The sequence below is a fragment of the Phyllobates terribilis genome, unplaced genomic scaffold (genome assembly GCF_046119375.1).
Source record: "Phyllobates terribilis strain yellow unplaced genomic scaffold, ASM4611937v1 Scaffold_2__4_contigs__length_985480577, whole genome shotgun sequence".
Lineage (NCBI taxonomy): Eukaryota > Metazoa > Chordata > Amphibia > Anura > Dendrobatidae > Phyllobates > Phyllobates terribilis.
The window spans coordinates 948,035,309-948,176,973 of record NW_027362762.1 but is presented as its reverse complement, the minus strand read 5'-3'; the positions used below and the strand labels follow the sequence as shown (position 1 = coordinate 948,176,973).

Here is a 141,665-nt window from a genome sequence, read left to right as displayed (position 1 = left end):
CTATTTGAGTAGACCACCGACGGAAATGAGTACAATATTTTTCCACATTACCTGATCCCTGTCTCAAACGTCTCAACTCAGTCTCAGCTGATGAGACACAGTCAGGATCATCATATAATAGCCCCAAAGCAGAAAAAAAAACTATCCACTGATCTAAAGCATGTATCACTAGGTTGCAAAGAAAAGGCCCACTCCTGAGGCTCTTTGCGCAAAAGTGACATTATGAACCCTATGCGCTGGGATTCATCCCCAGAGGACCTGGGTCTCAAACGAAAATACAATAAGCAAGCATTTTTAAATGAAAAAAATTCTTGGTGTTCACCAAAAAATAAATCCGGCAAACGTACCTTAGGCTCCAAGAAATGTGCTCCAGGACAGTTACTCACGTGCTGACGGAGCTCGGTCACCTCCAGAGAGAGTCCCTGCAGGCGTTGAGCCAAATCCTGAACCGACACCATGATGGAACAGAAAAATATTTCCTTAGAGAAATTGCGGGCTGGACTTACTGTTATGTTCTGCTACCAGAGCTAAGGAAAGAGAGGAGATCTGTCCCTACGATAGAACTCAGCTAGATCCCTACGATGTAACAGGGAACCTGATCCTGCGATCAGACCTGCTAAAGTCCTCAGCTAGTCTGTACGGAGACCTATAGATGTGGGGAAGGGATCCCTACAAGTACTAGGGACTGGAAGCAAAATGGACACCTCCTAACAGAAATAGTAGCAGACAGACGAACAAACAAAATATATAGAACACAGAGGTCCGGAGACCAAGCAAACTAACAGAGTTAGATACTGAGCACAGGCTAGCTAAAGAGTAGTAATACAATGAAGTCCAGCAAAGCCAGAAGGGCGGAGCAGGACTAAATAGGCCAACAAGGTCATGTGACCAGCAATAGAAAAAACCTAAGAGCAAGGTTCTAACAGTAATTATATTACAGATTGTGTAAGTTCTCTAAAGTACTAAGGCCATGAGCTTCATGGTCACGTAACAAACATGATACCAATCGTTGAGGTTAAACTACAATACTAAGGCACTGAGCTTGGTGGTTACACAAAAAACATGGTACAGATCATGGAGGTTACACTACTGTACGAAGGCACAGAGCTTGTTGGTTACACAACAAACACGATACTGATCGTTGAGGTTACACTAAAGTACTAAGGCGACGAGTTTGTATTTACTCAACAATCATGATAGAGATCTTGTAAGTTCATTAAAGTACTAAAGTTTCACACTAGGTATGGAAAGAACCCAGCGCATAACAATGGGAAAAGGGGAGCGAGCCCTACAACTAGGTAAAGGGAGAGTGGAGACCCCTAAACAGATCTAAGCAACAGACCCTGACTCCATTAAAGACCCTAAAGAGGTTCTGCACCTATTGCCGAGCAGGAAACCTGACCCTAGCTGACCCTAAGGCTAGGCCATGTAGGGAGCGAGAGGGGTGAGAACTGAGTCAGCCCCATTACCAACTAAAGTATACACAGGAGAAACAAACAGGGGCTTACACTTAGCTCCAAGATTACACCGGAGAAAGCACGGCAACAATTCACGAAAGAACTCCAAGGTAATTCTAGCCGACTACTAGAATCCCAGGTCTGAATAGGTATAACACGCTATCACCAGCAACTCTCTGAGCAATCTGAGTGTATGTAAGGACACAGCAATGAAGTGCTGATTAACAACAGAAAGGTGGGGATACCTCAGGGTCCTAAAGAGAAAAGTAAAATCCCCAAGCAAGGTGAGGATCACCGCTGGGTCCTAAAGGGAAAGGAAACATAAAAATATCAGGGAGATGTTTGAAAGGCCAAACGCAGTGACCTTCTACAGCCGGACACCACAAGACTGTCTGTCAACCCTGACACACCGTGATGTAAAGCCTGGGTATCCATCTAGAACATGTGAGCACAGCAAGCATGGGTATCCATCTAGAAAATGTGAGTTTAGCCAGCCCGCTTACCCACCTAAAACATGTGAGCTTATCCAGTCCTTGCACCCATCTAGAACATGTGCGCTCAGTCAGTGCATGTACCTACCTCCAGCATGTGAGCTCAACCAGCCTGCATACCCATCTAGAACATGTGAGTGTGGCACCCCTGAGGGTTCAGTCGCCACAGAGGTACTTGAACCTCACCCAGAGGTGTGGCATCTCCTTCTCTCAGGTAAGGATGGAGTGCTGCCCGGGACCCCAACACCTGCACTCAACACTACACTACTCCAGGTCGGCTGGAAGGGCATTATGCACTTCTTCGGCTTGCCCGTCCCTGGCTGGAGTGGGGGGAACCAAAATGAGGGGGAACCATGTAGTGGGTGTGGGTGGAGGACGCAGACCAGGGGAGCACTTGAATAGGAGACATATATATATATAGGGAAGCCATCTTTTTAGGGAGTTGAACGGAGGGAGTGAGAGTGTGAGGACGTAGGGAGCGGAGGCTCTTCAGGAGCTCTGCTCGGGAGGCAGGCTTGGCCTGTCATGCCCAAGACTGAGAGAGTAGTGGGAGCAAGGGAGGAAGGCTCCAGGAACTGAAGGGATCCCAGGGGGTACGGTGAGTGCAGGACGGCACCCGTACGCCCAAGTCTGCCAGGCGGTAGAGGGATCAGGCTGCAAGAAGGGAACCGGTCCCTGGACCAGCCGAGTTACTTTAAGTCTCAGCTGGAAAACTGGAAGCTTCTGCACTTTCAAGGTGTAGTTGCCACATCCGCACCTAAGCCGCTGAAAAGGGCACCAAGTAAGGTCCGGGAGCTCCAAGTTGCCCAGAGGGATCTCAAGGTTCCTGATCGGGACTTTGTGTTGCAGGGCGCAGCAGCGTCCCAGCCCGGGCGGAGTCTGATGAGCACCAGGAGGCAGCGTGCAGCACAGCAGCAGGTAGGAGAATTTCCCCTGTCCCGAGCGCTGAAAGCGCTGACCTGCTCCTGGAACTCCTGCAGAACCCTCCATCCCCAGGCACGCAAGCCCTGGAGCAGCTTCTGAGCCCGGAACCTCTAACCCCGGGTGCCCACTCCGCGGGCCTGCTGCTCGGCCCCCTTCCTACCGGGACCCCCTCCTATGACTGGTCCGCCAGATTCGAGGACCAGCAGGGACCCCCTCTAGCGCCTATATCAGCACCCCAGGTTGCCTGCCTGGAAGGAGAAGAATTTAGGGGGGGACCTCATGGGGTTCCCACAGGAGACCCAGGTCCAAGCCCTCCAGAGGGAGGAATACTGCAAGCAAGAACTTCTGCAGTTGGAGAGAGAACGGCGCACCCGGCGAGTGAGCTGGGAATAGATAGAGTCCCGGAAAAGTCCGCCTAGGCTAAAGTCCGCCAGGCCGAGTCCGTCAAGCCCAGTCCCCAGGTGGAAGGGCTCATAGTTAAATTCGACCTGGAAGCCGGATGGGGCTTTATCCGGGATCCACAATTTGCACAGGATATCTTTGTTAATCGGCGGGATGTCGAGCCCCACCTTGAACAGGGCCATCCCGACCGAAACTTGTATCCCGGTGACCATGTCACTTACACCAGACACCACGGGGAACGCGGGTGGTATGCCCTCCCAGTACATCGTATGGTCGAGGAGGAAGAGGACATACCGCTGCAGCCTAAGGCTGATGACCCAGCTGGGTCAGTCGGCAAAAACCAGGAATACCCCCCCCCGGCGGGGACACCACTACTGAGCAAGAGTAGGGGGAACTGAACAGTGTAAATAGTTACCCATAAGGGTACAGAAGAAAATTCGTTTGTGTGAGCTGGAAATTTATGTGTGCATTTAGTTACCCGTAAAGGGTATAAAGACTTGCAGGCTGAGGACTGTGAACAGCCGAAAACCATCCATTGTAAATAGTTGCACTTATTAAAGGGCCCCCTATTGGTTTTATATGAAGAGACCACTGAACAAAAACCCGTTTGACGTGGCCGAAGACGTGGTCCAACACCTGGATCGCTTATACCCTGCAGCCACGCCCAGGGCCTACGTAGAGGGTTTTCCGACGGGTCCCTCATGCTACTCATGTTGCACCTTCACAAGTGAGATGGACACCTGGTTATGGGACTTGTAACATACCTGGCGGCGTCATTGCATGGTGGTCCATCTCCCACTGTGCAAGAGCGCGCACTTGATCTCCAGTCCAGAATGTCTCTCTGGCTTCCCTCCATGCTGTCTGTTTGTGTCTGTTTCTGCTGCTTAAGGGCGGCGCCCGATCACTTCCTGCTTTTTGTACCTGCTGTGGGTCACACCCCTTGTGCGTCCTCAGCCTATTGCTGTCTGTCACCTGGTATATAGCTCAGCTGCTCCCATCTATCCCTGCCTGAGCATAGTGTTTCATTCAGTGTGTGCATGCACTCTGAAGGTGCCAGGTCCCGTTCTTTGTCTCCTGCCTTGCGGTATCAGTTCCCGTGTCTGAACTGAGTCCTGTCTTTGTCTCCTGCCTTGCGGTATCAGTTCCCGTGTCTGAACTGAGTCCTGTCTTTGTCTCCTGCCTTGCGGTAACAGTTCCCGTGTCTGAACTGTGTCCTGTCTATGTCTCCTGCCTTGCGGTATCAGTTCCCGTGTCTGAACTGAGTCCTGTCTGTGTTCTCTTGTCTGCCTATCCTGGAGGCTGTATTTCCAGGCCTGTCTGAACACGCTCCTAGCCTGTTCCTCCCGCCTTCTAGGGGCCGATTACCTAGACCTGTTCCTGTATCTTGTCTGTCCTGTCTGAACTCGCTCCTTGCCTGTTCGTCCCGCCTCTCTGGGGGCCGTATTCCCAGACCCGCTCCTGTATCCCGCTGCAGTGTCGGTCTCCTCCGTACACTCAGTTCCAGTCTGAACTCTCTCCTATCCTTTACCTGTTTTGCCTCTATGTCCGTTCCCTTCCTTTTTCTGCAGAGTCTGAACTCATACCTAACTCCTGCTTGTTGTCTCTGTACTCCCGTTTGTGAGTTTGTGGTCCACTCGCTACTTCACTGCAAGTACCCTGTGGGTATCTGGCTCTGCCTTTCTCTTCCTGTCTGTTCCGTGTGAACAGAGCCCTGTCCCCCCTGCTCTGCCTTGCTCACCGCTCCGGCGGTTCTAGCCTGCTCCTACTCCTTTGCTCACCGCTCCGGCGGTTCTAGCCTGCTCTTACTCCTTTGCTCACCGCTCCGGCGGTTCTAGCCTGCTCTGACTCCTTTGCTCACCGCTCCGGCGGTTCTAGCCTGCTCTTACTCCTTTGCTCGCTGCTCCGGCAGCCTTGCTCCGCTCTGACCCCTTTGGCTCGCTGCTCCGGCAACCTTGCTCCACTCTGACCCTTTTGCTCACTGCTCCGGCAGTCTTGCTCCACTCTTGCTCACCACTCCAGGCGGCCTGGTCCTGCTTTACTCTTGCTCACTGCTCCGGCAGTCTCGCTCAGCTCTGACCCTTTGCTCACCGCTCCTGGCGGCCTTGTCCAGCTCTACTCTTGCTCACCGCTCCAGGTGGTCTTGTCCTGCCCTGTTCTCGCTCACCTCTCTGGGCGGCCTCACTCTGCTGTGTTTGTCCGCCACATCTGTGGTTCTGTTCCTGAGTCCTAGTGTGTACTGGGTCCTATCCCGCCAGTGTCCCTACCTGCTAGTGCCTCCCTGTCTGCACTCTAGCTGTGCTTGCCTGTACCCCTCTGCCTGTATTGTTCCTGAGTCTCAGTGTGTACTGGGTCCTATCCCGCCTGTGTTCCTACCTGCTAGTGCCTCCCTGTCTGCACTCTAGCTGTGCTTGCCTGTACCCCCCTGCCTGCATACCCACCTGCCTGCATACCAGTCGTGCCTGCCTATACCCACCAGTCTGTGTGCCAGCCTACCAGTCTGTTCCTGTATTCCCCTGTGTGGGTCAACAGCCGTGTCCGGGGTCTGTCCTGGAGTAGCACCTGGTCCCTCTGCTCGATTCCTCCTTGGTGCACTGGCGTCGTATGCCGTCGTGCGACCCTGGTCGGATCGGGTGAATACCTAGTTACGCCCCTCCAGGCATTCACTCTCCGGCACGGTCCAGTGGAATCACTACAATCACACGCACACGCCGCTCAGCCCGGGCGTGTGCATTACAGCATGCTCAGGCCATGGTTCCCGTTGAGCCCCACGGCCTTCGCTCTCTGAGAAGTTTTCCAGCGAATACATGCATTAAAGATAATTTTTTTTTTTCTCAGCTGAGTTCCAGGCGAATTACGCACCCGTCCAGATGGATCTATCTGCTCTCGTTCCTGCGGATTCGCCACGTTACTATGGGGATCCAAAACAAAGTCGTGCATTTGTGTAGCAATGCATGCTACACTTCAAGTTCTACCCTCTATGTTTTCCCACCGATCGGGTTAAGGTGGCATTCATTATGTCTAACCTAGCGGGTGATGCCTTGGAATGGATCAACCCCCTATATGAAACACAGGATCCGATCCTCCTGGACCTAATGGCCTTCCTGGTGGCCTTTCTAATGGTCTTCGATGATCCTAACCCGGAGGCTCCTGCTGAATCTTCACCTCCCAATATCCCGGAGCAGCCCCGATGGGTAATGTGTGTGGGCAGCGCAATAGTCCTCCAGCCCAATGAGACTACTGCCCACCCAGAATCCTCACAGGGTGACTACGCTTTCCGGAATACTTCTCCCAACCTCAAGAGGCAGTCCAGACGTGCTAGACGTAGAGGCAAGCCGTCACGCCAGGGTCTGTCCTCCCTGAGACCTCCTGACCCCAACCTTGAAGTCCCTACTGAAGCTTCATCTCCCTGTATCCCGGAGAAGCCACAACGGGTAATGTGCGTGGGTAGTGCACCAGTTCTCCTGCCCGAAGAGACTTCTGCCCATCCAGACTCCACACAGGAGAACTTCCTGCACCCGGCATCAGATGCTTCACCCACTTTAACCGGTGTGCATGTCCAAGGATGCTCCAAAGCTGTGGCTACCTCAGAGTCTTTGCACCTCTACTACCTGGCGGAGGACCCCCTGTTGCCTCCTGAATAGAGATGAGCGTTGTTCTACTCGAACTGTTCGCCAATCTCAAATTCGAGCTGTTTTGGGCGGTGTTCGAGCCGTTCGGCGAACACGAACAATTTGAGAAAAATTTGGCTGTTCGAGGTTATGTTCGATAACTGTTCGTGCACCAAAATCATAACTGGATTTTTTCTCAGTAATGATGAAAATTAATGTTAATACGCAGTTTGAGTGTACAGCGGGGTGGGGGGAGGGGCAGGGGATGGATCTCTGCAGGAACAATGAAGATCTCCATTTTTTTTTCTCTTTCCCGCATTTACAGTGGGGAGGTGCAATCTGTCAGCCTATCAGCAGCGCACACACGGAGCGAAGTGCTTTTTTTCACACAAGCAAGGGCATGTGTCATTGGCAGTGTATGTCACATGTCCTTGCCCTATAAGACCAAGCCATTTTCCCCGTCGCCACCATTTTCTCACTGCTGCAGCTGCGTGTTAGACGGCACCGCTGTTGCTGTGTGCGCTATACCTTGTTAATTTCAAGCCAATTTTCGCACAAATATACAGATAGCTTGGGAGTAGGGAATAGTTGTGATTGCAGTCCTTTTAAGGACTAGGTTACAGCATTTCCTACGACTTTTATCAGGCAGGTCTGTGCTCTTAAATAGATAGGTTGTGGGAGTAAAGACTAATTGTAATTGGAGTCCTTTTCAGGACTAGGTTACATCAGTTCCTATCAGTTTTTGCCAGGCAGGTCTGTGCCAGTGCTGTGCAAGTTTTTTTCACAGCATTTGGCTGAATCTAGCAAAGCTAATCCTTTTTGGCCTATTGCAGAGTGTGTTAGTCAGTGGAGTAGCCTATCTGTGTTGCAAGATATACCACCTGTGTATAGAATACCAATTTTTTTACTGCACCTAGTGAAGTAAAATCTTTTGGGCATAGCATCATTCTATTAGTCCATCTATACTGACCTCCATCAGGTTGCAAACTGAATCTAATTTTTTTCTGCATCTAGCTCTGAAAAAATATTGGGCTTCTAGCTGTGTGTGGGTCTTGTTCTATTAATCCATCTATACTGACCTCCATCAGGTTGCAAACTGAATATAATTTTTTTCTGCATCTAGCTCTGAAAAAATATTGGGCTTCTAGCTGTGTGTGGGTCTTGTTCTATTAATCCATCTATACTGACCTCCATCAGGTTGCAAACTGAATATAATTTTTTTCTGCATCTAGCTCTGAAAAAATATTGGGCTTCTAGCTGTGTGTGGGTCTTGTTCTATTAATCCATCTATACTGACCTCCATCAGGTTGCAAACTGAATATAATTTTTTTCTGCATCTAGCTCTGAAAAAATATTTGGCCTTCTAGCAGTGTGTGGGACTTGTTCTATTAGTCCACCTATACTGACCTCCATCAGGTTGCAAACTGAATATATTTTTTTCTGCATCTACCTCTGAAAAAATATTGGGCTTCTAGCTGTGTGTGGGACTTGTTGTATTAGTCCATCTATACTGACCTCCATCAGGTTGCAAACTGAATATATTTTTTTCTGCATCTACCTCTGAAAAAATATTGGGCTTCTAGCTGTGTGTGGGTCTTGTTCTATTAATCCATCTATACTGACCTCCATCAGGTTGCAAACTGAATATAATTTTTTTCTGCATCTAGCTCTGAAAAAATATTGGGCTTCTAGCTGTGTGTGGGTCTTGTTCTATTAATCGATCTATACTGACCTCCATCAGGTTGCAAACTGAATATAATTTTTTTCTGCATCTAGCTCTGAAAAAATATTGGGCTTCTAGCTGTGTGTGGGTCTTGTTCTATTAATCCATCTATACTGACCTCCATCAGGTTGCAAACTGAATATAATTTTTTTCTGCATCTAGCTCTGAAAAAATATTGGGCTTCTAGCTGTATGTGGGTCTTGTTCTATTAATCCATCTATACTGACCTCCATCAGGTTGCAAACTGAATATAATTTTTTTCTGCATCTAGCTCTGAAAAAATATTTGGCCTTCTAGCAGTGTGTGGGACTTGTTCTATTAGTCCACCTATACTGACCTCCATCAGGTTGTAAACTGAACATATTTTTTTCTGCATCTAGCTCTGAAAAAATATTGGGCTTCTAGCTGTGTGTGGGTCTTGTTCTATTAATCCATCTATACTGACCTCCATCAGGTTGCAAACTGAATATAATTTTTTTCTGCATCTATCTCTGAAAAAATATTTGGCCTTCTAGCAGTGTGTGGGACTTGTTCTATTAGTCCACCTATACTGACCTCCATCAGGTTGCAAACTGAATATATTTTTTTCTGCATCTACCTCTGAAAAAATATTGGGCTTCTAGCTGTGTGTGGGACTTGTTGTATTAGTCCATCTATACTGACCTCCATCAGGTTGCAAACTGAATATATTTTTTTCTGCATCTACCTCTGAAAAAATATTGGGCTTCTAGCTGTGTGTGGGTCTTGTTCTATTAATCCATCTATACCGACCTCCATCAGGTTGCAAACTGAATATAATTTTTTTCTGCATCTAGCTCTGAAAAAATATTTGGCCTTCTAGCAGTGTGTGGGACTTGTTCTATTAGTCCACCTATACTTACCTCCATCAGGTTGCAAACTGAATATATTTTTTTCTGCATCTACCTCTGAAAAAATATTGGGCTTCTAGCTGTGTGTGGGACTTGTATTAGTCCATCTATACTGACCTCCATCAGGTTGCAAATTGAATATAATTTTTTTCTGCATCTAACCCAGCCAATAGTTTTGGCCTAATACCACAGTTTGGCCACTCAGCTCTGCTCGGTTACCATCCATTGTTTTTTTGTGCAAACAACTCCAGAGTTGTGAATTAGTTAACCACCAAAATGAGTGGAAAAAGGCCTGCTGCTGGTGGAAAGGGGAATAGGCGTGTTGGGAAGGGGAAAAAAGGTTGTGTCCGTGGGGTAGGTGTTAAAGCAACAGTAACATCTGCAGAAGAAAGACCATCTTCCAGCCAAACTAAAATGTCTACTTCTTTTAGCGGACAATGTGATAAGATCCCTTTCTTACGGCCACGCCAATCGCTACAAATTCCAGATGAGGCACAAAAACAGCAGGTGCTTCAACGGATATCAAGTGCTCCTTTAAGTGGGCTCTCCTCCACATCAACTTCAACATCACAAATACTCCAGTCCTCAAAGGTGTCACCCAAATCGCACTTGCTTCCTCACAGCTCCCAAATCTCCAGCTGCCCGTCTGAGTATGAGGTAGAACAGATGGTTGAGTCTGCAGAGCTGTTTACTCATACTATAGCCTGGGAATCAGAGGTCGACTCCAGCGCTTCTGTGAATCCAGACGAGGAAATGATCTGCACTGATGCCCAGAATCTTTATGAGTCGGATCCAGGACCAGACGCAGAAGGTTCTGACCATAATGTAGACCCTCATTCCCAAACTGTAACTCCTGTTGGTGGAGACAATGAGGAAGACGATGATAAGACTCAAATACCTGATTGGAGCGACAACTTTAGTTTTTTGTCAGGGCAGGAACAGGTTAGCTCTGAGGACGACGGGTGTGATAACACACAGGGTGATGATGATGAGGTTGGAGATCCCACTTACTGTCAACCCACAGTCAGCCAAGAGATGAGGTCAGCAGAGGAGGTGGAGGAAGATGCTAGTGACGACGAGGTCAGGTTGCGCCTTCCTGGACAGAGACGTAGTACTGGAAGCACGTCAACAACTGCATCCTCAAACACAACTCTGCCTCTCACCACAAGTCGTGGTGGCTCTTCAGGTCGCATGGGTGCTAAGCCTTGCATAGCCTGGGCATTTTTTCAGATCGATAAAGATGACCCAACTCGTGTTATCTGTAACATTTGTCAGCAAAAGCTAAGTAGAGGCCAAAAAATACATAGTTTGAGTACTTCATGCATGAACCGGCACATGGACATGAAGCATAAGTTGCAGTGGGAAGCTCAGTGTGCTACAATGCGGCCTAGCCGGCCGGGCCAACCACCGTCTGCCATATCTTGTGCATCCGCGGCCTCTTCATCCTCTGTGACTGGGGGGACAGCAGTCACACCTGTTTTGGGCGCAGACCTGCCACCTCTTTACCCGCAACAGCCAGCGTGATTGGCAGGTCATCATTTTCTTTGGAGGTGGGAACACCAGCTGGTGTTGAGCGCTGTCCGACATCGATAGCACCACCTTTGGATCAAGGCAACCTAACATGTCCGCCTGCATCTTCCTCACAGACCGGCAGTTTGCCGGGGACACCCTTATCAACCCCGTCTAAGCACAATAGCCAGCCCTCGGTCCCTCAGATGTGGACAAGTAAAAGACCATTTCCTCCTAGCCATGAGAAAGCTAAGAGGTTGAATTTCACCATCTGCAAGCTCTTGGCTACAGAAATGCTGCCTTTCCGCCTGGTGGACACAGAGGATTTTCGAGACCTTATGTCCGTCGCAGTGCCCCAGTACCAGATGCCCAGTCGGCACTACTTCTCAAAGAAAGGTGTGCCTGCGCTCCACCAGCATGTCGCACACAACATCACCGCTTCTTTGAGAAACTCTGTGTGTGACAGGGTGCATTTCACCACAGACACTTGGACGAGTAGGCATGGACAGGGGCGTTACATGTCGCTGACTGGGCACTGGGTAACTATGGTGACAGCAGGACAAGGGGCTGCTGTCCAAGTCTTGCCGTCCCCACGAGTTGTGCGTCAATCCTCTTTATGTCAAAGTTCCTCCACTGCTTCTGCCTCCTCAACCTCCTCTCGGTCTTCCACCTGCACCCAAAGCCTGTCTGGTCATGCCACAAGCTTTCTAACTGCGCAGAAGGGATCCTGCACACCTCCTTACTATGCTGGCAGTAGGGCTCAACGTCATCAGGCGGTTTTTACATTGAAATGTCTGGGAAATGTGAGTCACACAGCTGAGGAGTTGTGGTCAGCTCTGGAGAACCATTTTCATGAATGGTTGTCTCCACTGGACCTGAAACCAGGGAAGGCCGTGTGCGACAATGCTGCAAACCTGGGTGCGGCCCTTCGCCGGGGCAATGTCACACACGTGCCTTGTATGGCTCACGTGTTGAACCTGGTTGTCCAGCAATTTTTAGCCCACTATCCCAGACTAGATGGCCTTCTGCAGAGGGCACGGTCGCTGTGTGCTCACTTCCGCCGTTCGCATCCCGCAGCTCAGCGACTTACATCTCTACAGAAGTCGTTGGGCCTGCCACTTCACCGGCTAAAATGCGATGTGCCTACCCGGTGGAATTCAACTCTGCACATGTTGCAGCGACTGTGGCAGCACCGACAAGCCCTGGTGCAATACGTTCTGACGTATAGCCTGGGCCAACGAGATTCAGAGGTGGGGCAAATCACGCTGGAGGAGTGGTCTCAGATCAGGGACCTATGCACCCTTCTGCACAGTTTTGAAATGGCGACGAAGATGTTTAGTGCTGACTATGCCATTATCAGCATGACTATTCCGGTGATTTACATGCTGGAGCACATGTTAAACAGAATTCGGAGTCAGGTGGTGGCACAAGAGGAGGTGGAGGAAGTAGAGGAGGAGGAGTAGTATGCGGAAGGGCTAACATCTGCAAGGTCCAGACGGTCGGCAGCACCAAGGCGGCAGGCATGTGAGGGTGGGGGAGATGGTTTTACCAGGGCGCATGGTAGCAGCCAAACTAGTGAGGAAGGTGCAGGAGCCCAGGAAGAAGTGGAGGACGAACTGATGGAAGACTCATCAGATGAGGGAGACCTTGATCACATTTCTGTTGTGCGAGGTTGGGGGGAGAGGACAGAGGAAGGAAGCATGATTGTTACCTTGCCACCAACACAACAGGGACTTGGTGCTCCTGGATGCGCAACACACATGAGTGCCTTCTTGCTGCACTACCTGCAACATGACCCTCGAATTGTGAGAATTAGAAATAATCCTGACTACTGGGTTGCCACACTGTTAGATCCCCGGTACAAAAGTAAATTTGCAGAAATTATTCCTGCCATAGAAAGGGATGCACACATGCAGGAGTATCAGCAGAGACTGTTGCAGAATCTTACATGTGCTTTTCCACAAAATACCAGTGGTGCACGTAGTGAATCTCACAGTTCCAACTTGCCAACCGTGGGACCGTCAAGTGTTCAGCACTCAAACCGTAACAGAACCACAGTATCTGCTGGTAACATCAATTTTGCGGAATCATTTCACCACTTTTTTAGCCCATCCTTTGCAAGGCCACAGGAGACAAGAAGTCTGACACATAGTCAACGCCTAGAGACGATGGTACAGGAGTATCTCCAAGTAAACATTGAAGCCACGACTGTGTCACTGGACCCTTGCTCTTTTTGGGCTTCCAATCTGGATAAATGGCCGGAGCTAGCCACTTACGCCTTGGAGATCTTGTCATGCCCCGCAGCCAGCGTTCTGTCTGAACGTGTGTTCAGCGCTGCTGGTGGTGTGCTGACAGATAAGCGCACGTGGCTCTCCACTGATAATGTAGACAGACTCACGTTCATAAAGATGAACAAATCATGGATCCGAAACGACTTTTCTACCCCTGTGTCATCCTGGGGAGAGTAAAAGCTTGATGATTGGTTAAAATCACCCTACCAACCGTTTTAAGCTTTCAAATTACTAATCATGTTTATCTGTATCTTGACTGGAAAATAATTTGGGCTTTGTAGCAGTGTGCAGCACTGATCCTATTAGGCCATCTATACTAAAGCTTCACCAGATTTAAAATTTAAAATAATTTTTAGCTGCATCTAGCCCGGAAAATAATTTTGGGGCTCCGAGATGCGCAAGACACATAAGTGCCTTCTTGCTGCACTACCTGCAGCATGACCCTCATATTGTCAGAATTCGAAGTAATCATGACTACTGGGTTGCCACACTCTTAGATCCCCCAAACTTTTCGATCAACCTTTTCATTTTAATAAAGACCAAAAAAATGGTCATTTTTGAAATTATAAGCATTAGCAGGTTGTTAGAAACTGAAATCAAACAGTTTTCAACTCAAAACTTTATTCTAGGTGATGTTACATTTTCACATAGGACCCCTTGTTCGAAAGGAGCTTCTGAACTCTCTCGTCCATTGAATTTGTCAGGTTTTGGATGGTTTCTGCTTCAATTGTTTTGCATGAGGACAGAATACCCTCCCAGAGCTGTTGCTTAGATGTGAACTGCCTCCCGCCATCATAGACACTCCTTTTAATGATGCTCCAAAGGTTCTGAATGGGGTAGAGGTCAGGGGAGCATGGGGGTCACACCATAAGTTTGTCCCCTTTTATGCCCATATCAGCCAGAGATGCAGATGTTTTATGTGCAGCATGAGATGGTGCATTATCATGCAGAAAAATGATCTTGCTGTGAAATACACGGTTCTTCTTCTTGAACCATGGCAGGAAGTGCTGTTTGAGAAAATCCACATACATTATGGAGTTCATCTTTAGCGCCTTCAGGGATCCTAAAGGGGCCGACAATCTCTCTCCCCATGATTCCAGCCCAAAACATTACTCCACCTCCTCCTTGTTAGCGCTGTAGCCGTGTTTGCGTGGGGTGTCCATCAACCAGCCATCCTTCACTCCATTCATCTGGACCATCGAGCGCTGCACGGCACTCATCCGTGAACAAAACTGTTTTGAAATCAGTCTTCATGTAATGTTTGGCCCACTGGAGCCGTTTCTGCTTGTGTGAAGTGGATAGAGGAGGTCAACAGGATGGCGTATGCACAGCTGCAAACCTCTGAAGGACCCTGCATCTTGTTGTTCCGGGGACGTTGGAGGCACAAGCAGCTTCAAAAACTTGTCTGCTGCTATGACAAGGCTTTTTGGCCGCTGCTCTTTCAACCTGACGTAATTGCCTGTAGGAAAGAGTCCTCAATTTGCCCTTATCAGCACGCACACGTGTGTACTGTGAATCAGCTACATACTTCTTGATTGCCAAGACACTTCATCCTGATCATCGCACAATGTTGATTGTAGTCATGCCTTGACCTAAACACTCCACAATTTGTTGCTTCTCAGCAGCCGACACATCCTTTTTCTTTCCCATTTTGGCAGAAAATGTAGGCTGCTTAATAATGTGAGAGAGACTTCTTAAGTAGTCTTGCCTTTCATTGGACACACCTGCCAAACTAATTAGCACAGGTGTCTGCAATTGCTTACAGTGATATAAAGAGCCCTGACACACATCACCATCAATGAGTTTAACTGACAAACAAACAAATTCTTCCCTTATCACTCCTAAACACTTTTTGCATAATAATTTGGAACGCAGTGTACATGTGCTTTTCCACAAAACACCAGCGGTTCACGTAGTGAATCTTACAGTTCTAACTTGCCAACCGTGGTCTGTATGGAGTTGTTCAATAAAGGGCCCAAAATTAAGATAACATAGATGGGAGAGGTCTCTATGAATAGGAATTCCTAAGTATTTGATACCCTGTGAGGGACAGGCAAAGGGAAAGTTGGACTGGATGGAATCCTATATGGATTTGGGGAGGGAGACATCGAGGGCCTCAGACTTCGCTGCATTGATTTTAAAATTTGACCATGTAACAAAGTGATCTATTTCAGCCATAACAGCAGGGATGGATATATGTGATTGAGTGATATATACTAGGACATCATCAGCAAATAGAGAGCACTTGTACTCGGTGCCTCCCACCTCAATCCACCTAATATTGGGGTTATGGCGAATTGATTAGAGCAGGTGCTCCGTCACTAGGATGTATAAGAGAGGGGACAGAGAACATCCCTGCCTTGTCCCATTGGTGATTGTGAAAGGTGATGAAAATGTTCTGACGCGCCCCCTGGGCCTTGGGACACCCGGAGCCGGACCCTTTTTGGTGGATGCTGGTGGTTGTAGTCTCCGTGGCGGCAACCCGGTTCCGTGGCTCAGGGCGGTCAAACCAGTGGCGGAACTATTTATGTGGTTTTGATGTTTAAATGTCCGACTACGCCACCCGTGGATTGCGGTCAGAGTGAACCGCCGCTCCAGGGCAGACCGCTGAGGCTGGTGTTGTGGGTGCAGCAGAGCGTAGCATAACTCCCCACGGGAGGAGTATAGCCTCAGGGCAGTGTATGCGGAGGATGGGGGTGATGGTGCAGGGCAGCAGCAGTAACGACACGGAGTCAGTGATGCAGTCCAGGGCCTTTACTCACAGTTCTTATTATCCAGACCACGTCTGCAGGTAACGGCTGCCCACGTCGTACTGTGCTCACCAGGTGAGGGGCTCAGACAACTCCCAGATAACTTTGGAGCACTTCACAGGACCCCCTTTGTGTGTCCTTTGTCTGGCCTTTCTTACCAACACTTCTGTCCGGCTGTCTCGGGCCTCCTCTTGGTAAACTTGGCGCCAGTTTCCCTGACCCTATGTGGTGCCTTCCTAGCGGGTGTAGCGAGGGGCTGCGCCACATAAAATGTCAGAGCCTCCGGTTTCTAGGGTCGTTTCCTGCCTCCACTAGTTCGGGGACCGGTCTCCCCCTTTGGCCTGACCCCTCCACGCAGGTGGATTCGGGCGTGCGGTGGCGACTCGCCCGTCCGCACCCCTGGGATCCCTTCATTCCTCGTTCCTGGAGCCTTCTCCGCTCCTCTTCCTTCCTTCTCCCTCTTCCAGGCCTGGGCCTCTGTTACTAGGCCCGCCTCCGGAGCAGAGCTCATGCAGAGCCCCTGCTCCCTGCCACTTCTGCTCAGACTTCTCTGCACTGAACTAAGATGGTGCCCACCTTTTATACTCCCTTCTCAATGCACCCAGGAACTGCTTCCTCCCTGCTCCTGCACTACAGGGTTCCCCTTCCTCAGTGTTCCCTCCCCCCACTCCAGCCAGGGACAGGGACTGTCGTGCCCATCTCAGGGGCATATTGGTCGCCCTGCCCCACGGCAATGTGGTGTAATGCATGCAGGTGTCGGGTCCTGATCCACACTCCATCCTTATCTGAGAGTGAGATATCACACCTCTGGGTGAGGTGCAATACGTCTGTAGCAACCGAGCCCTCAGGGTGCTACAGTTCCATTTATCTTCAGCCTAGGTGACGTATTGCGATACAGGGCCGTGATTTTGGCTATAAAAGGGTCCCCTAGACCCCTACCCCAAGCTTTTTAAGAGAATCATATATGGCGTGCCAGGAGACTCTATGGAATGCTTTCTCAGCATCCAACGAGAGTATCTAATTACAAATTTTTAACTGCATCTAGCCCAGGAAATACTTTGTGCCTAATAGCAGTGTCTGCTAGTCAGCGGATTATCCCGGCTGTTAAGCAAGCTACACCACCTGTAGTTTAGACACTTAATTTTTTCAAAGGAAATGATTCGGGACCATGGGATACTTAGTGAAGAGCATCAGGAGGCACCCCAAGGCATAGGGGCTGGGACTGGCATTAGGATGCCTTGCGGTGGACAGCCGAGCTCGATCCTTATAAAAGCTTTTTAACTGCAGCAGCTTTAGTGGACGCTACTGGAGCTGGAATTACGCGGCTGCTGGCATGAGACTTGCCCTCCAATAGATCCTTGTAAATGGATTTAAAGTGTATTCATTCAAATTAGAGAGACAATTTAAATTAAAAAGCTTAGAGCTGCCTCCACCACAGGGGGGCTCGCTCGACCCACCAGCGGACAGGCACCAGTATTGGGAGAGGGGGGCTGGCCGTCAGGGTTCACCGCGGCTCTGGCACAAACCCGGCGACATGGAGGTGGCACGGGCAGGAGCGGACTGGCCGTGTCGGCTTCTCACTTTTTGGATTTTAGAAGGGCATGACATGCCTATATCTGTGTCTCCCCCTCCTTTTACTCCTCCACCTCTTTTATTTTCGCATGACTATATGTACTTGTCACTTTTCCATGTGTTAGTTATGTCTTCTGAGCAGTTTGTCAGCTTTTGGACACCTTTGAAGGTGTTTTCTATGTGTTTCTATGTGTTTTTGTTTGCCTGCCATTGTTTTTAACGGTGTTCGAAGGTGTTCGACGAACAGTTCGACGAACAGTTCGGCGAACACACGGGTGTTCGTCGAACCGAACCGAACTCGAACACTACGGGGGTGGCTCAACACTACTCCTGAATCCTCCGGGATACCACTCAATGACAAATGGAGAGAGACTTCTCTACACTCGGTACTCGATACTTTGTCCGCTTCGTCCTGTGAGCCTGACAATGGGTACCCCAAAGTGGTAGTTACCCCCGAGTCTCTACACCCCTCCGACCAGGCGGAGGACCTCCAGTTGTCTCCAGAACCCTTCGGGGTGCTACCTGGTAGCGAAAGGACAGAGACTCTCCTATACTCTGTACCTGATACCTCGCTCGCTTCGTCCAGTAAGTCCAACCTAGTGTACTCCGAAGCAGAGGTTACTCCCGAGTCTCTACACCCCTCCGACCAGGCGGAGGACCTCCTGTTGTCTCCAGAACCATTCGGGGTGCTACCTGGTAGCGAAAGGACAGAGACTCTCCTATACCCTGGATCTGATACCTCGCTTGCTTCGTCCAGTGAGTCCGACCTTGTGTACTCTGAAGCAGAGGTTACCCATGAGTCTCTACACCCCTCTGACCAGGCAGAGGACTTCCAGTTGTCTCCAGAACCCTTCGGGGTGCCACCTGGTGGTGAATGGACAGAGACTTTCCTATATCCTGGATCTGAAACCTCGCTTGCTTCGTTCAGTGAGTTCGACCTAGTGTACTCTGAAGCAGAGGTTACCCATGAGTCTCTACACTCCTCTGACCAGGCGGAGGACCTCCAGTTGTCTCCAGAACCCTTTGGGGTGCCACCTGGTGGTGAATGGACAGAGACTTTCCTATACTCGGTACCCGATGCCTCACCTGCTTCCTCCAGTGAGTCCGACCTAGTGTACTCTGAAGCAGATGTTTTCTCTGAGCCTCTGCACTCTTCTGACCCGGCGGAGGACCTCCAGTTGTTTCCTGAATTCTCCGGGGTACCACCAGATAACAAAGAGACAGTAACTTTTCCTCATTTTGTACCTGATAACCCGTCTATTTCTTCCTGTGAGCTTGACAAGATGTACCTCGAAGCAGAGATTACCCACAAGTCTCTGTCCCCCTCCAACCCGGTGAAGGACTTCCAGTTGTCTCCTGTACCCTCTGGGGTGCCACCTGAAAATATGTGGAGAGAGACTTCCTTGTGTGCTGTACCTGGTACTCCACCCGTTTCGTCTGTTGCTGAGGATGGCTGGATAGGAGGTAGCATCCTAGCTAACCAGATGAGATCAGTTTTTCCTGTGGACAGTGGAAGTGATCTCCTTGAAGTGAACGACTGGTCCTCGAATTCCCTGCGGAAGATTCTGGCAGGCCTGAAGAAGAGGGGGCGTAAGGGGGGGGGGTACTGTAACATACCAGGCGGCGTCCTTGCATGGTGGTCCATCTCCCACTGTGCAAGAGCGTGCACTTGATCTCCAGTCCAGAATGTCTCTCTGGCTTCCCTCCATGCTGTCTGTTTGTGTCTGTTTCTGCTGCTTAAGGGCGGCGCCCGATCACTTCCTGCTTTTTGTACCTGCTGTGGGTCACACCCCTTGTGCGTCCTCAGCCTATTGCTGTCTGTCACCTGGTATATAGCTCAGCTGCTCCCATCTATCCCTGCCTGAGCATAGTGTTTCATTCAGTGTGTGCATGCACTCTGAAGGTGCCAGGTCCCGTTCTTTGTCTCCTGCCTTGCGGTATCAGTTCCCGTGTCTGAACTGAGTCCTGTCTTTGTCTCCTGCCTTGCGGTATCAGTTCCCGTGTCTGAACTGAGTCCTGTCTTTGTCTCCTGCCTTGCGGTATCAGTTCCCGTGTCTGAACTGTGTCCTGTCTATGTCTCCTGCCTTGCGGTATCAGTTCCCGTGTCTGAACTGAGTCCTGTCTGTGTTCTCTTGTCTGCCTATCCTGGAGGCTGTATTTCCAGGCCTGTCTGAACACGCTCCTAGCCTGTTCCTCCCGCCTTCTAGGGGCCGATTACCTAGACCTGTTCCTGTATCTTGTCTGTCCTGTCTGAACGCTCTCCTTGCCTGTTCGTCCCGCCTCTTCTGGGGGCCGTATTCCCAGACCCGCTCCTGTATCCCGCTGCAGTGTCGGTCTCCTCCGTACACTCAGTTCCAGTCTGAACTCTCTCCTATCCTTTACCTGTTTTGCCTCTATGTCCGTTCCCTTCCTTTTTCTGCAGAGTCTGAACTCGTACCTAACTCCTGCTTGTTGTCTCTGTACTCCCGTTTGTGAGTTTGTGGTCCACTCGCTACTTCACTGCAAGTACCCTGTGGGTATCTGGCTCTGCCTTTCTCTTCCTGTCTGTTCCGTGTGAACAGAGCCCTGTCCCCCCTGCTCTGCCTTGCTCACCGCTCCGGCGGTTCTAGCCTGCTCCTACTCCTTTGCTCACCGCTCCGGCGGTTCTAGCCTGCTCTTACTCCTTTGCTCACCGCTCCGGCGGTTCTAGCCTGCTCTGACTCCTTTGCTCACCGCTCCGGCGGTTCTAGCCTGCTCTTACTCCTTTGCTTGCTGCTCCGGCAGCCTTGCTCCGCTCTGACCCCTTTGGCTCGCTGCTCCGGCAGCCTTGCTCCGCTCTGACCCTTTTGCTCACTGCTCTGGCAGTCTTGCTCCACTCTTGCTCACCGCTCCAGGCGGCCTGGTCCTGCTTTACTCTTGCTCACTGCTCCGGCAGTCTCGCTCAGCTCTGACCCTTTGCTCACCGCTCCTGGCGGCCTTGTCCAGCTCTACTCTTGCTCACCGCTCCAGGTGGTCTTGTCCTGCCCTGTTCTCGCTCACCTCTCTGGGCGGCCTCACTCTGCTGTGTTTGTCCGCCACATCTGTGGTTCTGTTCCTGAGTCCCAGTGTGTACTGGGTCCTATCCCGCCAGTGTCCCTACCTGCTAGTGCCTCCCTGTCTGCACTCTAGCTGTGCTTGCCTGTACCCCTCTGCCTGTATTGTTCCTGAGTCCCAGTGTGTACTGGGTCCTATCCTGCCTGTGTTCCTACCTGCTAGTGCCTCCCTGTCTGCACTCTAGCTGTGCTTGCCTGTACCCCCCTGCCTGCATACCCGCCTGCCTGCATACCAGTCGTGCCTGCCTATACCCACCAGTCTGTGTGCCAGCCTACCAGTCTGTTCCTGTATTCCCCTGTGTGGGTCAACAGCCGTGTCCGGGGTCTGTCCTGGAGTAGCACCTGGTCCCTCTGCTCGGTTCCTCCTTGGTGCACTGGCGTCGTATGCCGTCGTGCGACCCTGGTCGGATCGGGTGAATACCTAGTTACGCCCCTCCAGGCATTTACTCTCCGGCACGGTCCAGTGGAATCACTACAATCACACGCACACGCCGCTCAGCCCGGGCCTGTGCATTACAGGACTCACTGTAACTTTAGGAAGAATGTCTTATATGAAAAATGTTTTATATACTTTTGTTTTATATGTTTTGATAAAAGTAACCAGTAACGTTCAAGAAAAAGTGCCTCCCATAAAGGGAAGAAAGCATTTGTTTATAATCTTATATGTGTTACACTCGCGCCCGGACTGACTGGCGTGAGCATGATTAGTGATCCTACTGTACCATGAACCGAGGAGTGCCTGGAGGGGCGTAACTAAGTATCAACCCAATCCGACCAAGGTCGCACGGAAGCTCAGTCGACTCCATGAACCAAGGAGGAACCGAGCAAAGGCACCAGGTACTACTCCAGGTCAGACCCTGGTCACAGCTGTTGCCCCACACTGGGGAATGCAGGAACAGGCCGGTTAGACTGGCATACTCACAGGTGGGTATTGTCAGGCACGGCTGGTATGCAGACAGGTGGGTGCTGGGAAGCATGGCTGGTATGCAGACAGGTGGGTATGCAGACAGGTGGGTACTGGCAAGCACGGCTGGTATGCAGACAAGTGGGTACTGGCAAGCACGGCTGGTATGCAGACTGGGTAGGGTCCAGTACAAACTGGGAGACAGGAACAGAGCCGCAGAAGTGGTAGACAAGCAGAGTAAAGCAAAACCGCTGGAGCGGAGGACTAGGCAGAGCAGAGCGGAACCGTCGGAGCGGTGGACAAGGCAGAGCAGAGCGAAACCGCAGGTGCGGTAAGCAAGCAGAGCAGAGCGAAACCTCAGGTGCGGTGGACAAGGCAGAGCAGAGAGGAACCGCCGGAGCAGTGGGCAAGACAGAGCAGAGAGAAACCGCTGACGCGGTGAGCAAGCAGACCGGAGCGAAACCGCATGTGCAGTGGACAAGGCAGAGCGAAACTGCTGGAGCGGTCGACAAGGCAGAGCAGAGAAGAACCGCCGGAGCGGTGGACAAGGCAGAGCAGAGCGAAACCGCAGGTGCGGTGAACAAGGCAGAGCAGAGAGGAACCGCAGGAGCGGTGGACAAGGCAGAGCAGAGCGAAACCTCAGGTGCGGTAAGCAAGCAGAGCAGAGCGAAACCACAGGTGCGGTGGACAAGACAGAGCAGAGAGGAACCGCCGGAGCGGTGGGCAAGACAGATCAGAGAGAAACCGCTGACGCGGTGAGCAAGCAGAGCGGAGTGAAACCGCAGGTGCGGTGGACAAGGCAGAGCAGAGAGGAACCGCCGAAGCGGTGGGCAAGACAGAGCAGAGAGAAACCGCTGACGCGGTGAGCAAGCAGAGAGGAGTGAAACCGCAGGTGCAGTGGACAAGGCAGAGCAGAACAGGGCTGAAGGTGCAGGCAGAGAGGACAGGGCTCTGTTCACATGGAACAGACTGGAAAATGCAGGAAGATGGCTAGAACACAGGAGGTAGATACGAAGGAAGGGAAAAGGGACAAGCAGAACCAGATACACACAAGGTCCTTACAATGAAGTAGCGAGTGGACACAAAACTCACAAACAGAAGTACAGAGACAACGAGTTGGAGTTAGGTGCAGGTTCAGACACTGCAGGAAACGGGAAAGTACGGACATAGAGACAAACAGGTAACAGGCTAGGAGACAGTTCAGACAGGAACTGATACTGCAACGAGATACAGGAACGAGCCTAGGTATACAGCCCCAAGAGGCAGAAACAGACTAGAAGTCACAGGTAACAGGCCTGGGTATACAGCCCCTAGAGTGGCGGAAACAGACTAGAAGTCACAGATACAGGTAACAGGCTTGGGTATGCGGCTCCCAGGGTAGCAGAAACAGACAAGAAGCAGAACAAGACCTGGCAACTCAGAAGCAAGGAGCACACTGATAGTTAGTGTTGCTCAGGCACCTCCTTCTGGGTGGAGGGGGTTTAAATATCCAGTGACTCACAGCAATAGGCTGGGGACACATTAGGAGTGCGCCCACAGCAGCTATAAGAATCAGGAAGTAACTGGGCCACCGCCCTAAGCAATCAGACAAGAGACATGCACACAGCATGAACTGGAGCAAGGTTTTCAGGCTGGACTAATGGGTAAGATTGCGTCTTGCATGGTGGGAGGTGTTGCACTATGCAAGCATGCTGCCAGGGATGTTACAATATGTGATGCATCTAAAAATTGCATGTCTGTAATATACCGTGTTTTACTGTGTTCCAGCCCGCGGATGTGCTGTGTTTTACCAAGGGGGTATGTGGCGCCCCTGAGGGTTCAGTCACCACAGAGGTACTGCACCTCACCCAGAGGTGTGGCATCTCCTTCTCTCAGGTAAGGATGGAGTGCTGCCCGGGACCCCAACACCTGCACTCAACACTACACTACTCCAGGCCGGCTGGAAGGGCATTATGCATTTCTTCTGCTGCTCCGTCCCTGGCTGGAGTGGAGGGAACCAAAAGTGAGGGGAACCATGTAGTGGGTGTGGCTGGAGGACACAGACCAGGGGAGCACTTTAATAGAAGACATATATATATAGGGAAGCCATCTTTTTAGGGAGTTGAACGGAGGGAGTGAGAGTGTGAGGACGTAGGGAGCGGAGGCTCTTCAGGAGCTCTGCTTGGGAGGCAGGCTTGGCCTGTCATGCCCAAGACTGAGAGAGGAGTGGGAGCAAGGGAGGAAGGCTCCAGGAACTGAAGGGATCCCAGGGGGTACGGTGAGTGCAGGACGGCACCCGTACGCCCGAGTCTGCCAGGCGGTAGAGGGATCAGGCCGCAAGAAGGGAACCAGTCCCTGGGCCAGCCGAGTTACTTTAAGTCTCAGCTGGAAAACTGGAGGCTTCTGCACTTTCAAGGTGCAGTTGCCACATCCGCACCTAAGCCGCCGAAAAGGGCACCAAGTAAGGTCCGGGAACTCCAAGTTGCCCAGAGGGATCTCAAGGTTCCTGATCTGGACTTTGTATGGCGGGGCGCAGGGCAGGAGGGAGAGACCTAGCGCTGGAAGTTGGCTTAGAAAGGAACATACAGAGATGGGTCCCATTAAGCGCTCTTGAGATACTTGAGGTAGTGCTGAACCCCTGCCTGGTAAACGCAGCGCGACGTGGGAGGCTGTCACCTGAACAGGCAACCTGAGAAATAACTGTGAGTAAACTCGGACGACTGCACCCCACTGTCTCTGTCGGTTATTGCTGCTACGTTACCGCTTCTGCACTACAACGCCCAGCATCACCATCCCTTCAAGCAACAAGCCTCCTTTTTAAGAGTGACCCCAGGGTACGGGCCCGGGAGCCGACCGCCGTGACATCCCAAGAAGGTAAAGGCGGAGTCCCCCATATCCCCCTGAGTGTGTCATGAGCTCAACCAGCCTGCATACCCATCTGGAACATGTGAGCTCAACCAGCCTGCATACCCATCTAGAACATGTGAGCTCAACCAGCCTGCATACCCATCTGGAACATGTGCGTTCAACCAGCCTGCATACCCATCTAGAACATGTGAGCTCAACCAGCCTGCATACCCATCTGGAACATGTGCGCTCAACCAGCCTGCATACCCATCTAGAACATGTGAGCTCAACCAGCCTGCATACCCATTTAAACAATTTGTCTTGTGACCTCTACCAGCCTATGCCCACAATGTCTATGAAAGCACAGTGCCCATATTACTTTCCTGCCACCAGGGAAAACATAACATAATATGGCAAATAATAATCTCTATGACCATAAACTTCAGTGTCATTAAGCAATTTTTGTGAAGGTGCCCTGTTACCTACCATTACATGTCTGAGTCATAAGCTGCACTCAATAGAATTCTGATATTTTCTACCTTTTGTTTGTGTTTCTTTAGTATAATCAGGACACTTTTTAGTATCATTTAAGTCTATTGCTCGGTATATTTCCTTTGAGTCATCCGACACAGGAAATGGTGCAGAAATAATTATTTTGGGTCTACAGTGGGGATTCTCGCCAACATGACAAGTCTTATCTAATGGAACAGAAAATGGAGAAGTTATTTATATACTAAAGGGTGTTAAGAAAAAAAATGATGAGTGTTTGCTCACAGCTGCACGCTTAGAAGTCCTACCATCAGCAAGAAGACTGGAAAATCAAGTATGAAGCCTCAGGAGGACAAGACCTGCTTCACTCTACAGCTGTTTTTACTTATTTGGGTGAATGAGATCAAGACAGGTAAGACACAGTCAGGAGCGTCGTATCACGAGAGTGTCTTATAAATGAGACTTTATTTGGAGAAACGCAAAATAAGTTATAAGTATTGTTCTTGAATGTTAAATATACTCGAATTTCTGCTAATGCTAAGAATACTACTCATCCTCAAAACTACTAATATTTCCATTGTTAATGCTAGCACTACTATTTATTTCACTGCGACCAGTACAAATAATTGTACTAGACCTGCAATTATAATACTGCTACTACTCATCTTACAAATAACACAAATATTATTACTGTTAATACAATTTTTTGTGATTTATTTATTAACTATTATTTATTATTATTTAATGATAATATTAATTATTTATTTACAGTTATATGAAAAAGTTTGGGCACCCCTATTAATCTTAAGCTTAATGTTTTATAAAAATTGGTGTTTTTGCAACAGCTATTTCAGTTTGATATATGTAATAACTGTTGGACACAGTAATGTTTCTGCCTTGAAATGAGGTTTATTGTACTAACAGAAAATGTGCGATCTGCATTCAAACAAAATTTGACAGGTGCATAAGTATGGGCACCCTTATAATTTTCTTGTTTTAAATACTCCTACCTACTTTTTTCTGACTTACTAAAGCACTTTTTTTGGTTTTGTACCCCATTGAGCTTTGAACTTCATAGCCAGGTGTATGCAATCATGAGAAAAGCTACTTAAAGTGGCCACTTGCAAGTTGTTCTCCTGTTTGAATCTCGTCTGAAGAGTGGCATCATGGGCTCCTCAAAACATCTGTCAAATGATCTGAAAACAAAGATTATTCAACATAGTTGTTCAGGGGAAGGATAAAAAAAGCTGTCTCAGAGATTTAACCTGTCAGTTTCCACTGTGAGGAACATAGTAAGGAAATGGAAGAACACAGGGACAGTTCTTGTTAAGGCCAGAAGTGGCAGGCCAAGAAAAACATCAGAAAGGCAGAGAAGAAGAATGGTGAGATCAGTCAAGGACAGTCCTCAGACCACCTCCAGAGAGCTGCAGCATCAACTTGCTGCAGATGGTGTCACTGTGCATCGGTCAACTATACAATGCACTTTGCACAAGGAGAAGCTGTATGGGAGAGTGATGCGAAAGAAGCCATTTCTGCAAGCACGCCACAAACAGAGTCGGCTGAGGTATGCAAAAGCAAATTTGGAGAAGCCAATTTCTGTTTGGAAGAAGGTCCTGTGGACTGGTGAAACCAAGATTGAGTTGTTTGGTCATACAAAAAGGCATTATGCATGGCGGCAAAAAAACACAGCATTCCAAGAAAAACACTTGCTACCAACAGTGAAATTTGGTGGAGGTTCCATCATGCTTTGGGGCTGTGTGGGCAATGCCGGCACCGGGAATCTTGTTAAAGTTGAAGGACGCATGGATTCCACTCAGTATCAGCAGATTCTTGACAATAATGTTCAAGAATCAGTGACAAAGTTGAAGTTACGCAGGGGATGGATCTTTCAGCAAGACAATGATCCAAAACACCGCTCCAAATCTACTCAGGCATTCATGCAGAGGAACAATTACAATGTTCTGGAATGGCCATCCCAGTCTCCAGACCTGAATATCATTGAACATCTGTGGGATCATTTGAAGAGGGCTGTCCATGCTCGGCGACCATCAAACTTAACTGAACTGGAATTGTTTTGTAAAGAGGAATAGTCAAAAATACCTTCATCCAGGATCCAGGAAATCATTAAAAGCTACAGGAAGCGACTAGAGGCTGTTATTTTTGCAAAAGGAGGATCTACTAAATATTAATGTCACTTTTCTGGTGGGGCACTCGAGACCGGACTTCAGGGCAATGCTGGGAGTAGTAGTGGCGACCTGGTCCCGTGGCTCAGGGTGGTCAGACCAGTGGTAGTCTATGATGTGTTTTAGGTAATGTCCGACTATGCCACCCGTGGATTGCGGTCAGGGAGGACCACCGCTGCAAGGCAGACCGCTGAGGCTGGTGTTGGGGATGCAGCAGGGAATAGTACAACTCCCCACGGGAGGAGTGTAGCCTCAGGGCAGTGTGATAGGATGCTGGGGGTGATGGTGCAGGCGCAGCAGTAACCACACAGAGTCCAATAATGCAGTCCAGGGTCTTTTACTGATCTTATCATAGACCCAACAGGAGTACAGGGTAGGAATGGGCCTGGGTGTCTGAGGGCATTCGGGCGAGCTCCGCTGGTCAGGGTGAGTGGGTAGGCCTACCGTTCTCTTTCTGCCCTTGCTGACTATCTCCCTCTTTAGTGGTGTGATAGCCCACGTCCCTGAGCTTGCCATGTACTACGCCTGCATGGCTTGCGACTCGGGCCTTAGGTACCTGTAACTTCTCCGTGCTGTACCGGTCCCTCTGTGTGGCGGAGCCTCCAGGCTTCTTGGCCAAGGGACCTGAAATCACTTGCGGGTTGATGATCTGCTGCAGAACTTGCAATCCTGACAGCCTCGGACCCCAGTGTCCATTATGTGGTTTCTCTCTGTCAGGACCGGCTCTCGTCAACTCTGTCCCTGGCTTTCTGCTCCTACTTTGCCTCCTGGACTCCTCAGCTGCGGCTGACCTGTCCCTCTCTTCTGGGAACCCTTCTGGATACTTCAGAAGTGGGTCCTAGTCTCTCTAACCCTGCCCTCAGTACCAGATTTTATAGGGGCAGCCTGCTCCCCCTGCTGGCCTGGGACAGGAGGTGCTGCATGCTAATGGTCCATGACCTGAGAACCTCCCTCCTGCTCTCAGACACAGCCTTACAAGTTTGTGGCATCCAGGCCTGGGGTGACACATATGCACCTGTCAAATTTTGTTTGAATGCAGATTGCACATTTTCTGTTAGTACAATAAACCTCATTTCAAGGCAGAAACATTACTGTGTCCAACAGTTATTACATATATCAAACTGAAATAGCAGTTGCAAAAACACTAATTTTTATAAAACATTAATCTTAAGATTAATAGGGGTGCCCAAACTTTTTCATATAACTGTATTATACACGATTAGTGAATATGAGCGGAGATCTTTGAGATTTGATTTGCAGTACGCAATAAAAAATAAAAAATAAAAAAACCTTGCCCGTCACTATTTCCCACACAGATGAAGCATCAGAAAGCGGGATAACGTGCTGCGTGTTCTCCGCATGATGCCCTACAGCTAAGACATCTAGCAGATCATTACACCTTGTACAGTGCTGGTCAATAACTGATCACAGATAAGAGGTTCCCAGAGGAGCACAGTTTGTACGACAGAGTCGTTTTTCATCTCCACAGTCACTGGGTAAATTTCTCCTGTGGAGTGTAAGCTCTTATGGTCAGCAGGGTTCTCTCTCTCCTGTAGAGTGTAAGCTCTTATGGTCAGCGGGATCCTCTCTCTCCTGTAGAGTGTGAGCTCTTATGGTCAGCGGGTGCTCTCTCTCCTGTAGAGTGTAAGCTCTTATGGTCAGCGGGGTCCTCTCTGTCCTGTAGAGTGTAAGCTCTAATGGTCTGCAGGGTTCTCTCTCTCCTGTAGAGTGTAAGCTCTTATGATCAGCGCAGTCCTCTCTCTCTCCTGTAGAGTGTAAGTGTAGCACCCTGAGGATTCGGCTGCTACAGGGGTATTGCACCTCAACCCAGAGGTGTGATATTCCACTCCCGGGTAAGGATGGAGTGTGGAACTGAGCTAGTAGGCTGCATGCACTACACACATCCCATTTCCGGGGAACAGACCGATGGTACTCCCACTAGAGAAATGTGCAGGTACGACAGTGTCTGTTCCTGGCTGGAGTGGGAGGGGGGTGGAACATCCCAGTAGTGTAGGGGCAGATAGGGGGAGCAGCCTGGGTAAAGCTAGGAGCTCATTGGGTGCTGGTCACCTGAGCTCACACATAGAGGGAGTATATAAGGTGGGCACCATCTTAGATCAGGGTCAGTCTGTGAGACGTCAGTCAGTCAGCCACAGTCAGTCTGTGAGACGTCAGTCTGTCTGAGAGCCTGAGAAGCAGAGCAGAGGAGAAGAGAGAGAGACCCAGAGGCGCAGAGGGGACCCCAAGAGCCCATAAGAGAGCTAATAGGGTGAAGGGTCGGCAACAGGGTACCGGATCCCAAGCTGGCAGAGGCTACAGCACACCTTAGCCAGGAACCGGAGGTCGTGGGCAGGATCTGCCACGATCACCCACTAAATCCACCCGGAAGGCAGACCAAGAATAGGGTCAGGGAGCCCAGAGGAGGCTTGACCAACAAGAGGCCCGAGGGAGCCGGACTTAGGTGGATCCCTGGTGGGAACGGCCAGAAGAAGGGAGAGACAGAAAGGAGCTCAGGACCACACTCCGGAGTTGCCTGGGAGTTGACCGAGTCCAGGACCTGGTGGACGCAGCACGGCTTGGGTGGTCACTGCTGTACACAGTGACCCGAGCAACACCAGTAAGTAAAACCCTGGAACTGCATTTTATGTCTCTGAGTCTCCTTGCTGCACCTTCACAACCACCATCCTCCACGGCTGACCCCCTGAGGCTATACCCCTCCCGTTGAGGGTTATACTACCTAAGCTGCACTCACATCATCAGCCTCAGTGGACCCTGCTGCAGCGGCGGCCTTTTGACCGCAAATCAACGGGTGGCGTAGTCGACACGAAGAACTAATAACATCTGTAGGACTGCCACACTCTGAGCTTGACACCCTGGGCACGGACCGGGTCACAGCCACTCGGAGACTACAACCCCCATCTGATCCGGCTCCGGGTATCCCTAACAACACTGGCCCAGGGGGCGCGTCATAAGCTCTTAGGGTCAGCAGGGTCCTCTCTCTCCTGTAGAGAGTAAGCTCTTATGGTCAGCAGGGTTCACTCTCTCCTGTAGAGTGTAAGCTCTTATGGTCAGTGGGATCCTCTCTCTCTCCTGTAGAGTGTGAGCTCTTATGGTCAGCGGGTGCTCTCTCTCCTGTAGAGTGTAAGCTCTTATGGTCAGTAGAATCCTCTCTCTCCTGTAGAGTGTACGCTCTTATGATCAGCAGCGTCCGCTCTCTCATGTTGAGTGTAAGCTCTTATAGTCAGTGGGGTCCTCTCTCTCTCTCCTGTAGAGTGTAAGCTCTTATGATCAGCAGGGTCCTCTTTCTCCTGTAGAGTGTAAGCTCTAATGGTCAGCAGGGTTCTCTCTCTCCTGTAGAGTGTAAGCTCTTATGGTCAGCGGGGTCCTCTCTCTCTCCTGTAGAGTGTAAGCAATAATGATGAGTGGGGTCCTCCCTCTCTCCTGTAGAGTGTAAGCTCTTAGGGTCAGCGGGGTCCTCTCTCTCCTGTAGAGTGTAAGCTCTTATGGTCAGCACAGTCCTCTCTCTCTCCTGTTTACTGTAAGCTCTTATGGTCAGCAGGGTCCTCTCTCTCCTGTAGAGTGTAAGCTCTTATGGTCAGCAGGGTTCTCTTTCTCCTGTAGAGTGTAAGCTCTTATGGTCAGTGGGATCCTCTCTCCTGTAGAGTGTAAGCTCTTATGGTCAGCGGGGTCCTCTCTCTCCTGTAGAGTGTCAGGTCTTATGGTCAGCGGGGTCCTCTCTCTCCTGTAGAGTGTCAGCTCTTATGGTCAGCGGGCTCCTCTCTCTCCTGTAGAGTGTCAGCTCTTATGGTCAGCAGGCTCCTCTCTCTCCTGTAGAGTGTAAGCTCTTATGGTCAGCAGGGTTCTCTCTCTCCTGTAGAGTGTAAGCTCTTCTGGTCAGCAGGATCCTCTCTCTCTCCTGTAGAGTGCAAGCTCTTATGGTCTGCGCAGTCCTCTCTCCTGTAGAGTATAAGCTCTTATGGTCAGCGTGATCCTCTCTCTCTTCTGTAGAGTGTAAGTTCCTATGGTCAGTGGGGTCCACTCTCTCTCTCCTGTAGAGTGTAAGCTCTTCTGGTCAGCGGGATCCTCTCTCTCTCCTGTAGAGTGTATGCTCTTATGGTCAGCACAGTCCTTTCTCTCTCCTGTAGAGTGTAAGCTCTTATGGTCAGCGGGGCTCTCTCTCTCCTGTAGACTGCCAGCTCTTACGGTCAGCAGGCTCCTCTCTCTCCTGTAGAGTGTAAGCTCTTATGGTCAGCAGGGTTCTCTCTCTCCTGTAGAGTGTAAGCTCTTATGGTCAGTGGGGTCCTCTCTCTCTCTCCTGTAGAATGTATGCTCTTATGGTCAGCGCAGTCCTTTCTCTCTCCTGTAGAGTGTAAGCTCTTATGGTCAAGGGGCTCTCTCTCTCCTGTAGACTGCCAGCTCTTACGGTCAGCGGGGTACTCACGCTCTCCTGTAGAGTGTCAGCTCTTATGGTCAGCAGGGTCCTCTCTCTCTCCTGTAGAGTGTAAGCTCTTATGGTCAGTGAGGTCCCCTCTCTCTCTCTCCTGTAGAGGGTCAGCTCTTATTGTCAGTGGGGTACACTCTCTACTGTAGAGTGTAAGCTCTTATGGTCAGCGGGGTCCTCTCTCTCCTTTAGAGTGTAAGCTCTTATGGTCAGTGGGGTCCTCTCTCTCTCCTGTAGAGTGTAAGCTCTTATTGTCAGCGGTGTCCTCTTTCTCTCTCTCCTGTAGAGTGTCAGCTCTTATGGTCAGCGGGGTCCCCTCTCTCTCCTGTAGAGTGTCAGCTCCTATGGTCAGCGGGTTCTTCTCTCTCTCCTGTAGACTGTAAGCTCTTATGGTCAGTGGGGTCCTCTCTCTCTCCTGTAGAGTGTAAGCTCTTATGGTCAGCAGGTTCCTCTCTCTCTCTTGTAGAGTGTAAGCTCTTATGGTCAGTGGGATCCTCTCTGTCTCCTGTAGAGTGTAAGCTCTTATGGTCAGTGGGGTCCTCTCTCTCTCCTGTAGAGTGTAAGCTCTTACGGTCAGCGAGGCCCTTTCTCTCCTGTAGAGTGTAAGCTCTTATGGTCAGTGGGGTTCTTTCTCTCCTGTAGAGTGTAAGCTCTTATGGTCAGTGGAGTTCTCTCTCTCTCCTGTAGAGTGTAAGCTCTTATGGTCAGCGGGGTCATCTTTCTCTTCTGTAGAGTTTAGGCTCTTATGGTCAGCGGCGCCCTCTCTCTCCTGTAGAGTGTCAGCTCTTATGGTCAGCGGGGTCCGCTCTCTCCTGTAGAGTGTAAGCTCTTATGCTCAGTGGGGTCCTCTCTCTCCTGTAGAGTGTAAGCTCTTATGATCAGTGGAGTCCTCTCTCTCTCCTGTAGAGTGTCAGCTCTTATGCTCAGTGGGGTCCTCTCTCTCCTGTAGAGTGTAAGCTCTTATAGTCAGTGGGGTCCTCTCTCTCCTGCAGAGTGAGAGCTCTTATAATCTGCAGGGTCCTCTCTCTTGTAGAGTGTAAGCTCTTATGATCAGTGGGGTCCTCCCCCTCTCCTGTAGAGTGTAAGCTCTTACGGTCAGCAGCATCCTCTCTCTCCTTTAGAGTGTAAGCTCTTATGATCAGTGGGGTCTTCCCTCTCTCCTGTAGAGTGTAAGCTCTTACGGTCAGCAGCATCCTCTCTCTCCTTTAGAGTGTAATCTCTTATGATCAGTGGGGTCCTCCCTCTCTCCTATAGAGTGTATGCTCTTATGATCAGCGCAGTCTTCTCTCTCTCCTGTAGAGTGTAAGCACTTATGGTCAGCAGGGTCCTCTCTCTCCTGTAGAGTATAAGCTCTTATGGTCAGCAGGGTACTCTCTCTCCTGTAGAGTGTAAGCTCTTATAGTCAGCGGGGTCCTCTCTCCTGTAGAGTGTAAGCTCTTATGGTCAGTGGGATCCTCTCTCTCTCCTGCAGAGTGTAACCTCTTATGGTCAGCGGGGTCCTCTCTCTCCTGTAGAGTGTAAGCTCTAATGGTCAGCAGGGTTCTCTCTCTCCTGTAGAGTGTAAGCTCATATGGTCGGCGGGGTCCTCTCTCTCCTGTAGAGTGTAAGCTCTTATGGTCAGTGGAATTCTCTCTCTCTTGTAGAGTGTACGCTCTTATGATCAGCAGGGTCCGCTCTCTCCTGTAGAGTGTAAGCTCTTATAGCCAGTGGGGTCCTCTCTCTCTACTGTAGAGTGTAAACTCTTATGGTCAGCGGGGTCCTCTCTCTCTCCTGTAGAGTGTAAGCTCTTATGATCAGTGGGGTCCTCCCTCTCTCCTGTAGAGTGTAAGCTCTTATGATCAGCGCAGTCCTATCTCTCCTGTAAAGTGTAAGCTCTTATGATCAGCGCAGTCCTCTCTCTCTCCTGTAGAGTGTAAGCTCTTATGATCAGTGGGGTCCACCCTCTCTCCTGCAGAGTGTAAGCTCTTATGATCAGCGCAGTCCTCTCTCTCTCTCCTGTAGAGTGTAAGCTCTTAGGGTCAGCAGGATCCTCTCTCTTCTGTAAGGTGTAAGCTCTTATGGTCAGCAGGGTTCTCTCTCTCCTGTAGAGTGTAAGCTCTTATGGTCATTGGTTCCTCTCTCTCCTGTAGAGTGTAAGCTCTTATGGTCAGCAGGCTCCTCTCTGTCCTGTAGAGTGTAAGCTCTTATGGTCAGCAGGGTTCTCTCTCTCCGGTAGAGTGTAAGCTCTTATGGTCAGTGGGGTCCTCTCTCTCTCCTGTAGAGTGTGTGCTCTTATGGTCAGTGCAGTCCTTTCTCTCTCCTGTACAGTGTAAGGTCTTATGGTCAGTGGGGTCCTCTCTCTTACTCCTGTAGAGTGTAAGCTGTTATGGTCAGCGGGGTCCTCTCTCTCCTGTAGAGTGTAAGCTCTTATGGTCAGCGGGGTCCTCTCTCTCCTGTAGAGTGTAAGCTCTTATGGTCAGCAGGGTCCTGTCTCTCCTGTAGAGTGTAAGCTCTTATGGTCAACAGGGTTCTCTTTCTCCTGTAGAGTGTAAGGTCTTATGGTCAGTGGGGTCCTCTCTCTTACTTCTGTAGAGTGTAAGCTCTTATGGTCAGCGCAGTCCTCTCTCCTGTAGAGTGTAAGCTCTTATGGTCAGTGAGGTCCTCTCTCTCTCTCCTGTAGAGTGTAAGCTCTTATGGTCTGTGGGGTCGTCTCTCTCTCTCCTGTAGAGTGTAAGCTCTTCTGGTCAGCGGGATCCTCTCTCTCTCCTGTAGATTGTAAGCTCTTATGGTCTGCGCAGTCCTCTCTCCTGTAGAATGTAAGCTCTTATGGTCAGCGTGATCCTCTCTCTCTTCTGTAGAGTGTAAGTTCCTATGGTTAGTGGGGTCCTCTTTTTGTTTTGGGTCCGGATGGTTGAACCACTGTGCCGTGGTACAAGTAGGGGCCAGAGAGGCGTAACTAAGGACCCACTTGGACCGACCCTGTGGCTTAGTCGACTCTGTGAGCCAAGGAGGGACCGGGAAGGTGGATCTGGTGCCACTCTGGGACCGACCTTGAGAGAGCAGACGACTCCCACAGGACCAGCAACAGATGCTGACTGGCAAGGCCGGCAGACGAGCACGGTTGGTCAGCAGGTAGGCAGACTAAGCTGATGGACAGGCAAGCAGGTACGACTAGCTGGATAAGCAGGCGGACATGGCTGATTGACAGGCTGGCGGGCACGGCTGATAGAGAGGCTGGTGGGCACGGCTGATAGAGAGGCTGGCGGGCACGGCTGATAGGCTGGTGGGCACGGCTGATAGACAGGCTGGTGGGCACGGCTGATAGACAGGCTGGCGGGCACGACTGATAGAGAGGTTGGTGGGCACGGCTGATAGACAGGCTGGCGGGCACGGCTGATAGAGAGGTTGGAGGGCACGGCTGATAGACAGGCTGGCGGGCACGGCTGATAGAGAGGTTGGTGGGCACGGCTGATAAAAAGGCTGGTGGGCACGGCTGATAGAGAGGCTGGCGGGCACGGCTGATAGAAAGGCTGGTGGGCACGGCTGATAGAGAGGCTGGGGGTCACGGCTGATAGACAGGCTGGCGGGCACGACTGATAGAGAGGTTGGCGGGCACGGCTGATAGAGAGGTTGGAGGGCACGGCTGATAGACAGGCTGGCGGGCACGGCTGATAGAGAGGCTGGGTGGCACAGCTGATAGACAGGCTGGCGGGCACGGCTGATAGAGAGGCTGGTGGGCATGGCTGATAGAATGGCTGGTGGGCACGGCTGATAGAGAGGCTGGCGGGCACGGCTGATAGAAAGGCTGGTGGGCACGGCTGATAGAGAGGCTGGCGGGCACGGCTGATAGAGAGGCTGGTGGGCACGGCTGATAGAGAGGCTGGCGGGCACGGCTGATAGAGAGGCTGGTGGGCACGGCTGATAGAGAGGCTGGCGGGCACGGCTGATAGAGAGGATGGTGGGCACGGCTGATAGAGAGGCTGGGTGGCACAGTTGATAGACAGGCTGGCGGGCATGGCTCATAGATAGGCTGGCGGGCACGGCTGATAGAAAGGCTGGTGGGCACGGCTGATAGAGAGGCTGGTGGGCACGGCTGATAGAGAGGCTGGTGGGCACGGCTGATAGAAAGGCTGGTGGGCACGGCTGATAGACAGGCTGGCGGGCATGGCTGATAGATAGGCTGGCGGGCACGGCTGATAGAAAGGCTGGTGGGCACGGCTGATAGAGAGGCTGGCGGGCACGGCTGATAGAGAGGCTGGTGGGTTCTTACCCTGCAAAACGTAAAACATTAGGGTCTGCATTATGACAATCAACTATATGTTGCATTCATTTGGGGGAACCTTTCCTTGATGTAATTGAATTTTAATGTTCCCTAAACCGCACAAACAGGGGTCTGATGGTTTTTCCGATGTAAAAGAATTGGCACGGACATGTCATTAAAGGGGTATTCCCATCTCCAAGATCCTCTCCCAATATGTAGTAGCTGTAATAATAATAATATTAGTAAATACCTTCAATTAGAAATGTAGTATAGTTCTTCTGATTCGCTATGTCACTTACTTCATGTGCAAGTATTGCAGGACCTTAGGTATCCACGGTTACGACCACTGGCAGCTAGATAACTAACTGTCACTATATCAGTGGACGTAACCGTGGATACCTAAGGTCCTGTATTTCCTGCACATGAGGAAATAGACATTAATATTGAATCAGAAAAATTATACCACATTTCTAATTGGAGATATTTGCTAATAGTATTATTATTATTACCCCTACTACATATTGGGATAGGATCTTGGAGATGGGAATACCCCTTTAAATATACTACATAATTTGATCTGCACGAGATAAAATCTTTCACAATATGTGTTAAATCTCCTATTCTCAGTATTTTTTCTGTATTATGGAAATTACAGAAAGAGCAATGACCACATTTGAAATTCGCTTTCGGGATACATTTTTCCAACCAAGTCTCCCCACTCTCAACATATTTGTTGCGGACAATCATATCACCCAAATTTCGACTGCGGCGATACGAAATAATTGACTTTTTTTGTGGTTCTTTCTGATAAATCTTTATCACTTTCTAATAGGTGCCAGTTGTTCTTGATAGCCTTATTTATTATGTTGGAGATTGGATTGAATTTAAATTAAAGATAAACCTTTTTTTTATGGTACGACTCTCTTTTTATCAGTAATTCTGCCTGATTTTTTTTGCAGGCTTTTGAACAGGCTGATGTGATGTCTTGGATTGGATAGCCTCGGGCTAAAAATCTATCTGCCAATTCTTGGATTTATTCTTTGAATTTGACATCAGAATTATTAATTTTTCGGAGTCTTAGGTATTGACTATATAGTTACCCCACGTTTTACATGAGGAGGATGATAGCTGGTATGGTGCAGTAACATATTCGTTGCCTTTTTTTGCGAAATGATTCCGCTATTAAACTGTTGTTCTGAATAGAAATACGTACATCCAAAAAAATCTAAATTACAGCCACCAAAGACCGATGTAAATGTAAACGGACAAGTCAATCTCTGCATGTGTCACAGTTGTCTAACAGCCATGACACTTGCAGCTGCAGCAACAATAAAAGAAATCCCGAGCACGCTGAAATACTGGGCGAGCACCCGAGCGTGCTCGCCGGGAGGGATTAATGAAACATACTCGATCATCCCTACTCACTACTACTATCACTACTATTCTCACTACAAATGCTAATACTAATCAAATAGTATTATTTAACAGATTATTAATAGCAATTAAATAGATTTATAGTATTTAAAATATTATTAGAATAATCTACTATTACCAATGCTATTATCCCCACTACAATATTAGTACTTCCACTGTTACTAATACTAATACTACTACAGTTCCTGTTACTTTAACTATTACTTATAGTATTCGTCTCACTACTTGGAATACTACTATTCCCCCTACAAATATTATTACTATTCCTGCTACATCTAATACAGTACTACTAATGCTATTATTCCCACTAAAATTATAACAATTCCACTGGGACTAGTAATAATCCTACTACAGTTCCTTCCACTTCAACTACTATTATACAACTCATCTCAATCCTAATAAATAGGGATGAGGGGACCTGTGGATGTTTGGGTTCTGGTACTCAACTCGAACGTTAATCCTGGCACAAGAACTGTACTGGAACTTGAACAAGAACCCGAATCCCATTGAAAAAAATTGAACTTTGGAACTGGAAATTTCTCTCTCCCTCGGTCTTTCCCTGGTATGCCGAACATTAAAACAAACTTCCGGGAGAAGTTCGTGTTCGGAGTTTTGCACAGGATCCTGAGAACTCAATGTCCGGTATGAACTCGGGACTTTTTAGTTCGGGTTCATGCATCTCTACTCTTTGTTCTACAATTCCAAAGTTTCTACAATTGTTCTACAATTTCCAAAACTCCATTCAATTCTCTGAGAGTTCCACAAACATAGTAGCGCAGCGGCACTCGGCCGCTCCCATAATTCGCCATTAGCGGCCGCAATCTAGAACCAATTGTTTCCATCTCAACAATGGACAGCAGAAATGGCTGTCACCCTTTAATTTTAGTAAGAAAACTATTAAATGTGTTAATGGATAAGATAAATCTTCAGAATTTTACAAAAAGTGTTATTAGTGAAGCAACAAAATCATCAGATACTGTGTGTCTGGTGCTGACTAAGCCTTAGGTAGAATATTGGTGATAGAAAATAAAACAAAAAGAAAGACATTTATGGCTTATAGCAAAATTCCCCCTTTCAGACAATGATGTCTGGTTTCAGTTTCCCCCATGACTCAGTGATGTCTTCCGTTAGTCTTTGAAGGTGGTCATGCTTTACTGATCCAGATACTTCAAGATATTAAAAAGCATTGGGCTACAAAACATAGAGGCTGAGCGGCAGGACATATAGCTGCGACTGGGTCCTTAGAGAGCAGGGACCCAACCCTGACCGCTCCCATCCCATCACCTGCCTCCAGGTGGTAAAATCTGTGCAGGACTCATCCCTCTGCAGCAAGTGCCCCTTTATCAAATATAGAACGGAAGAGAAAATGGAGAAGTTATTTATACGCTGAAGGGTGCAAGGCAACAATGACGAGTGATCGATCACAGTCTTAGAAGTCCTGCCATCAGCAAGAAAGGTAGGAAGTAAAATATGAAGCCTCAGGACAAGACGCGCTTTACTCTACAGCTGATTCTACTTGTTTATGTGATCGAGGTCAAGACAGGTAAGACGCAGTGCACCGCCATCAGGAGCATCGTAACAAAGGGTGCGCGGGAAAACGCAAAATGTTACAAATAGTGTTCAGGAATAAGATTAATACCATAGTTCCATTGTGATTAGTACTAAAATTATCATTACTAATACTACCACTGTTAAGATAATTTCTATTGTGACCAACACTACTATAACTATACGTACTTTAATACTACTATAATACTATACATATTATAAAAATTATACATACTTGTCAGGAATTCCAACACACAGGCGAGGCGACACCGGGGAGATCACGCAATATCTCGCCGTTGCCGTCACGCTGTCCTTATTTCGTCTGTAGTTGCGAGCACGCGATCCAGACTACTCTCTACATAGGTATCGGTAAGTGACCAGTGAGCGTATGGCGTCACACATCGGGGATTCCAAAGTCTTGAATCCGTGTTTAACGCCCTCGGTACGGTCACTTTCAGCTTCGCGATAGCCCAATTATTATTATTTTCTGCCACCACCGGCCGAGTTTGAAATATAATACAGGCCTGGCCGGATGCCTGCGTTTTGGTAGCGTATATGGCTTCGAGGAAGGGAACGATTACAGAACAAAAGAAACAGGACTATTAAAATGTATATTTAATCCAAAAGGGAGGCAGTGTTTAGGAAAAATATATACAAGGATGTTACAAAGGAGACAATAAAATACATAGGCAGTTACATAAAATAAACAGGATAAAAGAAGATAACTTACACTAGAAGATTCAATATAGGTGGAGGAGGGGCTTCTCAGTTGGATTATTATTATTATTTATTATTATAGCGCCATTTATTCCATGGAGCTATACATGTGATAGGGATATACATAGCAAAAACATTTACATAATCTTAACAAAACAAGTCAGTGACTGGTACAGGAGGAGCGAGGACCCTGCCCGTGAGGGCTCACAGTCTACAAGGGATGGGTGAGGATACAGTAGGTGAGGGTAGAGGAGGTCATGCAGTAATGTGGTGGAGCGGTGGTTACTGCAGGTTGTAGGCTTGTCGGAAGAGGTAGGTCTTCAGGTTTCTTTTGAAGGCTTCCATGGTAGGCGAGTCTGATGTGTTGGGGTACAGAGTTCCAGAGTAGGGGCGATGCACGGGAGAAATCTTGTATGCGATTGTGGGAAGAGGAGATAAGAGGGGAGTAGAGAAGGAGATCTTGTGAGGATTGGAGGTTGCATGCAGGTAAGTACCAGGAGACTAGGTCACAGATGTATGGGGGAGACAGGTTGTGGATGGCTTTGTATGCCGTGGTTAGGGTTTTGAACTGGATTCTCTGGGCAATGGGGAGCCAGTGAAGGGATTGACAGAGGGGGGAGGCTGGGGAATAGCGGGGGGACAGGTGGATTAGTCGAGCAGCAGAGTTTAGGATAGATTGGAGGGGTGCAAGAGTGTTGGAAGGGAGGCCAAAAAGCATGAGGTTGCAGTAACCGAGGCGGGAGATGATGAGGACATACTCTAGTGTTTTTGCAGAGTCTTTGCTGAGGAATGCACGGATTCGGGAGATATTTTTGAGTTGGAGTCGGCAGGAAGTGGAAAGGGCTTGGATATGTGGTTTGAAGGAGAGATCAGAGTCCAGGGTTACCCCAAGGCAGCGAGCTTGTGGGACTGGGGAGAGTGAACAGCCATTGACGTTGATGGATAGGTCAGATGGGGGATATGAATGAGAGGTTGGAAAGATGATGAACTCTGTTTTATCCATGTTGAGTTTTAGAAATCTGGCAGAGAAGAAGGATAAGATGGCGGACAGACATTGTGGGATTTTGGTTAGTAGGGAGGAAATATCGGGTCCAGAGAGGTAGATCTGTGTGTCATCAGCATAGAGGTGATACTGAAAGCCGTGAGACTCTATGAGCTGTCCCAGGCCAAAGGTGTAGATGGAGAAGAGCAGAGGTCCTAGAACTGAACCTTGGGGGACACCGACAGATAGGGGGCGAGATGAGGAGGTGGTGCATGAGTGGGAGACGCTGAATGTCCTGTCTGTTAAGTATGAGGAGATCCAAGATAGGGCCAAGTCCGTGATGCCAAGAGATGAGAGAATCAGTAGTAAGAGGGAATGGTCCACTGTGTCGAAGGCAGATGACAGGTCCAGAAGTAGGAGGATGGAGTAGTGTCGCTTGGATTTGGCAGTTAGTAGGTCATTGGTGACTTTGGTCAGGGCAGTTTCAGTCGAGTGAAGTGGTCGGAAGCCAGATTGAAGGCGGTCGAAGAGGGAACAGGAGGAGAGGTGGGAGGACAGTTCAAGGTGGACATGTTGTTCTAGTAGTTTTGAGGCAAAGGGGAGAAGTGATATGGGGCGGTAGCTAGTCAGAGAGGATGGGTCAAGGGAGGGCTTTTTGAGGATGGGTGTGATTGCGGCATGTTTGAAACATGAGGGGAAGACACCGGTTGTTAGTGACAGGTTGAAGAGGTGGTTTAGGGTTGGGATGAAGACTGTGGTAAGGTTAGGGATGAGGTGGGTCAAGTTCGCAGGTGGTGAGGTGTGATTTGGAGAGCAAAGAGGAGACTTGACCTTCTGTAATGGTGGAGAAGTGGGGTTTGGAGGAGGAAGGTTGAGTAGATATGAGGAGGGGTTGTATGGGCTTTAGGCAAAAGCTTTGTCTGATGGTGTCAATCTTCTGCTTGAAGAATGAGGCAAAGTCTTCGGCTGAGATGAGAGAAGAGGGAGGAGGTGCTGGGGGACGGAGAGAATTGAAAGTGTTAAATAGCAGTATAGGGTTGTGAGACAGGGAGGATATGAGAGATGAGTAGTAGGTTTGTTTTGCTGTAGTGAGCGCGGACTTGAAGATAGCGAGGGATTGTTTGAATGCAATGAAGTGCTCAATAGAGTGAGACCTTTTCCATCTCCTCTCCGCAACCCTGGAGGCCCGTCGCAGTTCTTTAGTAAGTTTGGTGTGCCAGGGTTGCCTGTTGATTGTGCGAGATTTGGTATGTGTGAGCGGGGCGATCGAGTCGAGAGCTGCAGCTATTGTGGTGTTATATGAAGCGGCAGCAACATCTGCATTGTGTAAGGAATTTATGTCTGTAAGAGGGAGAAGGGATTCAGAGAGTGAGTATAGGTCAAGGTGTTTGAGGTTTCTGCGAGCGTGTGTAAGTTTGTGGAGTGGGGATTGTGCACTTGGAGAGGAGAGGGTAGAGAATGTGAGGAGGTTATGGTCAGAGAGAGGGAGTGAGTTAGAGAGGTTATATAGGGAACAGAGGCTGGTGAAGATGAGGTCCAGTGTGTGGCCATCTTTATGAGTAGCTGCCGAAGACCATTGAGCAAGGCCGAAGGAGGAAGTGAGGGACAGGAGCTTAGAGACAGACGATTGGGAAGTGTCAATAGGGATGTTGAAGTCACCCATTATGATAGTGGGGATGTCAGTGGAAAGGAAGTGAAGCAGCCAGGTGGTGAAGTGGTCTAAGAAAGTGGTGGCTAGCCCTGGGGGTCGGTAAATGACGGCCAGTTGGAGGTCAGAGGGGGAATAGATGCACACACAGTGCACCTCAAAAGAGGGGAGTGTAACAGAGGGTGGCAGTGATATTTGGGTGAAAGCGCAGGTATCTGACAGGAGAAAACCTACGCCTACGCCATGTTTGCCGTTGGGGCGGGGGGTGTGGGAAAGGTGGAATCCGCCATATGAAAGTGCAGCTGGGGAGGCTGTGTCAGAGGGGGTGAGCCAGGTTTCGGTAATGGCGAGGAAGGAAAGTTTGTTAGTAATGAAAAAGTCGTGGATGTAGGAAAGTTTGCTGCAGACGGAGCGAGCGTTCCATAGAGCTCCTGTTAGAGCAACTAAGAAAGTGGGGTTTAGTTGGATGGGTATGAGGTTAGAAGGGTTGCGACAGTTTGTGGAAGGTCGTGGATAGGAGATAGAAGTAACTGTGGGGATATGGCGAGGAGGGCCAGGATTTGGAGAGATATCTCCAGCAGTGAGGAGGAGCAGAGAAAGTGTTAGCAGGTGGGAGCAAGAAAGAGCATGAGGTGGCTGTCTGTGTTTGGAGATCCAGGATTGAATGTTGAGGAATAATTCGGAGGAGGAGGTGAGATGAATGGGGAGGATGGAGGGAGAGATGAAGAGTTTCTTACTAGGTGTTTCATACTAGGATTAAGCTGTTATTGAACAGGACCCGTTGCTTATAATTCTTATTCCCCCCTGGCAATGAGTGCTTCTGTACTGTCCATGAGTTCTCTTATACCTAAGGGGAGATCTGGCCACACGCCCCTGGTGGTGACATCATGTGGGCCGGTCTCCAGCATGTACATTTTTTATTATTATTACCTATGAGGTCAATCGCTCGCCAGTGGTGCGGAAGTCAGCCGCCAGCAGCTGGAAAGGGGGCAAGCAGACAGCCACCCCCAGTGTTCCAGCCAGCCAGCCCTCAGTGTTATGATCTGCAACATGTACTAAGGAAAGAAAGGAGAAAGCTGTCCCTACAGTAAGACTAAACTGAATCCCTACAATGTAGCGGGCTGCCTGTTCCTTACAAATGGACCCGCCTTAGTCTTTGGCTAGTCTGAACGAAGACCTATATAATAAAGGAAGGAGTCCATGGAACAAAAATGAGACACCTCCTGAACAGAGAAAGATGTTGCAGAACACAAAAAGATAAACTGACAGAATTGTACTAGAGGTCCCAGAAGGACCAAGCGAACTGACAGAGATAGGCACAGAAGCACCTGGCTAGAGAAACAGTCAAACAACACTGAAGTCCAGCACAGCCAAAAAGGCTGAATATAAAGGCAGATGGTCACGTGACCGCAAAACACAAGATGGAAAAAACAAACAAGAAGGTTCTAACAGTACCCCCTTTTTTATGAGGATCCTCCGGATCCTCCAGGCCCAGGCCTATCCAGAAACCTCTTGTGGAAAGCTCTAACAAGCCTAGGAGCAGAGACATCATCCGCCCTTACCCAGGAGTTATCTTTGGGACCGAAACCCTTCCAGGAGACAAAATACTGTAATCTCCCTCTATGCCATCTAGAATTCAAGACACGAGAAATTTCATATTCGCCGTCTTCCACCACAGGAGTAACTGAGACAGTGGCATCCCTATCTGATACATCAGCCTTTTTCAACAAGGAAACATGAAACACAGGATTAATCTTCTAGGAAGTAGGGACATCCAACCTAACCACAGACGGGTTAACAACCTGAAGCACTTTAAATGGACCCACAATCTTAGGACCCAGTTTCTAAGAGGGAATCCTCAACCGCAGGTTCTTTGAGGACAACCAAACCATGTCACCCACAGCAAACAAAACTTACTTACGTTTCCTGTCAAAATACTTCTTGGATTTCTTGTTAACCTCTTGAAGGTTGCAATGTACATTAGTCCAAATTCTCTCCAAATCACCGGGAAAATTCTCCTCCTCCGGCACCGCCGACCCCAATTTGGAGAACGAACCAGATGTCTCCCAGTACAACAAAAAAAAGGAGACCACCCAGCAGAGGAGGATGTATGATTGTTAAGAGCAAATTCTGCGAGAGGCAGAAACTCAGACCACACCTCTTGATTGTCCGCCACAAAACAACGCAAAAACTGTTCCACATCCTGGTTCTTTCTTTCAGTCTGTCCATTAGACTCAGGATGATACCCAGACGAAAATGACAAATGGACTCCCAACCTGTCACAAAAAGCACGCCAAAAGCGAGCCACAAACTGAGGTCCTCTATCAGAAACAATATCCGTGGGAATGCCATGAAACTTGACAATCTCCTTAACAACTTAATGAATGGAACCAAATAACACATCTTACTAAAAAGGTCCACAACCACCCAGTAAAACCCTCGGACACAGGCAGATCAGTAATAAAATCCATTGTGAGATGCGTCCAAGGCACACTAGGAACCTCCACAGGGCAAAGCAACCCCGCAGCAGGAGTATGTGAAGCCTTTGACCTAGCACACACCGTACATTGACGCACCCACTTGATGACTTCTTTCTGCCATCCAGGCCACCAAAAACTGCGACTGATAAGTCTCTTAGTCTCAGAAATTCCTGGATGACCTGCCAACCGAGACTCATGACACTCCACAAACAAATCTCTCCTAAAGGTTCTACGTACGAACAACCTCCCATGGGGAGTGTTAGATGGAGCATCATCTTGAGCTTTTACAATCCCATTCTCCAAAACGGAATCCAATGCCGCCACCACAACTCCTTTCTGTAAAATTGTCTCCTCCTCCTCGGCACCGAAAGCAGTAGAGAAGCTGCGAGACAAAGCATCGGCTTTATCACACTGAAGGCATCAAAACTATGAATTAACACATGTGGAATTATATACTTAACAAAAAAGTGTGAAACAATTGAAAATATGTCTTATATTCTAGGCTCTTCAAAGTAGACACCTTTTGCTTTGATGACTGCTTTGCCCACTCTTGACATTCTCTTGATGAGCTTCAAGAGGTAGTCACCGGAAATGGTCTTCCAACAATCTTGAAGGAGTTCCCAAAGATGCTTAGCACTTGTTGGCCCTTCTACCTTCACTCTGCGGTCCAGTTCACCCCAAACCATCTCGATTGGGTTCAGGTCTAGTGACTGGAGGCCAGGTCATCTGGCGTAGCACCCCATCACTCTCCTTCTTGGTCAAATAGCCCTTACACAGCCTGGAGGTGTGTTTGGGGTCATTGTCCTGTTGAAAAATAAATGATGGTCCAACTAAACGCAAACCGGATGGAATAGCATGCCGCTGCAAGATGCTGTGGTAGCCATGCTGGTTCAGTATGCCTTCAATTTTGAATAAATCACCAACGGTGTCACCAGCAAAGCACCCCCACACCATCACACCTCCCCCTCCATGCTTCACGGTGGGAACCAGGCATGTAGAGTCCATCCATTCACCTTTTCTGCATCGCACAAAGACACGGTGGTTGGAACCAAAGATCTCAAATTTGGACTCATCAGACCAAAGCACAGATTTCCACTGGTCTAATGTCCATTCCTTGTGTTCTTTAGCCCAAACAAGTCTCTTCTGCTTGTTGCCTGTCCTTAGCAGTGGTTTCCTAGCAGCTATTTTACCATGAAGGCCTGTTGCACAAAGTCTCCTCTTAACAGTTGTTGCAGAGATGTGTCTGATGCTAGAACTCTGTGTGGCATTGACCTGGTCTCTAATCTGAGCTGATGTTAACCTGCGATTTCTGAGGCTGGTGACTCGGATAAACTTATCCTCAGAAGCAGGAGTGATTCTTGGTCTTCCTTTCCTGGGGCGGTCCTCATGTGAGCCAGCTTCTTTGTAGCGCTTGATGGTTTTTGCAACTGCACTTGGGGACACTTTCAAAGTTTTCCCAATTTTTCGCACTGACTGACCTTTATTTCTTAAAGTAATGATGGCCACTCATTTTTCTTTGCTTAGCTGCTTTTTTCTTGCCATAATACAAATTCTAACAATCTATTCAGTAGGACTATCAGCTGTGTATCCACCAGACTTCTGCACAACACAACTGATGGTCCCAACCCCATTTATAAGGCAAGAAATCCCACTTATTAAACCTGACAGGGCACAACTGTGAAGTGAAAACCATTTCCGGTGACTGCCTCTTGAAGCTCATCAAGAGAATGCCAAGAGTGTGCAAAGCAGTCATCAAAGCAAAAGGTGGCTACTTTGAAGAACCTAGAATATAAGACATATTTTCAGTTGTTTCACACTTTTTTGTTAAGTATATAATTCCACACGTGTTAATTCATAGTTTTGATACCTTCAGTGTGAATGTACAATTTTCATAGTCATGAAAATACAGAAAAATCTTTAAATGAGAAGGTGTGTCCAAACTTTTGGTCTGTACTGTGTATATATGTATACATACACAGGGTGGTCCAAAAGTAGGTGACCAGAAAATAATAACATTTATTTTGATTTATATATACAATTGTATTTACTAACCCAAGCATAACATTGACAATTAAATTTCATTCTGAACAATAATAAAAGCGTATATCTGTACACAGATTGAAGCAGAGACTGGGAGTTCTGTGGAAACTGTTTGGGTAAGAATACAAGGCGAGAACAACGGAAAGGACACCATTGTAGGCATTTACTACAGGCCACCTGTGCAAGCTGAAGATATGGATGAACTCTTTATGTATCAAATGACCAAGTTCTCCAAAAAATATGACGTAGTGGTCATGGGAGATTTCAACTATCCAGACATTTGTTAGGAATCTCTCTCAAGTAAAGCTAACAGGTCAAGCAAATTCTTATCCTCTCTTGCTGACAACTTTATCTTACAAAAGGTAGGGGAGAAAACAAGGGGATCTGCTACTTTGGATCTAATCCTTATAAACAGGTAGGAAATGGTTGAGGAGGTAAAAGTGACTGGAACCCTAGGAGGCAGCGATCATGCTATTATAGAATTTTTTGGATAACTAGAGGAAGAAGACATGTGAAAACTCAAACTTCAAGGTTAGATTTCAGAAAGGAAGATTTTAAGCGACTCAGAAAGAGAATAGGAGGGATCCAATGGCTGGATGTCCTTAAGGACAAAAATGTCCAGGAAGGATGGGAAATTTTTAAAAATGAGATTCTCAAAGCACAATCGTTAACAATCCCGAAAAGTTGGATGAATGGAAAGCATTTAAGGAAACCAGGATGGATGAACACAGAACTTAAACACATGCTAAAAAGAAAGAAAGAAATGTTTATCAAATGGAAAGAGGGAAGCATATCTAAAGAAGATTATAATGCAGTCTGCAGAACCTGTAGGGCACGTATCAGGTTAGCTAAAGCTGACAATGAATTAAGGCTTGCAAGAGATGTCAAAAGCAATAAAAAAGGATTTTGGGGGTATGTCAATAGTAAAAGAAAAATCAAAGATGCTATAGGATTTTTACAGGATGAAAATGGTGAAATGGTAAGAAAGGATGTTGAGAAGGACGAACTTTTTAATTCCTATTTTTCATCTGTTTTCTCTCAAAAGAAAATGTAACATCAACTGATATTCACTGTCCTATTAAAGGAATATAAGAATCCAAGTTATCTGTAAACAGAGAGATTGTGAGGGAATATTTAGCTAACATAAATGAGTTCAAGTCTCCAGGTCCAGATGAATTACACCCCAGAGTACTGAAGGAGATCGTAGAAGAAATTTTAGAACCACTCTCCATAATCTTTGAAAATTCTTGGAGAACAGGAGAAGTCCCAGAAGACTGGAGAAGTGCAAATGTTGTTCCTATCTTCAAAAAGGGGAAGAAGGTGGACACAGGGAACTATAGGCCGGTGAGTCTGACTTCTATACCAGGAAAGATCTTTGAACAAATTATTAAACAACATGTATGTAAGTACCTGGATAAGAATGAAGTGATTAACCAGAGTCAGCATGGGTTTGTAACTAACAAGTCATGTCAGACTAACTTAATTTCCTTCTATGACAGAATCACTGACTGGGTGGATCAGGGAAATGCTGTAGATATAGTATATCTTGATTTCAGCAAAGCATTTGACAAAGTACCTCACACCATCCTTATTGAAAAAATGACCAAGTATGGAATGGACAAGGCAACTGTTAGGTGGATTCATAACTGGCTTAGTGATCGGACTCAAAGAGTGGTCGTAATGGCTTCACATTCAGTTGGATGAATGTCTCAAGTGGGGTACCACAGGGCTCTGTCCTGTGACCTGTATTGTTCAACATCTTTATCAATGATTTAGATGAAGGAATTGAGGGTAAACTGATTAAATTTGCTGATGACACAAAGCTAGGAGGGATAGCTAATACTAGAGAAGAGAGAGAGAGGATTCAAAAAGACCTAAATAAACTGGAGCAGTGGGCAGCAACTAACAGAATGTTTTTTAACAGGAAATATGCAAAGTACTACATCTGGGCAATAAAAATGAAAAAAGCATATACAGAATGGCAGAAATAGAGCTAAGCAACAGTACATGTGAAAAAGACTTGGGTATACTAATAGATCATAGACTGAACATGAGTCAACAGTGTGATGCAGCAGCAAAAAGGCAAATACAATTCTGGGATGTATTAACAGAAGCATACAGTCTAGATCACGTGAAGTCATTATCGGACTTTACTCGTCTTTGGTCAGACCTCATCTGGAATACTGCATCCAGTTTTGGGCACCATATTTTAAAAAAGACATCAACAAGCTGGAGCAAGTTCAGAGAAGAGCGACCAGAATGGTGACCGGTCTTCAAACCATGTCCTATGAGGAACGGTTACAGGATTTGGGAATGTTTAGCTTGCAAAAAAGAAGACTGAGAGGAGACTTAATAGCTGTCTACAAATATCTCAAGGGGTGTCACATTGTAGAAGGATCATCTTTATTCTCATTTGCACAAGGAAAGACTAGAAGCAATGGGATGAAACTGAATGGGAGGAGACAAAAGATTAGATATTAGAAAAAACTTTATGACAGTTAGGGTGATCAATGAGTGGAACAGGCGGCCACGAGAGGTGGTGAGTTCCCCTTCAATGGACGTCTTCAAACAGAGGCTGGACAGACATCTGTCTGAGATGATTTAGTGAATCCTGCTTTGAGCAGGGGGTTGGACCAGATGACCCAGGAGGTCCCATCCAACTCTACCATTCTATGATTCTATGATAGAATTCCCAATTCCAAAGAGGCTCTTCTGGTGGACTTTTTTGGACTCTGAACAAATGTTTCAGCAACAAGTTGTTTATTATCTTCTGTACATACTGTTTGGGGTCGATCAGTTTTTGGAGCATTAAGGATTGAGCCAGTGGCATTGAATTTGTCACGAATGGGGTAAATGGTTTGTCTCTTTGGGGCTTGAGTACCAAATGTTTCAACCCAATTTGCTCTAACGGTTTCAGCATTTTGAGATTTCCAATACTCTGTTAACATCCATTTTCTTTGATCTGTATTTAAATTATTTGCCATTATGTGTCATCTGAATTATCTGAAAAGAAAACAGATTTGGGGGAGATCTATCTGTGAAAACTAGATCTGTGAAACTGGCTCAGTTGCTCTTAGCAACCAATCAGATTCCACTTTCATTTTTCAAAGAGTCTGTGCGGAATGAAAAGTGGAATCTGAGCCAGTTTCACTTTACACCATGTTTGATAAATCTCCCCCTTCATAACCTTATTACACTTTCTGTCCACCTACTTTTGGACCACCCTGAATATACACACACTGTACCTCCATTGATCTCTAAGCTTCAGTATTTAATCAAATCTAGAAGGCGACTACTTTTTTAAATTAGATTTCCAGGGAAACAGGACAGTGGAAGATTGCCTTCCATGCTCAGGAAAGCTCCTAGGAATCACTTTTGGCTTCATCGGTTCATCAATGATACATTATGGGACATGCCGTATCAACACGTATTCATGTACCCTAATGATATTCCTATTTTCTCCCAAAAATTGGAAGACTCATTGGTTGCATGTCAAGTTTTAAAAATTTGTGTACATTTTCCTCATTCCAAATTGGAGAAAAGTGTGTTTGAGACACAAGACTTTCTATTCCTCGACTATTAATATATAAAAATGTTCCGAGGTGAAGTTGCATCTCCTTGCTTTAACTTGAAAATTAAAACATTCATGAGATTGAGTAATTTCAGATGTTCAAGCCTCATCTAAAGTTTAATTTCTCTAAAGTTTCAGTTCTTTGTCACAAGGGTCTTCAAGGAGGGGGCTGGACAGGGGCACAGCTAGTGGGAGGCCACCCATGACCGGGATTGGCTGGGTGGTTTCTTTTTGAAAGTATATGGTGTTAGGATTGGATGGGGGAAGTCTAAGGGGTGGGCATTTAGGAGAGGCAGGGGTATATGGGGAAAAAAGTGCGGTAAAACGACCATTCCGGGTGGAGCAGCCAACAAGAAAGTCCTACCAGATGGAGTCAGTGGAATCCCTCGAGGTTCTGCTGAGGGACGCCACCCGGTCTCGGAGCTGAGGTTGGCTTGAATCCCAGCTGTCAGCTTTGCTGGGAGCAGCCGGCACCCAGGATGCACCTTCTGTAGCAGCGAGGAGAGAGAGGAGGACCCGCCCCCGGAGAGACTGTCACTGGAGGTAATCACACGCAACAGGCGCAGGCTCCGGAGCCCCTTCGGGGAGCCTGCGGGAGGCGAGCGTGACTGTGCGGTCCCTTCCCGCCGTGCTCGCCCTGGCAGGAATCCATCCAGCTGGCCTATGGGCGCAGCACAGAGCGAGGGCCGCGCCGATAGTCAGAGCCGCACCAGAAGTCAGGGCCGCGCCGGATGTGCAGCCTGCATCGGGAGCGCTGCCGATGCCGGAGGTCCGGGCCCAGGCCAAGCGGCGCATGCGCACAGCAGCTGGGCCGCAAAGTCCAGCTGTTAATCACAGAGGGGGCCATCGGTGCAGGCAAGGGACCAGAAGGACATCGGGAAAAGGACCCCATGAAACAGGTACCACTGGCGATGTTCCTGTCAGGGTGCCTGCTGGGAGAAACACCAGGAGATCATTGCAGCAAGGTTCTGCGGGCAGGCAGAAGTGCAGGGAACCCCTGCTGCCTGGCTCACCCAGCCGACGAAGAGTGGGGGTGGAGGAGGGCAACAATGCGATATTACCTGGCAGTTTGCATTCCATCAGTACGGACCAGGCCCATGCGTCTGGGTCTGGTGACCAAAGAGGGACCAGAGCTGCAGCTAGGAGCGCCAGGAGGTCTGTCGGGAGGCGATCCTCTGAAGGAAACCCGGCAACATCATCCGCAACTGCTCAGGTCCCCCCTGGTGACAGGGAGGCCAGGAGAGCGGGCCTTGAGCAGCGACCTGATTCAGAGGGATTTGATTCCAGCGGCGACCGTGACGGAGTAAGAGATCGTCAGGACTCGGGATTTCCGGCTGGCGGGGACACAGCACCTGCGCAGCTGCGTGAGTATCTCTATGTCTGGTTTGTAGCTGTATTGCTAGGGGAAGGCAGGGTCCAGTTTTCAGGGCCAGGGGAGAGGAATTTAGGTGGGCCTAGTGGGGCAAAGGTATCGGGGATTAGGGATATCTTGCTAAGTGTTTGGGTCTGCGGTGGGCACAGAGGCAGCATCTATGGGGGTTTCACTGTCGGTTCAGATGAAGAAAAACAAAGGAGATGCAGTGAAGCTGGACGATAGGGCAAAAGGTGAGGTATATGTGTGCTTCGAAGGTCCACTGGGGGCACATTTGAAAGAGAAAATTTGACGCGATGAATATGTGAAAATTTTCTCCCTCCTTCCCTTGGAAAAATTTAATCTAGACAAGGGGAAGAAGGACAATAGCAAAAAAGAGGAGGAGGCGAAGCGAAGGTGGCAGTTGATCCCCCAGACATCTGTAAATTGTCTACAAGCATTTGCTATATTGGCTAGTGTCATTGGGGAGAAGTCTCCTGAGAATTGCTCGGGTTTATTCTGTTATTTGGATTCTATTGGGGAAGCACATTGTACTTACGGGGGTCAGACATGGCTGAGGTATGATGAGCAGTTCAGGCAGAGGAAGGCGGTGCGGCCAGAGATTAAGTGGGATCAGAAGGATCTTGGTCTTTGGTTAAAAGTTATGGCCCCGGCTAGGTATGGGCAGTCCTTTCATGGGAGTGGAGGGGGTAATCAGGGAGCACAGAGAGGAAAAGAGAAATCTGGAACGTGCTGTCAATTTAATGATGGCCAGTGCAAATATGGGAACAGCTGTAAGTTCAAACATGTTTGCTCCCATTGCAATGGGAGCTCCCATGGGGCCTCAAAATGTTTCAAAAAAGGAAAAGGAAAGCCGTTTGTGGGTACCGGTCAAGGGGGTTAGTCTTTCACGGACTGTGGAAGTATGGTGCCCTTGAGCTGGTGGTGCACGGTTGAGGGTAACATGGCGGTCGAGTTCTTCTAGTTTATTTCAAAGCCAGATCTATTAGCTCCAAGAACCCTCCCTCCATATATATATATATATATATATATATTCAAAATTTATCCAAAGAACAACAGGTTGTAGCATTTTTAATTTGGGGATGGGGTCCCGGGTAAGGCGGGAGAAGGTAAGCCATGAGGTAAGAAACTATATTGGCCGTACCAGGTCAAGGAGGGGGCTGGAGATGGTCACAGCTTGTGGAAGGCCCCCCATGACCGGAATTGGCCGGTTGGTTTCTTTTTGAAAGTATATGGTGTTAGGATTGGATGGGGGTAGTCTAAGGGGCAGGCATTTAGGAGAGGCAGGGGTGTTTGGGTAAAAAAGTGAGGGAAAACCGTCATTCCGGGTGGAGCAGCCAACAAGAAAGTCCCACCCACCCTTACCCTTTTTTCTTTATGGTCTCTTTTTTAGTTTACAAGGGGCGTGGATTAAGGTTATTTTTCTTTAAAAAGAAAAGCGGGACAAGGGTTCTAGTATGCTTAATCAGGAATTGCTTGTCAATTGATTGATATTTTGATTGTTATTGTTGTGTGTTAGTAAAATGGCCACTGTGGCCAAAATTTATCCAAAGAACAACAGGTTGTTGCACTTTTAATTTGGGGATGGGATCCTGGGTAAGGCGGGAGAAAGTAAGCCATGAGGTAAGAAACCATATTGGCCGTACCAGGTCATGAACCATTTTATCTAAAAGCTGATGCCTCCTCGATAAGGGTTGAAGCTGTTCTCCCTCAACAGTTTACTATGTGTGGTTTATTCTTTAGAAAAATTTTGTCATTTGATAAAAAAGATGCCATTATTGAGAGGGAGAACTGCTAGGAGAAAAGCTCACCTAAAGAAATAGCAACATATCTCTCAAGGTGCTGAATGTCAAAATAACATTATTAGTGGCAAAGGTAACTTGGAATACTTCCAGTCAGACTTTTCTCTTAATCTTTGCATGGGACTTTATACAATTAGATTTTTTTTTCTTAATTATCATCCAACTGAGAAAAATTGCAGAACAAACCCATTCTTCCCTTACTTTGATCTGTTGAAATTCCTTTCTGCAGATCTGATGCACATTAATGCCCCCAGCTGCATTCCTTCGGTAACCAAGTTTTATATGGTAAGTCCTCCGAGATGATGATTCTATTGAATTCTTGTTTAATGGCAGGAGTCCTGGGCCAATTCTTCTCTCCTGTCTTGTCTTCTTGAAGTCAAGAACACCTGCAAGCATCTATCCTGCCACTTTTGGGGATAAAGTAAAAAAGAAAGTTTTACGTCGACTCATCAAGACTGTTATTTTGTACTCCATCTTGTTGAAGTGTGTCCTGGTATAAGAGGCACCAAATGCATTAAGTGGCATGCACCTTGTAAATAATTGAACACATCTTTTAGATGGAGGACGTTGCTACAAGAAATGTACTCCACTTGGATGGGAACACATTTTTGTTGTAATTTATGCCCCTTCTGTTGCATAAATTTTGATTACTTACTTGGGGCACTTGGCCATGCTTCATCCCACCTGAGTCCCATCCACTTTTCAAAAAGTTGGCAGAGCTGACTATGACTGATGTAGATACACCAAAAGCAAAAACTATGAGTTGTGCAAACACATTGTGACATTTCAAGCAGTTTTACACTAGAAAATGCGCAAAAAAATAGTTAATGAATCAGGGATTTTCTCTAGGTCTGCAACGTGTGCTCAGATAAAACACTTCAGTCAGGCATGTTCAAGTCTTCTGCAGCTGCTCTTTTTCTCTCCTAGACCCTAAATTAGAATTTTCATTGACTTCATCTCTGATTTACCTTGAGATCAAGGGTTAACCATTATCTTGATGGTCATGGATTGAAAATCAATTTGCTGAAATGACTTACAACCATGGCCCATGTTACCTTCAACGCTCCAAGTAGGTTGAATATCCTTCAAGGAAGTGTTTAGTATTAATGGCCCACTTAGACATATTGTCTACGATCATTTTAAAATATTGTGAAGAACGTTATGTTAAGCCTTGATCTCCTTCAATAATTCTTCCAGTTATTTATCACGGGAGTAATGGACAGAAGGAACAGATCAATCAGATCTTCAAGCAGTTTCTTTAGACTCATCTCAATGACCAGTAATATTCTTGGTCTTTTCCTTTATTTTTGGCCAACTTTCCCCACAACACTCATGTCTCAGGATCGTTTAGTAAATTTTTTTGTAACTGTCTGCAATCTTATGTTCTCTAATTCGTTTCCTCTTGCAGTGCTGACACAAGAAGTCATCAATCATCAGTGTCTGTAGATGTCTTCAGGATATCTAGACAACAGTACCTAGGGGATTAATCTACTTGCTGCCAAAAAGACGCTGACCACACACATAAGATAGCTGTTGACCAAGCGATTGTCCAGAAGCAAATATCTCTCCAGACTCCCCCAAACACAGGAATGCTTGGTGCTAGGGAGCCAAAGAGTTGTCCATATTGTCTTTATTTTAACATATGTGTTGGGACATTAATTAGTGATATAATATAGTTCTTCTATTCTCAAAATATCCACTGATGGACAATCATGTGACCAAACCTATCTATCAGCCTCCAACAATGGAAAAACACTGCACATGGAAAAGTTGTCTTTCGACTGGAGGAGGCTGATGGACAAGTCTGGTCACCTGGTTGTCCATCAGAAAACCATTTTGAAAAGCTGGTAAATAGTGTTGAGCGATACCTTCCGATATCAGGAAATATCGTATCGGATTGGATCGGGCCGATACCCAAAAAGTATCGGATATCGCCGATTCCGATACCGGAAACCAATGCAAGTCAATGGGACACAAATATCGGAATGAAAATAAACCCTTTCTTTCCTTGTAGGTTAATTCTACATGAAGTAAAACAACTAAGAATAATGTAGAATGACATGAAAAGCCGGCAATTCATCAGCGGCATTCACCGGTACCCGACAATTTACAACAGAAAGAATAGAGCTTCACACATAGATTAGATAGATAGAAACATGTCAGTCACATATATATGAAGTACTGTGACAGTGTTGCTTACTGTACTTGTCATTTAGTGTAAAGAATTTATTTAAAAAAATATTAGTGTTTTCGTGCACCGTCTCTTTAAAAAAGCCGGCCGGCAATTCAGCAGCGGTACCCGACAATTTATAACAGACAGAATAGAGCTTCACACATAGATTAGATAGATAGAAACATGTCAGTCACATATATATGAAGTACAGTGATAGTGTTGATTACTGTACTTGTCATTTAGTGTTAAAATAAAGGATTTATTTAAAAAAAAAATGGCGTGGGGTTCCCCTTAATTTTAGGCTCTAGCGGAGGTTAAGCAGACAGCTGGGGCAAATGTTTGAAGCCTGGGAAGGGGGTAATACCCACGGAGCTTCCCAGGCTACTAATATCAGCCCCCAGCTGAATACCTAGCCTTTACTAGCTATTAAAATGGGGGAACCCCCCCAAAAAAATAACGTGGGGTCCCCCCTAATTTAATAGCTAGCACAGGCTAGGCAAACAGCTGGGGGCTGATATTAATAGCCCAGGAAGGGTGCCATGAATATTGGCCCCCTCCCAGGCTAGAAACACCAGCCGTCAGCCGCCCCAGAAATGGCGCATCCATAGGATGCGCCAATTCTGGCACTTAGCCTCGCTCTTCCCACTGCCCTGTAGCGGTGGCAGGGGGTAATAGGGCTGGGGTTGATGTCAGCTTATAATGCCAGATGACATCAAGCCCAGGTTAGTAATGGAGAGGCGTCTATAAGACACCCCCATTACTAACCCCATAGTCAAAGTTAAAGAAAAACACAAACACCCAGAATAAAGTCCTTTAATTGAAATAAACACACAATTCTTTATTGTTCTAAATTAAACCATACTTACCATCACGCCCATTCCAGCTGAAGCCAACGATCTCCTGCAATAAAAGAAAAATAATAAAGCAACATCATCCTTACCTTTCAATGGTTCCCAGGACAGCTCCAGCTCTGCTACATTGAGATGACAGGCTGGACCGCAGCAGAACGCCGCCATCCAGCCTGTCATCCCGCAGACACTGAGAAGCGCAGGCATGCTTGCGCTCCTCAGTGTCTCTCTGTGACGTCATCCAGATGAGCCGAGTTCATGTCCAATGAACTCAGCTCACCTCATGCACGTCACTGACAGCGTGGGAAAATTCTCACGCTGAAGTGCTGAGTGCAGGAGAATTTTCCCACGCTGTCAGTGACGTGCATGAGGTGAGCTGAGTTCATTGGACATGACCTCGGCTCATCTGGATGCCGTCACAGCCAGACACTGAGGAGTGGAAGTAAGCCTGCGCTTCTCAGTGTCTGCGGGATGACAGGATGGATGGCAGCGTTCTGCTGCGGTCCAGCCTGTCATCTCGATGTAGCAGAGCTGAAGCTGTCGTGGGAGCCATGGAAAGGTAAGGATGATGTTGCTTTATTATTTTACTTTTATTGCAGGAGATCGTTGGCTTCAGCTGGAATGGGCGTGATGGTAAGTATGGTTTAATTTAGAACAATAAAGAATTGTGTGTTTATTTCAATTAAAGGACTATATTCTGGGTGTTGTGTTTTTTTAAATACTTTACTAGAAATTCATGGCGGTCATGTCTAATATTGGCGTGACCCCATGAATTTCGGGCTTAGGGCCAGCTGATAATGCCAAGCTGGCCTTAACCCCTTTATTACCCAGTGAGCCACCGCACCAGGGCCCTGGATGAGTTGGGTACAGCGCCAGAAGATGGCGCTTCTATGAACGCGCCATTTTCTGGGGCGGCTGCGGACTGCAATTTGCAGCGGGGGTGGCCCAGAAAGCTTGGGCCTCCCTGCGCTGCAGATTCCAGCCCCCAGCTGCCTTGTTGTATCTGGCTGGGCACAAAAATAGGGCGAAGCCCCACGCATTTTTTTTTTAATTATCTCATGAAATTCATGGAATAATTAAGAAAAAAAGGGCTTCCCTATATTGTTGTGTCCGGCTAGGTACAAATAGGCAGCTGGTGGTTGGGGGCAGCCCGTTCCTGCCTGCTGTACCTGATTGGACACAAATATAGGGCGAAGCCCCACATAATTTTTTTTTAATTATTTCATGAATTTCCTGAAATAATTAAAAAAAAATTGACGTGGGGCTTTGCACTATATTTGTGTCCAGCCAGGTACAGCAGGCAGGAACGGGCTGCCCCCAACCACCAGCTGCCTATTTGTACCTGGTTGGACACAACAATATAGGGAAGCCCTTTTTTTCTTAATTATTCCATGAATTTCATGAAATAATTAAAAAAAACAAAACGTGGAGCTTCTCCCTATTTTTGTGTCCAGCCAGGTACAACTAGACAGCTGGGGGATGGAATCTGCAGCGCAGGGAGGCCCAAGCTTTCTGCCCCCCCGCTGAAAATTGCAGTCTGCAGCCGCCCCGGAAAATGGCGCGTTCATAGAAGCTGGATGCTGTACCTGGCTGGCATACAAAAATATGGCGAAGCCCACGTCAAAAGTTTTGGGAAAAATTAATTAAAAAATAAATAATAATTTAGGGACTGCATCTTTATTAACTCCTCAAATGTCATTTAGTGTTAAAATAAAGGATTTATTTTAAAAAAAAATGGCGTGGGATCCCCCATAATTTTAGTCTCTAGAGGAGGTTAAGCAGACGGCTGGGGCAGATGTTTGAAGCCTGGGAAGGGGGTAAAACCCACGGAGCTTCCCAGGCTACTAATATCAGCCCCCAGCTGAATACCTAGCCTTTACTAGCTATTAAAATGGGGGACCCCCCCAAAAAAAATGACGTGGGGTCCCCCCTATTTTAATAGCTAGCAAAGGCTAGGCAGACAGCTGGGGGCTGATATTAATAGCCCAGGAAGGGTGCCATGAATATTGGCCCCCTCCCAGGCTAGAAACACCAGCCGTCAGCCGCCCCAGAAATGGCGCATCCATAGGATGCGCCAATTCTGGCACTTAGCCTCGCTCTTCCACGCTGCCCTGGTGCGGTGGCAGGGGGTAATAGTGGTGGGGTTCATGTCAGCGCCAGCTGCCATGAAGCCCAGGTTAGTAATGATGGGCGTCTATAAGACACCCCCATTACTAACCTACAAAGTGTTAAAAAGAAAAAACACACACTACACCCAGAAAAAAATAATTTATTTGAAATAAAACACACAATTTTATTTAATTCTTAGTTTACTAAAAATAATAGTTACCTGTCCACGTTCCTGCGCTGATCTCCCATGCACAGCTGTCACATCTGGAGATGGTGACAGCTGTCATGGCTGCTGTAAGCTCACGCTGCCGGGAACACGTCCGCTCCCGGCAGCGGGAGCCACTGACTGAGGTCACCGGAGTGCATTCAGGCAGCGCAGCTCCGGAGACCTCCTTTACGGCACTGCTGTACCGTGGGAATTTCTCACGATACAGCAGGGCCGTAAAGGAGCTAACCGGAGCAGCGCTGCCTGAACTCCGGCGAACCCGTTCATTCTAGCGGCGGCAGCGGTTCAGAGCGGTCACATTCTATGTGGCTGCTCTGAACTGGAGATCTTCGTGGGACACTCGTGGACTACTACGGAGGGGTAAGGATAAGGTTGTGGTTTATTATTTTATATTTTATTACAGGAGATCGATGGCTTCGGGGAATTAGGTGTCTAGGTGAGTATAGGTGTAGTTTTTTATTTTTTACTTTATTTTAGGTGGCGATCGGCGGGGACAGGTAATGTATGAACTAATTTCTTTTAGGTAACCACTGGCCACCAATGACATGTATTTAACATTTATTGGGGACACAGTAGGGCAATTTAAATAGCAGGATCAGGCTGATGGGAACTACTGCTCCCATCGAGCTGATCCTGCTGGCAGGAGTGGACGGGGGACAGACATAGGCCGATGGGAGTAGTAGTGTCACATCGGCCTATGTCTGCCTGCACGCACAGACACCGCGCACACCCGCACAAACATCGCACAGACACCCCGCACACACACCCCGCACACACACCCCGCACAGACACCCCGCACAGACACCCCGCACACACACCCCGCACACACACCCCGCACACACACCCCGCACACACACTAATCATGACGGGTCTGGGAGGTGAGGCTGACCTGTGCGGCCGTGGGAAAGTTCATGTTAGTTCATGCAGTCAAGCATGAACTCACATGAACCCTCTGAGGGCACCGCGGCTACTTCAAATGAACAGCTGATCGGCATCACCTGATACCTCAGCTGTTCATTTGAAATAACCGGCGGGAAAGCGCAGCACAGAACGGGAAAGCCGGCGGTGAAGTCTTTTCACTGCCGGCTTCCCCGCCCGGGTCCTTCGCTCCTTGGTGCTGCGCTCCCCGCCCGGTCCTAATTTACGATTGGGATTGGAGGTGGCGAGGGGAGCGGAGGATCGGGGTGGGAGGCTGCGGGGAAGCAGTATGGGGCTGGGTGATTGTTTAAAAGCCGCCGGCTTTTAAACAATCAGGAGAATTGTCCCCCGCTGGGATGGCATTCTGATGACAGGCTGGATCGCGCTGCCATCCAACTTGTCATCCTTCACAGACACTGCAGAGCGCAGGCATTATGGGAACTTCCGATTCCGGTATCCGATATTGTAAAAGTATCGGAATTAAGTATCGGAATTCCGATACCGCGAATATCGGCCGAGACCCGATATTACAGTATCGGAATGCTCAACACTACTGGTAAATCATGTGGCCAGTAACAATAAGCATACATTCTAATTACACATCAGAAAACCCTTGGCAAAACAACAGAATGCTGCTTGTTGATTGTTTTGTGGACGCCAACTTAATATGCTCATGGTAGACCAGGGGGTCTTTTCATAGATCTGCAACTGCCATAGTATAGCAGCAAACCCCTCATGTAGTGGAAAGGTAAAGAGTTGACAGAGTGTCCTTAGGTGCATTGGTCGGTGAAGACTGAGACATCTGAGGAGTTAAACCAACAGAGACCATCCTTGGTCTTCAATCATTGACTATGCCCAAGGTTATTAGAGCAACCAATACATTTGGGGTTGTTCAGCACATATTGCCCTTAAAAGGTTGTCGACTACTGGGCAACCCTTTATTAATAAATTCACTGTCCATCATAAAAAAAGCATACTTTCCTCCCAAAACTGGCATTATTACTTGGATCTTGGTGTTTGAGATGTCACATGACCCTCAGCAGCCACTGATCATCTGAAGCGTTTACAATTTCATCAGAGCAGACTTTCATTCGAAAGAAATACTGAAGGTCTGCTAACCAAGAGGGGTCACTGAGTCCAACCTCCTCTACATTAATATTAGCAAAAAGATTTCACCTGGAAGCTTCATGGCCTTGGTTTCCATAACCATTAAGAGCTGCATGCAAGTCTTACATCACAAAACACAATGCCGAGTGTTGTATGGTGCGGTGTAAAGCCGCCACCACTGGACTCTGGAGGAGACGTGTTCTGTGCAGTGACGGATCGCACTTCTCTGATGGAGGAGTCTGGTGTTTGGTGATTCCAGGAGGACGTTACCCCCTGACTGCATTGTGCCGCTGTACAGTTGGTGAAGGATAATGCTATGGGCTTGTTATCAGATATCGGCCTCGGCCTCTTAGTTCCAGTGAAGGGAAATCTTAATACTTCAGCAGAAGATATTGTTGACAATTGTAGCTTCCAGCTTTGTGGGAACAGTTTGGGGAAGACCCTTTTCTGTTCCTCAAGACTGTGCCCAGTGCACGAGCTCCATACAGACATGGTTGGGTCAACCCCATCCAACAACTAGACTGGAGATTGTCAACCCGGCCTCTCCTCAACATCACAAATGCTCTTCTGGATGAAAGGGCAAAAACTCCCACAGAGAACTCCAAAATCTTATTGAAATCCTTCCCAGAAGAGTGGGAACCATAATATCTGCAGAGGGGAAGACTCCATATTCATGTCTAAGTGACACAATACTTTTGTATGTAATCAGGTCTGCTCTTACATATGACGCGCCCCTGGGCCTGAGTCGCGCAGCGTTGCGCACGTGGGAGCCTACCCGGAGCCGGATCAGATGGGGGGTAGTAGTCTCATGGCGGTGACCCGGTCCGTGCCCAGGGAGTCAGACTAAGTGGCAGTCTATTAGCAGTGGATGGTGGATGACTACGCCACCCGTTGAATGCAGCTATGGAGCTGCCGCTGCAGGGCAGACCGCTGAGGCCGGTGGAAGGATGGTGCAGCGTGGATGGTATAACCCCCAACGGGAGGGGTATGGCCTCAGGGCAGCCGACGTGGATGATGGGGGTAGCAGGAACCACTCAGAGACGATGCGGTGTAGTTCAGGGTCTTTACTGGTGACAAAGATAGACCCTCCCGGAGTACTTGCTAGCAATCGGGGCCTGGTCAGTCCTTGAGCAGATGGGATCTCCCCTGGCCAGGCGGAGTTGTAGGCCTTCCCAACTAACTGTACTCTTCTGGCTACCTTGCTAGAGGCGGGTAAAAGTAGCCCACGTCCCTGAGTGTACCGTGTGGTGCTCACCCGTATGGCCGGTGACTCGGGGCCTTCTAATGGCTTCCGCTCCACGATGGCGGTGCTGGTCCCACGCGTGTGACCGTGCCTTCGGGTTTCTGGGCCAGAGGACCTGCAATCCCCTGCCGGTCGGTTTCTGCTGCTGGGTAGAGATTAGTCCCCACAGCCTCGGACTCCGGGTCCGGTGATACTTCTCAGTCAGGGCGAGCTCTGCAGCTGCCAGCCCCTGACTCCTTGTAGCACTGTTCCCACAGAGCTCCTGATGTTCTTTTCCTATATCTGCTTCTCTGTCTCTACTTCTTCTCTACTCCCTAACCCTGCCTCAGCCCTAGGTTTATATAGGGGAAGTTCTTCCCCTCCCAGGACTGGGCAGGAGGTGTGGCATGCATAGGATCCCTGACCAAGAGACCTCCCACCTGCTCTCAGACGTAATATCTCTATCACTGTGGCAACCAGACCCCTGGGGTGTCACATTCCCCCCTAGTGAAATTTAGTACTCCGGGACTAAACATATTTTTGGAAAAACATAACAATAATGATACAATAAGAAAAACACATAAAGGTGGTCACGGCATGTCCGCAACCGGGTGCAGTCTTTGAAGGAAACAAAGGTGTCCATTTCACCAAAACAGGGAGACGTAACCAGGTAGGGGTCTGTCCTGCCCCGAGTCCTTAACAGTCTTTTAGTCCATCCTGGGTTACGCTCCACTAACTGTACAAAGGATTCCCGGTAAATCCACCAAGGACTCCTATAAATTACTAGAAACACATAATTATTTACAGGATATGGCCGCTCTCAGTCCTCGGCCAGTGGGGATAAGGATTGGCTGCTCACAGTCCTCAGCCTGGTAAGGGATAGGGGATGGCTGCTCACAGTCCTCAGCCTGGTAAGGGATAGGGACACACGGGGAACAATTCACTAATCCCAACGGGGACCATATTTTAATTAGCAGCAGTCCTTGTACCCTAACGGGTAACTATGTACAGCTCTTTATTCACGCTACTTCCCTTCAGTAGCTATGTCCTCTTTGTGCTCCCTCCTGAGGGTAGTCCTCAGACCCGTCCGGGTCCTCTTGGCTTTCCTCGTATTGGTAGTACTGCAGCTCCTCCTCGGTTAGCCGGGTTAGTATCTCTGCGACAGTCCTCCTCCCAGGTGGCCAGGACTTTACCTCCCTTTGGGCTGCCCCGGTTAATTGGGCCACCAGGATGCTCACTTTTTGCTCCTCTGTGAGGGGGTACACCTGGAAGAGGCTATGCAGCTTTTCTCTAAAGTCATGCAGGGTATGTGACTCCCCCGAGTACTGGGGTAGCCAGGCTGCCCCCGGGATATAGGGCATGGTGAAAGGCATGACCGCCACAGCGGTGGCGCTGGCGGGGGTTGAAGCGGTGAAGCTCTCCTCCGTATCCGACATCCTTCTCCCCCCTAGTGGACCGTGGCCTACCTTGCGATGATCCTCTTCCGTAGGCCGCGGCTCCGCAGTGGATCGTCAGGGTTGAGGACCTTCCGTCGCGCTCCTGTGACGTCGGCGTCTGCTGGGCTCCTTCCAGGACCTTACGCAACGTCCGGACGTGAGGCGTGGCTTCAGTTCTCGCGCGCTTTCGGAGTCCACGCCCCTCTTCTTCCCGCGCGGCGTCCTCAAGATGGCGTCCAATGGCGGGAAAACTCCACGTATGGCAGGAAGAAGGCTGAAGATGGCGCCGGATGGCGGGAAAACTCCACCGATGGCGGGAAGGAAGCGGGAGATGGCGCCGGATGGCGGGAATCTTCACCACAGGTAAGTTTGAACAGTCTTTTTCAGGCACGCAGTACCCGGTGGTTGCGGGCACGAGATCCTGCCGACTACGCCAAAAGTTGACGCGCCCCTGGGCCTGAGTCGCGCAGCGTTGCGCACGCGGGAGCCTACCCGGAGCCGGATCAGATGGGGGGTAGTAGTCTCGTGGCGGTGACCCGGTCCGTGCCCAGGGAGTCAGACTAAGTGGCAGTCTATTAGCAGTGGATGGTGGATGACTACGCCACCCGTTGAATGCAGCTATGGAGCTGCCGCTGCAGGGCAGACCGCTGAGGCCGGTGGAAGGATGGTGCAGCGTGGATGGTATAACCCCCAACGGGAGGGGTATGGCCTCAGGGCAGCCGACGTGGATGATGGGGGTAGCAGGAACCACTCAGAGACGATGCGGTGTAGTTCAGGGTCTTTACTGGTGACAAAGATAGACCCTCCCGGAGTACTTGCTAGCAATCGGGGCCTGGTCAGTCCTTGAGCAGATGGGATCTCCCCTGGCCAGGCGGAGTTGTAGGCCTTCCCAACTAACTGTACTCTTCTGGCTACCTTGCTAGAGGCGGGTAAAAGTAGCCCACGTCCCTGAGTGTACCGTGTGGTGCTCACCCGTATGGCCGGTGACTCGGGGCCTTCTAATGGCTTCCGCTCCACGATGGCGGTGCTGGTCCCACGCGTGTGACCGTGCCTTCGGGTTTCTGGGCCAGAGGACCTGCAATCCCCTGCCGGTCGGTTTCTGCTGCTGGGTAGAGATTAGTCCCCACAGCCTCGGACTCCGGGTCCGGTGATACTTCTCAGTCAGGGCGAGCTCTGCAGCTGCCAGCCCCTGACTCCTTGTAGTACTGTTCCCACAGAGCTCCTGATGTTCTTTTCCTATATCTGCTTCTCTGTCTCTACTTCTTCTCTACTCCCTAACCCTGCCTCAGCCCTAGGTTTATATAGGGGAAGTTCTTCCCCTCCCAGGACTGGGCAGGAGGTGTGGCATGCATAGGATCCCTGACCAAGAGACCTCCCACCTGCTCTCAGACGTAATATCTCTATCACTGTGGCAACCAGACCCCTGGGGTGTCACACATATCCTTCACCACATTTTGAAAAATCATATAATATCAGGTCCTATATCTATTGTAGGAAAAATTTACTGCCCTTCACAGTAACATAACTAGACAGGGTGCGAAAGTAGATGTTTCCTCTGGATCCTGGAACCTTAGAGAGCTGTAGAGCCTCTTTGGCACACAAGAGGACACTAATATTACAGTGAGGACACAGGGGAGTCCAGTTTTTCATCCACCTCCATTATTTCTAATCGAATTTGTATCTTATCGTCTTTTTTTTTTTTTTCAGATTTCTTGAGGGTTCATGCTGGAGATGAAGCTGTCCTGCACTGTATCCACTCCATAAAAAACTTCACCATGATCACCTGGAAGGTGCATTCTCTGAATCAGTCTTACTGTTATCTTTCAACTATTGGACATGTTTCCAAAGGAAACTGCAGCGGTCGAATGCATCTGGATGTAGATAAGAACCAAACGACTCTGAGAATACCCAACAGCATGGCAATCGATGATGGAAATTATACATGTGATATTGTCAATGGATCGGGAACCTTTTTCCACTCGGTTGTCTTGCAGGTACTAGGTAAGAGAACACGTCCATTCTGAACTTGGCACAATATAATCTATTAATTAAGTTGGATTGTAAGGAGGTTGAATCAAGAAACGTTGTAACAACCCTTACGAAAGACAAATCCTTGAACTGTATTGTTGAGTTGGACCAATGAAGTTAGTAGCTAGACTTAGTTAAATTGATTTCGCAATATTATGTGGATTACCTATCATTGGGCTTGGGCATCAATAGAAATCAGTTGAGATCTGACACCTGTTACCAGATCCTGCAGCTGGATGTCAACAGTGTTCCGAGAACAGCCCAACTTCATGGCCTCTGCCAAGTACTATTATCTGCATAGGAGCTGACCTGCAGTACCCGGGAGCGGCCTCTAGGCAGTGTAAGGAGTTGTACCGTTCTCTTCTGTGCACCATTTACATCTAACCGCTGCTGAAACTGGGAACAGATGATTGGTGGATGCGCCGAGTGTTGGACCCCAAGTGATTTAATATCGATGACCTATCCTTAAAGGGATCTGTCAGTAGGATCAACCCTCCTAAGCCGTCTATATGGGCATGAGGTCATAAGAAGCTGAATAAAATGATACCTTGATATCTGCTACTTGATTTGTTATTCCAGACAAATCCTTGTTTTTCTTATATGTAAATGAGCAGTTACGATCTATGGGCCGGACATAGATCTCCCTGAGAATCTGCCTCCAGAGCTTATTATAAATGAAAAGAATTAAGACTATGCGGCACTCACTAGTAGGGTACTCAAATAGGAATCCACTCCAATATAGTAATAAATACATTTGGTACTCCAAAAATAGATGCAGGAATAGGGTTTATTAATTCAAGATATCCACTTGTTGGCAAAAATTAACGTTTCGGCAGATTATGTCCTTCTTCAGAACAACGAGTTGTTAAGGTAAGGGATCGTTGCCTTTATGAGGAGCTGGAGTGCTTGCAACGAGACCTAGTAAGATGCCTTCCTCAGCACGTTCCTATTCTGAGGAAGGCATCTTCTAGGAGCACGACCCACCCGGGAAAAGTGGCTTCAGCGTGCTTGTGACTCTGAAACGCATGAAGGCGTGTCCGGAAGTGCCCGATCGTGATGAGTCAGGAAACAGTGAATTATACACTGGGTAACATGGGAAAAGCACTGCGTCCCACAGTGGAACACATAGGGTATGTAATACAGTGTAATACTATAATATGGAGATTCATCCGTCAGGCATGAAGTGACGCCGGCTACACGCAAACAGCTGATAACAATATACACCATGCACACAACCCTTTCCGATTGGCTTCCAGCTCTTTATATACCGCCACTTTTGATTTACCTACACATCCTAGTCAAAATACACGGCGAAACGCGCGTCGGATAAGCACAGGCACCTTGGGGTCAGTATCGGCACACTGTTATTGCATATATGTGTATGCTCTGACTATAGGCCATACCTGAGTATCAGGATTCTGGTGTTAGGAGTATGATCTCTTTATGTGACACATTTTGTTCACTGATACTTCATCTGTATTACATAGAATTATATGGCACAAGGCACTTTATTTGATTGACCATTTAATAATATACTCTTTCCAGTTTACCATCTGGTGACATATAATCATGATTTACAGTATGTCACAATTACTAATAAGAACTGAAACATGAGCTCATTATAGTATTGTATTTCTGAACCCTTTGTGCCTGTTTTGTTGGGCATCTTTTCCTTTAATTTTATATCTCATACTAATAATACAATAATACAATTAATAAATTTGATATATTTTACTACATTTTGATTATGTGTAGTGATGAGCGAGCATGTTAGCTACAGTGATTGGCTGGCCGCACAGCGTCATCAGGTGTATATAAGACCTTGCGCCGCCATCCTCGTCACAGTCACTCCGGAATCAGACAGTGTAGGGAGAGCTGCTGCTGAGCTAGGGAGAGATTTGCTTGTTTCTAGTTAGTGTAGGTGTACCAAACTATATTAGCGACACATATCCATCTCAACAAACAGTCCTTCTGAGGACTAATCCATCTGCAGAGATATCAGGCAGGCAGTGTATATAGGCAGGCAGGGTATATAGCAGACTGCAGTGCACATAGCACAAGAGGCTCCATTCCAGTTCTGTCTGCTGCTGCTGTTAGATATTTCTAGAAATAGCCCCAGGTCTCAGGGGCCAGGAATATATATTTTTTTATCTTAATCCTCATTTCTTAAAAAGCAATCCAGAGAACACAGTTTTTTTGCTCCATTTGCTTGTTGGCACTGCAGAATACAGCCAGGTTCTTTCCGTATTACAGTGATAAAAATCCATCTATTTAAAACTGTGGTTTGTCAGTCACACGGATCACATATAATTACGCTGAAAATACTGCCATTTCTGGCCTCCATTAAAAAAAATTTCAGTATGTCAGTGAAGCAATTGACTCCAGTTTGCTGTTCAAAATAGTTACCTACTGGCCAGGTATTTAAAACCGTGTTTTCTCCGTCACACGGATCACATACGTTTTCAGAAAATACTGCCATTTCTCACCTCCATTAATTTTTTTTTCAGTGTGTCAGTGAAGCAATTCACACCAGTTTGCTGTTAAAAATAGTTACCTACAGGCCAGGTATTTAAAACTGTGGTTTGTCCGTCACACGGATCACATATAAGTTCGCTCCAATTTCAGTCATTTGTAGTGAACGTGGAAGATATTGTCCTCCATTTAAAATTGGCAAGGCACTTGGCAAGGGACGGGGAACTGGATGTGATGGTGATGATGGTGGATGCAGAGGCCAAGGCCGTGGGCAAGCTGAAATTGTGCCACAACAAACACCCAAATCTTCTCGCTCGACCTTCCTGTCCCAATTAATAGGGGACCGCAGAACACCACTATTGAACACAGAGCAGTGTGAAAAGGTTACTGGTTGGATAGTAGATAATGCTTCCAGTCACTTAGCCACCACCACCACCTTGTCTTCAACACGGTCAAGTCTCAGTAGCTGTGAGTCTGGACCGCATATTACTCACCCTGAACCTCCTTCCTCCCACAATGCTGAGTGCCCAGAGACAACTGATCACACACTTGGACACTCCGAAGAGCTGTTCACTTTTCCATTTATAGATTCGGGCCTCTCGCCTCGGTCCACATGAAGCGGGGCAACAGGAGATCACATGTAGCAATGCCCAAATATTTGAGCAGCCATGGTCACACGAAGGCGATGGTGGGAAAGTGTCACAAGAGGTGGACAATGATGAGACACAATTGCCAGAAAGTCAGGAGGAGGACCAGAGTGCGGAAGTGGAAGTTGAGGTGGTGGATGATATAGTAACTGACCCAACCTGGCAGGAGGACATGCAGAGCGAGGAGAGCAGCACACAGGGTGAGGGAGGCAGAGCACCCCAACAGGCAGCAAGAAGCAGTGTGGTGGCCGCAGAAAGAAGGTAGGCAACCGTTCCCCGTAACACCAACACGAAGGAAGTTGCCAATACAACTGTTATGTCTTCCTGAGTCTGGTTGTTTTTTAAAGACTCTGCCGATTACCCTAAAATGGCCATTTGCACCATCTGCCAGGTAAGCATCAGCAGGGGTGGCAAAACGACCAGCCTGACCACCACCAGCATGATCAGGCACATAGCAGCAAAGCACCCGACTTTGTGGGCCGAACCCCAGGGTCTAGGAACAGTGTCTGCGGGTGGCACTATTGCTTCTTCCGCTGTTGTGCATGCAAGCTAATCACTCTCAAGTAGCAGCATCAGGAAGCAGGTCCATGTCCTTTTCCCAGCGCAGCTTTCAGTTGTCCACACTCAAATCCTTGGAACACAAGCTCAAATACGCAGCCAATGCTCCACAGGCCACACTACTACATTCCCACATTTCACGACTGCTTGCGCTTGAAATGTTGCCTTTTAGGCTCGTGGAGATGGAAGCATTCCGCAACCTGATGGCGGTGGCCGTCCCTCGGTACTCGGTCCCCAGCCGCCACTATTTCTCCCGGTGTGCTGTCCCCGCATTACACAAGCACGTGCCCCAAAACATTAGCCGTGTCCTCAACAACACAGTTACCAGGAAAGCCCACCTAACCACGGACACATGGACAAGTGCTTGTGGGCAGAGAAGGTACATCTCGCTGATGGCACACTGGGTTAACAGTAGAAGCTGGGTTCCAGTCGGACCTCCCGATGCCAAGGATTGCGGGCGCTAGGTCAATCAGGGTTGCCTCCACAGTCTACAGCTCCGAAATGAACCTACAGCCAGGCATGTTCATGTGCGACAATGGCCGGAACCTGGTGGCGGCTCTGAGGCGAGGCGAGCTCACACACGTACCATGCCTGGCCCATGTGCTTAACCTTGTGGGTCATCGGTTTCTCAAATCCTACCCAGAGAGGCCGGATCTGCTTGTTAAAGTACGCCGCCTGTGTTCCCATTTTAGAAAGTCACGTACAGCTTCTGCCTCTCTTGCCATGTTTCAGCAGGGTTTGCAGCTTCTGGCTCACAGACTGGTATGTGATGTCCCCACGCGTTGAAACTCTACCCTGCAGATGTTGGGAAGGATTTGTGAGCAGAAGAGGGCAGTAGAGATGAGCGTTGTTCTACTCGAACTGTTCGCCAATCTCAAATTCGAGCTGTTTTGGGCGGTGTTCGAGCCATTCGGCGAACTCAAACAATTTGAGAAAAATTCGGCTGTTCGAGGTTATGTTCGATAACTGTTCGTGCACCAAAATCATAACTGGATTTTTTCTCAGTAATGATGAAAATTAATGTTAATACGAAGTTTGAGTGTACAGCGGGGTGGGGGGAGGGGCAGGGGATGGATCTCTGCAGGAACAATGAAGATCTCCATTTTTTTTTCTCTTTCCCGCATTTGCAGTGGGGAGGTGCAATCTGTCAGCCTATCAGCAGCGCACACACGGAGCGAAGTGCTTTTTTTCACACAAGCAAGGGCATGTGTCATTGGCAGTGTATGTCACATGTCCTTGCCCTATAAGACCAAGCCATTTTCCCCGTCGCCACCATTTTCTCACTGCTGCAGCTGCGTGTTAGACGGCACCGCTGTTGCTGTGTGCGCTATACCTTGTTAATTTCAAGTCAATTTTCACACAAATCTACAGATAGCTTGGGAGTAGGGAATAGTTGTGATTGCAGTCCTTTTAAGGGCTAGGTTACAGCATTTCCTGCGACTTTTATCAGGCAGGTCTGTGCTCTTAAATAGATAGATTGTGGGAGTAAAGACTAATTGTAATTGGAGTCCTTTTCAGGACTAGGTTACATCAGTTCCTATCAGTTTTTGCCAGGCAGGTCTGTGCCAGTGCTGTGCAAGTTTTTTTCACAGCATTTGGCTGAATCTAGCAAAGCTAATCCTTTTTGGCCTATTGCAGAGTGTGTTAGTCAGTGGAGTAGCCTATCTGTGTTGCAAGATATACCACCTGTGTATAGAATACCAATTTTTTTACTGCACCTAGTGAAGTAAAATCTTTTGGGCATAGCATTATTCTATTAGTCCATCTATACTGACCTCCATCAGGTTGCAAATTGAATATAATTTTTTCTGCATCTAGCTCTGAAAAAATATTGGGCTTCTGGCTGTGTGTGGGACTTGTTCTATTAATCCATCTATACAGACCTCCATCAGGTTGCAAACTGAATATATTTTTTTCTGCATTTACCTCTGAAAAAATATTGGGCTTCTAGCTGTGTGTGGGACTTGTTCTATTAATCCATCTATACAGACCTCCATCAGGTTGCAAACTGAATATATGTTTTTCTGCATCTAGCTCTGAAAAACTATTGGGCTTCTAGCTGTGTGTGGGACTTGTTCTATTAATCCATCTATACAGACCTCCATCAGGTTGCAAACTGAATATATTTTTTTCTGCATCTACCTCTGAAAAAATATTGGGCTTCTAGCTGTGTGTGGGACTTGTTGTATTAGTGCATCTATACTGATCTCCATCAGGTTGCAAACTGAATATATTTTTTTCTGCATCTACGTCTGAAAAAATATTGGGCTTCTAGCTGTGTGTGGGACTTGTTGTATTAGTCCATCTATACTGACCTCCATCAGGTTGCAAACTGAATATATTTTTTTCTGCATCTACCTCTGAAAAAATATTGGGCTTCTAGCTGTGTGTGGGACTTGTTCTATTAATCCATCTATACTGACCTCCATCAGGTTGCAAACTGAATATATTTTTTTCTGCATCTAGCTCTGAAAAAATATTGGGCTTCTAGCTGTGTGTGGGACTTGTTCTATTAATCCATCTATACAGACCTCCATCAGGTTGCAAACTGAATATATTTTTTTCTGCATCTACCTCTGAAAAAATATTGGGCTTCTAGCTGTGTGTGGGACTTGTTCTATTAATCCATCTATACATACCTCCATCAGGTTGCAAACTGAATATATTTTTTTCTGCATCTACCTCTGAAAAAATATTGGGCTTCTAGCTGTGTGTGGGACTTGTTCTATTAATCCATCTATACTGACCTCCATCAGGTTGCAAACTGAATATATTTTTTTCTGCATCTACCTCTGAAAAAATATTGGGCTTCTAGCTGTGTGTGGGACTTGTTCTATTAATCCATCTATACAGACCTCCATCAGGTTGCAAACTGAATATATTTTTTTCTGCATCTACCTCTGAAAAAGTATTGGGCTTCTAGCTGTGTGTGGGACTTGTTCTATTAATCCATCTATACAGACCTCCATCAGGTTGCAAACTGAATATATTTTTTTCTGCATCTACCTCTGAAAAAATATTGGGCTTCTAGCTGTGTGTGGGACTTGTTCTATCAATCCATCTATACAGACCTTCATCAGGTTGCAAACTGAATATATTTTTTTCTGCATCTACCTCTGAAAAAATATTGGGCTTCTAGCTGTGTGTGGGACTTGTTCTATTAATCCATCTATACAGACCTCCATCAGGTTGCAAACTGAATATATGTTTTTCTGCATCTAGCTCTGAAAAACTATTGGGCTTCTAGCTGTGTGTGGGACTTGTTCTATTAATCCATCTATACAGACCTCCATCAGGTTGCAAACTGAATATATTTTTTTCTGCATCTACCTCTGAAAAAATATTGGGCTTCTAGCTGTGTGTGGGACTTGTTGTATTAGTGCATCTATACTGATCTCCATCAGGTTGCAAACTGAATATATTTTTTTCTGCATCTACGTCTGAAAAAATATTGGGCTTCTAGCTGTGTGTGGGACTTGTTGTATTAGTCCATCTATACTGACCTCCATCAGGTTGCAAACTGAATATATTTTTTTCTGCATCTACCTCTGAAAAAATATTGGGCTTCTAGCTGTGTGTGGGACTTGTTCTATTAATCCATCTATACTGACCTCCATCAGGTTGCAAACTGAATATATTTTTTTCTGCATCTAGCTCTGAAAAAATATTGGGCTTCTAGCTGTGTGTGGGACTTGTTCTATTAATCCATCTATACAGACCTCCATCAGGTTGCAAACTGAATATATTTTTTTCTGCATCTACCTCTGAAAAAATATTGGGCTTCTAGCTGTTTGTGGGACTTGTTGTATTAGTGCATCTATACTGATCTCCATCAGGTTGCAAACTGAATATATTTTTTTCTGCATCTACGTCTGAAAAAATATTGGGCTTCTAGCTGTGTGTGGGACTTGTTGTATTAGTCCATCTATACTGACCTCCATCAGGTTGCAAACTGAATATATTTTTTTCTGCATCTACCTCTGAAAAAATATTGGGCTTCTAGCTGTGTGTGGGACTTGTTCTATTAATCCATCTATACTGACCTCCATCAGGTTGCAAACTGAATATATTTTTTTCTGCATCTAGCTCTGAAAAAATATTGGGCTTCTAGCTGTGTGTGGGACTTGTTCTATTAATCCATCTATACATACCTCCATCAGGTTGCAAACTGAATATATTTTTTTCTGCATCTACCTCTGAAAAAATATTGGGCTTCTAGCTGTGTGTGGGACTTGTTCTATTAATCCATCTATACTGACCGCCATCAGGTTGCAAACTGAATATATTTTTTTCTGCATCTACCTCTGAAAAAATATTGGGCTTCTAGCTGTGTGTGGGACTTGTTCTATTAATCCATCTATACAGACCTCCATCAGGTTGCAAACTGAATATATTTTTTTCTGCATCTACCTCTGAAAAAGTATTGGGCTTCTAGCTGTGTGTGGGACTTGTTCTATTAATCCATCTATACAGACCTCCATCAGGTTGCAAACTGAATATATTTTATTCTGCATCTACCTCTGAAAAAATATTGGGCTTCTAGCTGTGTGTGGGACTTGTTCTATCAATCCATCTATACAGACCTCCATCAGGTTGCAAACTGAATATATTTTTTTCTGCATCTACCTCTGAAAAAATATTGGGCTTCTAGCTGTGTGTGGGACTTGTTGTATTAGTCCATCTATACTGACCTCCATCAGGTTGCAAACTGAATATATTTTTTTCTGCATCTACCTCTGAAAAAATATTGGGCTTCTAGCTCTGTGTGGGACTTGTTGTATTAGTCCATCTATACTGACCTCCATCAGGTTGCAAACTGAATATATTTTTTTCTGCATCTACCTCTGAAAAAATATTGGGCTTCTAGCTGTGTGTGGGACTTGTTCTATTAATCCATCTATACAGACCTCCATCAGGTTGCAAACTGAATATATTTTTTTCTGCATCTACCTCTGAAAAAATATTGGGCTTCTAGCTGTGTGTGGGACTTGTTCTATTAATCCATCTATACAGACCTCCATCAGGTTGCAAACTGAATATATTTTTTTCTGCATCTACCTCTGAAAAAATATTGGGCTTCTAGCTGTGTGTGGGACTTGTTGTATTAGTGCATCTATACTGATCTCCATCAGGTTGCAAACTGAATATATTTTTTTCTGCATCTACGTCTGAAAAAATATTGGGCTTCTAGCTGTGTGTGGGACTTGTTGTATTAGTCCATCTATACTGACCTCCATCAGGTTGCAAACTGAATATATTTTTTTCTGCATCTACCTCTGAAAAAATATTGGGCTTCTAGCTGTGTGTGGGACTTGTTCTATTAATCCATCTATACTGACCTCCATCAGGTTGCAAACTGAATATATTTTTTTCTGCATCTAGCTCTGAAAAAATATTGGGCTTCTAGCTGTGTGTGGGACTTGTTCTATTAATCCATCTATACAGACCTCCATCAGGTTGCAAACTGAATATATTTTTTTCTGCATCTACCTCTGAAAAAATATTGGGCTTCTAGCTGTTTGTGGGACTTGTTGTATTAGTGCATCTATACTGATCTCCATCAGGTTGCAAACTGAATATATTTTTTTCTGCATCTACGTCTGAAAAAATATTGGGCTTCTAGCTGTGTGTGGGACTTGTTGTATTAGTCCATCTATACTGACCTCCATCAGGTTGCAAACTGAATATATTTTTTTCTGCATCTACCTCTGAAAAAATATTGGGCTTCTAGCTGTGTGTGGGACTTGTTCTATTAATCCATCTATACTGACCTCCATCAGGTTGCAAACTGAATATATTTTTTTCTGCATCTAGCTCTGAAAAAATATTGGGCTTCTAGCTGTGTGTGGGACTTGTTCTATTAATCCATCTATACATACCTCCATCAGGTTGCAAACTGAATATATTTTTTTCTGCATCTACCTCTGAAAAAATATTGGGCTTCTAGCTGTGTGTGGGACTTGTTCTATTAATCCATCTATACTGACCGCCATCAGGTTGCAAACTGAATATATTTTTTTCTGCATCTACCTCTGAAAAAATATTGGGCTTCTAGCTGTGTGTGGGACTTGTTCTATTAATCCATCTATACAGACCTCCATCAGGTTGCAAACTGAATATATTTTTTTCTGCATCTACCTCTGAAAAAGTATTGGGCTTCTAGCTGTGTGTGGGACTTGTTCTATTAATCCATCTATACAGACCTCCATCAGGTTGCAAACTGAATATATTTTATTCTGCATCTACCTCTGAAAAAATATTGGGCTTCTAGCTGTGTGTGGGACTTGTTCTATCAATCCATCTATACAGACCTCCATCAGGTTGCAAACTGAATATATTTTTTTCTGCATCTACCTCTGAAAAAATATTGGGCTTCTAGCTGTGTGTGGGACTTGTTGTATTAGTCCATCTATACTGACCTCCATCAGGTTGCAAACTGAATATATTTTTTTCTGCATCTACCTCTGAAAAAATATTGGGCTTCTAGCTCTGTGTGGGACTTGTTGTATTAGTCCATCTATACTGACCTCCATCAGGTTGCAAACTGAATATATTTTTTTCTGCATCTACCTCTGAAAAAATATTGGGCTTCTAGCTGTGTGTGGGACTTGTTCTATTAATCCATCTATACAGACCTCCATCAGGTTGCAAACTGAATATATTTTTTTCTGCATCTACCTCTGAAAAAATATTGGGCTTCTAGCTGTGTGTGGGACTTGTTCTATTAATCCATCTATACAGACCTCCATCAGGTTGCAAACTGAATATATTTTTTTCTGCATCTACCTCTGAAAAAATATTGGGCTTCTAGCTGTGTGTGGGACTTGTTGTATTAGTCCATCTATACTGACCTCCATCAGGTTGCAAACTGAATATATTTTTTCTGCATCTACCTCTGAAAAAATATTGGGCTTCTAGCTGTGTGTGGGACTTGTTCTCTTAATCCATCTATACAGACCTCCATCAGGTTGCAAACTGAATATATTTTTTTGTGCATCTAGCTCTGAAAAAATATTGGGCTTCTAGCTGTGTGTGGGTCTTGTTCTATTAATCCATCTATACAGACCTCCATCAGGTTGCAAACTGAATATATTTTTTTCTGCATCTACCTCTGAAAAAATATTGGGCTTCTAGCTGTGTGTGGGACTTGTTCTATTAATCCATCTATACAGACCTCCATCAGGTTGCAAACTGAATATATTTTTTTCTGCATCTAGCTCTGAAAAAATATTGGGCTTCTAGCTGTGTGTGGGACTTGTTCTATTAATCCATCTATACAGACCTCCATCAGGTTGCAAACTGAATATATTTTTTTTCTGCATCTACCTCTGAAAAAATATTGGGCTTCTAGCTGTGTGTGGGACTTGTTGTATTAGTCCATCTATACTGACCTCCATCAGGTTGCAAACTGAATATATTTTTTTCTGCATCTACCTCTGAAAAAATATTGGGCTTCTAGCTGTGTGTGGGACTTGTTCTATTAATCCATCTATACAGACCTCCATCAGGTTGCAAACTGAATATATTTTTTTCTGCATCTACCTCTGAAAAAATATTGGGCTTCTAGCTGTGTGTGGGACTTGTTGTATTAGTCCATCTATACAGACCTCCATCAGGTTGCAAACTGAATATATTTTTTTCTGCATCTACCTCTGAAAAAATATTGGGCTTCTAGCTGTGTGTGGGACTTGTTCTATTAATCCATCTATACAGACCTCCATCAGGTTGCAAACTGAATATATTTTTTTCTGCATCTACCTCTGAAAAAATATTGGGCTTCTAGCTGTGTGTGGTACTTGTTGTATTAGTCCATCTATACTGACCTCCATCAGGTTGCAAACTGAATATATTTTTTTCTGCATCTACCTCTGAAAAAATATTGGGCTTCTAGCTGTGTGTGGGACTTGTTCTATTAATCCATCTATACAGACCTCCATCAGGTTGCAAATTGAATATAATTTTTTTCTGCATCTAACCCAGCCAATAGTTTTGGCCTAATACCACAGTTTGGCCACTCAGCTCTGCTCGGTTCCCATCCATTGTTTTTTTGTGCAAACAACTCCAGAGTTGTGAATTAGTTAACCACCAAAATGAGTGGAAAAAGGCCTGCTGCTGGTGGAAAGGGGAATAGGCGTGTTGGGAAGGGAAAAAAAGGTTGTGTCCATGGGGTAGGTGTTAAAGCAACAGTAACATCTGCAGAAGAAAGACCATCTTCCAGCCAAACTAAAATGTCTACTTCTTTTAGCGGACAATGTGATAAGATCCCTTTCTTACGGCCACGCCAATCGCTACAAATTCCAGATGAGGCACAAAAACAGCAGGTGCTTCAACGGATATCAAGTGCTCCTTTAAGTGGGCTCTCCTCCACATCAACTTCAACATCACAAATACTCCAGTCCTCAAAGGTGTCACCCCAATCGCACTTGCTTCCTCACAGCTCCCAAATCTCCAGCTGCCCGTCTGAGTATGAGGTAGAACAGATGGTTGAGTCTGCAGAGCTGTTTACTCATACTATAGCCTGGGAATCAGAGGTCGACTCCAGCGCTTCTGTGAATCCAGACGAGGAAATGATCTGCACTGATGCCCAGAATCTTTATGAGTCGGATCCAGGACCAGACGCAGAAGGTTCTGACCATAATGTAGACCCTCATTCCCAAACTGTAACTCCTGTTGGTGGAGACAATGAGGAAGACGATGATAAGACTCAAATACCTGACTAGAGCGACAACTTTAGTTTTTTGTCAGGGCAGGAACAGGTTGGCTCTGAGGACGACGGGTGTGATAACGCACAGGGTGATGATGATGAGGTTGGAGATCCCACTTACTGTCAACCTTATGTCCGTCGCAGTGCCCCAGTACCAGATGCCCAGTCGGCACTACTTCTCAAAGAAAGGTGTGCCTGCGCTCCACCAGCATGTCGCACACAACATCACCGCTTCATTGAGGAACTCTGTGTGTGACAGGGTGCATTTCACCACAGACACTTGGACGAGTAGGCATGGACAGGGGCGTTACATGTCGCTGACTGGGCACTGGGTAACTATGGTGACAGCAGGACAAGGGGCTGCTGTCCAAGTCTTGCCGTCCCCACGAGTTGTGCGTCAATCCTCTTTATGTCAAAGTTCCTCCACTGCTTCTGCCTCCTCAACCTCCTCTCGGTCTTCCACCTGCACCCAAAGCCTGTCTGGTCATGCCACAAGCTTTCTAACTGCGCAGAAGGGATCCTGCACACCTCCTTACTATGCTGGCAGTAGGGCTCAACGTCATCAGGCGGTTTTTACATTGAAATGTCTGGGAAATGTGAGTCACACAGCTGAGGAGTTGTGGTCAGCTCTGGAGAACCAATTTCATGAATGGTTGTCTCCACTGGACCTGAAACCAGGGAAGGCCGTGTGCGACAATGCTGCAAACCTGGGTGCGGCCCTTCGCCGGGGCAATGTCACACACGTGCCTTGTATGGCTCACGTGTTGAACCTGGTTGTCCAGCAATTTTTAGCCCACTATCCCAGACTAGATGGCCTTCTGCAGAGGGCACGGTCGCTGTGTGCTCACTTCCGCCGTTCGCATCCCGCAGCTCAGCGACTTACATCTCTACAGAAGTCGTTGGGCCTGCCACTTCACCGGCTAAAATGCGATGTGCCTACCCGGTGGAATTCAACTCTGCACATGTTGCAGCGACTGTGGCAGCACCGACAAGCCCTGGTGCAATACGTTCTGACGTATAGCCTGGGCCAACGAGATTCAGAGGTGGGGCAAATCACGCTGGAGGAGTGGTCTCAGATCAGGGACCTATGCACCCTTCTGCACAGTTTTGAAATGGCGACGAAGATGTTTAGTGCTGACGATGCCATTATCAGCATGACTATTCCGGTGATTTACATGCTGGAGCACATGTTAAACAGAATTCGGAGTCAGGTGGTGGCACAAGAGGAGGTGGAGGAAGTAGAGGAGGAGGAGTTGTATGCGGAAGGGCTAACATCTGCAAGGTCCAGACGGTCGGCAGCACCAAGGCGGCAGGCATGTGAGGGTGGGGGAGATGGTTTTACCAGGGCGCATGGTAGCAGCCAAACTAGTGAGGAAGGTGCAGGAGCCCAGGAAGAAGTGGAGGACGAACTGATGGAAGACTCATTAGATGGGGGAGACCTTGATCACATTTCTGTTGTGCGAGGTTGGGGGGAGAGGACAGAGGAAGGAACCATGATTGTTACCTCGCCACTAACACAACAGGGACTTGGTGCTCCTGGATGCGCAACACACATGAGTGCCTTCTTGCTGCACTACCTGCAACATGACCCTCGAATTGTGAGAATTAGAAATAATCCTGACTACTGGGTTGCCACACTGTTAGATCCCCGGTACAAAAGTAAATTTGCAGAAATTATTCCTGCCATAGAAAGGGATGCACGCATGCAGGAGTATCAGCAGAGACTGTTGCAGAATCTTACATGTGCTTTTCCACAAAATACCAGTGGTGCACGTAGTGAATCTCACAGTTCCAACTTGCCAACCGTGGGACCGTCAAGTGTTCAGCACTCAAACCGTAACAGAACCACAGTATCTGCTGGTAACATCAATTTTGCGGAATCATTTCACCACTTTTTTAGCCCATCCTTTGCAAGGCCACAGGAGACAAGAAGTCTGACACATAGTCAACGCCTAGAGACGATGGTACAGGAGTATCTCCAAGTAAACATTGAAGCCACGACTGTGTCACTGGACCCTTGCTCTTTTTGGCTTCCAATCTGGATAAATGGCCGGAGCTAGCCACTTACGCCTTGGAGATCTTGTCATGCCCCGCAGCCAGCGTTCTGTCTGAACGTGTGTTCAGCGCTGCTGGTGGTGTGCTGACAGATAAGCGCACGCGGCTCTCCACTGATAATGTAGACAGACTCACGTTCATAAAGATGAACAAATCATGGATCCGAAACGACTTTTCTACCCCTGTGTCATCCTGGGGAGAGTAAAAGCTTGATGATTGGTTAAAATCACCCTACCAACCGTTTTAAGCTTTCAAATTACTAATCATGTTTATCTGTATCTTGGCTGGAAAATAATTTGGGCTTTGTAGCAGTGTGCAGCACTGATTCTATTAGGCCATCTATAATAAGCTCCACCAGATTTAAAATTACTAATCATGTTTATCTGTATCTTGACTGGAAAATAATTTGGGCTTTGTAGCAGTGTGCAGCACTGATCCTATTAGGCCATCTATACTAAAGCTTCACCAGATTTAAAATTAATAATAATTTTTAGCTGCATCTAGCCCAGAAAATAATTTTGGGGCTCCGAGATGCGCAAGACACATAAGTGCCTTCTTGCTGCACTACCTGCAGCATGACCCTCATATTGTCAGAATTCGAAGTAATCATGACTACTGGGTTGCCACACTCTTAGATCCCCCAAACTTTTCGATCAACCTTTTCATTTTAATAAAGACCAAAAAAATGGTCATTTTTGAAATTATAAGCATTAGCAGGTTGTTAGAAACTGAAATCAAACAGTTTTCAACTCAAAACTTTATTCTAGGTGATGTTACATTTTCACATAGGACCCCTTGTTCGAAAGGAGCTTCTGAACTCTCTCGTCCATTGAATTTGTCAGGTTTTGGATGGTTTCTGCTTCAATTGTTTTGCATGAGGACAGAATACCCTCCCAGAGCTGTTGCTTAGATGTGAACTGCCTCCCGCCATCATAGACACTCCTTTTAATGATGCTCCAAAGGTTCTGAATGGGGTACAGGTCAGGGGAGCATGGGGGTCACACCATAAGTTTGTCCCCTTTTATGCCCATATCAGCCAGAGATGCAGATGTTTTATGTGCAGCATGAGATGGTGCATTATCATGCAGAAAAATGATCTTGCTGTGAAATACACGGTTCTTCTTCTTGAACCATGGCAGGAAGTGCTGTTTGAGAAAATCCACATACATTATGGAGTTCATCTTTAGCGCCTTCAGGGATCCTAAAGGGGCCGACAATCTCTCTCCCCATGATTCCAGCCCAAAACATTACTCCACCTCCTCCTTGTTGGCGCTGTAGCCGTGTTTGCGTGGGGTGTCCATCAACCAGCCATCCTCCACTCCATCCATCTGGACCATCGAGCGCTGCACGGCACTTATCCGTGAACAAAACAGTTTTGAAATCAGTCTTTATGTAATGTTTGGCCCACTGGAGCCGTTTCTGCTTGTGTGAAGTGGATAGAGGAGGTCGACAGGATGGCGTATGCACAGCTGCAAACCTCTGAAGGACCCTGCATCTTGTTGTTCGGGGGACGTTGGAGGCACAAGCAGCTTCAAAAACTTGTCTGCTGCTATGACAAGGCTTTTTTGCCGCTGCTCTTTCAACCTGACGTAATTGCCTGTAGGAAAGAGTCCTCAATTTGCCCTTATCAGCACGCACACGTGTGTACTGTGAATCAGCTACATACTTCTTGATTGCCAAGACACTTCATCCTGATCATCGCACAATGTTGATTGTAGTCATGCCTTGACCTAAACACTCCACAATTTGTTGCTTCTCAGCAGCCGACACATCCTTTTTCTTTCCCATTTTGGCAGAAAATGTAGGCTGCTTAATAATGTGAGACAGCCTTCTTAAGTAGTCTTGCCTTTCATTGGACACACCTGCCAAACTAATTAGCACAGGTGTCTGCAATTGCTTACAGTGATATAAAGAGCCCTGACACACATCACCATCAATGAGTTTAACTGACAAACAAACAAATTCTTCCCTTATCACTCCTAAACACTTTTTGCATAATAATTTGGAACGCAGTGTACATGTGCTTTTCCACAAAACACCAGTGGTTCACGTAGTGAATCTTACAGTTCTAACTTGCCAACCGTGGTCTGTATGGAGTTGTTCAATAAAGGGCCCAAAATTAAGATAACATAGATGGCAGAGGTCTCTATGAATAGGAATTCCTAAGTATTTGATACCCTGTGAGGGCCAGGCAAAGGGAAAGTTGGACTGGATGGAATCCTATATGGATTTGGGGAGGGAGACATCGAGGACCTCAGACTTCGCTGCATTGATTTTAAAATTTGACCATGTAACAAAGTGATCTATTTCAGCCATAACAGAATGGATGGATATATGTGATTGAGTGATATATACTAGGACATCATCAGCAAATAGAGAGCACTTGTACTCCGTGCCTCCCACCTCAATCCACCTAATATTGGGGTTATGGCGAATTGATGAGAGCAGGTGCTCCGTCACTAGGATGTATAAGAGAGGGGACAGAGGACATCCCTGCCTTGTCCCATTGGTGATTGTGAAAGGTGATGAAAATGTTCTGATGCACCCCCTGGGCCTTGGGACACCCGGAGCCGGACCCTTTTTGGTGGATGCTGGTGGTTGTAGTCTTCGTGGCGGCGACCCGGTTCCGTGGCTCAGGGTGGTCAAACCAGTGGCGGAACTATTTATGTGGTTTTGATGTTTAAATGTCCGACTACGCCACCCGTGGATTGCGGTCAGAGTGAACCGCCGCTGCAGGGCAGACCGCTGAGGCTGGTGTTGTGGGTGCAGCAGAGCGTAGCATAACTCCCCACGGGAGGAGTATAGCCTCAGGGCAGTGTATGCGGAGGATGGGGGTGATGGTGCAGGGCAGCAGCAGTAACGACACGGAGTCAGTGATGCAGTCCAGGGCCTTTACTCACAGTTCTTATTATCCAGACCACGTCTGCAGGTAACGGCTGCCCACGTCGTACTGTGCTCACCAGGTGAGGGGCTCAGACAACTCCCAGATAACTTTGGAGCGCTTCACAGGACCCCCTTTGTGTGTCCTTTGTCTGGCCTTTCTTACCAACCCGTCTGTCCGGCTGCCTCGGGCCTCCTCTTGGTAAACTTGGCGCCAGTTTCCCTGACCCTATGTGGTGCCTTCCTAGAGGGTGTAGCGAGGTGCTGCGCCACATAAAATGTCACAGCCTCCGGTTTCTAGCTGAGGGTCGTTTCCTGCCTCCACTAGTTTCGGGGACCGGTCTCCCCCTTTGGCCTGACCCCTCCACGCAGGTGGATTCGGGCGTGCGGTGGCGACTCGCCCGTCCGCACCCCTGGGATCCCTTCATTCCTCGTTCCTGGAGCCTTCTCCGCTCCTCTTCCTTCCTTCTCCCTCTTCCAGGCCTGTGCCTCTGTTACTAGGCCCGCCTCCGGAGCAGAGCTCATGCAGAGCCCCTGCTCCCTGCCACTTCTGCTCAGACTTCTCTGCACTGAACTAAGATGGTGCCCACCTTTTATACTCCCTTCTCAATGCACCCAGGAACTGCTTCCTCCCTGCTCCTGCACTACAGGGTTCCCCTTCCTCAGTGTTCCCTCCCCCCACTCCAGCCAGGGACAGGGACTGTCGTGCCCATCTCAGAGGCATATTGGTCGCCCTGCCCCACGGCAATGTGGTGTAATGCATGCAGGTGTCGGGTCCTGATCCACACTCCATCCTTACCTGAGAGTGAGATATCACACCTCTGGGTGAGGTGCAATACCTCTGTAGCAACCGAGCCCTCAGGGTGCTACAGTTCCATTTATCTTCAGCCTAGGTGACGTATTGTGATACAGGGCCGTGATTTTGGCTATAAATGGGTCCCCTAGACCCCTACCCCAAGCTTTTTAAGAGAATCATATATGGCGTGCCAGGAGACTCTATGGAATGCTTTCTCAGCATCCAACGAGAGTATCTAATTACAAATTTTTAACTGCATCTAGCCCAGGAAATACTTTGTGCCTAGTAGCAGTGTCTGCTAGTCAGCGGATTATCCCGGCTGTTAAGCAAGCTACACCACCTGTAGTTTAGACACTTAATTTTTTCAAAGGAAATGCTTCGGGACCATGGGATACTCAGTGAAGAGCATCAGGAGGCACCCCAAGGCATAGGGGCTGGGACTGGCAGTAGGATGCCTTGCGGTGGACAGCCGAGCTCGATCCTTATAAAAGCTTTTTAACTGCAGCAGCTTTAGTGGACGCTACTGGAGCTGGAATTACGCGGCTGGTGGCATGAGACTTGCCCTCCAATAGATCCTTGTAAATGGATTTAAAGTGTATTCATTCAAATTAGAGAGACAATTTAAATTAAAAAGCATAGAGCTGCCTCCACCACAGGGGGGCTCGCTCGACCCACCAGCGGACAGGCAACAGTATTGGGAGAGGGGGGTTGGCCATCAGGGTTCACCGCGGCTCTGGCACAAACCCGGCGACACGGAGGTGGCACGGGCAGGAGCGGACTGGCCGTGTCGGCTTCTCACTTTTTGGATTTTAGAAGGGCATGACATGCCTATATCTGTGTCTCCCCCTCCTTTTACTCCTCCACCTCTTTTATTTTCGCATGACTATATGTACTTGTCACTTTTCCATGTGTTAGTTATGTCTTCTGAGCAGTTTGTCAGCTTTTGGACACCTTTGAAGGTGTTTTCTATGTGTTTCTATGTGTTTTTGTTTGTCTGCCATTGGTTTTAATGGTGTTCGAAGGTGTTCGACGAACAGTTCGACGAACAGTTCGGCGAACACACGGGTGTTCGACGAACCGAACCGAACTCGAACACTACGGGGGTGGCTCAACACTAGAGGGCAGTTGTTGAGTACCAGCATCAACAATGCCGTCGGTATACAGTTCAGACTCCACACATAAGACCTCAGGAGTGGACATGGATGTCAAACATATGTAACATCCCCAAAAACTTTGAGGACTCCACCAAGATGGTGAGCGGCGATGACTCCATAATTAGCATCACCATCCCGTTTCTCTGTCTTTTGAAACACTCTCAGCTCATAATCAAAGAGGATGCATTGCAGGCAGAACACGATGAGATGGAGCAAGGAACCATACAGGGTGATTACACACAGCCCAGCCTCATCTCATCCCAACTTGGATTGGGTGACAATGAGGAAGAGGAGGAGGAGGAGGAAGAACAGGAGCAAGTTTCCTGTGCTATAGAGGGTACTACCTGCACAACTGTCATACCGTCTGTTTAGCATGGACGGCCAGAGGACAGAGAGGGGGAGGAGGAGAGCATGGTCAGTCATCCTCTTGGTGAGGACACGGAAGTCTTGCCTGTTAGCAGTCTGGCACGCATGGCTGAGTATGTTATGCAGCCTTTCCAATGACCGTCGCGTTCTCAAAATTTTGGGTGACAGTCATTACTGGTTGGTGAAACTTGTAGACCCATGAAACAATAAGAACTTTATATCTCTTATTCCTGAGGCAGACAGGTCTACAAAAATGTGGCAGTACCAGAAAGCCCTTGTTGCGGAACTATTAAAAAAATTCCCATCTGAAAACGCTGGGGGCAGAGGTCACAGTTCGTTGGACAACCAAGGAGTACAGGCGAGAGAGACACAAATGCAATCCAGCAGAGGCAGGGGAACACTGTCAAAGTTCTGAGACAGTTTTCTCAGACCCTCTCATCGCACAGGCCCTGAGGTGCGGGGTACTCTAACAAGGAGTGCAAAGTTTGGGAAGATGCTGAAGGAATACCTTGCCAACCGTACCAACGTCCTCCGTGGTTCCGCTGTGCCTTATAATTATTGGGTATCCAAGCTGGATACGTGGAATGAACTGGCTCCCTATGCCTTGGAGGTCCTGGGCTGCCCTGCTGCCAGCGTTTTATCAGAACGGGTTTTTAGCGCCGCTGGTGGAATTATAACTGATAAGCGCATCCGCCTGTCAACTGAAAATGCTGACAGGCTGACTCTTATAAAAATGAACAAGGGCTGTATTGGGCCAGTCTTCTCAACACCACCGAATGATAGCAGCGTAGCATAAACACAAATCCAGTGTCTTTTTTTAGGAGGTGTATTTCCATGCACCTCTTCACACCCACACATGGGTATAGGCTTCCTGATTTTGGCTATTTGCTCTTGTACTCCTCCATCTCCTCATCCTCATCCTCCACCACCATATCACCAGGGTGACCCTGGTCCGTGATGCAACACCCACATAATTTTTTTACAGGGTGTTTATGATGCCCGTAAAAAAAAAAAATGTATACAGTATGTTCATGTATACCCCCCAGGGGTAAATGTTTGTCAGCCCATACACTTAGTGCATGGGCATTACAAGTATAGGAGACCCGCTCCTTTCTAATGGGAACATTTTATTATGAGCCCCTCTAAGTCTCTTCCAAGGGGCATTGAAGTGCCTCCAAATTTTTGGCAGCCCTTGCATTCACTGCATATGCCAACACTATGGGAGACCCTTTCCTTTCTAATGGGAATTTGTCGTTACCGTGACCCTGCTCTGTGTCTTTAAATTGTTAGTTGGATTTTTCTTAAATTTGGTCAGCCATTGGACTCACTGCATACCCTATAACTGTATAGCAGACCCTCTCCTTTCTAATGGGAACATGTTGTACTTGTTACTTTGGCCCTGCTCTATGTGTCTTTAAATTCTTAGTGTGGTTTTTCCTAAATTTGGTCAGCCGTTCGACTCACTGCATACCCTATAACTGTATAGCAGACCCTCTCCTTTCTAATGGGAACATGTCGTACTTGTTACTGTGGCCCTGCTCTATGTGTCTTTAAATTCTTAATGGGGTTTTTCCTAAAATTGGTCAGCCGTTGGACTCACTGAATACTCTGCAACTGTATAGCAGACTCTCTCCTTTATAATGGGAATTTGTCATTACTGTGGCCCTGCTCTATTTGTCTTTAAATTCTTAGTGGGGATTTTTCCAAATTTTGGAACACTTGCAGTCACAGCATGGGCATTACCACTATAGGAGACCCGCTCCTTTATAATGGGAACAATTTTTTTTACTGAGACCCTCCTCCATGTCTCTTCAAATGGGTATTGGGTTGCGTCCAAATTTTTGGCAGTCCTTGCAGTCACTGCATACGCAATAACAGTATTGGAGACCCACTTGTTAATAATGGGAAGAACAAAGCATAGCCGACTGATAGCTCTCTAACAATAGCGAGGGCCGACTGCTGGCCTTTTAAGAATAGTAAGGGCCGTCTGATGGCCCTATAAAAATAGGCTTTATGACTTTCAGAGTCCCTCTATCATAATTGAAACAGGGTGTGTCTGATGATGTGTCACACACCACATTGCCAGATAAGGTTGTAAAATGTTAAAATGACATTTCCCAGTGAATGCATTTGTCTTAAAAAATAACGTAAAAAAAAAAAAATTAGAATCTTTCTTTAGTATAAAAAACAGCATCGCCAATTTAACCTCAATGTAATCACATTGTTCAGCTCCTGCACCTCCTCCTCCATCTCCGAAATGACCACATCAGTCACATGCTGACAGCACTGCAGCACTGCCTTGGCCAAGCGGCAACAGGCTGTGCTGAAGATAACATTAACATGCTTAATGCTTAGGTGACAAACCGCCCAGCGCTGCAGAGTTGTTGAAAGCTGTAACACAGCAGCCTGATCTGTGTCTCTCACCGCTGAACATACAGCCAGGCATGGTCGTGTGTGACAATGGGTGGAACCTGGTAACGGAGAAATGACAGCCGGGGTAGATACAGTTTCCCTCTATGCCAGTCCTTTCACCAAGCTAAAGACTATGGCTGTAGTGAAATACAACTCCCACTGAGAAGCTGTTTCAGATTGAAAAACATTGTGCCAACCAGAGGATTTGATTCTGAGGGCTCACCTCTCTCCCCCGCTCAAGAGATCCATAGCAGCTGCAAAGTTAGCGCTATCATGAACTCTCCTGAGGTAGAAGCCAGGGCACACCAGAGGATTCTCTGCTGGGACTGTCCAACTCTGCCGAGAAGCTGTCCTGGCTAAGAAAGGTGTGTGGGAAGGTTCCCGGACACTCTATGGCTGCTTTTTTACTGAGGAGGAAACACACGCAAATACGGGGAGAACATACAAAGTCCTTGCAGATGTTGTCCTTGCTGGGATTTGAACCCAGGATCCCAGCGCTGCAAGGCTTCAGTGCTAACCACTGATCCAATGTGCTGCCGTTCACACTCTAAGATTTAACAGGCTGGAGAAACTTGCACCTACTGCCACTCTATCTTCAGCTCCTTTGTGAGAAACTAATGTATTTGGGCAGCCACTCAGTCTACCAAATAAAATTCCTGAGAAGGAATTTGGGGATGGCTTTGCTATTGGTACTGGGGGCAGTGCTCATACCATGGCGTCGTACCATAGTTTACTGGAAATATTCCAGGCTGGTAGGAGGCAAGCAAATTCCCACAGAAAAGTACCAGCAGTAATGTTCAGGCACCCGCACTTGTAGGAGGCGGAGACAACACCGGGAGAAAGAGTGACGGCTGGGGACCGAGTATGGACACGAGGTATGAGGCATGAGGTTGTGAAAAGCTTCCGCCTCCACGAGCCTAAAAGGCAACATTTCAAGTGCAAGCAGCTGCCCAGAAATCTGGCAGTTTAGTATTGCGGCCTGTGGGTGGGTGGGTGGCTGGCTGCATACTTGCGCTTGCATTCCAAGTAACAGAAAACTAAGCAGATGGTGGCCTCTATCATCATCATGGCCTCATCTGGGCACTATGAACTCTCCTGAAGGAGAAGCCAGGGACCACCAGAGGAGTCCCGGTTCCATGGTGGGCCCATCCAACCCTGCCGAGAAGCATCCCTGGCTAATAAAAGTTTGGGGGAAGGTTCCAGGACACTCTGTGACAGCTTTTTTAATGTGGATCGGACATGTTTATGCATGTTATTTCTCAAACCGCATTGCAGATCAGGCCATGGCCCAACTCTGTAGTCATGAAATTAAATGGGCAAAGAAAGATGTTTGTGTGTCAAAGCACCACCGACAAGTGCGAGTATATGTTGGACGGGCTGCCATTGCTTCTGCAACAAGCTGCATTAGAGGTCTTCCTGGGAGAAATGACACCCAGAGTAGATACAGTTTCCCTCTATGCCAGTCCTTTCACCGAGCTAAATACAACTCTCAGCAAAAAAAGCTGTGGACTGGCTCTGTACCGTCCCTGGCCCCATTCACTTGTTCACGTGTTTGTGGTTAGGCGGTCCTTCCCAGTAAGTGCACTGGGGAGGGCACTGGTAATGTTGTGGGACCCGTGCTTGTGGAAGGTGGAGACGATTCCGAGAAAAATAGTGGCGGCTGGGGACCGAATATGGATACCCGGTTGCCGCCGCCATAAGATTGTGGACAGCTTCTGCGTCCACGAGCCTAAAAGGCCACATTTCAAGTGCAAGCAGCTGTCAAAAATTTGGCAGTACAGTATTACAGCCTGTGGGTGGGTGTCTGGCTGCATAATTGCGCTTGCATTCCAAGGAATGGGGTAGGGACTAGAGATGAGCGTTGTTCTACTCGAACTGTTCGCCAATCTCAAATTCGAGCTGTTTTGGGCGGTGTTCGAGCCGGTCGGCGAACACGAACAATTTGAGAAAAATTCGGCTGTTCGAGGTTATGTTCGATAACTGTTCGTGCACCAAAATCATAACTGGATTTTTTCTCAGTAATGATGAAAATTAATGTTAATACGCAGTTTGAGTGTACAGCGGGACGGGGGGAGGGGCAGGGGATGGATCTCTGCAGGAACAATGAAGATCTCCATTTTTTTTTCTCTTTCCCGCATTTGCAGTGGGGAGGTGCAATCTGTCAGCCTATCAGCAGCGCACACACGGAGCGAAGTGCTTTTTTTCACACAAGCAAGGGCATGTGTCATTGGCAGTGTATGTCACATGTCCTTGCCCTATAAGACCAAGCCATTTTCCCCGTCGCCACCATTTTCTCACTGCTGCAGCTGCGTGTTAGACAGCACCGCTGTTGCTGTGTTCGCTATACCTTGTTAATTTCAAGCCAATTTTCGCACAAATATACAGATAGCTTGGGAGTAGGGAATAGTTGTGATTGCAGTCCTTTTAAGGACTAGGTTACAGCATTTCCTACGACTTTTATCAGGCAGGTCTGTGCTCTTAAATAGATAGATTGTGGGAGTATTGCAGAGTGTGTTAGTCAGTGGAGTAGCCTATCTGTGTTGCAAGATATACCACCTGTGTATAGAATACCAATTTTTTTACTGCACCTAGTGAAGTAAAATCTTTTGGGCATAGCATCATTCTATTAGTCCATCTATACTGACCTCCATCAGGTTGCAAACTGAATATAATTTTTTTCTGCATCTAGCTCTGAAAAAATATTTGGGCTTCTAGCGGTGTGTGGGACTTGGTCTATTAGTCCATCTATACTGACCTCCATCAGGTTGCAAATTAAAAATAATTTTTTTCTGCATCTAGCTCTGAAAAAATATTTGGGCTTCTAGCAGTGTGTGGGACTTGGTCTATTAGTCCATCTATACTGACCTCCATCAGGTTGCAAATTAAAAATTATTTTTTTCTGCATCTAGCTCTGAAAAAATATTTGGGCTTCTAGCAGTGTGTGGGACTTGGTCTATTAGTCCATCTATACTGACCTCCATCAGGTTGCAAATTGAATAAAAAAAATTTCTGCATCAAGCTCTGAAAAAATATTTGGGCTTCTAGCGGTGTGTGGGACTTGGTCTATTAGTCCATCTATACTGACCTCCATCAGGTTGCAAATTAAAAATAATTTTTTTCTGCATCTAGCTCTGAAAAAATATTTGGGCTTCTAGCAGTGTGTGGGACTTGGTCTATTAGTCCATCTATACTGACCTCCATCAGGTTGCAAATTAAAAATAATTTTTTTCTGCATCTAGCTCTGAAAAAATATTTGGGCTTCTAGCAGTGTGTGGGACTTGGTCTATTAGTCCATCTATACTGACCTCCATCAGGTTGCAAATTAAAAATAATTTTTTTCTGCATCTAGCTCTGAAAAAATATTTGGGCTTCTAGCAGTGTGTGGGACTTGGTCTATTAGTCCATCTATACTGACCTCCATCAGGTTGCAAATTAAAAATATTTTTTTTCTGCATCTAGCTCTGAAAAAATATTTGGGCTTCTAGCAGTGTGTGGGACTTGGTCTATTAGTCCATCTATACTGACCTCCATCAGGTTGCAAATTAAAAATAATTTTTTTCTGCATCTAGCTCTGAAAAAATATTTGGGCTTCTAGCAGTGTGTGGGACTTGGTCTATTAGTCCATCTATACTGACCTCCATCAGGTTGCAAATTAAAAATAATTTTTTTCTGCATCTAGCTCTGAAAAAATATTTGGGCTTCTAGCAGTGTGTGGGACTTGGTCTATTAGTCCATCTATACTGACCTCCATCAGGTTGCAAATTAAAAATAATTTTTTTCTTCATTTATCTCTGAAAAAATATTTGGGCTTCTAGCAGCGTGTGGGACTTGTTCTATTAGTCCATCTATACTGACCTCCATCAGGTTGCAAATTAAAAATAATTTTTTTCTGCATCTAGCTCTGAAAAAATATTTGGGCTTCTAGCAGTGTGTGGGACTTGGTCTATTAGTCCATCTATACTGACCTCCATCAGGTTGCAAATTAAAAATAATTTTTTTCTGCATCTAGCCCAGCCAATAGTTTTGGCCTAATACCACAGTTTGGCCACTCAGCTCTGCTCGGTTACCATCCATTGTTTTTTTGTGCAAACAACTCCAGAGTTGTGAATTAGTTAACCACCAAAATGAGTGGAAAAAGGCCTGCTGCTGGTGGAAAGGGGAATAGGCGTGTTGGGAAGGGGAAAAAAGGTTGTGTCCGTGGGGTAGGTGCAGAAGAAAGACCATCTTCCAGCCAAACTAAAATGTCTACTTCTTTTAGCGGACAATGTGATAAGATCCCTTTCTTACGGCCACGCCAATCGCTACAAATTCCAGATGAGGCACAAAAACAGCAGGTGCTTCAACGGATATCAAGTGCTCCTTTAAGTGGGCTCTCCTCCACATCAACTTCAACATCACAAATACTCCAGTCCTCAAAGGTGTCACCCAAATCGCACTTGCTTCCTCACAGCTCCCAAATCTCCAGCTGCCCGTCTGAGTATGAGGTAGAACAGATGGTTGAGTCTGCAGAGCTGTTTACTCATACTATAGCCTGGGAATCAGAGGTCGACTCCAGCGCTTCTGTGAATCCAGACGAGGAAATGATCTGCACTGATGCCCAGAATCTTTATGAGTCGGATCCAGGACCAGACGCAGAAGGTTCTGACCATAATGTAGACCCTCATTCCCAAACTGTAACTCCTGTTGGTGGAGACAATGAGGAAGACGATGATAAGACTCAAATACCTGATTGGAGCGACAACTTTAGTTTTTTGTCAGGGCAGGAACAGGTTGGCTCTGAGGACGACGGGTGTGATAACGCACAGGGTGATGATGATGAGGTCGGAGATCCCACTTACTGTCAACCCACAGTCAGCCAAGAGATGAGGTCAGCAGAGGAGGTGGAGGAAGATGCTAGTGACGACGAGGTCAGGTTGCGCCTTCCTGGACAGAGACGTAGTACTGGAAGCACGTCAACAACTGCATCCTCAAACACAACTCTGCCTCTCACCACAAGTCGTGGTGGCTCTTCAGGTCGCATGGGTGCTAAGCCTTGCATAGCCTGGGCATTTTTTCAGATCGATAAAGATGACCCAACTCGTGTTATCTGTAACATTTGTCAGCAAAAGCTAAGTAGAGGCCAAAAAATACATAGTTTGAGTACTTCATGCATGAACCGGCACATGGACATGAAGCATAAGTTGCAGTGGGAAGCTCAGTGTGCTACAATGCGGCCTAGCCGGCCGGGCCAATCACCGTCTGCCATATCTTGTGCATCCGCGGCCTCTTCATCCTCTGTGACTGGGGGGACAGCAGTCACACCTGTTTTGGGGCGCAGACCTGCCACCTCTTTACCCGCAACAGCCAGCGTGATTGGCAGGTCATCATTTTCTTTGGAGGTGGTAACACCAGCTGGTGTTGAGCGCTGTCCGACATCGATAGCACCACCTTTGGATCAAGGCAACCTAACATGTCCGCCTGCATCTTCCTCACAGACCGGCAGTTTGCCGGGGACACCCTTATCAACCCCGTCTAAGCACAATAGCCAGCCCTCGGTCCCTCAGATGTGGACAAGTAAAAGACCATTTCCTCCTAGCCATGAGAAAGCTAAGAGGTTGAATTTCACCATCTGCAAGCTCTTGGCTACAGAAATGTTGCCTTTCCGCCTGGTGGACACAGAGGATTTTCGAGACCTTATGTCCGTCGCAGTGCCCCAGTACCAGATGCCCAGTCGGCACTACTTCTCAAAGAAAGGTGTGCCTGCGCTCCACCAGCATGTCGCACACAACATCACCGCTTCTTTGAGAAACTCTGTGTGTGACAGGGTGCATTTCACCACAGACACTTGGACGAGTAGGCATGGACAGGGGCGTTACATGTCGCTGACTGGGCACTGGGTAACTATGGTGACAGCAGGACAAGGGGCTGCTGTCCAAGTCTTGCCGTCCCCACGAGTTGTGCGTCAATCCTCTTTATGTCAAAGTTCCTCCACTGCTTCTGCCTCCTCAACCTCCTCTCGGTCTTCCACCTGCACCCAAAGCCTGTCTGGTCATGCCACAAGCTTTCTAACTGCGCAGAAGGGATCCTGCACACCTCCTTACTATGCTGGCAGTAGGGCTCAACGTCATCAGGCGGTTTTTACATTGAAATGTCTGGGAAATGTGAGTCACACAGGTGAGGAGTTGTGGTCAGCTCTGGAGAACCAATTTCATGAATGGTTGTCTCCACTGGACCTGAAACCAGGGAAGGCCGTGTGCGACAATGCTGCAAACCTGGGTGCGGCCCTTCGCCGGGGCAATGTCACACACGTGCCTTGTATGGCTCACGTGTTGAACCTGGTTGTCCAGCAATTTTTAGCCCACTATCCCAGACTAGATGGCCTTCTGCAGAGGGCACGGTCGCTGTGTGCTCACTTCCGTCGTTCGCATCCCGCAGCTCAGCGACTTACATCTCTACAGAAGTCGTTGGGCCTGCCACTTCACCGGCTAAAATGCGATGTGCCTACCCGGTGGAATTCAACTCTGCACATGTTGCAGCGACTGTGGCAGCACCGACAAGCCCTGGTGCAATACGTTCTGACGTATAGCCTGGGCCAACGAGATTCAGAGGTGGGGCAAATCACGCTGGAGGAGTGGTCTCAGATCAGGAACCTATGCACCCTTCTGCACAGTTTTGAAATGGCGACAAAGATGTTTAGTGCTGACGATGCCATTATCAGCATGACTATTCCGGTGATTTACATGCTGGAGCACATGTTAAACAGAATTCGGAGTCAGGTGGTGGCACAAGAGGAGGTGGAGGAAGTAGAGGAGGAGGAGTTGTATGCGGAAGGGCTAACATCTGCAAGGTCCAGACGGTCGGCAGCACCAAGGCGGCAGGCATGTGAGGGTGGGGGAGATGGTTTTACCAGGGCGCATGGTAGCAGCCAAACTAGTGAGGAAGGTGCAGGAGCCCAGGAAGAAGTGGAGGACGAACTGATGGAAGACTCATCAGATGAGGGAGACCTTGATCACATTTCTGTTGTGCGAGGTTGGGGGGAGAGGACAGAGGAAGGAAGCATGATTGTTACCTCGCCACCAACACAACAGGGACTTGGTGCTCCTGGATGCGCAACACACATGAGTGCCTTCTTGCTGCACTACCTGCAACATGACCCTCGAATTGTGAGAATTAGAAATAATCCTGACTACTGGGTTGCCACACTGTTAGATCCCCGGTACAAAAGTAAATTTGCAGAAATTATTCCTGCCATAGAAAGGGATGCACGCATGCAGGAGTATCAGCAGAGACTGTTGCAGAATCTTACATGTGCTTTTCCACAAAATACCAGTGGTGCACGTAGTGAATCTCACAGTTCCAACTTGCCAACCGTGGGACCGTCAAGTGTTCAGCACTCAAACCGTAACAGAACCACAGTATCTGCTGGTAACATCAATTTTGCGGAATCATTTCACCACTTTTTTAGCCCATCCTTTGCAAGGCCACAGGAGACAAGAAGTCTGACACATAGTCAACGCCTAGAGACGATGGTACAGGAGTATCTCCAAGTAAACATTGAAGCCACGACTGTGTCACTGGACCCTTGCTCTTTTTGGGCTTCCAATCTGGATAAATGGCCGGAGCTAGCCACTTACGCCTTGGAGATCTTGTCATGCCCCGCAGCCAGCGTTCTGTCTGAACGTGTGTTCAGCGCTGCTGGTGGTGTGCTGACAGATAAGCGCACGCGGCTCTCCACTGATAATGTAGACAGACTCACGTTCATAAAGATGAACAAATCATGGATCCGAAACGACTTTTCTACCCCTGTGTCATCCTGGGGAGAGTAAAAGCTTGATGATTGGTTAAAATCACCCTACCAACCGTTTTAAGCTTTCAAATTACTAATCATGTTTATCTGTATCTTGACTGGAAAATAATTTGGGCTTTGTAGCAGTGTGCAGCACTGATCCTATTAGGCCATCTATAATAAGCTTCACCAGATTTAAAATTAAAAATAATTTTTAGCTGCATCTAGCCCGAAAAATAATTTTGGGGCTCCGAGATGCGCAAGACACATAAGTGCCTTCTTGCTGCACTACCTGCAGCATGACCCTCATATTGTCAGAATTCGAAGTAATCATGACTACTGGGTTGCCACACTCTTAGATCCCCCAAACTTTTCGATCAACCTTTTCATTTTAATAAAGACCAAAAAAATGGTCATTTTTGAAATTATAAGCATTAGCAGGTTGTTAGAAACTGAAATCAAACAGTTTTCAACTCAAAACTTTATTCTAGGTGATGTTACATTTTCACATAGGACCCCTTGTTCGAAAGGAGCTTCTGAACTCTCTCGTCCATTGAATTTGTCAGGTTTTGGATGGTTTCTGCTTCAATTGTTTTGCATGAGGACAGAATACCCTCCCAGAGCTGTTGCTTAGATGTGAACTGCCTCCCGCCATCATAGACACTCCTTTTAATGATGCTCCAAAGGTTCTGAATGGGGTAGAGGTCAGGGGAGCATGGGGGTCACACCATAAGTTTGTCCCCTTTTATGCCCATATCAGCCAGAGATGCAGATGTTTTATGTGCAGCATGAGATGGTGCATTATCATGCAGAAAAATGATCTTGCTGTGAAATACACGGTTCTTCTTCTTGAACCATGGCAGGAAGTGCTGTTTGAGAAAATCCACATACATTATGGAGTTCATCTTTAGCGCCTTCAGGGATCCTAAAGGGGCCGACAATCTCTCTCCCCATGATTCCAGCCCAAAACATTACTCCACCTCCTCCTTGTTGGCGCTGTAGCCGTGTTTGCGTGGGGTGTCCATCAACCAGCCATCCTCCACTCCATTCATCTGGACCATCGAGCGCTGCACGGCACTCATCCGTGAACAAAACAGTTTTGAAATCAGTCTTCATGTAATGTTTGGCCCACTGGAGCCGTTTCTGCTTGTGTGAAGTGGATAGAGGAGGTCGACAGGATGGCATATGCACAGCTGCAAACCTCTGAAGGACCCTGCATCTTGTTGTTCGGGGGACGTTGGAGGCACAAGCAGCTTCAAAAACTTGTCTGCTGCTATGACAAGGCTTTTTTGCCGCTGCTGTTTCAACCTGACGTAATTGCCTGTAGGAAAGAGTCCTCAATTTGCCCTTATCAGCACGCACACGTGTGTACTGTGAATCAGCTACATACTTCTTGATTGCCAAGACACTTCATCCTGATCATCGCACAATGTTGATTGTAGTCATGCCTTGACCTAAACACTCCACAATTTGTTGCTTCTCAGCAGCCGACACATCCTTTTTTTTTCCCATTTTGGCAGAAAATGTAGGCTGCTTAATAATGTGAGAGAGCCTTCTTAAGTAGTCTTGCCTTTCATTGGACACACCTGCCAAACTAATTAGCACAGGTGTCTGCAATTGCTTACAGTGATATAAAGAGCCCTGACACACATCACCATCAATGAGTTTAACTGACAAACAAACAAATTCTTCCCTTATCACTCCTAAACACTTTTTGCATAATAATTTGGAACGCGGTGTACATGTGCTTTTCCACAAAACACCAGTGGTTCACGTAGTGAATCTTACAGTTCTAACTTGCCAACCGTGGTCTGTATGGAATTGTTCAATAAAGGGCCCAAAATTAAGATAACATAGATGGGAGAGGTCTCTATGAATAGGAATTCCTAAGTATTTGATACCCTGTGAGGGCCAGGCAAAGGGAAAGTTGGACTGGATGGAATCCTATATGGATTTAGGGAGGGAGACATCGAGGGCCTCAGACTTCGCTGCATTGATTTTAAAATTTTACCATGAAACAAAGTGATCTATTTCAGCCATAACAGCAGGGATGGATATATGTGATTGAGTGATATATACTAGGACATCATCAGCAAATAGAGAGCACTTGTACTCGGTGCCTCCCACCTCAATCCACCTAATATTGGGGTTATGGCGAATTGATGAGAGCAGGTGCTCCGTCACTAGGATGTATAAGAGAGGGGACAGAGGACATCCCTGCCTTGTCCCATTGGTGATTGTGAAAGGTGATGAAAATGTTCTGACGCACCCCCTGGGCCTTGGGACACCCGGAGCCGGACCCTTTTTGGTGGATGCTGGTGGTTGTAGTCTTCGTGGCGGCGATCCGGTTCCGTGGCTCAGGGCGGTCAAACCAGTGGCGGAACTATTTATGTGGTTTTGATGTTTAAATGTCCGACTACGCCACCCGTGGATTGCGGTCAGAGTGAACCGCCGCTCCAGGGCAGACCGCTAAGGCTGGTGTTGTGGGTGCAGCAGAGCGTAGCATAACTCCCCACGGGAGGAGTATAGCCTCAGGGCAGTGTATGCGGAGGATGGGGGTGATGGTGCAGGGCAGCAGCAGTAACGACACGGAGTCAGTGATGCAGTTCAGGGCCTTTACTCACAGTTCTTATTATCCAGACCACGTCTGCAGGTAACGGCTGCCCACGTCGTACTGTGCTCACCAGGTGAGGGGCTCAGACAACTCCCAGATAACTTTGGAGCGCTTCACAGGACCCCCTTTGTGTGTCCTTTGTCTGGCCTTTCTTACCAACACTTCTGTCCGGCTGCCTCGGGCCTCCTCTTGGTAAACTTGGCGCCAGTTTCCCTGACCCTATGTGGTGCCTTCCTAGCGGGTGGAGCAAGGGGCTGCGCCACATAAAATGTAAGAGCCTCCGGTTTCTAGCTGAGGGTCGTTTCCTGCCTCCACTAGTTCGGGGACCGGTCTCCCCCTTTGGCCTGACCCCTCCACGCAGGTGGATTCGGGCGTGCGGTGGCGACTCGCCCGTCCGCACCCCTGGGATCCCTTCATTCCTCGTTCCTGGAGCCTTCTCCGCTCCTCTTCCTTCCTTCTCCCTCTTGCAGGCCTGGGCCTCTGTTACTAGGCCCGCCTCCGGAGCAGAGCTCATGCAGAGCCCCTGCTCCCTGCCACTTCTGCTCAGACTTCTCTGCACTGAACTAAGATGGTGCCCACCTTTTATACTCCCTTCTCAATGCACCCAGGAACTGCTTCCTCCCTGCTCCTGCACTGCAGGGTTCCCCTTCCTCAGTGTTCCCTCCCCCCACTCCAGCCAGGGACAGGGACTGTCGTGCCCATCTCAGGGGCATATTGGTCGCCCTGCCCCACGGCAATGTGGTGTAATGCATGCAGGTGTCGGGTCCTGATCCACACTCCATCCTTATCTGAGAGTGAGATATCACACCTCTGGGTGAGGTGCAATACGTCTGTAGCAACCGAGCCCTCGGTGCTACAGTTCCATTTATCTTCAGCCTAGGTGACGTATTGTGATACAGGGCCGTGATTTTGGCTATAAAAGGGTCCCCTAGACCCCTACCCCAAGCTTTTTAAGAGAATCATATATGGCGTGCCAGGAGACTCTATGGAATGCTTTCTCAGCATCCAACGAGAGTATCTACTTACAAATTTTTAACTGCATCTAGCCCAGGAAATCCTTTGTGCCTAGTAGCAGTGTCTGCTAGTCAGCGGATTATCCCGGCTGTTAAGCAAGCTACACCACCTGTAGTTTGGACACTTAATTTTTTCAAAGGAAATGCTTCGGGACCACGGGATACTTAGTGAAGAGCATCAGGAGGCACCCCAAGGCATAGGGGCTGGGACTGGCACTAGGATGCCTTGCGGTGGACAGCCGAGCTCGATCCTTATAAAAGCTTTTTAACTGCAGCAGCTTTAGTGGACGCTACTGGAGCTGGAATTACGCGGCTGCTGGCATGAGACTTGCCCTCCAATAGATCCTTGTAAATGGATTTAAAGTGTATTCATTCAAATTAGAGGGACAATTTAAATTAAAAAGCTTAGAGCTGCTTCCACCACAGGGGGGCTCTCTCGACCCACCAGCGGACAGGCACCAGTATTGGGAGAAGGGGGCTGGCCGTCAGGGTTCACCGCGGCTCTGGCACAAACCCGGCGACACGGAGGTGGCACGGGCAGGAGCGGACTGGCCGTCTCGGCTTCTCACTTTTTGGATTTTAGAAGGGCATGACATGCCTATATCTGTGTCTCCCCCTCCTTTTACTCCTCCACCTCTTTTCTTTTCGCATGACTATATGTACTTGTCACTTTTCCATGTGTTAGTTGTGTCTTCTGAGCAGTTTGTCAGCTTTTGGACACCTTTGAAGGTGTTTTCTATGTGTTTCTATGTGTTTTTGTTTGCCTGCCATTGGTTTTAACGGTGTTCGAAGGTGTTCGACGAACAGTTTGACGAACAGTTCGGCGAACACACGGGTGTTCGACGAACCGAACCGAACTCGAACACTACGGGGGTGGCTCAACACTAGTAGGGACAACTGAACGCTGCACTGGGACAATGACTTGGACAGTGATTGTTTCAAGTCTGCAATGACAGGTGCATGGCGGGAGGCATCTTCACATGCGTCAAGGATCACTTATGATGGGCACACTTTTAGGCAGTGACGTGGGAGTCAGAAATGCTTCCAGAGGTCTTCCCCATGCTGTTTCCATGTCTTCTCAGCACTGTATGCATGTGTCTGATGATGTGTCACACACCACATGGCCAGATACGGTTTTAAAATGTTAAAATGACATTTCCCAATGAATGTGATGCGCCTCCTGGGCTGTGGGGTACTCGGTGCCGGGCCGGTCGGTGCAGGGGATGTCACAGTGGCAGTGATCCGGTCCGTGACCCAGGGCGGTCAATGAAAAGGGATTATAGTTTTTATAGTTTAATGTTCGTGACACCACCTGTGGTATGCGGCTATATGGAGCCGCCGCTGCGGTGCAGATCCTCTGGAGCTGATGGTGACGCAGCAGAGTTGGGACAGCTCTCCACAGGCAGAGCTTAGCTCCAGGGCAGGAAGTGGTGATGTTATAGATGTTGCTGTGCAGTGTAGTGCAGGGGATGACGCAGATAATAACCAGTCCACAACTTAATGGCAGTTTCCTCTTATCTTTACTTGCGGTGGTTAGGCAGACCGGGGCACGGGTACTAGCTGGTAGTACCGGGCGGCCTGGAACCAAGTTGTGAATCCACCTCGCCAGGTGAATTTGGAGACCTTCCCTTTGAGCTAATCTCTTTGGCCCTGCTGCTTGTAGCTATGCTGTGGCCCTCATCCCTGAGTAAAATGTCTTTGTGCTCACCCGTATGGCAGGCAGCTCGGGCCTTCCTGGAGTGTCGCTTCCACGTGGCGGTGCTGGGCCATATGTGCTGCTCAGCCTCCGGGTGTCTGATGGGGCCAGGAGACCTGCAGTCTTCTGCCCGCAAGTTTCTGCTGCTGGGCCTTCAGTGCCCCACAACCTCGGACTCTGGTGTCCGGTTCTTCTACGCTCCTCTCTGGGGTGAGCTGCCATGCAGCTCCACTCCCCAGGTCTTTCCTCTTCACTGTCCTGACTTCAACTCTTCTCCACTAACTCTTACTAGCCCCGCCTCCAGATTCCAGTTGCTAAGTGGAGGAGCTCCCTTTGCCTGTCTGGAGACAGGAAAGTGTTGCATGCTAGTATACCTGACTAGGGGACCCCTCCTTGCTTCCAGGCATGGCATCACCCCCTGTGAGGGAGACAATGCCACTGTGGCAACGGGACCCCTGGGGTGCCACAAATGCATTTGTCTTGGTTGAAAGCAATGCAAAAGTACAAAAACGCATCAAAAACGCTAAGTGTGAACATAGCCCAAGGTGTGGAGGAGTATTTTTGTTTTTGGTTATTTATTTTTCCTTATATACAAGTCATTACCCTGGAAAGGATGTTCCTTAACATATTTCCCAGGAAAATCCATTTTGGTTTTGTTTTTGTATGTTTTATTGTGAGTCCATAAAAGTGGCGTAATACTCTGACAATGTTGTTGACAGCAGTGACCTGGGAGTCAGAGATGCTTCCAGGGGTCTTCCCCATGCTGTTCCCATGTCATTTGAGCACTGTTCCCATCGATTTGGGCAATTTTTAGGCCACCTGCAGACTGCCGGGGGGAGCCGCCTGAAAAATGCTCGAGTTTCCCATAGACTTACATTGGGCTCGTCGCTCGGGTCGAGCGCCCGAGTATTCCAATGTGCTCCACCCGAGCAACAAGTACCCGAGCATTTTAGTGCTCGCTCATCACTAGTAACCAAGTTACAATGCTGCAAATGCAGCATCAATAGTAAAAAAAAGAATAATAATATTTAAAATAAAAAAACATATACTCACCTTCTGATGGCCCCCTGTCTGCTCCCGGCGGTGATGCTGGTGTGGCGCCCTGCTGCGCATTGGTGCCACAGAACCCAGAAGGGTGCATGGATGGACTTCTCCACAAGAGGCCCTCACACATTCACACACCTCCACCCTACCACCTCAGACCATCAGAGGGAGCCCGTTAGGGATATATAAAGGGAGGGTGGAGCCAGGCCGCTCAGTCTTGGTCTTAGTTTCAGTTCAGTCTGTGAGTGTCCAGACAGGAACACAGCTCTGAGTGAGCTGAGAGCGTGCCGACGCTCAGAGATCGGTGAAGACGCAGCACGCCAGCTGCCAAGTAGTGAGGGCCCTGAGTGTGGTCGACGGCGAGAGGAAAAGGAAAGTGGAGCTAAGGGGGCAGAGAAGCGTAGTAAGCTCACCCCGATTTATATACCGGACACCAAGTCCGCGCCTACAGGGACTCCTTATACCCAGTAGGAACCACCGGAACCCCTGGAGAACTACAGGTCCCAGGTTCACCAAATGCTGATTGCAGTATCGGGGCTAGGAGTCACAGAGGTCCCAGCGTCCAGGGAGAGTGATCTCCAAAGAGAAGGCCCTACCACCAGGTCAGCAGGTGCAGAGAGAGACAGTAACCAAGCTAGGCCTAGCTCCAGGCAGGCCAGAAGCTTAGAGAAATAAGCAACGGATCAGGAGGCCCTATACCCGCTCACTGGGGAGAGTCCAGAAGTGCGCCCTTCACCTGGAGTACCCTGGACCGTGCCTGCAGCATCACCAGTAAAGGTACTGAAGCTTACCCCTGTGTGAGTGTCCATCCTTCCTCCGGGACCGTCCTGTCGTCTCTCCCCTGCACCACCATCCAGTACATCCCCCAACACTGCCCTGAGGCCCACTCCACCTGTGGGGAGCCATTCCATCACAAGCTGCTCTACCATCTGCCTCAGAGGACTGCCCCGCAGCGGCGGCACCCCTTAGCCGCGGCACCCCTTAGCCGCATTCCACAGGTGGCATCACGAATAATTCTAAAAACCCCAAATAATAGAAGTTTCCCCATTTCACTGACCGCCCTGGGTCACGAACCGGGCCAGCCACCGTGATCTCCCCCATAAGCAGCCATAATGCCCGGCTGCCGAGTACCCCACGGCCCAGGGGGCGCGTCATTTTTTGGTGTCAGGAACAGGATACCGTGCCCGTTGCTACTGGGTACTGTGCGCCTTGAAAGACCGTGTTACTCACTGTGGTGAAGTTTTCCCGCCATTCCTGAAGTTTTCCCACCATATCTACCATTTTTCATGTTGCCGCGCGGGAATAAGAGAGGCGTAACCGCTGGAAGCGCGCGTAGCCCAGGACACGCCCCGCCCCTGACGTCGAATCAGGTAACGTCAGGTCCTGGAAGGAGCCAGAGGACGCTCTGACATCAGACGCGAGCAACGCAAGGTCCTGGAAGAAGACCGTCGCCCGCGGAGCTACGGCCTACCTGAAAAGAAAGTGAAGAAGGTAGGCTCCGGTTCACTAGGGGGGCGCAACAATGGCCGACGACCAGCAAGCCGCCGGAGCCTTGGTTAATGCTCCTGATGCCCAACCTGCACCCAGCACCGCACAGGCCGGAACGGGCGCTCCACCAGCAGGGGTCGTAACTCCGTTGATACCTATGGCCCTGTCGTATATCCCTGGAGCGAAGTGGTTCCCCCAGTATAATGATAAACCGGACACACTATCCGGATTCAAGAGGAAAATATGCGGCATACTGGATATGTATTCTATGACTGGCAAGCAGAGAGCTTCTGTAGTGTTAGGACAATTGACTGGTGCCGCTGAGCGAGAAGTTGAAACCTGGCCAGCCGCAGACCAAGAATCAGTGTCCATCATCTTTGAAAGATTGCAAACAGATCTCCGGATGAGGTTCTACCAGTGTGTCCAAAAACCTGAGGACAGTATCCGGGACTATGCCTGGTGTTTACAGGAGGCCCTTCGGGCCCTGAAACAGGTTGGTCCAGCCAGCATCCATGAGGAAAATAAAATGCTGACGGAACAGTTCATCCAGGGGTTGAAGTCCCAGGAAGAGAGCAGAACTGTACGGTGGTGGGCCTTAGACCATCCAGATGCCACCTTTGACACCCTTAAGGACATGGCTATAAAGGGCCTGCAGCCCCTGGAGACCACAGATACTGCTATCCAGCGTTACCAGGGTGGGGCCACCCCAGTGCCTGCAGCACCCGCCGCTCTTTCACTAACGGCCGAAACAAGGATGCAAACATGCCCCCCAGCGAGCTGGACAGCCTACGCTCTGAAGTGTGCCAGCTAAGTAAAACCCTGGCCACTGTCTTGAGCACCCTGCAGCTATAGACGGAGCCTGAGCTGGAAGGAAGGATCCTGCTAGCCGACAGCCCTGAGAATGTCCCCTGGATGAGAAGGAGGAGGAGGACAACGCCACCCCGTAAGAGGACAATGCCACCCCATGGGAGGACCCACGACCAACATCGCCCTCAAGGAGAGTTCATCTGCTATCGCTGCCAGAAGGCAGGCCACACCACGTGGACCTGCCCTTTAAACGAGGAAACCCTGGGGCCGAGGGCCGACACCCAGGAGTAGACCAACCAGGCCCATCAAACTGGTACCGCCGGTTCGTGGGAGGAAGACCTTTCCTGTACATTGTGTTGGACGGTATCGCAACACCTGCCCTGCTGGACACAGGATCTCAGGTAACCATCATGCCTGATGTCCTCTACAAAAGGTTCTGGTCCATAGACGAACTTCACCCACCAGATCCAGACCTTTCCGTGTATGCCTCTAATGGCCTCTCCCTTAATCTAGTCGGGGTTAAGGATGTGGCAGTAAAGGTGGGAAGAGTGGAACTGAAGGACCAGGGACTAATTGTAGTAGAGACTAATCCTGATGATACAGACTTGTATATGGTACTTGGCACAAATATTGTTAGTAACTGTTTAGGAGAAGTGTTGTTCTTGCTCCAACAGATGGCTGACACCGCCAGACCAGGGCAGAGGAGGGTGCTCCAGAAAGAGATCCGAGCCCTTATGTACCAGCAACAGGTAAAGCTATCAGGTGGTGAAATTGGTAATGTACGGGTGACAGACCCGATACCCATTGTGATCCCCCCGATGAGTGAGATGCTGATTTGGTGTAGAGCAGCAATAGGTCTCAAAGGACGGAGCTAGCAGGCGGTAGTAGAGCGCTTTAGCTCTGAGCTTAGACCTACACTCTTGACTGGTGGATGTCCCAATGGGAGGGTGCCCATATGCCTCCTAAACTATGGGGAGGACGAGGTTAGATTACCACGCTACGCCACTGTTGCCACACTGTACATACACACGGCGGAGTCCTTAACCTCACCAGACGAAGTGGAGGATAATGACCTGGGAACCCAGGTGGAGGATTGGTGTCAACAGCTTCATGTTGGGACAGACACCACTCCTGCCCATCAGAAGCAGGGTGTACACCGGGTGGTTCGGGAATACGAGCAGGTATTCAGTAAACACCCACTTGACTTTGGGAGGATTAAAGGGGTACAACACCATATACCCACAGGTGACCATCCACCCATCAAAGAATGTTACAGGCCCATTCCACCAGCACACTACCAGAAGGCGAAGGAGATGTTGCATGACATGAAGAAGGCAGGGATAGTAAGGGATAGCTGTAGTCACTGTGCAGCTCCCCTGGTCCAAGTCAGGAAAAAGGATGGAAGCAGGAGAATGTGTGTAGATTACAGACAGGTAAATCACATAACACACAAAGATGCATAACCTTTGCCCCATATAGAGGAATCCCTGGCTGCATTAAAGTCTGCAAATTACTTCTCCACCCTTGACCTCACTAGTGGGTACTGGCAAGTAGCTGTTGCTGAGGAGGATCGGGAGAAGACGGCCAGAGCCCCGATGGGACTCTGCGAGTTCAACAGTATGCCGTTTGGACTCTGCAATGCCCCCGGAACATTTCAGAGATTGATGGAGTGCTTCCTGGGACACCGCAACTTCGAGACTGTACTGCTATACCTGGATGATGTGATAGTGTACTCCAAAACTTATGAGGACCATTTGAAGCACCTGGCAGAGGTATTTGAGTCGCTGTCCCGGTATGGGATGAAGCTGAAGCCCTCCAAGTGCCACCTGCTCAAGTGAAAGGTACAGTACCTGGGGCACATCGTCAGTCCAGAAGGAGTAGCACCAGACCCAGAGAAGGTCACTGCCATCCAGAAATGGCCGGAGCCGAAGAGCCTCAAGGAGGTACGTCAGTTCCTGGCACTAGTCGGATATTACCGGAGGTTTGTGAAGGACTATACCAAGAAAGCAGCGCCTTTGCAAGATCTCCTGGTAGGACAGTCTGGGAGAGGCAGAAACCCCCCATTCCAGTGGGGTAAGGAGCAAGCTGAATCCTTTGAGGTGATGAAGGGGATCCTGACCGGCGAAGAGATTCTAGCCTACCCTGACTACAGCCAACCGTTCCTGCTGTACACTGATGCCAGCAACGAGGGATTAGGAGCTGTGTTAAGTCAGAAGCAGAATGGCCGAGAGAAGGTGATCGCCTATGCAAGCAGGAAGCTCCGCCCGACCGAGAGGAACCCAGAGAACTATAGCAGCTTCAAGTTGGAGTTCCTGGCCCTGGTCTGGGCCATCACCGAGCGGTTCAAGCACTACCTAGCCTCCAGTAAGTTCACTGCCTACACTGATAATAACCCCTTGACTCATCTAGAAACAGCCAAGTTAGGAGCCATGGAACAACGATGGATGGCTCGGCTGTCAAACTACCAGTTCACCATTAAGTATTGGGCAGGCCGCAAGAATGCCAATGCCGATGCCCTGTCCAGGATGCCTCACCAGTCAGACACTGAAGAAGAAGTGGATGACCTGAAGGAGATTGAGCTACCTGCCTTCCACCGTAATGGAATGGTCCACGAGCAACGAGCCTCCAGGAGGCATCGCGGTAAGACGTTAAACCCTTTGCCTCACCACAGCTGGAAGGAGACCCAGGACAGCGACCCGCTTGTCAGACGTATCAAAGAACTGATAATCCAGGAAGTTTCCTCCCTGGAGAAGGACGCGTCTCCACAAGACAAGCAACTGTGGAATGAGAGAAGCCGGCTGTTTATCTATAGAGAGAAGCTGTGCCGAAGGTACGTCAACCCGAGGACCCATGAGATGGTATGGCAGATCGTAGTGCCTAGGACGGACATCCAGATGGTGTTGGAGGCCTACCACGATCAAGCGGTGCACTTTGGCTGGAAACCCTGCTGAAAGGTCGGTTTTATTGGGTTGGAATGCGCAGTTCCATAGAGAGATGGTGCCGGGATTGTGGACCCTGTAGCCTCAGAAGAAAAGACTACAGCAGCCAGAAGGCACCCCTGCAACCCATCAAGACAACTCGACCCTTGGAGATCGTGGCCCTGGATCATGTCAAACTGTCACCCAGCAGGTCAGGATATTCCTATGCCCTGACCATGGTGGATCACTACTCCCGGTTCCTGGTGGTTGCCCCTGTCAAGGATCTGATGGCAGAAATTGCGGCGAAGACGCTTCAGGTATACTTCTGCAGGCCCCATGGATACCCGGAGTAGGTGCTGACAGATCAAGGCCCTGCCTTTGAAGCCGAATTGTTCAAGGAGTTCTGCCATCTGTCCGGACTACACCGTACCACCTCCAAACCAATGGGTTATGTGAAAAGATGAATAACATCGTCATCGACCTATTGAAGACCTTACCACTAGAAGAAAGAAACCAGTGGCTAGACAAGCTACCTGACCTGGTAGATCTGTACAACCACATACCTGTGAGTTCCACCAATTGTACTCCAGCATATCTCATGGGAGCAAGACCCGGAAATTTGCCCATGGACCTGGAGCTTGGTGTAGTAGAACCCGAAGCAGATACAGCACAGACCAAAAGTTTGGACACACCTTCTCATTTAAAGAGTTTTCTATGTTTTCATGACTATGAAAATTGTTCATTCACACTGAAAGCATCAAAACTATGAATTAACACATGTGGAATTATATACTTAACAAAAAAGTGTGAAACAACTGAAAATACGTCTTATATTCTAGGTTCTTCAAAGTAGCCACCATTTGCTTTGATGACTGCTTTGCATACTCTTGGCATTCTCTTGATGAGCTTCAAGAGTTAGTCACCGGAAATAGTCTTCCAACAATCTTGAAGGAGTTCCCAGAGATGCTTAGCACTTGTTCGCCCTTTTGCCTTCACTCTGCGGTCCAACTCACCCCAAACCATCTCGATTGGGTTCAGGTCTGGTGACTGTGGAGGCAAGATCATCTGGCGTAGCACCCCATCACTCTCCTTCTTGGTCAAATAGCCCTTACACAGCCTGGAGGTGTGTTTGAAGTCATTGTCCTGTTGAAAAATAAATGATGGTCCAACTAAATGCAAACCGGATGGAATAGCATGCCGCTGCAAGATGCTGTGGTAGCCATGCTGGTTCAGTATGCCTTCAATTTTGAATAAATCCCCAAAAGTGTTACCAGCAAAGCACACCCACACCATCCCACCTCCTCCTCCATGCTTCACGGTGGGAACCAGGCATGTAGAGTCCATCTGTTCACCTTTTCTGTGTCGCACAAAGACACAGTGGTTGGAACCAAAGATCTCAAATTTGGACTCATCAGACCAAAGCACAGATTTCCACTGGTCTAATGTCCATTCCTTGTGTTCTTTAGCCTGTTGCCTGTCCTTAGCAGTGGTTTCCTCGCAGCTATTTTACCATGAAGGCCTGCTGCACAAAGTCTCCTCTTAACAGTTGTTGTAGAGATGTGTCTCCTGCTAGAACTCTGTGTGGCATTGACCTGGTCTCTAATCTGAGCTGCTGTTAACCTGCGATTTCTGAGGCTGGTGACTCGGATAAACTTATCCTCAGAAGCAGTTGTGACTCTTGGTTTTCCTTTCCTGGGGCGGTCCGAATGTGAGCCAGTTTCTTTGTAGCGCTTTGTAATGCACACGCCCGGGCTGAGTGGCGTGTGCGTGTATATGTAGTGATTCCACTGGACCGTGCTGGAGAGTGAATGCCTGGAGGGGCGTAACTAAGTATCCACCCGAGCCGACCAGGGTCGCACGACGGCATACGATGCCAGTGCACCAAGGAGGAACCGATCAGGGGGACCAGGTGCTACTCCAGGACAGACCCCGGACACGGCTGTTGACCCACACAGGGGAATACAGGAACAGGCAGACACGGCTGGTATGCAGACTGGCGGATGCTGGTAAGCACGACTGGTATGCAGGCAGGGAGGTACTGGCAGGTACGACAGGTTGGAGCACCGAGTGGATAGGACCCAGTACAGACTGGGACTCCGGAACAGAACCGCAGATGCGGTGGACAAACAGCAGAGTGAGGCCGCCCAGAGCGGCGAGCAAGAGCAGAACAAGACGAGATCGCCTGGAGCGGTGAGCGAGAGAAGAGCAGGACAAGGCCGCCTGGAGCGGTGAGCGAGAGAGGAGCAGGACGAGATTGCCGAAGCAGCGAGCAAAGGGTCAGAGCAGAGCGAGACTGCCGGAGCAGCGAGCAAAGGGTCACAGCAGAGCGAGACTGCCGGAGCAGCGAGCAAAGGGTCAGAGCAGAGCGAGACTGCCGGAGCAGCGAGCAAAGGGTAAGAGCAGAGCGAGACTGCCGGAACAGCGAGCAGAGCGAGACTGCCGGAGCAGCGAGCAAAGGGTCAGAGCAGAGCGAGACTGCCGGAGCAGCGAGCAAGGCAAAGCAGGCAAGAACCGCCGGAGCGGTGAGCAAGGCAGAGCAGAGGGGACAGGGCTCTGTTCACACGGAACAGACTGGAAGGGAAAGGCAGAACCAGGTACACACAGGATACTTGCAATGAAGTAGCGAGTGGACTCTAAACTCACAAACGGGAGTACAGGGACAACGAGTAGGAGTTAGGTACGGGATCAGATTCTGCAGGAAAAGGGAAGGTACGGACATAGAGAAAAACAGGTAACAGGCAAGGAGACTATACAGACAAGAACAGACACAGCAGCAAGATACAGGAGCGGGTCTAGGTATGCGGCCCCTAGAAGGCGGAACGAAAAGGCTAGGAGCGTGTTCAGACAGGAACAGGCAAGATACAGGAACGGGTCTAGGTATGCGGCCCCTAGAAGGCGGAAAGAACAGGCTAGGGGCGTGTTCACACTGGCCTGGAAATACAGCCTCCAGGATAGGCAGAAGACAACAGGCTAGAAGATAGTTCAGACAGGACACAGTTCAGACACGGGAACTGATACCGCAAGGCAGGAAACATAGACAGGACCTGGCACATCAGTGACAAGAAGCCAACTGACAGAACACAATGCTCAGGCATGGATTCCAGGGAGGAGCTGGGTTAAATACCAGGTGACAGACAGCAATAGGCTGAGGACGCACAAGGGGTGTGCCTGCAGCAGCTACAAGAAGCAGGAAGTGATCGGGCGCAGCCCTTAATCAGCAGAAACAGAGGCAAGCAGACAGCATGGAGGGAAGCCAGGCTAGCAGACTGGACTGGAGATCAAGTGCGCGCTCTTGCACAGTGGGAGATGGACCACTATGCAAGGACGCCGCCAGGTATGTTACATGCTTGATGGTTTTTGCAACTGCAGTTGGGGACACTTTCAAAGTTTGCCCAATTTTTCGGACTGACTGACCTTCATTTCTTAAAGTAATGATGGCCACTAGTTTTTCTTTACTTAGAATTTGTATTATGGCAAGAAAAAAGCAGCTAACAGTCTATTCAGTAGGACTATCAGCTGTGTATCCACCTGACTTCTGCACAACACAACTGATGGTCCCAACCCCATTTATAAGGCAAGAAATCCCACTGGTTAAACCTGACATGGCACACCTGTGAAGTGAAAACCATTTCCGGTGACTACCTCTTGAAGCTCATCAAGAGAATGCCAAGAGTGTGCAAAGCAGTCATCAAAGCCAAAGGTGGCTGCTTTGAAGAATGTAGAATATAAGACATATTTTCAGGTGTTTCGCACTTTTTTGTTAAGTATATAATTCCACATGTGTTAATTCATAGTTTTGATGCCTTCAGTGTGAATGTACAATTTTCATAGTCAGGAAAATACAGAAAAATCTTTAAATGAGAAGGTGTGTCCAAATTTTGGTCTGTACTGTATGTCCACTGAGGACTGGGACACGACGCGACAGGAACAGTACAGGAGAGTACAAGCCTGTGTCGAAGACAGTCTGAATAGGGTAAGAGACAAGCAGGAAGCACAGTACAACAAGAGTGCACCAGCAGTACCCTTTTCACTTGGAGAAGTCGTGCTAAAGAGAAAAAGAAGAAACCACAAACTTGATGACAAGTGGGAGAGGGAACCCTACACTGTGTTAAATTCAAGATTTTATAATAGGAAGACCTGTTTAATTACCAAGGACGGAGGAAGAACGACTGCAACGGTATCTAGAGACCGTCTGAAGTTGTGTCCAGGTCTGCTAAAGCCCCAGGAAGAAGTGCCTCTCATCGTACTGGAGTAGCCTAAAGAAGCAGTGATAAATACTGATTTAGGAGATTTCCCGGCAGATTGGCCCCAACTAGGAGGAGCAGTGATAATACCTGTGATCCACTTCTACCAACAGCCAGAAGACCCTCCACAGCAAATAGGACCTGTAAGTGCCCCAGAAGAGCCTGCTCAGGAAGAATCCCCGGAAGAAGGATCACCGGTGCAAGCACAGCCAGAAGGCCCAGTAACCAGTGTACTTGCCAGCCCCATAGAGAGGTTAAGGCAGTTTTACAATTTACCCACACGTAGAACTGACAGGGTAGCAGACGGTGCAGACACAGATGCCATCCACACTCCCGTACTACGCAGATCAACACGTAGCACCAAAGGCCAGGCCCCTGTCAGGTTCAGTGAATAAGTTGAAATACCTATAGTATAAATAGTTGCCCCTGGGGTATGTTATTCTCGTGTGATTTTCATGTATTTAATTATTGATGTGTTTTGCCTTACAATGGACAATTTATATGAACATTAGTTACCCGTAAGGGTGTATATATAAAGGACTCAGTGGCTGAGGACTGTGAGCAGCCCAAAAACTCTTATGTATGTAGTTGCACACCCTGGAACGCCCCTTAGTTGACCACTGAACAAAAACCTGTTTGGCGTGGCCGAAGACGTGGTCCAGCACCTGGATCACCTATGCCCTGTAGCCACGCCCAGGGCCTACGTTGAGGGTTTTCAGGCGGGTCCCTCATGTGCCTCATGTTCTTTCACAGGTGAGATGGACACCATTAAATTGTAAGACTCTGAGGACGCTCTCTATATTTGTATATATTTATTATGTTTTTACACCTGTAACGTTCAAGAGATGTGCCTCCCATAAAGGGAAGAAATGTTAATGTTATTGTTATCCTGTTTTTGAAAAATGCTTCAGTCCAGGAGTACTGAGTTTTACTAGGGGGGAATGTGGCGCCCTGCTGCGCATTGGTGCCACAGAACCCAGAAGGGTGCATGGATGGAATTCTCCACAAGAGGCCCTCACACATTCACACACCTCCACCCTACCACATCAGACCAGCAGAGGGAGCCCGTTAGGGATATATAAAGGGAGGGTGGAGCCAAGCCGCTCAGTCTTGGTCTTAGTTTCAGTTCAGTCTGTGAGTGTCCAGACAGGAACATAGCTCTGAGTGAGCTGAGAGCGTGCCGACGCTCAGAGAGCGGTGAAGACGCAGCATGCCAGCTGCCAAGTAGTGAGGGCCCTGAGTGTGGTCGACGGCGAGAGGAAAAGGAGAGTGGAGCTAAGGGGGCAGAGGACCGTAGTAAGCTCACCCCAATTTATATACCGGACACCGGGTCCGCGCCTACAGGGACTCCTTATACCCAGTAGGAACCACCGGAACCCCTGGAGAACTACAGGTCCCAGGTTCACCAAATGCTGATTGCAGTACCAGGGCTAGGAGTCACAGAGGTCCCAGCGTCCAGGGAGAGTGATCTCCAAAGAGAAGGCCCTACCACCAGGTCAGCAGGTGCAGAGAGAGACAGTAACCAAGCTAGGCTTAGCTCCAGGCAGGCCAGAAGCTTAGAGAAATAAGCAACGGATCAGGAGGCCCTATACCCGCTCACTGGGGAGAGTCCAGAAGTGCGCCCTTCACCTGGAGTACCCTGGACCGTGCCTGCAGCATCACCAGTAAAGGTACTGAAGCTTACCCTTGTGTGAATGTCCATCCTTCCTCCGGGACCGTCCTGTCGTCTCTCCCCTGCACCACCATCCAGTACATCCCCCACACTGCCCTTAGGCCCGCACCACCTGTGGGGAGCCATTCCATCACAAGCTGCCCTACCATCTGCCTCAGAGGACTGCCCCGCAGCGGCGGCACCCCTTAGCCGCATTCCACAGGTGGCGTCACGAATAATTCCAAAAACCCCAAATAATAGAAGTTTCCCCATTTCACTGACCGCCCTGGGTCACGGACTGGGCCAGCCACTGTGATCTCCCCAATAAGCAGCCATAAGGCCTGGCTGCCGAGTACCCCACGGCCCAGGGGGCGCGTCACTGGCTCTTTGGCTGCTCGCGGTGCTCTAAAAAGGACCTTCCATGACATCATTTAGTCATGTGACTGATCACGCAACTGCCGACGTCAGCGATCGTGTGACATGTCATATAAATGACGTCATGGAAGGTCCTTTTACCACCGCGAGCAGCCGAAGAGCCAGTAGCACCGCCGGGAGCAGACAGGGGGCCTTCAGAAGGTAAGTATATGTTTACTTTTTATTTTAATCCTTTTTTAACTACAAGTACTATGGTACCCAGGTCTGGATGAGAGTCTCTTCTTCTCCAGACCCGGGAACCATCTATGTATTAAATCGCATAATATTCGCATGTGTGCATGTAGTTATGCGGATGTTATGTGGTCCAATGCAAGTCAATGGCGGCGATTTCACAGGGATTCCACAAAATTAATGGTAGTGCTGCGGATTTTTTCTTCAATGATAATCCGCAGAGGAAATTTCTGCAGCATGTGCACAGCACATGCGGTTTATCATTGGGAAACTTGGCAGACAACTTAACATGCGTTTTTAATGCGTTTTCGTGATGGAAATGGTGCAGCGGAAACGCATTAAATCCGCATCGTGGGCACACAGCCTTATAGTGTGCCACTGAATGTAGCAAGCCAAAGGGTGCACTGGTTAATTAATTCAAGGAAAAGATCTGCCTGGGGCTTTTGCTAAATCTAGACTATCAAGGAAAGAGAGATGGAGTGTGACCAGCAGCTCTGAACACAGCAAGTGGTTTTAGACCATTTCCAGTGACAATCTCAATAAAGTAAGCTGGTGAAATGCCATGAATAAAGGAAGTGACCTTCAGCAATATGCTATGCCAGTCTGCATGCCCTGAGACTACATGTCAGAGAGTGTAGAAGAGACGACTATAGAGGTGTCATGGCCTGTAACCCTGTGACCAGTAGCCTGAATCGTGAGTCCTCCATGATCTGAGATACTTAAATTAGGACTGTAGCCTATGAGAGGTCTGCTGTGAGAGTGAGTTTCTTCAAGATCTCTTGTGCGTTACATTTTTTCCTTTGAGAAATATCAAATGTGACAGATCACTAGGTGAGCCGTGATAGCCCACCTTAACTTTGCAACCACCAAGCTGAATGCATCCTAGTGATGAAACCACCAAGCTTAGAGAATTTTTCTTCATTTGCAACCACTAAAACAGTTGATGTTTAACCGAGAAGAATTGTTTTTTTCTTACAGCTGTGTAACAATTAGGCCACGGCCCCACTATCAGTATTTGGTCAGTATTCGGTCAGTATTTTTTCTCAGGAGTGGGAGCCAAAACCAGGTGAGGAACAATCAGAGAAAAGATATAATAGAAACAAGTCACCAATTCTGCATTTATCACCCACTCCTGGGTTTGGCTCCCACTCCTGACAAAGAATACTGACCAAATACTGATAGTGGGGCCGTGGCCTTAGGATTTTGCTCTCTTTGAGAGGCTATAGGTGCCATATTTGCCCATGAAGTGTCCATCACCATGTCATCCCCAAGATAGGAGCAGTGTTTCAGAGTCAAACATACATGGCTGAAACTATACAATCAGTTCACGTGGATTGGGCAGAATGTATCAAGTGTCAGGTTCCTTTAACCGCTTCGCGACGGCCCACTGTAGATAAACGTCGGCGCTGCCTGGGCTCTGTGCAGCGCCGACGTTTAAAAACGGTGGGTGGTCCCACAGCACTCAGGACCCCGAGGGTCCTGCAAGCGCTGCGGGAGCGGTGCAGAGCGATAGTTCTGACAGGGAACATCATCGGGACCTGATTGGATCAGGTCCCAGTGATGTTAACCCTTTGCTGTCTTCTATATGCTACGATCTATAGTGATCGCGGCATATAGAAGACAGCAGGAGGAGAGGGAGTCATATACTTACCTCTCCGAAGACCCCTGATACCTTCCAGGACCTGACGTTGCTATGGCAGCTGGAGGTCACATGACCGCCTCCAGATCTGCCATGGCTGAAGCCTGGCAGGAGACTCTGACTGTGAAACAGTCAGCAAAGATGTCATGTAATGTAATACATGTCTATTACATTACATGAGATCAGTGATCAGAAAAATAAAAATTAATGTCCCATACAGGGACTAAGTAAAAATGTAAAAAAAAGTAAAAAAAATGTTTTGAAATTGTTAAAAAAAAATCACAAAATAAATAAAAATAAATAAATAAAATATTAAACCGATAAATACGTATATTTATGCAAAAACAAAAAAAGTACACATATTTGGCATCGCCGTGTCCGAAACAACCCGAGCTATAAAACTGTCACACTAATTAACTCCTTCTGTGCACACCGTAATAAAAATAAATAAAAAACAGAGCAAAAAACTATGCTTTTTCCTCATATCGCCAAACAAAAAGTGGAAAAAAATGCGATCAAAAAGCAAAATGGAAATAAAAATGGTTCCGCTGAAAACGTCATCTTGTTCCGCAAAAAAAAAAAGCCGCCATACATCTCCATCAGCCGAAAAATAAAAAAGTTATAGCGCTCAGAATAAAGTGATGCAAAAAAAAAATTTTTTCTATAAAATTGTTTTATTGTGTAAAAGCGCCAAAACATAAAAAAATATACAATAAGTGAAGTATCGCTGTAAACGTACTGACCCGAAGAATAATGCTGCCTTATCACTTTTACCACACGCAGAACGGCATAGAAAAAAACCTCAAAAAACAATTCCTGAATTGTTGGTTTTTGTTAATTTTACCTCCCAAAAAATGGAATAGAAAGCGATCAAAAAATGTCACGTACGCAAAAATGGTACCAATAAAAATGTCAACTCGTCCCGCAAAAATCAAGCCATCACATGACTGTCGGCCGAAATATGGAAAAATTATAGCTCTCAAAATATGGTGATGCAAAAACTAGATTTTGCAAAAAAAAGCGTCTTTTAGTGTGTGACAGCTGTCAATCATAAAAACCCGATATAAATCTGGTATCTCTGTAATCGCACCGACCCGAAGAATAAAGTAATCTCATCACTTATAAAGCACGAGGAATGGCGTAAAAAATAAATAAAACCAATTCTTCACCTGCTACTGATTTGTTTATTATGTCTCCCAATGTGCTCACCACACATCTAGATAAGTGCCCTAAGGGGTCTAGTTTACAAAATGGTGTCACTTGTGGGGGGTTTCCACTGTTTAGGCACATTAGGGGCTCCCCAAATGCGACATGGCGTCCGCTAATTATTCAAACAAATTTTGCATTCAAAAAGTCAAATGGCGCTCCTTCCCTTCCGAACCCTGCAGTGTACCCAAATAGTGGTTTTCCCCAACATATGGGGTATCAGCATACTCAGGAGAAATTGCACAGCAAACTTAATGGTGCAATTTCTCCTGTTACCCTTATGATAATGCAAAATTAGGGGATGAAAAACATTTTTTGTGGGAAAAATGTGAAAATTTTATTTTTACGGCTCAATATTATAAACTTCTGTGAAGCACCTGGAGGTGCAAGGTGCTCACCACACATCTAGATAAGTTCCCTGAGGGGTCTAGTTTACAAAATGGTGTCACTTGTGGGGTGTTTCCACTGTTTAGGCGCATCAGGGGCTCCCCAAACGCAACATGGTGTCTGTTAATTATTCAAGCAAATTTTACATTCAAAAAGTCTAATGGCACTCCTTCCCTTCCGAACCCTGCAGTGCGCCCAAACAGTGGTTTTCCCTCACATATGGGGTATCAGCGCGCTCAAGAGAAATTGCAAAAAAAATGTTGGGGTTCATTTTTTCCTGTTACCCCTGTGAAAATAAAAAAAAATGGGTCTAAAGTAACATTTTTGTGAAAAAAGTTAAATGTTAATTTTTTTCTTCCACATTCCAAAAATTGCTGTGAAGCACCTGAAGGGTTAATAAAGTTCTTGAATGTGGTTTTGAGCACCTTGAGGGGTGCAGTTTTTAGAATGGTGTCACTTTTGGGTATTTTCTGTCATAAAGACCCCTCAAAGTGACTTTAAATATGATGCGGCCCCTAAAAAAATGTTTTTGTAAATTTTGTTGGAAAAATGAGAAATCGCTGGTCAAATTTTAACCCTTATAGCTCCCTAACAAAAAAAAATTTTGGTTACAAAATTGTGCTGATGTAAAGTAGACATGTGGGAAATGTTATTTATTAACTATTTTGTGTAACATATCTCTCTGATTTAAGGGCATGAAAATTCAAAGTTTGAAAATTGCAAAATTTTCAAAATTTTCGCCAAATTTATGATTTTTCACAAATAAACGCAAGTGATATCGAAGAAATTTTACCACAATCATGAAGTACAATATGTCATGAAAAAACACTCTCAGAATCATGGGGATTCGTTTAAGCGTTCCAGAGTAATTACCTCTTAAAGTGACAGTGGTCAGAATTGAAAAAATTGGCCCGGTCACGAAAGCAAAAACAGGCTCTGGCGCGAAGTGGTTAAGGAGGTTTTTAATTTTCAGGAAAGGAGTGTCCAAGGTGTAGTTTATTGTTAACAAGAAAAAAAACAATAGTGCTTTACTCTATCTACGCGGATCCAGCTCTGAATTTCTGTTATTGTCTGCAGTGCTGACAGTGTCTCACCCAGGGAATATGAGGAACTCGGTACCCGGGCCTTTACCTTCTGTGGGATGTCACGGCAGTCGGCTCCCGGGCCCGTACTCTGGGGTCGCTCTTTAAATGGGGTTGTTGCTTGAAGGGATAAATAATAATTTTGTCTCGTGACGCCACCTGTGTTTCCTGGTAATGGATACCAGCGCTGCTGCAGGTCTCCAGGGGTGATGGGATGGCAGCTGAGGTGTTTCGGCTCCCCACAGGCGGAGGGGGCCCCCCCTGGGACAGGGTTGATAGAAGAGATGCAGGTGAGAGGTGGCCCAGTCGGGTCAGGGGAGATTAACAGACACGCACACAGGGGGTTCGCTTCAGTACCTTTACTGTTGTAGACTGCAGGTATGGTACAGGGTACTGGGCAGGAAGGGTGCACTTCTGGACTCTCCTCAGTGAGTGGGTAGTAGGCCTCCTGATCCATTTCTTCCTCTCTCTGAAGCTTCTGACCCGCCTGGAACTAGGCCTAACTTCTGTACTGTTCACTCTTTCACCTGCCTGCTTGGTAGTAAGAACTTTCCTCTGGCTACCACTATCCCTGGACGCTGGGGCCTTCATGGTTCCTAGTTCTTTAGATGATGGTAGCTTTAGGTTGACCAGGGGTCTGGAATCCCCTTGGTATACCGGTATTTCCTACTGGGCGTAGAGGACCCTGTAGGCGCGGACCCAGTGTCCGACTTGTGTTCTGGGGTGAGCCTAAGATGCTCCTCTGCCCCCTTAACACCTCTCACTCTTCTCCTTGTCTCCGGCCACGCTCTGGCCCTCAGCAGAGCAGCTGACGTGCTGCTTCTTCACTGATCTAAAGTGCCAGCACACTTTCTTCTAACTAACTAACTCCACCCTCCAGTATATATATATCCCTACAGGCTCCCTCTGGTGGTATGAGGTGGAAGGGTGGAGGTGTCTATGTGTAATGAGGGCCTCTTGTGGAGAAGCCTGTCCATGCACCCTTTTGGGTCCTGTGGTACCTGTGAATAGCAGGGCGCCACAACAGCAACTGAGCTCAGTGATTGGCTGCACCTATGTGAATGTGATGTCAGCGCTGCAGACAATTACAGACACTTGTGGCTGCAGTGGAAACTCAGAGCTGGAAGACTAAGGCTATGTTCAGATGGAGGTTTTGGTAACTTTTTAAAATGTTTTTATGCAAATAAAAAGTTGCATTTTACAGTAGCAGCAAAAGCTGTGAGATTCCAGAGATCTCATGCTCACGCTTGATGTTATTTTTTTGGACTGAATTTGAGAACTGGAGCGTTTTTTAAATCTGCAGCGTATCGAATCCTTCAGCGTTTTTGTAGCTTTTTTTCACCCATAAAAAGCAATGAGAAAGTTGAAAAAATGCTGCAAGAACTGCAACAGTGTTTTTTGCAGCCGCTGCGGAAAAGCCACGTAAGACGCCGCGAACAAGCTGAAAAAAAGGGGCAATTAGCAAGCAGCATTTTTACTGCTAAGAGAGCAGGTTTTGGTTGCATAAAAAAACGCATCAAAAAACACTGTGTGTGAACATAGCCTTTCAGCATTTTTTGCAGTTTTTTTTCACCAATAGAAAGCATTGAGAAAGTGAAAAAATGATGCAAAAACGCAACAGCATTTTAGTGCATTTTTTGGTGAGTAAATCTAATTTTATTAAACATGTTTTGTAACCTAAGCACATAGGTAACCTACACCCAAAAAAATGCTGCAAAAAATGTGATAAAACATTGTAAAACGGGCATTTTGAAAGCAGCGTTTTTACTGCCAAGAGAGTAGATTTTGGTTGCAGAAAAAAAAAAAACGCAGCAAGAATGCTGCATGTGAACATAGCTTACAGCACAAATTGTTTTTTGGTTTTACATTAAGTTGCACTGAGGAACACAACTGTCCTATAAAAAGGAAACTCCATAAACCATTGTTTCTGCAAATGCTGATGTGTTCAATTACATTTTATTCTACTGCCATTCACAGTGCAAAGGAACAAATATATCAGACTTCTATCACAATAATAATTACAAATCAGACAAGTAATATTATTGCAATCAGTCTTCAGGAGGTGCCGGCTTCTTCATGACTCTTTTATATCTGCAGAATTATGAGTGCAGCTGTGGAGAATAATACTCTAGGCCATGTCAATCTGTGTCAGGTAATCATAATAAAGACATAAGGATGTATAACTTTCAGAAACCTGAAGTCTGAAGATCATGAAACCCAAACTCTAAATATGTAGAAAGACTGTCCCCTACTGTCGTAGTGTTTAATAATTATGATATTCACTTGTGCACTACTATGGACAGCTCTATTGTCTTCTAATGTGTCAGAATCGCCCCTGGGCCTGCTCACTAGGGTTCAGATTACACTTTTGTAGCATCATCAATCAGTCTTTTCTTTGTTTTTTTCATTTATACTTTCAGCTGAACCTTTTGTAACAATAAATGTGGATGAAAATGGGCATCCGGAGTGCCAAGCAATCGGTGGGAATCCAGCGGCCAATATCTCATGGACCCCAGAATCTGAAGACCAAGTAAAAACTTGGAGAAAAACGGAAGTTAACGGAACCACGACCGTATTCAGCTCATACAATACATCCAACGTCACAGAAGTCACCTGTATTGCGTCTCATCCGACTTTCACAAATCAAATAGAAAGAAGAATATCAGGGCTTGTTTTGGGTTTGTATCAGGTGTCTTGCCATATATATATTTATTTTAAACTTATATAGCGCCATTAATTCTACAGGATTTTACATACATTATCATTGTTGTCCCCATTGGGGCTCACAATCTACATTCCCTATCAATCTTTGTAGTGTGGGAGGGAACGGGAGAACTCAGAGGAAACCCACACAAACACGGGGAGAACATACAAATTCCTTGCAGATGTTGATGTTGGTGGGATTTGAACCCAGGTCCCCAGCACAGCAAGGCTGAAGTGCTAAGCACTGAGCCACAGTACAGTGCTAACCACCAAGCCACTGTGCTACCCTATTTCTTAAAGATGTTGCCCACTATTTGCTCACCCTTTTCTTAAATTGTGCACACACAAGCCAGAGGTAGTACAGGTCATCATGAGTCTTCTGGCAGGTCTGCATGGAATATTACTTGAGTAGCATGTGCCTTACATGTTTTGTAGGATACAATGAGCCTTGATGAAAGATTGCTTTCCTAAATAATAATAATTTCCCTTTATGGGCTGGGCATCTTGTCTAAATAGTTTTCCATGGGCTGGTGTCTGTACAGTCAGGTCTGGGTCCTGCTCTGTCCTCGTCTTGACGTCTGCTAACACACATTGAGGTGAACTTCAAGGAACCGTCCTGATTGGGTCACCTTGTCGTGGTGGAATGATTTTTACACTCTTTTGATCAAAATAGTGTCAACTAAGCACCCTATGTCATTTACATGAATTATTGTCATTTATTTATCTATTTACTGCCGGGTATTTGCTCATTTGTTTTTATCTTAAGTTCAGTCTGTTAAAAAAAAATACTGCCAACTCTGTAACTTACAACAGGTAACTATATATTTAAGGAAAGTGACATGGCCTCTCTCAATAAAACATCAGCCAAAAAAAAAATCCAGGATACATGATGTGAAGATCTGGGGTCTTCTGTGGGCGAAACGCTATTCAGACAACACAGGGTGAGGGTAAAACAGCGTGGCAATAATTTATTGAACCACAAAGCGGCCAATAAACAGATAGAAAAGTCCCAGATACCCAGGATAGTGCAAATTACAGAGTCCTCATGTCACACTGTCACAGAATACTGGAGGTAGGGGGCCTAAGCTGACCCTAAGCTGGGGCCCTGACTAATCCCTCATCCTGGAGGTACTGTTAAAGGTACAGAGGTCCAGGCCGCCAGCGTAACCCCTACCTTCTGAGGATCCCTGCACCTAAGTAATCTAGTCCTGAGAAGGACCCCGATCACAACAATAGGGAACCAGAAATAATATGCCCACACACAGTATTTAGACGAACGAGACAGTACAAGGGAAAAACCAAAACCACCTTGCATACAACTTCTAAACAACTACAACAGAGGGAACACAAACGGGAAAGGAGATAAATGATAAAGCGAGGAAAGGGAAAACACACTTCCAAATACACTTATCTCAGCAACTCCAAACACCACGATCCGCTCTGTAAGTCTGAATGAAAAGCTTTCACCGACACCTCCCAAACAGACCTGCAGGAATATAAAGGAGTCTCACTAAAGAAGCATTGATTGCAGCTGGGCGAGGCTGGACCTCAGCTAGCCCAGAGAGAGAGAGAATTAACTCCTACACTGCCGAGAAAACACAAAGCACCAACAAGTCAGCTGCGAGAAGTCAGGCTGTGTACTCGTGACGATCTTCGTGGCAACACACCCGTGACAGTACCCCCCCTTCTAAGAGGGGCCTCTGGACCCTCAGGGCCAGGTTTATCCGGGTGAGTCGTGTGGAAGGCCCGAACTAATCGGTCTGCGTTAATATCCGACGCAGGAACCCACATCCTCTCCTCAGGACCATACCCCTTCCAATGAACCAAGTACTGAAGGGACCGGCGATTAAAGCGTGAATCAATGACCCTCGATACCTGGAACTCCAAGTTACCATTGACAACCACAGGAGGGGGAGGTAAAGGTGACGGTACCACCGGCGCCACATACCTCTTAAGCAATGATCTGTGAAACACGTTGTGAATTTTAAACGTAGGGGGGAGGTCAAGACGGAATGCCACCGGATTAATAACAGAACTGATTCTGTACGGCCCGATGAACCTGGGACCCAGTTTCCAGGAGGGAACCTTAAGTTTAATATTCCTGGTAGACAACCATACCTGATCGTTCACACTTAGGTCCGGACCAGACACTCTCCTCCTATCAGCCATACGTTTGTATCGGTTCCCCATAGTATTCAGATTCTTCAGCACCCCTCTCCATACTGAAGCGAGAGATGAGGAAAATCGTTCCTCCTCCGGAACCCCCGAAGAGCCCCCCCTACTGAAAGTACAAAACTGGGGGTGAAAACCATATGCCCCAAAAAACGGGGACTTACCAGTGGACTCGCTCCGCCTATTATTGAGAGCAAACTCTGCCAGAGGTAGGAAAGAAGCCCAGTCCTCCTGGTTCTCTGACACAAAACACCGAAGATATGTCTCCAAGCTCTAGTTCATACGTTCCGTCTGACCATTGGTCTGAGGATGAAAAGCCGACGAGAATGACAAATGCATCCCCCGCCGTGCACAAAACGCCTTCCAGAACTTGGACACAAACTGAGACCCCCGATCAGACACCACCTCGGAGGGTACCCCGTGAAGCCTCACAATCTCCCCAATGAACACCTGCGCAAGAGTTTTAGCATTAGGGAGAGCCGGAAGAGCGATAAAATGTGCCATCTTGCTGAACCTGTCCACTACAACGAGTATGACCGTTTTACCCGAAGACGGAGGGAGGTCAGTAATAAAGTCCATAGACAGATGAGTCCAAGGACGCTCCGGGATCTTCAAAGGTAAGAGGGCCCCAGACGGACGGGTATGTGAGGTCTTAGAGCGCGCACAAACCCCACAGGACGCGACAAAAGTTACCACCTCTTTATGTAAGTTAGGCCACCAAAACCGACGCGAGAGGAGATCCACAGTTGCTTTACTCCCCGGGTGTCCTGCAAAAACTGAGTTATGGTGTGCCTCGATCACCTTTTGTCGCAACTGATCTGGAACGAACAGTCTCCCCGGAGGTCCAACAGGGGCGTCTCCCTGAGCCTCCAATATCTCCTCCTCCAGCTCAGAGCATACTGCCGAAACCACCACCCCCTCCTGAAGAATAGGAATCGGGTCGTCCGTATTCCCGGCCCCAGGGAAACTACGAGATAAGGCATCCGCCTTTACATTTTTAGACCCAGGACGATATGTAACGACGAAATTAAACCTGGTAAAAAACAATGACCACCTAGCTTGTCTGGGATTCAGACGTTTAGCGGACTCCAGATATAGCAGGTTCTTGTGATCGGTGATGACGGTGACCGGATGAACTGCCCCCTCCAAAAAATGGCGCCACTCCTCAAAAGCTAACTTAATGGCCAAGAGTTCCCTATTGCCGACATCGTAATTCCTCTCAGCGGACGACAATTTTTTAGAGAAAAAGGCGCACGGATGCCACTTACCAGGGGACGAACCCTGTGACAATACTGCTCCCACCCCTACCTCGGAAGCGTCTACCTCTACAAAGAATGGCTGAGACGCATCAGGTTGAATGAGTATGGGTGCCGAGGCAAAACATTTTTTCAAGGAGGAGAATGCTTGACAAGCCTTGTCAGACCACCTAGAAAAACCCGTCCCCTTTTTAGTCATGTCTGTGAGAGGCTTAACCATGGACGAGAAATTACGAATGAACTTCCGGTAATAGTTAGCAAACCCCAGGAAACGTTGTAGTGCCTTAAGATTCTCCGGCCGATCCCACTCAAGAACTGCCCGCACTTTCCCAGGGTCCATACGAAAACCGGACGCTGAAACCAGGAAGCCTAAAAACTGGAGTTCCTGTACGGCGAACACACACTTTTCCCACTTGGCATACAGTTTATTATCCCGCAAGATCTGTAACACCTGCCTAACGTGCTCCTGATGAGACACCAGATCCGGTGAGTAAATTAAGATATCATCCAGATATATGACAACAAACTGTCCCACCAGGTGGCGAAAAATATCATTAACAAAGTGTTGAAACACCGCCGGGGCATTAGTCAGACCGAATGGCATGACAAGGTTCTCATAATGCCCCTCCGGAGTGTTAAAAGCCGTCTTCCACTCATCCCCCTCCTTCATCCTAATCAGATTGTACGCCCCCCTGAGATCCAACTTAGAGAACCATTTGGCGCCCACGATCTGATTAAAGAGATCGGGAATAAGTGGGAGCGGATACGGATCTCGGACCGTAATCCGATTAAGTTCACGGAAATCCAGGCAAGGGCGTAGGCCTCCATCTTTCTTCTTAACAAAGAAGAACCCCGCGGCCACCGGAGAAGATGAAGGTCTAATATGCCCCTTAGCCAGACTTTCAGAAATATAATCCTTCATGGCCTGCCTCTCAGGACCAGAAAGGTTATACAACCTAGCTTTAGGTAACTTGGCCTCAGGGAGCAGTTTTACAGAACAGTCATACACGCGATGAGGAGGTAGTTCCTGACACCCATTCTCCGAGAATACATCCTCAAAGTCCGCCAGAAATGGAGGTAAGACCCAAGGAGTAACCGCACCGATGACCGTGTTCATGCAGTTTTTATTACAGAATTTACTCCATTGGCTTATCTCTCTGGTTTGCCAATTAATAACCGGGTTATGCTTAGCTAACCAAGGAAGGCCCAACACTATAGGAGTGGGAAGACCCTCCAACACGTAGCAAGACAACAGTTCTTTATGTATTGCCCCCACTTGAAGTTTTACGCCATGCACAGCTTGCAAAAAACTTCCCTGACCGAGAGGTCTGGCATCGATCGAGAATATGGGGATGGGTTTAGCCAACTCACTCAATCGCATACCTTGAACCCGGGCAAACCGAGCATCAACCAGATTAGCCCCGGCCCCACTATCCAGAAGAACAGATATCCTCTCAGTTCTCGTACCCACCACCACCTCCGCCGGTACGAGAAACTGAGACGAACCTAGGGACGAAATACCTACTCCCAGATTGCCGTCCACCACACAACCTGGGATCAACAGTTTTTTCGACGACTCTTTACTCTGCAAGGGACGGGATGGACACCCCCCAATAAAATGTCCCTTTTTCCCGCAGAGAAAACACCTTCCTGTCTTATGGCGCACCACCGGTCCCCTTCCCCGAAATGATGTCCCTCCTAATTGCATAGGCTCCTCCGGACTGACCAGGGGAACCACCATATGAGGGGACCTTGTAGGAGGTGGAGACATTACAGGGGGTAGAGTTATCCCGCACCTCTCCCGAAGCCGTCTGTCAACGCGAATAGCAAGGGCCATAGCGGCTTCCAGTGACGCGGGAGAGTCATACTGTGCCAACACATCCTGTAATTTGTCAGATAAACCATGACAAAACTGGCTCCTAAGAGCCGGGTCATTCCACTGGGTGTCCGTGGCCCACCTACGGAACTCCGAACAGAATTCCTCCGCCGGACGATCTCCCTGCTGAATCCTACGTAACTTAGACTCAGCAAGGGAGATCCGATCTGGGTCATCATATACGAGTCCCAGAGCAGCGAAAAACCTATCCACTGACTGGAGAACCGGGGAGCTTGGGGGAAGAGAGAACGCCCAAGATTGTGGGTCCCCTTGTAGGAGCGAGATGACAATTCCCACCCTTTGTTCTTCACTGCCCGATGACCGAGGCCGCAGCCGAAAGTACAATTTGCATGCCTCCCGGAAAACAAAAAACTTGTCCCGCCCCCCAGTGAACCTGTCAGGGAGAGCTACTTTAGGTTCTGGTCCGGCTTGCTCCAGAGGATGCAAAACCTTGGACCTAACGTCCGCCAGCCCCATGGACAAACTCTGCAACTGCCGAGCTAGACCGGCTACTGGATCCATGGTAGCTGGAGAAAAACTAAGATGGTCGGTGAAAATGTCACACTGTCACAGAATACTGGAGGTAGGGGGCCTAAGCTGACCCTAAGCTGGGGCCCTGACTAATCCCTCATCCTGGAGGTACTGTTAAAGGTACAGAGGTCCAGGCCGCCAGCGTAACCCCTACCTTCTGAGGATCCCTGCACCTAAGTAATCTAGTCCTGAGAAGGACCCCGATCACAACAATAGGGAACCAGAAATAATATGCCCACACACAGTATTTAGACGAACGAGACAGTACAAGGGAAAAACCAAAACCACCTTGCATACAACTTCTAAACAACTACAACAGAGGGAACACCAACGGGAAAGGAGATAAATGATAAAGCGAGGAAAGGGAAAACACACTTCCAAATACACTTATCTCAGCAACTCCAAACACCACGATCCGCTCTGTAAGTCTGAATGAAAAGCTTTCACCGACACCTCCCAAACAGACCTGCAGGAATATAAAGGAGTCTCACTAAAGAAGCATTGATTGCAGCTGGGCGAGGCTGGACCTCAGCTAGCCCAGAGAGAGAGAGAATTAACTCCTACACTGCCGAGAAAACACAAAGCACCAACAAGTCAGCTGCGAGAAGTCAGGCTGTGTACTCGTGACGATCTTCGTGGCAACACACCCGTGACACCTCACCCTTCCGCTGGCCCGCCGAGAATAGAGAAGCTGTTATTTCAGGGCTTTAAGGGCCGACTACCCCCACCAGTGGCACCCCGCTTTTTGCGCGTCCCCAAAGAGAGAAGGTAATGACAAGCTTAGGAAGCTAGCCGAGAGCAGTGAAGTCTGGGGCCAGGTGGCCTGATTGTCCCAACCTGGATTCTTCAAGACGTCTCTGAGGGTTCAGCAATGGTCAATGAATCCTATCTGTATTCCTCCAGCTGGGGCAGAACACCCCTAAGCTGACATGCTGTAGAATGACAGCGAATAGAGGCAGAGACCCCTTTTTTTATAGATCACAGCTGTCCTTGCAGCCATCATTCACAGGTCAAGGGTCAGGGATCAAGATGGAAGGGGTTCATGACTCATTGTTTGAGCATTTAATCAACTTACATGGTTTGGTATAATACGTAATCAGCATATTATCACGGTATTGCTCCATGTCTCTATATTGCAAGATTTGCAGTCAACAGGTTACAGTACATCTCAACTCAAGTGTCAACATTCAGGATTATTCAAATGCTAAAGTCAACATGAAGATAAAAGCATATGGCTCCTTACTTACTGAATTTGTCTGGCATAATTAAGAAGAAAAGCTGTGTGGTCACACATGACAAGGCTAAAAATAAATAAATAAAAAATGTTTTTTTTTGTATTTTCCTGAAGCCCAAAATGGCTCTGTACTAGGGAGAGTAAAAAAAATCAACAAAAGTCAGTACAATAGGCTAGCTGCGTTGTCCTAATATAATTAAACCTTTGGTGGTCTTCAAGACACTACTTCTTGTCTGATTTGAGTGTTATCATGTGGACCCCAACGTCACAGCAACCAGTAGGATTCTGGAGTCTGGACTGGACGGAGAACCAGTGCCCCCATGATATAGGCAGGCAGTACTGTCTCGGGAATACAGGCAGAGTAGCTCTTCTTAAGGCTATGTGTGCTAGAACCCTCCTGTTAGTTTTTTCTATTTTGCTGGTCACATGACTTTTTGCCTATATAATCCAGCTCCACCCTCCTGGCCTTGCTGGACTTCAGTGTTACTTTTACTCTTAAGCTAGCCAGGTGCTTTGTACCTTTCTCTGTAGTTTGCTTGGTCTTTTGACCACTAGTATTTCTGTTTGTTTGTTTGTCTTTGCTCTGCTACAATTTCTGCTAGGAGGTGTCCAACTATATCCCAGTCCTTAGTTCTTGTAGGGACCCTTCCCTTATATCTATAGGTCTGCGTTCAGACTAGCCGAGGACTTAGGCGGGTCTGTTCACAAGGAACAGGTCCCCCCCGTTGCATCATAGGGAATCAGCTTAGTCCTACTGTAGGGACAGTTTTCCTATCTTTCCTTAGTGTTTGTAGCAGTTCATAACAATGTGCTCACGATGCAGAAATGAAGCAGAAAATTTCTGCAGCATTTCTGCATCTCCCTGGCAGAAAAAACACATGCAGATTGTGCATGCGTTTTTCCTGCAGAATATATGCGGAATACATGCGGATTCACATGCGTATCCACATGCGTTAACGCATGTGTTTCCGCATACGGACTGACAAGCCCTTTCCAAGCGATAGCATCACTTGGAAAGTGCTTGACAACTAGGTCACACTATATAAATTCATGCAAAAGGCATATATAGTGTGACTGTAAAAATAAAAAAATAAAGCTATACTTACCCCCGATCCCCCGCTGCGTGTGCTGTCGCGCTCGTCCTGGCTTCTTCCGGGTTGCTGGCATCTCGCGAGACAGCTTGCGGTCACATGACCGCGACGTCATCTCAGGTCCTGGAAGGTAAGCGCTGCAGGGGCCGCCGGACAGGTGAATATAAACTTTATTTATTATTTTATTCTTTTTTTCACAGGTACAATGGTACCCAGGTCTGGATGAGAGTCTTCTCTCCTCCAGAACTGGGTACCATCCGCACATAGAGACGCATAAAATCCGCTTGTACAAATGTACAGTCACGGATTCTATGCATCTCAATGCAAGTCAATGGCGGCGCTTCCGCTGCGCTTCCTCAAAATTAATGAACATGCTGCGTATTTATTTGCGCTGCAGAAACGCTGTGGAAAAATCCGCAGCATGTGCATTGACATTGCGGAATGCCATTGGGGACCATGGGGTGCGGATTACCATGCAGTTTTGAAGCGTTTCCGCTGCGGAAATTCCGCAGCATAAACGCATGAAAAACGCATCGTGTGCACGCAGCCTTACTGTGACCAGTAAATCCAATAATTTAACAAAGGAATAAATTATTTCATTTTTTATTTCTCATTTAGTAAAAATATACTAAAAAGACATTAAAGGGGTTGTCCGGCAATATACTACAGGTCAGTAGTCACTGTATGTGACTGCAGACTTTTAAATCCTCACATCGTGCGATCTGTATACTTCCGGCCACATTCCGACTAGAAATGTCCGGCTTTGCTCAATACACTTGCATTGAGCGAGGCTGCACACGTCTAGTCGGTATGTGACCAAATATATGCAAATCTCATACTTGCAGTCACGCGCCCGCCGTTTCCATCGCTGACACCAGAGAATCCTCAAAGCGCTCAGTGCCTGCAACGTGAGGATTCACTGATGACGATTAACAAGTGACTGCAGACTTGTACCCTAAGGCCGGATAACCTCTTTAAGGCTTGGGTTACATGGGTTGGTATTGAAAACTCTTAATACAGATGTATTTCGTATTCTATTTTTACTTTTATTCTTCTTTTTTAAAGGTGCCGGACCAAATCACTTAATCTTAATCCTCAGCTTAATATTAGTCTTTGTGCTGTTTCTTGGGATTCTTTTGTGGTGGCAGCGATCAAATATCAGGTATTTCTACTGAATTCTAATATTTCTTAGCTATTTAGTATAAGATAATTAGCAAGGGACCGCAAAGACACTTATTAAAGATACTGTTCAGTGGACAAAAAAAAAAGTTTAGATCCGTCACAAAGAAGGGGGCTGGTTTGGTTAAGCTATTGAAATTAGCAGTTAGCCACCGCCCTTGACACATGGCACTGATAATATGTACAGCTGATTGGCAGGGGTGTCGAGCGTCGCTCCCCCACCGATGCTGATCACCTATTCTAAGGATAGGCAATCAATGTAAAAGTCCTGGAATAAACACCAAAATTTGACCGCACTTTTGAGATTCATTTTGATAGAAACCCTGATGAAGCACACAAGTCACTTTGTGCTCCTTCTGGTCTCCTTGGTAGACAGCACTTTTCAGACACCAAGGACAGACACAGTGCAAAGTATCTCCATCTGCCCCATTACCATAAATGGCTCTGCTAAGGCTTTGGGGGGTTTAGTCTGAATCTCGTTTTATGGAGCTTCAAGCAGAAGGTCCCGACAAAGGCTTGAACGTGGGGTCAAACGTGATTTGAACCCAACCTAAGGGCTCATTCAGATGCACAGACTGACTGTGCGTTTCCCGACCTGAGCGTCACAGTCTGACATGCCACAACCATGGCATGTCAAGCATGTCGCTCTCCACAAGGAGAAATATTACCCCCTTAGGTCCCAGTCAGAGGCCTCTCATACAGCCAAATCAGAGCTCATGCTTTGCAGTGATGAGGGGCAACACCCTGAAACACCATGTCTGCAAATTGAGATTGTGAAATAGCTTTTATCCTAAGTCATGTGACAAGGCTCATTAAAGGTCGATATTGACTTTTAAGATTACTACTTTCAATAGGTGGCAGTAGAGTTGAAATTCTCTGAAGAGACAATTTGCAAAGCCCCATAGAAATGTATGAAGCTGTCATGCTCCAGTCAGGAGAGCAATGGCCAGTCCGTACATTGTGATCCAATTTCACACTGATTGGCACAGAAATCTGGATGAGTCCTACAGATATACACGAGTTCTGTACTTGATTATTTCCATCAGCTCCATAAACTATCAGTGTACAACTGACCACTGTCACCAGAAAACTGGGGGCCCCCAATCTCATAATTTCCAAGGGTACGGCGAGGTAGGACCCCAAATGATCAGCACCTTATGGATAGGTGGGAAGCAGTGATTGTGGCACCAAACTTGGTTGAAAGTTACTATGACCAGATCCAAAAATCCTCCAAAAAATTCACCATCACTTTCTGCTCCCCAGAACTTGTCTCAGCATGAATCGCAACAGTCCCACCACGCAAGAAAATCCCAGCACGGTAAGAATTTATTTATTATCGTAATTTTTCACTGTATTTTACTTGAATTATGAAATTTTGGCAAAACGCAGGGGTTTTGTCAGTTTGTAAAAATGATAGCGAAAAAAACCCTCATGACATTGAAGGGTGAAAAAAAAAACACAAGCTATTGGTCTGAATTGTAATATGCTATCATCACACATTGTAAACTTCTGAGAGTTAGATTTAACATTTCCAAATTATTTTTTGTCAAATTGAAGAGGTCATTGTATGAAGTCATAACAGTTCAGACCCCGTGGTTCATGAGCCCTTAGCATAATTTCACACCCATTAATGCCCCTATTGACATCTATCTGACATATACAGTTAGGACCATATATATTTGGACAGAGACAACATTTTTCTAATTTTGGTTCTAGACATTACCACAATGAATTTTAAACAAAACAATTCAGATGCAGTTGAAGTTCAGACTTTCAGCTTTCATTTGAGGGTATCCACATTAAAATTGGATTAAAGGTTTAGGAGTTTCAGCTCCTTAACATGTGCCACCCTGTTTTTAAAGGGACCAAAAGTAATTGGACAGATGAAATAATTGTAAATAAAATGTTGAAAACCCTTTGTTGGCAATGACTGCCTGAAGTCTTGAACTCATGGGCATCACCAGACGCTGTGTTTCCTCCTTTTTGATGCTCTGCCAGGCCTTCACTGCGGTGGTTTTCAGTTGCTGCTTGTTTGTGGGCCTTTCTGTCTGAGGTTTAGTCTTTAATTAGTGAAATGCATGCTCAATTGGGTTGAGATCAGGTGACTGACTTGGCCATTTAAGAATATTCCACTTCTTTGCTTTAATAAACTCCTGGGTTGCTTTGGCTTTATGTTTTGGGTCATTGTCCATCTGTAGTATGAAACGACGACCAATTAGTTTGGCTGCATTTGGCTGGATCTGAGCACACAGTATGGCTCTGAATACATCAGAATTCATTCGGCTGCTTCTGTCCTGTGTCACATCATCAATAAATACTAGTGATCCAGTGCCACTGGCAGCCATGCATGCCCAAGCCATCACACTGCCTCGGCCGTGTTTTACAGATGATGTGGTATGCTTTGGATCATGAGCTCTACCACGCCTTCGCCATACTTTTCTCCTTCCATCATTCTGGTAGAGGTTGATCTTGGTTTCATCTGTCCAAAGAATGTTCTTCCAGAACTGTGCTGGCTTTTTTAGATGTTTTTTAGCAAAGTCCAGTCTAGCCTTTTTCTTCTTGATGCTTATGAGTGGCTTGCATCGTGCAGTGAATCCTCTGTATTTACTTTCATGCAGTCTTCTCTTTATGGTAGATTTGGATATTGATACGCCTACCTCCTGGAGAGTGTTGTTCACTTGGTTGGCTGTTGTGAAGGGGTTTCTCTTCACCATGGAGATTATTCTGCGATCATCCATCACTGTTGTCTTCCGTGGGCACCCAGGTCTTTTTGCATTGATGAGTTCACCAGTGCTTTCTTTCTTTCTCAGGATGTACCAAACTGTAGATTTTGCCACTCCTAATATTGTAGCAATTTCTCGGATGGTTTTTTTCTGTTTTTGCAGCTTAAGGATGGCTTGTTTCACCTGCATGGAGAGCTCCTTTGACCACATGTTTACTTTACAGCAAAACCTTCCAAATGCAAGCACCACACCTCAAATCAACTCCAGGCCTTTTATCTGCTTAATTGAGAGAGACATAACAAAGGGATTGCCCACAACTGTCCATGAAATAGCCTTGGAGTCAATTGTCCAATTACTTTTGGTCCCTTTAAAAACAGGGTGGAACATGTTAAGGAGCTGAAACTCCTAAACCATTCATCCAATTTTAATGTGGATACCCTCAAATGAAAGCTGAAAGTCTGAACTTCAACTGCATCTGAATTGTTTTGTTTAAAATTCATTGTGGTAATGTCTAGAACCAAAATTAGAAAAATGTTGTCTCTGTACAAATATATATGGACCTAACTGTATAACCATATGGGGTGGGCACAGGAGTTTATGTGATGCCTCGCTCCCGCTCGCTGGCCCTACCCTGAGAGATGGGGGTACTCAGAACCGGGCCTCCTGGTGTACGGTGGATGCAGTCGTGGCCTAGGCCCAGCCCATGCCCAGGGTGGTCACAGTAAAAATAAGGGGCCAGGAGGGATGGTGGTAATCGAGTGGATTAAATGACTACGCCACCTGTGAAGTCTGGTGATTCGCCACCAGCGCTGCGGAAGTCCTCTGAGGCGGGATGCAGTGGCAGCAGAAGATGGTACTACTCCCCACAGGCGGAGCAGAGCCTCAGGGCAGAGAAGACGGACCAGGGGAGTCGTAGTGGATGGTGCGGTGTGGTGTCGCGCTGAAATAAGGGACCGTAGGCAATCCATGCAGTCTTCCAAGCTTTACTCACGTTGTTAGGTGTCAGCTGCAAGGCTTCTCCTTGCTCCTCACGGCGCGCTGCGGCCACCAGGAAGGGGTTCAGCACACTCCGGGTAGTTCGGGTGCATCAATGAGGACCCCCTTAACCAGAGTGTTCCTAGACTTTCCCACTAGGTCCTCTCCTGTCCGTATGTGGTGCGTGTTACAAGGCTGGGTCTCCCTCTGGCTATACACAGAACAAGGGTACGGGTGGCGACTCCGCTCCTTCCGTTACCCGGTGGGATCCTCTAAGCCTCCGGGCTTTTCTGACTAGGACATGAAGTAGCAAAGCCAGATATCGGGGGCCGTGCACCCCTTTTGCAGCAGGAGTCACTCTGACTAGGCCAGAATAGTGAGGACAGGTGGCGTATGCCGCTCCGTCTGCATCTCCCTGGGATCCTTTTGCCTGTGGAGCTTGTCTTCTCTGCTCCCCTTCAGGCCTTCTTAGGTAGGGACCTTGACCAGGTAGAGACAGCGTTAACTCTAGCCTGCGCCTCGCCTCAAGGCCAGAGCACGAGGACCGTGTATCTTCAATCAGCTGCAGGTTCACACAGAAAGCCAAGTTCAGTGATGAAGACCACAATCAAAGGACCATAAGCCCAAGATGGCCGATTATTAAATATGAATTTTGTGGTGTAACCTAAAGTGCGTCCTCCACCCTCACCCACTACATGGTTCCCCTCTATCTTTTGGTTTCCCCCATCTCCTCTATCCCGGCTGGGGCAGCACCCTGGTGCATGTAAGCCCCCCTCAGGTGGGAGAGGTGTAGTGTTGGATGGATGGCTGAGTCCTGAGAGGTGCTCCACCCTTACCTCGGAGAGGAGATGTCGCAGAGTGCATCTTCTTACAGTCAACACTGTACTTACGAGAGCTTCAATCAGCAAGATATCTTGAGTAAACAGTATTTACTTCATACTGGTTAAACATGAGATACAATTCAGTGTCACACAGTCTGTGTGCTGCTGACATAACACATGCAGGAAAAGAAAAAACACAGGAAGTAAAAACAACCAACAATTGAGAGGTTTTCTCCCACACATTACAGCAAGCATATAACTTTACACACTATCGCTATCTGCTGTCTAGTTAGTATAAAGTCCTCCTTTCACTTATAATAAGTCCTAATCTGTTGTATATGCCAACACCCTTTCTCAACAGTAAGGACTTATTCAATCAAACCCAACTTTTTTATTAGTCTCTGGTGTTTATCAGCATTCAATGCCTTCGTGAAGATGTCTGCTGTCATTTCTTCAGTAAGTCAATACTCCAACTTCAAGACTCCTTGTTCCTGATGATCTCTCAAGAAATGATATTTCACATCAATATGCTTGGTTCTTGGATTGAATCTTTCTATCTTAGCAAGACATCCTTGATTGTCCTCTTTCAGTTTTGTTGGTTCCAACTGTGGTTGTCCTAATTCTGTCAACAATTGTCTTAACCACAGTACTTCTTGACTCGCATGTGCTGCGGCAACATATTCTGCTTCTGTTGAAGACAGTGTCACAATTGACTATTTCTTACTTGTCCAACTTATTGGTCCACCTGAGAGAAAAAAAATATGTCCACTGGTAGATCTTCTGTCAGTTCGATCTCCAGCCCAATCTGAATCAACATATCCTGTTAAAATGCAATTATCACTTGTGGGTAATTTCAGCTTAACATTGCTAGTTCCTTTCAAATAACGCATTACTCTCTTCACGGCATTCCAATCAGCTTTATTTGGTTTTGATACCTTTCTACTCAGGATTCCTACTGCTGCTGCGATGTCTGGTCTTGTAACGGTCGCTAGATACAGTAGTTTTCCTATTGCTGTTCTGTATTCTTCATTATTTGGTAGCATATTTTTTTCACTGTTCATCTCTTTGAGATAATTAGTTTCCATTGGAGACTTTACTGTTTTTGCATCCTTTAATCCAAATTTTTCTGTTATGTCTTGAATCATGTGATTTTGATTCAGTAGGAAACTTCCATCTTCTTCTCTTTCTAACTGTATTCCTAGGTACTGTTTCACATTTCCCAAGTCTTTGATTTTGAAATGTTGCTTCAGGATTTTTAGAATGTTTTCTTTATCCCTTTCTTGTTTAAAACAAATCAAAATGTCATCTACATATATGAGTACATAAATCCATCTATTAATCAGCCTTTTTGTGTATAAGCATGGATCAGCTTTGCTGCTTTGAAATTTTTCATTTGTAATTACTTCCGTGATTTTGTCATTCCACGCTTTAGCTGCTTGCTTTAAACCATATATGCTTTTCAGTAGTTTGCAAACTTTGTTTGGATTTCTTTCATCTTTGAATCCTGGAAGTTGTTCCATGTAAATGTCTTCTATTAAATCTCCATTCAGAAAAGCTGTCTTTACATCCAGATGTCTCAGTTCCATCTGTTTCATTGCTGCAACTGTAAGTAAAGTTCTTATTGTAGTGTGTTTGACAACTGGAGCAAATGTCTCATCATAGTCTTCTCCATATTTTTGAGAATACCCTTTAGCTACGACTCTTGCTCGGTATCTTTCAGCTGTGCCATCTGTTTGGTATTTTACTTTAAAAGTCCATTTACATCCTATGGCTTTTCTTCCTTCTGGTAAATCTGTTAGTGTCCATGTATTTGAATCATGCATGGATTTAATTTCTGTTTCTGTTGCTTCTATCCATTTATTAGCTTCTTCTTCAGGAAGTTTAGATATGTCTTCCCAAGAGGTAGGCTCATAGATTTTTCTTATGCTTGTCTTGTATGAGAGACGTTTTGGTGGTTTTCCTTTGTTCTCTCTCATTGAACGTCTTCGTTCTGTGTCTGTTTGTAGTTGTGATTCTTCACTTTCAGTATTTTGTTCTTCATTGATTTCTACTTCTTTCTCTTCAGATATTTCTTCAGTTATGTCACTATTGTTTTTCTTATTTTTTGTTTCAACTGAAATCATAATGTCTTCATTTAAATCTCCAATGAATGTCACACTGTTACTCACCGTAACTCTGTCTGTTTTGGGATCTAGGATTCTATATCCTTTGCAATTTTCACTATATCCAACAAATATTCCTTCCATGGATCTGTTTTGAAGTTTGGAACATTTTTCTGTTGGAATGAATATAAAAACTTTACATCCAAAAACTTTTAAATGATTGACACTTGGTTTCATACCTTGCCACAGTTCATATGGAGTTTTCGTCAGTTTTCTGGAAAAAAGTCGGTTCTGTAGATATGTAGCTGTCATTGCTGCCTCATCCCAATATTTCTCTGGTAGTTTGGAATCCATCAGCATACATCTTATCATTTCTGTTAGAGTTCTGTTTTTCCTTTCTGCTACTCCATTTTGTTCAGGTGTGTATGGAACAGTTTTCTGGTGTTCTATTCCATTTTGTCTTAAGTAGTCTTCTATTCTGTGACCTGTAAATTCACCTCCATTATCACTTCTGATGACAATTGGCTTCCTTTGAAATTTGTTACTTGATCTTGTTACATAGTCTACAAGTTTATCAAAAACTTCACTTTTGTTCTTAATTAAGTATGTGACTGTGTATCTTGAGTAGTCGTCTATAAAAGTCAACATGTATCTATTGCCTCCTGATGTAGTCACTTTCATCGGTCCACATACGTCAGTATGCACCAAATCAAGTTGTCTTTCTCTTTTCATCTCACTTTCTTTTGGAATAGATATCCTTGTGGCCTTGGATTTTATATAACATTCACATCTTATGGTAATTGAGCAATCTGATATCTTTAAATCTTTTGTCAATTCTTTTCTCTGTAGTTCCCTTATACTGTCAGGGTGTCTATGTCCTAGACGTCTATTCCACATGTGAATACAGTTTTTGTGATCATGTGTACATACCTTCATCTGCTCCTCTGGTGTGTCAAAATTATATAATTGTTCATCTGCCTTGACTTTGGTTATCACCTTGTTTCCTGCAATAATTGCACACTCATTGTCTTTGAATTTTACTGTAAGTCCTTTTGCTGTTAAACGTTTCACAGATAATAATCCGCCTTCCAATTTTGGAACATACAACACATCCTGTACAAGTATCTTTGAATCTTGTCCGAACTTGTTTGAACAATTTAGCATACCTTGTCCGATACCTTCTGCGGTTATTTTGCTTCCATCTGCAAGATAAATGGCTTCTTTCTTATCTAAATCAAGATCAGTAAAGAAATTCTTGTCACTAGTCATATGACTCGTTGCTCCTGAATCAATAAACCAACCAAGTGATGATTTCTTGTCTGTTACTTTAAATGTGCCAGTCCAATTATTTTCACATGAATCAGAAATTGTGTTTTTTACTTTCTGAGTATGCTTTTTATGTTGTAATTTTTGTTGTTCTGCTTTCCATATGGTACAGTCTTTCTTTAAATGACCTTTTTTCTTACATCTGAAGCATTCTCTTGTCTCTTTATTATAGGGTTTTTTAAATTCTGTAGCTTTAAGAGCGTTTCCACTGTCCTTTTCAGTAGACGAATCATTTCTTTGTTCTTTTCTTCTCTGATATTCATCTATTAGTCTTGTTTTCACAAAATCTAATGTAATGTCAGTTTCTGGTCACGTCTCAAGGGCATTTATCAAGGCTGTATACGAATCTGGTAAACTGCACAATAATATGGCTGCTACATGACTATCTTTAATGTCTACACCAATAGATTTTAGCTGTGATATCACTTCCATCATTGAGAATATGTGCTTCTGCATGTCGTCATTTGCACTCAATCTCATACTGTAAAGCTTTCTTAATAAAAATAACTTGTGATTCAAGTTAGGTCTTTCATACAGTTTTCTTAATTCTTCCCACATTCCTTTAGCTGTTTCTTCATTTCTTATATGTATTAATTGAGCATCATCCACTAATAAGCTAACGGTGGCTCTCGCTTGTCTATTCTTCTTATCCCATGTCTGATTATCTTGATCTGGTCTTTCTGTAACAATTACTTCCCATAAATCATCCTTAGATAACAACATCTATACTTTGAATTTCCATAACTGTTAATTTTCACTGTTCAGTTTAGCTACTGTGAATTTCAGTTCTGTGTTACTCATCATCTTTATATAGTCTTACTTGTTTAGAGAGTTGTACTGAAGATATTTCCTGTTTTTTTTTCTTGCTGATAGTTCCTGTATGTCCTGCCTGTGTTGAATTCTCTGTAATTATATCCAGCTACTGGGATCATGGATTCCTCTGTCACTCTGTATCTGGATTTATTTCCTTCTGTTTACAGAGCTTATCTGTGTGCTCCGTTATCTGGGGTTATAAACCGGGATCCTCTTGTAGTGCGGGCCTGTAGTGTCGGGGCTTTAGTGTCTGGGCCCATAACCTGTCGCAGAGTGCATCTTCTTACAGTCACCACTGTACTTACGAGAGCTTCAATCAGCAAGATATCTTGAGTAAACAGTATTTACTTCATACTGGTTAAACATGAGATACAATTCAGTGTCACACAGTCCGTGAGCAACTGAAATAACACATGCAGGAAAAGAAAAAACACAGGAAGTAAAAACAACCAAAAATTGAGAGCTTTTCTCCCACACATTACAGCAAGCATATAACTTTACACACTATCGCCATCTGCTGTCTGGTTAGTATAAAGTCCTCCTTTCACTTATAATAAGTCCTAATCTGTTGTATATGCCAACAGGAGATACCACACCTCGGTCTGAGGTGCAGTACCCCTGTGGCGACTGAACCCTCAGGGGCGCCACACTTAGACAGCTGAAAATATAGCACAGGTGCAGGCTGTGTAATACAGTCGACATCCAAGAGTGATCGGAGCTAGCGCCGGTTGCAATATTTTAGCGTCTTAGATGCCTCTGTCAATCATGACATTCACATTTCAGACTGTAGGAATTGGGGGTGTCATGTTTGACGCCCATCGCCTACCCCCGTGATGTGATTGGGGCTGCTGGTGGGTTGTGATTATAGCTAGCGGCCTACTGAAGGCATCCTTGTATGTCACGTTTTTACAACTCGGCTTCAGCATTGTGCAACTGATCAAACAATAATATAACAGTAGGTTTAACACCCTTAAGGGTATTAATTAAAAATGGCAAAAACATCAATGAGTATATAAAAAAATCTATGTATATAAAAATTAAATTCTAAAAAAAAGAATGTAAAAAAAATGAAATTTATAAAAATATATATACACATACAGTATACATAGTAGGGAAAATAATAATTTGATACACTGCCGATTTTGAAAGTTTTCCCACCTATAAAGAATGGAGAGGTCTGTCATTTTTATCATAGGTACACTTCACCTGTGAGAGACAGAATCTAAAAATACAATCAAGAAAATCACATTGTATGATTTTTACTTTATTAATTTGCATTTTATTGCATGAAATAAGTATTTGATCACCTACCAACCAGCAAGAATTCTGTCTCTCACAGACCTGTTCGTTTTTCTTTAAGAAGCCCTCCTACTCTGCGCTCATTACCTGTATTAATTACACCTGTTTGAACTCGTTACCTGTATAAAATACACCTGAACACACACTCAATCACACTCCAACCTCTCCACCATGGCCAAGACCAAAAAGCTAAGGACACCAGGGACAAAATTGTAGACCTGCACAAGGCTGGAATGGGCTGTAGGAAAATAGGCAAGCAGCCTAGTGAGAAGGCAACAACTGTTGGCGCAATTATTAGAAAATGAAAGAAACACAAGATGACTGTCAATCTTCCTCGGTCTGGGTCTCCATGCAATATCTCGTCTCGTGGGGTAAGGATGATTCTGAGAAAGGTCAGGAATCGGTCCAGACCTACACAGGAGGACCTGGTCAAAGACCTGAAGAGAGATGTGACCACAGTTGCAAACATTACCGTTAGTAACACACTACTCCGTCATAGATTAAAGTCCTGCAGGGATCGCAAGGACCCCTTGCTCATGCCAGCACATGTCCAGCCACGTTTGAAGTTCACCAATGACCATCTGGATGATCCAGAGGAGTCATGGGAGAAGGTCAGATGAGACCAAAATATAACTTTTGGTATCAACTCTACTCACCGTGTTTGGAAGAAGAAGGATGAGTACAAAACATCATCCCAACCATGAAGCATGGTGGGGGAAACATCATAATTTGGGGGTGCTTTTCTGCCAAGGGGACAGGTCGACTGAACAGTATTGAAGGGAGGATGGGTGGAGTCATGTATCATGAGATTTTGGGCAACAACCTCTTTCCCTCAGTAAGAGCATTGAAGATGGGTCATGGCTGAGTCTTCCAGCATGACAATGACTCAAAACACACAGCCAGGGCAACTAAGGAGTGGCTCCATAAGAAGCATTTCAAGGTCCTGGAGTGGCCTAGCCAGTCTCCAGACCTGAACACAATAGAAGATCTTTGGAGGGAGCTGAAACTCAATGTTGCCCAGCGACAGCCCCGAAACCTGAAAGATCTGGAGAAGATCTGTATGGAGGAGTGGGCTGAAATCCCTGCTGAAGTGTGTGCAAAGTGGTCAAGAACTACAGGAAATGTAATTGTAACAGAGGTTTCTGGACCAAATATTAAGTTCTGTTTTTCTATTGAATCAAATACTTATTTCATGCAATAAAATGCAAATTAATTATGTAAAAATCATACAATGTGATTTTCTGGATTTTATTTTTAGATTCTGTCTCTCACAGGTAAAGTGACCTACGATAAAAACTACAGACCTCTCCGTTCTTTGTAGGTGGGAAAACTTGCAAGATGGGCAGTGTATCAAATACTTATTCTCCCTACTGAATACATATATATTTGTGTTAATAACTTATGGAACTTTTTATCTTTTTTTTGTTGTCATTAGTTCGAAGAAGTGGAGCCATATGCTAGTTTTACTGAAAAAGTCAATACCATATACAGCACAGCCGGTGACTTCACAGAATATAAAGGAACTCAACAAACAAGACCAAAAATCCAACAATGAAACCTTTATATAAAACTAAATCCATTACCTTGTTGTACATGAATGAAGCTATTAATTTATTTGTTGCTCTTTTTTGTTTGTTTGTTATTTTGTTTTACTTATAAGAAATTTATTATTCGGTGAAGAATTTAGAATTGTACAAATATTTTCTAAATCCGGAAAATCCGAGATTTTTTTTTTCTGTTGCCTTTGTGAGAAGGTGATTTGCACTTGTGTATGTTTACTTGTATATGGCATTAAAAATACATAACTCCTTATCCACTAGAGATGAGCTGAACTTTTGAAATTCATATTCGCCGAATGTTCCCCAAAAATGTATTTACGGCGAAAAAAATTGCAATACTGGAAAGCTTAAAGTTTTTCAGAAAATACACGTGGAGGAAAGGAGAGAAAG

General features: G+C 47.0%; 1 protein-coding gene across 1 annotated transcript; it reads left to right on the top strand.

Annotated features, from left to right (window-relative positions):
* The first annotated feature begins 25,008 nt into the window (after positions 1 to 25,008).
* Positions 25,009 to 141,388, top strand: LOC141253093 (cell surface glycoprotein CD200 receptor 1-B-like). Its single transcript, XM_073670852.1, has 6 exons — positions 25,009 to 25,298; positions 65,091 to 65,384; positions 120,036 to 120,293; positions 129,544 to 129,640; positions 130,921 to 130,975; positions 141,152 to 141,388. The coding sequence occupies exons 1-6, from the start codon at positions 25,223 to 25,225 to the stop codon at positions 141,269 to 141,271; spliced, it is 900 nt and encodes a 299-aa protein (XP_073526953.1). The 5' UTR covers positions 25,009 to 25,222; the 3' UTR covers positions 141,272 to 141,388.
* Positions 141,389 to 141,665: the final 277 nt, after the last annotated feature.

Coding starts and splice junctions, on each gene's coding strand:
- LOC141253093 (XM_073670852.1), top strand. CDS start 25,223: ATGAAGCCTCAGGAGGACAAGACCTGCTTCACTCTACAGCTGTTTTTA. Junction 129,641..130,920: donor TGGCAGCGATCAAATATCAG/GTATTTCTACTG, acceptor TCTGCTCCCCAG/AACTTGTCTCAGCATGAATC. Junction 130,976..141,151: donor CGCAAGAAAATCCCAGCACG/GTAAGAATTTAT, acceptor TGTTGTCATTAG/TTCGAAGAAGTGGAGCCATA.